At 41.0% G+C, this 144,179-nt stretch overlaps 1 pseudogene; it reads left to right on the forward strand.

The window, feature by feature from the left end:
- Nucleotides 1-85,037: 85,037 nt before the first annotated feature.
- Nucleotides 85,038-87,835, forward strand: LOC120107893 (annotated as a pseudogene).
- Nucleotides 87,836-144,179: the final 56,344 nt, after the last annotated feature.

The following is a 144,179-nucleotide window of genomic DNA, read 5'->3' on the forward strand; positions in this document are numbered from 1 at the left end:
GAGAGGAGGAGGAGGCGGGTGAGGAAGAAGGCTGCAATGGATGTGTTTTTGGTGCCCATGTTTGGACCCTTTTAATGGCCTCCGAATTTTCCATTCAAAAATTCGAAATTTATTTTCAGAAAACCTCTTTTAGTTGGCACATGCAAAGGAATAGGAACAACCCAAATCAGATCTCAACCAAATCTGATTTTAAATTCAAATTTTAAACACATGTGCAAGAGGGAAGGAATTTGAAATCCATGCGGCAAGGTAAAACACTTCATAATTTCGAAATCACCTCTTGAAATTCGAATTTAATCCATTCAAAAACTCAGAACGCCACCTTGGCTGATGGTTTGAGTGATTAAAATCATTTAACACATTGCTTAATGTTTGAATTTAAATTCAAATAACAAACAATGTCGCCATGTGTCAAGCAATGGGTCCATGTGCCATGCAATAATTTTGGTTTATTTAAAATTCATGAAATCCAATTCCATGTCACCAATAATTGCCACATCATCTGAGCCTAATCTCCTTGGGTTGCACCTAATCAAATTTGGTCAAACCTGAATTAAAACAAAGCAATTTGGTTGAACCCAATCTAATCAGGTCAGACCCTGATTGAGCTCAAATTGAATCCAATTCAATTTTGGCTCATGCAAACTCAATCAAATTGAATTATTACTTTGTGTTGGACCTAATTCAATTAGGTCAATCCCCAATTAAGAACAAATTAATTTAAAATTAATTTGATCAGCTTAAGTTCTTTTTGGTTCTGACCTAATCCAATCAGGTCAAAACCCTGATTGAGCCCAAACTTGAATCCAATTCAATTTGGCTCATCCTTAGCACAATTACTCAATCAAATTGAGTTTATTAGTAATTTAATTACTAATTAATCCTTCAATAATTACTTTAATTATTTTATAAGATAATTTGCCAATCAAATTGACCAAATTACCCCTGAATGATTCTTAATCATTCATCAGCTTTCTTGATCAATCAGGAATCTTCTATGCGTGTGACCTCATAGGTTCGAACGTAAGCCGGTAGTATAGGAACAATTTCTACACTAATCGATGTGACCATTTAGCAATGGTACCCGACGTCCGGATAGGTCGAATATATGCGAAGCAAATATTCTGGAACCCTGAACTATGGTTACTGTATAATTCAATCCCTTTGACTCCTAATGCCAGGATGACTTAGAGCTCACTGTCAACCCTATAATTAGTACATCCATTATGTGATTAACTTTAGATATCCTGTGACTCCTCACTGGGATTACCCTGGCCAAGATTTTGCTAAATTAATCACAAGACATTATCTCCTGTTTTCAGGAGGGGTCAATTCCATCTTGACTCACAACTGACTACGCAAGTACTTGACTGCACCCAGTGACCTTCCGTCACTGAATTAGAAATTCAGGTAGTCCGGTACCAAAGTACAAGTGAGTTGCTTGCTAGTCACAGGTTGCGGTCTCAGGTCAGAGGGCCAAACTTATACCCATATCCACTCGGAACATCTCTCGACAGTAGAGCATTCCGGAATTGGTCACGTTTAGTGAAATGTACTTCTACACTTCACTTGTGTGGCATACCAGTGTCTCCACACTCCTTTGGTTAAGAGGACAACCAACGTATATGTCACACAACAACCTAATCTCGATAATGTTGTCGTCCTAGTAACAACATATCATTTTGTCGCAAACAAGTTTAAGGACTCAAAGATAAATCCTCCTTTATCATAACATAAGTCCTAAGGACTTCATCATATAAGAGTTCATTTGAAGATGAAATGATGAATAATGCCAAATAACACTTTATTAATTTGTCAATTCATTTACAAAATTCAATCATCAATATGCTGACGATTGACATTTAGGATACAAATTCCAACAACTCCCACTTAGCCTAATGCCAATCGGCACAGTATCTAATACCCATCTTCGACTTGTGTTTGTCGAACTCTTTGATGCCGAGGACTTTGGTAAATGGGTCAGCCAGATTTTCTTTTGTGTCAATCTTCTGAAGATCAATATCACCTCGATCGATGATCTCTCGAACCAGGTGGTAGCGACGTAGAATATGCTTGGTCCGCTGATATGCTTTGGGTTCTCTTGCTTGAGCTATGGCCCCAGTATTGTCACAAAATACAGGCACTGGACCATCAATGGAGGGTGTCACTCCAAGCTCGGTGATGAACTTCCGCAACTATACAGCTTCCTTGGCGGCATCAGATGCTGCGATATATTCTGCTTCACATGTAGAATCTGCCACTGTATGCTGCTTGGAACTCTTCCAGCAGATGGCCCCACCCTTAAGAGTGAAGATATATCCTGACATGCTCTTGCTATCATCTTGATCTGACTGAAAACTTGAATCAGTATATCCCTCAAGTTTTAAGTCAGAATCACCATAGACAAGCCACTGATCTTTAGTATTTCTCAAATACTTAAGGATGGTTTTTACAACCTTCCAGTGGTTGCTACCTGGATCAGACTGGTATCTGCTCACTACTCCTAGTGAGTATGCCACGTCTGGTCTAGTACATGTCATGGCATACATTATAGATCCCACTGCCGAAGCATATGGAATTCTATCCATACTCTCTCTTTCTTGAGGGATTGTCGGACAATCCCTTTTAGAGAGGTTAATTCCATGGCCCATCGGAAGATAGCCTTTCTTGGAATTAATCATACTGAACCTCTTCAGTATAGTATCAATGTATATGGATTGGGATAATCCAAGCAATCTTCTAGATCTATCTCTATAGATCTTCATCCCTAGGATGTAAGATGCTTCTCCCAAATCCTTCATAGCAAATTGAGATGATAGCCAAACCTTTATTCCTTGTAATGCAGGAATGTCATTCCCGATTAAAAGAATGTCATCCACATACAAAATAAGAAATATAATAACTGAACCATTTGCCCATTTATAAATGCAAGGTTCCTCTTCATTCTTAATGAAGCCATATGTTTTGATTACCTTATCAAAACGTATATTCCAACTTCGTGAAGCTTGCTTTAATCCATAAATGGATTTTTGAAGCTTGCACACTTTAGACTTATCTGCAGATGTAAAACCTTTAGGTTGTATCATATACACTTACTCTTCTAAATCTCCATTTAGAAATGCGGTCTTTACATCCATTTGCCAGATTTCATAGTCTAAATGTGCTGCTATCGCAAGCACAATCCGAATGGACTTGAGCATTGCCACAGGAGAAAACGTCTCGTCATAGTCAATACCATAACGTTGACGATAACCCTTGGCAACCAGACGGGCTTTATAGGTCTCTACCTTTCCGTCTGCGCCCCGTTTCCTTTTGAATATCCACTTACACCCTATGGATTTAATTCCTTCGGATGGGTCAACTAATGTCCAAACATCATTGACCTTCATGGATTCCATTTCGGATTGCATGGCTCCAAGCCATTTATCAGAGTCATACCTCTGCATTGCATCCATATATGTGATCGGATCCTCATCGTTTTCATCAAGTTCGATAGGATCCCCATCCCGGACCAAGAAACCGTAGTATCTGTCCGGCTGACATGGTACTCTACCCGATCGCCTTAATGGTGCATCTAATATGGGTTCTGGATCTGATCTAATCAAATCCGACTCAACTGGTTCAGTAGATGGTGTCGGATCTTCTACATGTTGAACTTCTCTAAGCTCAACATTAGAGCTATTTGTTCCTTCACCAAGGAATTCCTTTTCTAAGAAAATTGCTCTATTGCTTACGAACAACTTTTGTTCTTCAGCAAAGTAGAAGTAATATCCTTTAGTTTCTTTAGGCTAACCAACAAAGAAACATTTGTTAGACTTGGGTTCAAGTTTGTCTGTCTTCAAACGTTTGACGTATGCCGGACACCCCCAAATCCTAAGGTGAGAGAGCATCGGCTTACGTCCAGTCCACATCTCATGTGGTGTTTTATTTACAGACTTACTTGGAACCTTATTTAGAATGTAGCAGGCTGACTCAAGTGCATATCCCCAAAAGGATATGGGCAGACTCGCAAACCCCATCATGGATCGAACCATGTCTAACAGAGTTCGATTTCTTCTTTCTGATACACCGTTATACTGTGGTGTACCAGGAGGAGTCCATTAGAAGAGAATCCCATTCTCTCCTAAATATGTCAAAAACTCATTGGAAAGGTATTCACCTCCTCGATCTGATCAAAGAGTTTTAATACTCTTTCCAGTTTGTTTTTCTACTTCATTACGATACAATTTGAACATTTCAAATGCTTCAGATTTATGTCTCATTAAATAGACATAACCATACCTAGAAAGGTCGTCTGTAAACGTAATGAAATATGAATACCCATCTCTAGCATCTGTGCTTATTGGCCCACATACATCAGAATGTACAAAGGTCAATAAATCACTGGCTCGTTCACCTTTTCCGGTAAAAGGTGATTTGGTCATTTTACCAAGAAGACATGATTCACAAGTTGTCAATGGTTCACAATCATTAACATCAAGGATTCCCTCTTTACTTAACCTGTTCATCCTATTCTTGTTAATATGACCTAGCCTATGATGCCAAAGGTAGACATCCGTGACATTATCTATTCTAGGGCGCTTATTGGATTTATACATTACATGAACAGGCTGTGACAAAATGTAAATGCCATTACTCAGAATTCCATTCATTACAACAACACCATTCCAAATGACATTGCAATAATCCTTTTTTATTGATATTTCATAACCATTTTTGGCCAAAAGGCCTACAGAAATGATATTCAATAGAAAACTTGGACAATAGTGACAATCACTAAGGACATTTACATGAGAGCTGAATTCAAGTTTAAGAATTTCTAAAGCTAGAACTGGAACTGGTCTTCCATCTCCAACATTCAGGAACCTTTCTCCTTCTTCAAACCTCTTACTGACTTGTAGCCCCTGCAACGAATTGCAAATATTAAAAGGACTACCGGTATCCAATACCCAGGTCGAATTATCACAAATAGAAAAATTGCAAGGTGTTATCATATAAGTACCTTGATTGGCAACTGATTGCCGACTTTTCTTAGGCCGGTTCGGATCGAGGGATGCAATGTAAAGAGGACAGTTCCTCTTCCAATGTCCTTGCTTCTTGCAGAAGAAGCACTCCGCCTTGCTCTGATCAGCCTTTTTATTCTTTTTCTGACTAGGCTGAGCATGGTGCACCTGTTTCTTTTGGATTTTATTTTTCTTTTTTTCTTTCTTAAAGGAGCGATCCTTGGATGAACCTCCCACTAAATTCACCGTCTTCTTAAGAAGTTGGTGATCATTCTCAAACGTCTGTAGTAACCCCAACAATTGGTGATAATTCACTACAGGTTTCATCATACGAAAATGAGTGAGAAAAGGACGGTATGATCCAGGCAATGAGTTTAGTATGGCATCCTTCCCCAATTGATCATGAAGGGAAAAAGCCAAGAGAGCTTAGACGCTCGATCAACTCAATCATGTACAGTACATGATCAGTTACCGAGGTCCCATCTTTCATTCGGGCGCTGAAGATGGCACAACTAGTTTTGTGCCTCTCAACGTCGTCAGGAACGCCGAATGATTCATTCAACACTTGAATGATATCTTTCGGCTGCATATTCTCAAAACGCCTACTAAACTCATCACTCATTGCTGCCAACATGATGCATCAAACAGTGATCCGGTCACTGAGCCACTTCTGATAAGTGTCTCTGGCCGATCTTCATGCATTAGCAGCGGGCTGCTCAGGTACTTGATCCGTTATCACATAAAGGATCCTCTCATGCTCTAGCACTATTTTCAGTTTCCTATGCCAATTATTGAAATTTGGACCAGTCAACTTGTCATTGTCCGACAATGAGCGAAGTGATAAATTAGTGGCCATTTCTGCATAAAAAGAAAATTTGGCTATTAGTATATGAATTGACTAAACACAGTAGACTTGGACTTTAGTCTAAAGATATTCCCACTATTTTATACAAATTGGTAGCCTCTACCTCTAATTCGAAAAATTACACCTAATTCTTTAGTGGGCACTAGAACCCAATAGATCCCATATAGGCCCGAGTGTGGCTCGGCCAACCCATATGCACCTATTGGTAGGTTCTTAACCAATTGCTTCACCAAGCAACTTCTAGTGATGATTTTGTCCTAGGTTTTTCGGCAGGCGTGTGGCGCCTCCACCGAATATCCTAGTCAGATCCAACCATTAAATGATAGGGTTAAATCTAATCAACTAATAGACGACCAAGCCCGAGTGTGGCTCGGCTCACCTGACCGCCTATTGAAGGTACACTTAACTCATTATATATTGAATGACAATTTCAATGCTTGATAAGTACCAGGCGTGTGGCGCCTCCAATAATTATCAAAACATTGGACCCATTATCACCCAACTTAATGGGAGGCTATGACCTAGTTATCTCCATAACCATTTCATTTTAAGGACCTAATAATTTTAGAGGATTTCATAATTAGGATAGATGAGAAGATCCGGTTAGTCTAATTTCTCCCACTGACTTCACCAAATCAGATTAGACTCAAACCGGTTAAGGAGACACCTAAATCAGTCATACTGATTTTCCTTAAGGCATGGGCTAACTCGAATCATTAAGTGATCCAATCAAAATGTGATTGACCATGTCGGCCAGGTAAGTGAGATCGGTGGAAGGGATATGCCATTAACTCGACAAAGACGAATCAGTGCGAGTAGCTCCCAATTAAAAACCACCGGTCAAAACTGCCAAACTTACCTTAGACACCGACTGGTTAATCAATTTCGATTTGATTACTCAAATGACTCGGGCTACACCTCTGAGCCTAAATCAAGTTCCATCTTGGTCTAATCAAAGACATGGAATTGATCAATTTACAACTATTGTATTTAACCTAGAGTTTCCTTGACCTAATCTAGTTACTACTTAATTAGATTTGATCAATTAACTCTAATTAGACCATGTTTGATTCTAACCTTAGGTCTAACCCAATCCTAAGAACTTGATTCAAGCTAACCCATATGCCCAAAGAATTATGCAATGTCAATTAATTGAGTTACAATTCTATTTCATAACACTTAATTCTCAATTAAGTTTAGATTTATGAAAGTTTTGATCATTGCATATTTCTTTTTAATTACATATTAATTACAATCTTTCAGTTCTTAAAACACATTTTCAGATCTGAGTTTTTGTAATTAATCACATGTAATCAGATTTAATTCATGTTTAAGTCATTATGTTTTATGTTCATGCATCACATATACATAACAACATGAATTAATACAAACAACATACATCTTATGTATTTGTTTTTTCACTTTTATTTTAAGATCTGATTTGTTCATTAAAATCAGAGATCATATGAATCATAAACTTTATTTAGATCTAATCTAAACAATATTATGATTTCAGATTTATTCATGTTACTAATCCTAACACAAACATGCATCATATGCATCCAAAATTTCAGATCTACTTAATCATGCATAATCAGCAATTAAATCTATCATAAAAAGCACTTTAGATCTAATCTAAACATGTTAATGATTTCAGATTTAATTGCAAGAATTAAAACATAAAAGTTTAAACATAAACCTTACTCTGATACCACTGAAAGTGAATCCTAGGTTCTTCGGTGTTTAGCATGCTGAATTTTTTTTTTTTTGAAAACCATGGCTGAACCTGATCGGGTTGCCTACGTACCCCTTCATAAGGGGGATCAAGCCATACGTAGTTCTTTTTAAGTTTTAAAACACAGCGGAAAAATCGAATCAAACAATTTAATTCATGCATGCTTATAAGATCAAATCTAGAAATCAGCACCTTAAGAACACATAGGATTATGCCGGAATCGTTTAAACAATTATGCTAAAACTTTTATGCATGATTAACTATCAGATCTGAAACTTAAGAACTCTATTCCAATTAATCTCCGAATATCCATCGAATGGATTCTGGAGATATCTCCGTGAGGAGCCCCAAAAGAGGGTAAAACCTCGGGGAATTGGACCTAGACCTTGACACCATAATAAATGATTAATGCTAGATTAATACCTTTTATGATGGATGAAAGTTGTGAATCTGATTCTTGACTTCGCAGCCACGCATACGAATGGCCTCTACGAGAAGTACACGCGAAGTCCTGAAGGATCTTCTTTCGCAACAGTGCTAGCAGCTGCAGAACACTTGAAAGCTGAAATCTGCCCGCCGGGATTCAATCAACTCTTGATCAATCGTCTTGAAGCAGATAGAGATGAGGTTTGTAAGAAAAGTAGAGGACTCAGATCTGATCTTGAATCTTCTAGATATTCACCCTGAAAACCCTATCTAAAATGGAGAAGAAGAGGAGGAGGAGGCGGGTGAGGAAGAAGGCTGCAATGGATGTGTTTTTGGTGCCCATGTTTGACCCCTTTTAATGGCCTCCGAATTTTCATTCAAAATTCGAAATTTATTTTCAGAAAACCTCTTTTAGTTGGCACATGCAAAGGAATAGGAACAACCCAAATCAGATCTCAACCAAATCTGATTTAAATTCAAATTTTAAACACATTTACAAGAGGGAAGGAATTTGAAATCCATGCGGCAAGGTAAAACACTTCATAATTTCGAAATCACCTCTTGAAATTCGAATTTAATCCATTCAAAAACTCAGACGCCACCTTGGCTGATGGTTTGAGTGATTAAAATCATTTAACACATTGCTTAATGTTTGAATTTAAATTCAAATAACAAACAATGTCGCCATGTGTCAAGCAATGGGTCCATGTGCCATGCAATAATTTTGGTTTATTTAAAATTCATGAAATCCAATTCCATGTCACCAATAATTGCCACATCATCTGAGCCTAATCTCCTTGGGTTGCACCTAATCAAATTTGGTCAAACCCGAATTAAAACAAAGCAATTTGGTTGAACCCAATCTAATCAGGTCAGACCCTGATTGAGCTCAAATTGAATCCAATTCAATTTTGGCTCATGCAAACTCAATCAAATTGAATTATTACTTTGTGTTGGACCTAATTCAATTAGGTCAATCCCCAATTAAGAACAAATTAATTTAAAATTAATTTGATCAGCTTAAGTCCTTCTTGGTTCTGACCTAATCCAATCAGGTCAAAACCCTGATTGAGCCCAAACTTGAATCCAATTCAATTTGGCTCATCCTTAGCACAATTACTCAATCAAATTGAGTTTATTAGTAATTTAATTACTAATTAATCCTTCAATAATTACTTTAATTATTTTATAAGATAATTTGCCAATCAAATTGACCAAATTATCCCTGAATGATTCTTAATCATTCATCAGCTTTCTTGATCAATCAGGAATCTTCTATGCGTGTGACCTCATAGGTTCGAACCTAAGCCGGTAGTATAGGAACAATTTTCTACACTAATCGATGTGACCATCTAGCAATGGTACCCGACGTCCGGATAGGTCGAATATATGCGAAGCAAATATTCTGGAACCCTGAACTATGGTTACTGTATAATTCAATCCCTTTGACTCCTAATGCTAGGATGACTTAGAGCTCACTGTCAACCCTATAATTAGTACATCCATTATGTGATTAACTTTAGATATCCCGTGACTCCTCACTGGGATTACCCTGGCCAAGGTTTTGCTAAATTAATCACAAGACATTATCTCCTGTTTTCAGGAGGGATCAATTCCATCTTGACTCACAACTGACTACACAAGTACTTGACTGCAAGTGACCTTCCATCACTGAATTAGAAATTCAGGTAGTCCGGTACCAAAGTACAGTGAGTTGCTTGCTAGTCACAGGTTGCGGTCTCAGGTTAGAGGGCCAAACTTATACCCATATCCACTCGGAACATCTCTCGACAGTAGAGCGTTCCGGAATTGGTCACGTTTAGTGAAATGTACTTCTACACTTCACTTGTGTGGCATACCAGTGTCTCCACACTCCTTGGTTAAGAGGACAACCAACGTATATGTCACACAACGACCTAATCTCGATAATGTTATCGTCCTAGTAACAACATATCATTTCGTCGCAAACAAGTTTAAGGACTCAAAGATAAATCCTCCTTTATCATAACATAAGTCCTAAGGACTTCATCATATAAGAGTTCATTTGAAGATGAAATGATGAATAATGCCAAATAACACTTTATTAATTTGTCAATTCATTTACAAAATTCAATCATCAATATGCTGACGATTGACATTTAGGATACAAATTCCAATAGTTACCGCCTCCTCCAAGTGATCCTGCATCCGTCCATCTTCCACGGCATCCTCCCATCGATCCCGGATCGCCTTCCATTCCATGTGCGATCTCGGATGATCGCCTCCTCCTCCAGCAGCCGTCCCGTGATCCAGCCTCCTCCGCCTATACTTCCGCCTTGATGCAGCCGAGATCCCGCCCACGGTCGCAGACCGCGCCCTCCTCCTCTTCCGGAATCCCAGCGGCCATGATCCCTCGCCCGTTTCTCTTCCTCCAGGCTCGGGCGATCTATAAATAGGGGAGTTCTCGGCAGGAGGAGGGGAGCTCGGCGAGGAGAGGGTGGTGTCCGGCGGGTCCAAGGAAACAGGGGAGCTCTTTTGGGAAGAAGAAGAAGAAAAAAAAGAGAAATGCTCTGTTTTGGTTTGAAAGAAAGAATAAAAAAAAATAGAGGAGGGGAGGAAGAGGAGTTTTCTAATTTCTTTTAATCCTTCCTTTGTTTTTTTTTATGTTTTATTTTGTAGAAGGAGGAGGCACTAGGCTTCCAAACTTCATTTTATTTCTTTTGTAATTATCCTTTTTATGCAATCAGTACATTTATTATCATGCAATTCTTGTTCTAGGTTCAAGTTAATTTCTGTTTTTTTTAATGCAATCTTTTAATTCTTCTTTGATGCAATACATTAAATTTTCTTTGATGCAATTTATGTTCTAGGCTTTTGATCTTCTTAGCACTTGTCTTCATCCATTTTAATTTATGTAAAAATTCTCCTTTGAATAGTTAAACATTTCATGAATTCATAAATACTCTTTGATTTCTAAGTACTTGTCTTTTTATAAAAAAAATATTCTCCGGTAGACTAGAGAATCCATCAACATCCTCAAAATAATGTTTTTCTTTTATCATTCAAAAATCGATTTCAAATCCGAGTGAACGTTCTAATTTTTATGCAACTCCAATCGCCTCCCTGTGGATCGACCTCTTACAACCACTATTCTTCGAGTAGGAAAAGTAAGAGTAAAATTAATTTAACTTTTGTTCGTCGGTTCTAACAACGATCTGTCTAGCATATTTTTAGGTAGACAGAAATCGGACGAACATAATTTTGGCGCCGTTGCCGGGGAGGCAAATCGAGAAGCAAGAACGATCACGAAGATCAAATCGGATTTTGGATACTCGGAGTGAACGCACTCCGGTAGTAAGTTTTTATTTTTATTAATTTTTTTTATTTTGATTATTTTTAGTTAGTAATTTCATAGTTATTATTAGTTATTATAAGTTTTTTATTAGTTATTCTGAAATTTGAAATTCGAAATTTAAAGTTTTCTAAAAAAGTAAAAAAAAATTAAAAAAAAATCAAAAAATTCAAAAATTTAAATTCAAAATTTGAATTCTGTGATTCGAAATTTGAAATTTAAAAAAAAAAGTTAAAAAAAATTAATTAAATTAAAAAAAAATTCAAAAAAAAATATTATTTTTGCTAGTAATTGATAGGGTGCAATCCCCCGAGGTGATCATACCTCTATTGGGGCTCCTCACGGAGTAATCTCCAGAGCTTATTCAACGGGCATTCGGAGATTGACTGACGCATAAGGATTAGTTTTAGTTTACATTCAAGTTATTCCTATATTAAAAAAAACAACATAAAATTAAAAAAAAAATTTAAGAAAAATAAAAAAAATAAAAAAAATTGCTTGCTCATTTAATCAGTACAACCTAATGACATTGCATAAACTTTAAAAAAATATTGATTATTTACTGCATTTAGTATTAAGCATTTGCATAAAGTAATTAAGGGCAAAACCCATTAAAAAGATAAGGTCGGGAAGTCATTACCTATCCTTAGCCCAAAAATCACCACCTTGCATACTTATCCTAAGCCAAATTAAATTAAAATCAAATTAGACGTTGGCCTTAGTGTTTTCGAGCTCAATTAGGCTCTTGGAAAGAAGCGGCTGAAAGCCACTCCAGTGAGGATTTAGTAATTGGTGATGTTTAGGAAAGTTTTACAACAGTGAGAATTGTTACGGGTATTGTAGTATCGGTGTATCCCTTCTGGCACCACTGCACACCCCGGGACTTTTCTGGTCACTGGTTACTGGATCACTTAACTGGTAAGCTCAAGCTTAATTTAAAAGGGAGATTAGAAGCTGTCTAATCTAGAGAGAATTTCAGAAACTTTTTTTAACCTGATAAGTCTCTATGCAACTAGATTTAAGAAGCTACTAAACCTCACTTAGCTCTAAAATTAATAGGGTCAAATTATTGTGTGGTGTTGATTGTGGTTATCTTGGTCTAGCCCTTCTTCTTATCTTTTAGGATTTCGTTTAAAAAAAATAAAAAAAATTGAGTCTAATTAAGTTGTGGAAAATGTATGCATGGTAGAAGGTCATTAAGGGATAAGTTAACCCCATTTGATCCTGAGATTGACAGAACTTTTCATCATAACCTGCGAACTGTAAACCAACCGTCGATCTCTACAATGGGTGAACATATTAGAACCCTGAATGAATTATTCGCTCCTGCATCCGCTAGTCCACCTACATGTATAGTATTGCCAATAAATAATGCAGCCCAATTCGAGATTCGGGCTGCAACAATAAACATGTTACCCAAGTTTCATGGGTTCGAGAGTGAACAACCCTACATTCATCTAAACAAATTTTTGACAATCTGTCAAACGTTTAGAAATCAAAATTTAGATGAAGAGGGTATTAAATTAAGGCTATTTCCCATGACTCTAGAGGATCGTGCCGCTGCATGGCTGTATTCCCTTGCTTCAAATTCCATCACATCTTGGGAACAACTATCTAGGAAGTTCATGGCTAAGTTCTATCCCATGGTAAAAACTGAAAAAATTAAAGATGCAATCAGAACTTTTAGAGAAAAATCTGAGGAGGAATTTTCCCAACTATGGGAAAGATTCCATGATCTTTTGGTCAAGTGCCCCCACCATGGGCTTGACAAGGCTGATCTAGTACATTTCTTTTACAAAGGACTACCTCCGGCACATAGAAACATGATCGAGTCCATGCACAAAGGTAGGTTCATGGACCAAACCCCGGATCAAGCCTATGAATTTCTTGTTGACTTAGCCGAGAACGCCCAAAATTGGAGTAGCTATGGTGAGGAAGTAAATAGAGATGAGTTCGGGTCTAGAAAACCAGGTAATTATGAAATGAAAGCAGACCCAGAACTCAAAAATGTCATGTCCAATCTGGTGACTGGCATGAACAACTTAAGCAAAAAGTTTGATGCTTTCACTGTTTCCACTAGTTCCAGTTCATATAAAGAGTTAAATCCCATCATGAAAGTGGATCACGAGTCACATAGTTTATGTATCTTGTGTAATAGTTCTGAGCATCTAGTGGAGTGTTGTCCTAGTTTACCCAACATTAAGGCTGAACATGCAAATGCTCTTAACTCATATAGTGCCTTCAAGAAGCCCACTCCCAATTCATTCAGCCCAGTCTACCACCCTGATAATAGGTTCCATCCAAATTTCTCATACAAGCAAAATGAACCTATTCAGCATCAAGGTGGTCCACCAGGTTTTCAGAAGAATTTTTCCAGGATAGGTCCATCACAAATAAACCAATCATTAGCTCCACCTATTCCTACTTATAGTGCCCCTATCATCATTAGAAGCCATGATGACTAACATGATGAAGCAGCAACAAGACTTCATCCAACAGCAACAACAGACCAACATAGCTCAAACCCAGACTAATCAATTCCATGCGCAAGCGATTGCAAAACTTGAGGTTAGTCTGAGCCAAATAGCTAACTCTCTAGGGGATAGGAAGAGAGGTGAATTGCCCAGTCAGCCAGTACCTAACCCTAGTAGACAACAGAATCAAGGGCCGAGAGGCCAGTTTCAGATTGATTCTAATGGAAACCCTACCCATGAAGTCCAGGCAATTACCACTTTACGGTCTGGCAAGCAAGTGGACAACAAAGTCCAACTTTCTGTGCAAGAAAAAGAAGAAAAATATGAACCAAACCCCACCCAAAAAAAGGCACAAGAACATGGAACACAAGGAATAGAGGAGAAACCAATAGAAACTTACACACCTAAGGCTCCTTTTCCTAGTAGACTACAAGACTCAAAGAAAAAATCTCAGTACGATGAAATCATGGAAGTCTTTAAAAATGTTCAAATAAATTTACCCTTTCTAGATGCCATCAGACAGATCCCCTCCTATACAAAATTCTTAAAAGACCTAACCACGGTGAAAAGGAAAATCAGTATTCCTAGGCAAGCTGTGATGGCGGCACAAGCCTCATCTCTTATTCAACAACAGATTGCCCCAAAATATAAGGACCCTGGTTGCCCCACTGTTGAAATTAAAATAGGAGACACCATCATTCGGAGAGCCCTACTAGACTTAGGAGCAAGTGTAAACCTATTATCCTATTCTGTCTACACCGAACTAGGTTTGGGGGAATTAAAACCCACAACCATTACCTTATCATTAGCAGATAGGACTGTGAAGTATCCCAAAGGAATTGTAGAGGATGTGATTGTAAAAGTTAATGAATTCTACTACCCTGTGGATTTTGTAGTCCTTGAAACTGAACCAGTAAAAAATCCAGAAAGTCACATTCCGGTGATCCTAGGTAGACCATTTTTGGCCACTTCAAATGCTGTGATTAGTTGCTGAAATGGAATAATGACTCTAGCCTTTGGGAATATGACTGTCCAGCTCAATGTTTTTCATAGTAGTAGTCAATCAACTGAGATGGACGATTTGGAAGAAATTCACATGATTGAGAATATAATTAGCAGTTCTTTTGAAGAGTCGAGTTATTCTGACCCATTAGAAAGATGTTTGGCTAATTTTGGTCAAGATTGCAAGTTAAGTCAAGAGGTTAATGCATTGTTAGATTCCATTCCTGTGATGGATACTAGCAGATGGGCCACCAAGTTTGAATCATTGCCTATTTCGGAATCTCAGCTAGTGTCATCCAATGTCAAACCTCCACAACTAGAACTCAAAGACCTTTCCGAAAACTTGAAGTATGCATTTCTTGGAGAAAATAAGACCTTACCTGTTATAATTGCATCGAATCTAACTAAAGAACAGGAAGAGAAGCTGTTAAGTATCCTTCGGAAGAATCAGGAAGCTATCAGTTGGTCTATAGCTGATATTAAGGGGATTAGTCCTTCTGTGGTCCAACATAAAATCCATCTAGAAGAAGATGCAAAAATTTCTAGAGAACCACAAAGGCGACTTAATCCAATCATGAAGGACGTAGTTCGAGCCGAGGTCATCAAGCTTTTAGATGCAGGGATTATATACCCTATTTCTGATAGTCAATGGGTAAGCCCAGTTCAAGTCGTACCTAAAAAGTCTGGCATCACTGTGGTGAAAAATGATCACAATGAGTTAGTCCCTACTCGAGTCCAAACGGGATGGCGAGTATGCATCGACTATAGGAAGCTTAATGCCATGACTAGGAAAGACCACTTTCCTCTACCCTTCATCGATCAAATGCTAGAACGGCTAGCTGGCCACTCCCATTACTGTTTCCTCGATAGTTATTCTGGATATAACCAAGTCCCTATCGCACGTGAGGATCAAGAGAAAACCACATTCACCTGTCCTTATGGCACTTTTGCCTATTGTCGCATGCCTTTTGGGCTATGCAATGCACCAGCTACATTCCAACGGTGTATGATGAGTATTTTCTTCGACATGGTGGAGAAATTTTTAGAAGTTTTCATGGATGATTTTTCTGTATTTGGATCCAATTTTGAGGAATGTCTACACCACTTGACACTTGTTGTAGAACGCTGTAAACAGAAAAACTTAGTTCTTAACTGGGAGAAGTGTCATTTCATGGTAGAATCAGGTATTGTTTTAGGACACATTGTGTCACAAAGGGGAATTGAGGTGGATAAGGCCAAAGTAGAATTAATTGCTAAATTGTCACCTTCCAAAACTGTTAGGGAAGTCAGATCCTTTTTAGGGCATGCGGATTTTTACCGCCGCTTTATCAAGGATTTCAGTAAATTGTCGAAACCCTTATGCGATTTGTTGGCGAAAGATGCTACTTTTAATTTTTTGCCAATTTGTATAACTGCTTTCGAAAGACTAAAGTCTGAACTAACTTCAGCACCCATCATAAGGAGTCCTGATTGGAGTCGTCCTTTTGAAATCATGTGTGATGCATCCGATTATGCCATAGGTGCTGTCTTAGGTCAGCGAGTAGAGAAGCTTCCCCATGTTATTCATTATGCAAGCAAAACTCTAAATGACGCCCAACTCAACTATTCCACCACTGAAAAAGAATTGTTGGCAGTTGTTTTTGCTCTAGATAAATTCCGCCCCTACCTGATAGGATCTAAGGTTCTTATTTATTCTGATCATGCCGCCCTTAAGTACCTTCTCACAAAGAAGGATGCTAAGGCAAGGCTCATTCGTTGGATCCTATTGCTCTAGGAATTTGATCTCGAAATTCGAGACAAAAAGGGATCTGAAAATGTAGTAGCTGACCACTTGTCCAGACTAATTGTTGAGTCATCTGCAGAATCATTACCTGTGTCCGAGACCTTTCCTGATGAACAATTAATGATGATTTCCCATACTAATGTTCCATGGTATGCTGATGTAGTCAACTATCTAATTACTGAACGAATGCCCCGTTCATGGACCAAACAAGAGAAATTCCGCTTCCTAGCTCGTGTAAAATGGTATTTTTGGGATGAACCATACTTGTTCAAATACTGTCCTGATCAAATCATCAGACGATGCATCCCTGAACACGATCAAAGGAATGTCCTTTTCTTTTGTCATGACCATGCTTGTGGTGGTCATTTTAGTAGGAAGAAAACTGCTGCAAAAGTTTTGCAGTGCGGATTTTATTGGCCCATACTTTTTCGAGATGCGCATGACTATTGTAAATCTTGCGATCGATGTCAACAATTAGGAAAACTTTCGAGAAAGAATGAGATGCCCCTGAACTCTATCTTAATTATAGAAATTTTCGATGTTTGGGGTATTGATTTTATGGGTCCTTTTCCTATGTCGTTTGGGCATCAGTACATTCTTGTGGCAGTTGACTATGTATCAAATGGATTGAGGCTATCGCGTGTAAGACCAATGATCACAAAGTGGTGATCAAGTTCCTTAAAGAATCTATCTTTGCTCGTTTTGGCACCCCTCGTGCTATCATTAGTGATGGGGGGAAACATTTTTGTAATAAAATCTTTAAAGCCCTTATGAGAAAGTACAACATTAATCACAAGGTCAGTACACCATATCATCCACAAACAAGTGGACAAGTCGAAATTTCTAATCGGGAGATCAAGACCATCCTTGAAAAAACTGTTCATACATCTCGGAAGGATTAGTCTCTTAGGCTAACAGATGCACTGTGGGCATATCGGACGGCTTACAAAACACCAATTGGAATGTCTCCATATAGAACTGTCTATGGCAAGGCCTGCCATTTACCTGTTGAGTTAGAGCACAAGGCCTGTTGGGCTATTAAACATTTAAATTTCGATCTTGACAAAGCAGGAGAACATAGGAAGCTTCAACTCGATGAGCTTGAAGAAATTAGAAACGATGCTTACGAGTGTGCCAAAAAGTACAAAGATCTCATGAAGATCATGCATGATAAAATGATCATTCGTAAGGAATTTCACCAAGGACAAAAAGTCCTTCTATATGATTCTCGATTACATCTATTTCCTGAAAAACTTAAATCTCGCTGGACTGGCCCATACACAGTAGAGAAAGTGCACCCGCATGGTGCAGTAGTAATATGCAATACCAAGGATGGTAGGTCCTTTCAAGTCAATGGACATCGTTTAAAACCATACCTTGAGTATCTGAGTCCAGAAGTTGAGGAGACACTTCTGACCGACCCTGTTTATCATGAATGAATTAGAATTGTCTGGCTGAAGACATAAAACTTAGCGCTCTTGGGAGGCAACCCAACATGTAAGTTTCTTTTATAAAAATAAAAAAAAACATCAATAAATTACTAACATGCAGGTTTGGGAGATTTTGCCCCAACTTTCAATTCACCCACCCATATCAGGTACTTCTCCTCTGTCCTCTTACTGCTTTAAATTTTCTTTAACATTGAGGACAATGTTAGATTTAGGTTTGGGGGTATTTTTACGCATTTGAACTTTTCTAAAAAAAAAAGAGTTTTTAGTTAAAATTTTTGAAAAAAAAATATATACAACACACAAGGTATATAAAATCTAAGAGCCCAATGACTAGTTGGAAGTAGTGCAAAGTGAGTTCTTTTTATTAAGTTCCTTTTAGTGAGTTGTAAGCTAATTAGTGCTTTGAATTTCACAACACATCTGGCCTGCATTTTCTAAGGTATAGGTTCGACATTGTGTTGAAGAATATGGTAGCAACCTCGAATCCTGATGAACCATCTTTTTCTGATCCAAAAAAAAAAAAATGGTGGATTTAGTCAGGTACATCGGAAAGGGCTACCTATTGTCAAAGGTCAGCGGGCTTGTGATAAGGAATCCGAGCATAGGTCCGTAGGAGAGTCTTGATGCCCGACACCTCATGCCAACTGGTGTGAGAATTGTCGACTAATTGCTCGCTACATGGAGGAATCATCACAGGAGTAAAAGTGCACAATATATACATTATCATTTCTCTTTAATGCAAAAAAAAAATATTAAAAAAAAACAAAAAAAAATAATAAAAAAATTGTATATTGATCTTAAGAAAGACAATAGTGTGAAAGCCGTCGTTGTAAAAATTCGAGTAAACTGGAATATTATAGATAAAGCCCATGAGGTATTAAAGTAAACATCCACAGCTCTCGAAATCCTGCAGAAAAGATGATTTTGAATCAGCAAATAGGTCTTATCCGACCAATTCTTGGAAACTACTAATATTAGCGATATTTTGGAGATCCAAAACCTTAGCTTGTGCATGGTCCAAACTTTACTGAGCACTCAAGTATAAATAAGTCTTACAACTCCCTAATGGAAAACTTAATGACTTCAACTCAAATTGCATACTAACCTAGAAAGTGGGCTACTTAGTAATTAAAACCTTGTGTGCTTTTGAAATTCTTATCAGTTATTTACTTGAAATAAGACTTTCATTTCACAAACCAAATTTTATTTTGGGATTGAAGTTTGTGGGTAACTTCACTGCAAACCCTCACGAGACAACACTCGTCCACTAGGGTAACCTAGGGTTTTAAAGGCTTGTTGCACGTGCTAAGTGCAATCGTAATGCTCTACGAAAATGAGTATTTATCTTAGTATATTTATATAATAAATAACACTTTTGCACTCTTATTTTCACACTAAATTGCTGGAGACTAGCAATACGCTAGTTGGGGGGTGTGATGAGAGCACAAAAGTGCAATCATCGTACCACCATAATTAGTATTATAGTTAATTTTTAAATAATAAAATTAATTAATTAACATTGTATTTGTGTTTGAGTGCAAGGAGTCCAAAAGACCCAATAATATTGGGTTTGAGTCCAATGCGCGGCAGCCCGAGCTCAATTCAAGTCCAGCCAGTCCATGCGATCACGAGAGACCCCAGCTCATTCCATGATCCAGCCTCCCACACCCGGACTGCAAGTATGATGCAAGCCGTAATCCAGCCACATCCGTCTCCTCCTAGCATCCCACGAAGCTCGCGCCCGTCCGAGTCCGCCTCTCCCCGCATCCAGCGTATCCAGATCAGCTCCCTCCCGGCTTCTTCCGCTCCTCCCAACGGTTCACAACAGCATTTCATCCTCCGTTTCTGCAGCTCCTCCCTCCTTCCGTGTCCAAGATCCCGTGATGCATGCAGAGATCCAGCCCATCCCAGCCGTTCCGTGCATTCATTCCTCACAAAAATCATGCATCTGCAGCTCCTCCCTCTTCCGTGTGGACCCGGACGACCGTCCCCTCCAGTGATCCCGCGATGCATCGTCAAGGAACCGCAGCCAATCTTCCATTCCCGATTTCAATCCATGATCCCAGCACCAAGCCGTCCACATCTCCAGCCTCCGACGCCGCGTCCGTGATCCACGCCTCCTCCCAGGTGCCCGTTCGAATGCAGTCCAGCCGTTCGTCCGCCTCCCAGCTTCTCCAAGAGATCCCGCGGCCAGTCAACCTCCCAGCGGTCCCACGGCGCCATCCACGGATCCAAGCCGTAACCGCCTCCTCCAAGTGATCCTGCATCCGTCCATCTTCCACGGCATCCTCCCATCGATCCCGGATCGCCTTCCATTCCATGTGCGATCTCGGATGATCGCCTCCTCCTCCAGCAACCGTCCCGTGATCCAGCCTCCTCCGCCTATGCTTCCGCCATGATGCAGTCGAGATCCCGCCCACGGTCGCAGACCGCGCCCTCCTCCTCTTCCGGAATCCCAGCGGCCATGATCCCTCGCCCGTTTCTCTTCCTCCAGGCTCGGGCGATCTATAAATAGGGGAGTTCTCGGCAGGAGGAGGGGAGCTCGGCGAGGAGAGGGTGGTGTCCGGCGGGTCCAAGGAAACAGGGGAGCTCTTTTGGGAAGAAGAAGAAAAAAAAAAGAGAAATGCTCTGTTTTGGTTTGAAAGAAAGAATAAAAAAAAAATAGAGGAGGGGAGGAAGAGGAGTTTTCTAATTTCTTTTATTCCTTCCTTTGTTTTTTTTTATGTTTTATTTTGTAGAAGGAGGAGGCACTAGGCTTCCAAACTTCATTTTATTTCTTTTGTAATTATTCTTTTTATGCAATCAGTACATTTATTATCATGCAATCCTTGTTCTAGGTTCAAGTTAATTTCTATTTTTTTTAATGCAATCTTTTAATTCTTCTTTGATGCAATACATTAAATTTTCTTTGATGCAATTTATGTTCTAGGCTTTTGATCTTCTTAGCACTTGTCTTCATCCATTTTAATTTATGCAAAAATTCTCCTTTGAATAGTTAAACATTTCATGAATTCATAAATACTCTTTGATTTCTAAGTACTTGTCTTTTTATAAAAAAATATTCTCCGGTAGACTAGAGAATTCATCAACATCCTCAAAATAATGTTTTTCTTTTATCATTCAAAAATTGATTTCAAATCCGAGTGAACGTTCTAATTTTTATGCAACTCCAATCGCCTCCCTGTGGATCGACCTCTTACAACCACTATTCTTCGAGTAGGAAAGGTAAGAGTAAAATTAATTTAACTTTTGTTCGTCGGTTCTAACAACGATCTGTCTAGCATATTTTTAGGTAGACAGGAATTGCACGAACAATAGCGGCTGTTCAAGACACATGACCGGTGACGTAGACCAATTTGTCACCTTGGAATCTAAGAAGGGTGGAGTAGTAACCTATGGAGACAATGGTAAAGGGTATATCATTGAAAAGGGTAAAATTTTCATTACTCCATCTATTTTCATAGAAAATGTCTTATTAGTTAGGGGTTTGAAACATAATCTACTTAGCATAAGTCAATTTTATGATAAAGGATTTAAAGTCACATTTGAAGCATCAGTATGCATAATCACAAATCCTAAAGACAATAGCATTGTACTTGTAGGACAAAGGCAAAGAAATATTTACATGGTAGATCTTCATGATTTAAGCAAGAAAAATGGATTATGCTTAATTACTAATGAAGAAAAGAAAAATGAAACAAGTTGGCTTTGGCATCGTAGACTAGGATATGCTAATATGGAATTAATATCAAAACTAGTCAATAAGGAATTAATAAAAGATGTGCCAAAGTTGATTTTTGAAAAAGACAAAATCTGTGGACCATGCTCATTAGGAAAACAAACTAAATCATCATTCAAATCAAAGAATATAGTATCAATAACTAGGTCTTTTGAACTCATACACATGGATCTATTTGGACCCACTAGAATTGCGAGTCTAGGAGGGAAGAAGTATGGACTAGTTATTGTAGATGATTTTTCAAGATATACATGGGTTTCATTTTTGGCACATAAGAATGAAGCATTTTCAGAATTCTTGAAACTATATAATAATATCATAAATGAAAAGAAGCTCACCTTAGTAGCAATTCGAAGTGATCATGGTACTGAATTTGAAAATCAACACTTTGAAGAATTTTGTAATAAAAATGGTATTTCACATCAATTTTCAGCACCTAGAACGCCTCAACAAAATGGGGTTGTTGAAAGAAAAAACAGGACATTGGCAGAAATGGCACGCACGATGTTGTGTGAGTCAAATCTTCCAAAGTACTTTTGGGCTGAAGCTATAAGCACTGCTTGCCATATTCTAAATCGGGTTTTAATACAACCAATAACCAAGAAAACTCCTTATGAACTTTGGAAGAATAAGAAACCAACTGCTAAATATCTTAGAGTATTTGGATGTAGATGTTTCATCTTAAACAATGGCAAGGAGGATCTAAGTAAATTTGATGCCAAGTCAGATGAAGGTATCTTCTTAGGATACTCCACATCTAGCAGGGCATACAGAGTATTCAATAAAAGAACTCTTGTAGTGGAAGAGTCAGTTAATATTATATTTGATGAGTCTGATAGTGAGTCTGCTAGGAAAGAAAATATTCTTGATGATGATACAGGAATTATCGACTTTGAAAAGTTGAATATTGATGATGTGCCAATTCAAGATAAGAGAGATGATTGCGTGCCACCACAATTTCAAAATTTGCCAAAGGAATGGAGGTATGCATATGGACACCCTAAAGACTTAATCATTGGTGATCCATCTCAAGAGGTAAGAACTCGATCATCTCTTAGAAATTTAAATGATTATCTTGCTTTTGTTTCACAATTAGAACCTAAGACTTATGAAGAAGCTGAAAAGGATACTAATTGGATAAATGCCATGCAAGAAGAATTAAATCAATTCAAAAGAAGTAATATATGGACATTAACTGAAAGACCAAAGCATAACTCAGTAATTGGAACAAAATGGATCTTTAGAAATAAATTAGATGAAAATGGGTTAGTTATAAGAAATAAAGCTAGACTGGTAGCTAAGGGATACAATCAAGAAGAAGGAATAGATTTTGATGAAACATTTGCTCCTGTAGCTAGATTAGAGGCTATTAGATTACTTCTAGCATTTGCATGTTTCATGGATTTCAAATTGTATCAAATGGATGTAAAGAGTGCATTCTTAAATGGTTTTATAGAGGAAGAAGTGTATGTAGAGCAACCTCCTGGTTTTGAGAATCATGAATTGCCAAATCATGTGCTTAGATTACATAAGGCATTATATGGATTGAAGCAAGCACCTAGGGCTTGGTATGATCGATTAAGCAAATTTCTGCTTAATAATGATTTTAGTAGAGGAAATGTAGATAAAACACTGTTTCTCAAAAGAAAGGACAAAAATCTATTAGTGGTACAAATATATATAGATGACATAATCTTTGGTGCCACAAATGATACTTTTTGCAAAGAATTTGTTGATTTAATGCATGGAGAATTCGAAATGAGTTTGATGGGAGAACTAAGTTTCTTTCTAGGATTACAAATCAAATAAACTAAAGAAGGTATTTTCATTCATCAAACTAAGTATACAAAGGAAATACTAAAGAAGTTTGGGAATGAAAATCATAAGGGAGTAGGCACTCCAATGAATCCTACTAGTAAGCTAGACAAAGATGAAAAAGGGAAGAGTATTGATATTAAGCTTTATAGAGGACTAATTGGATCCTTGCTCTACCTTACTGCTAGTAGACCAGACATCGTATTTAGTGTAGGAATATGTGCTAGATACCAATCAGATCCTAAGGAGTCACATCTAAGTGCTGTTAAAAGAATCCTTAGATATTTAAGAGGAACTACGAACATTGGATTATGGTACTCAAGAGACTCCTGTCTAGATTTGCTTGCATACTCAGATGCTGATTTTGCTGGATGCAAATTAGATAGGAAAAGCACTAGTGGTACATGTCAATTCTTAGGAAACAACTTAGTATCATGGTTTAGCAAAAAGCAGAATTCAGTGGCACTGTCAACAGCTGAAGCTGAATATATAGCTGCTGGTAGTTGTTGTGCTCAAGTACTATGGCTTAAGCAACAACTAGAGGACTATGGAGTTAAGCTAGATAATATTCCTATTAAGTGTGATAATACTAGTGCCATCAACCTTACTAAAAATCCGGTCCAGCATTCTAAAGCCAAACACATAGAAATAAGATATTATTTTATTAGGGATCATGTGCAAAATGAAAACATATGTATTGAGCATATATGCACTGAAAAATAATTAGCCGACATATTCACAAAACCCTTGAGTGAAGATAGATTCTGCACGCTTAGGAGGGAATTAGGCATATGTGATCCTTTTTATTGAAGAGATATAAAAGAGAGCAAGCAGTCTCATGATACATTCCTCCCATTTCTAAAAACCCATGAAACATGAATCAAACTTGTCATCTATAGATTCCCTACTCATATATCATTGTCCTAGAAAGAATTTATAAGGATTGGAAGCAAGAAAAATTTTTAGAAGCAAAAAGGAAGAGAAAGGAAAAATTCTGTACTTGGGTCGACCCAACCCAGAATAGGGTCGACCCAACGTTGAGTCGACCCAAGAAAATTCTTGAGTCGACCCAACGTCGGGACCCCACTGTTAAAAGGGGGACCCGAGAGCTCTTTTAGGGCACTGTTTGCCCTTGTCCTCTTCTGAAACACCTATTCCCCACTCTTCGAACTCCTCCAATCATCTCCAAACAGTATATTACTTTAAGATCTTGGAGAAATGGGACCCAAAAGAGCCATAGCCAAGAGATCCGGAAGAGTCTCATGGATCCAACGTGAGGAAAGACATGCTACGGAGCCATCTACAGTGTCTCCACAATGTGAGGCACGTGCAGAGCCACCTCCTCCTCCTTCCCCCTCTGTACAACTTGCAAGGTTTGCGGGGAGACCGGTTACAATGGGGAGAAGGATCCATTCCGAGTTCTTTGATCAAGAAGGGTTCCGTTTGAGGGAATGGATCCAAAGGCAAGGTTGGGAGTATCTTTGCTCCCTAGATGTGATGATCTATCCCAGACTAGTTCGGGAGTTCTATGCCTTTCTCAAAACTGGAATGGGAGGGCTTATTTTGGAAGTTCGAGGAGTTAGGGTTCGAGTTTCCGCGGAGAGTTTGAGTGAGCTACTTCATCTCCCCTGCGAAAGAGCCACTCCAGAAAAGCCTGAAAACAAGATGAGAGCTCTGCAGTTGATAATGGAGAATGAAGACTTCGACTTCTCCGAGAAGATAATAGCTAGCTCTCTTTCTGCAGAAATGAGGTTATTGCTCAGCATCATAAATAGGATTTTATTTTCGAAGAGCGGGAGATTCGATCTCATCACAGAGCGAGATCTAGTAGTGATGGAGCATATTATTCAGGGTATTCCCCTGAATCTCCCGGCCATGATCCTGAGGCAGATGAGGAAGGTGATCTGCAACTCCAGAGTATCCCTGCCTTATGGTATGATACTCACCTTGATCTTCCGACAGCACGACATATCTGTCGAGGGGGAGATCTCCAGGCAGCTACTTCATACTGATACATACACTGCACGATCACTTATACGCATGGGCTATGAGAAAGTGAACGGGCAGTGGGTTCATACTGGAGCAGGGATTCAGGGTGATGCACCAGAGGGTGATGCACCAGATATTGGAGACCCTATCCCTGAGGATGAGGAGCATATGGATCATCCTACTGTACCTTCAGAGGCTGGACCATCGTCATCTGTTCCTGCGAGAGACACAGATGAGTTCTGGAGTAGGATGACTGAGCTTATGTTAGCTCAGGCGAGGACTATCACTGATGGGCTGACGAGCCGACTAGATATCATGTCTACTGAGATCAGTGATCTGAGGGAGCAGATAGGAGCTCTACGGAGAGAGAGAGAGCGACCCATGGACCATCTGTGCCACAGGCTGCTGAGTCAGAGATTTCGGCACAGAGTCATCCAGCTCATCGTGCTCCACGACAGACTCAGTCTCACCAGGCTCGACCTCCCCTCGCCACGTACACTAGGAGGATGAGAACTAGATCCCAGCCATTAGATACTCCCTAGGCTGATATTAGTATTTCTGTTTAGAGCCTAGAATAGGTATCTAGTTCTCATATGTATTTTGTGTTGATCATGTACTTTCAACTTTGATTGAGGAACATTGTATTTGCTTTTGTTTTTGGCATTACTGTACTAAAATGTTCCTATTTTGATCAATGAAGTTTGAATGTTTGTTATTTATTGTGTCTATTCCCATGCACCTATTTGATGATAACAAAAAGGGGGAGAAGTAAAGAAAGAGAAATAAGTTGTGTAAGAAAAGAGAAATAACTTGTAAAATAAATTGAAAATTATAATGGAAAAGCATATACATTTTAGGGGGAGCAATTTGTAACAATGAGAATGATCAAATCTAAAATTTCTATTAAATTTCAGAATTTGGCACATAGAATTTCATAATTTGGCACGCACCTGTCACACCTCGATACATAACCTGAAACTCATGCTTTATCTCGAATTTTTGGAGTTTCATCTTTAATGAAATATAAATGAAAGGGGGAGCAATTCAAAAAGTTAAATTGGAAACATTTGAATGATATAGGGAGAGACTTCACTCTCATATTTGAAAAGCTGAAATTCAGCAACTTGAGCCCTTTTAAAACTGATTATAAGACAAGTATCAATAGGCTCATACTCTATATTTTGTAATCATCAAAAAGGGGGACATTGAGGATGATAGTATTATTTTGATGATTAACAAGCAATAATCGAGAGTATGTTATAAGTTAATTCGATACTTCATTTATAAGTCTGTTACTCTCAATATATTTGTATAACAAGTTAGAGATGCATTTCATTATTTACTTGGATGAATCTAACCTTGAGTTGCAGCAAAGTGTGGATTGAGTCGACCCCAAGGTTGATTGGGTCGACCCCAGCACATCAAGAAAGTATTTGGCACACTTTTGCAAAAATGGCACAGATGAACAGTAAGTTGGGTCGACCCAAGGAAAGCATGAGTTGACCCAAACTTCAAGCTTCTCAATAACTCAGAAAATGGTTCTCTGGAAATACTGAGAGGGTCGACCCAAGATGAAGTTGAGTCGACCCAAGCTTGAGTCGACCCAAACCCTGAGAGGGTCGACCCAAAGGCAAGACAGAACAGATGACAGAAAAGGTTCTCTGGAAACCCTGAGAGGGTTGACCCAAGAAGAAGTTGAGTCGACCCAACTGAACCTTGAGTCGACCCAAAGAAATGTTGGGTCGACCCAAGTGAAGGAAGGCTGAATTGCAAGTTTCTGTGGTTCTGAGAGGGTCGACCCAAGAAAAGTTTGAGTCGACCCAAGTGAAAGTTGGGTCGACCCAAGGACAGGTTGAGCCGACCCAAACACGGGCAGAAGCATAACGGCTAGTTCTGCAGAAGTACTTTTTGTCCTTCCAACAGTGAGTAACGGCTAGTTTTTGAATTCTAACCATTGGGGCTTGTCCAATGGATGAAGGAAACTATTTAAAGTGGCACTATTCATCAGAGACAACATCCTTTCCAAAGAATATCAAAGTGTACACAAGAAAGAGAAAGTGCCCTAATCTTCTTCATCCAAGTGCTTCATTCAAGAGTCAAAAGAAAGTGGTTGAGCAGATTTAAAGAGTCATTAAGAGCTCCATCCACCCTTGAAGAGTGAAGCATCCTTGACAAAGAAGAGAGAAGTCACATCAAGCGATAACTATTCTCTAAACTCTTCTTTGTAGATTATATTGTTATATTTGCTCATCTAGGAGCTTAAATCTTCTTTCTTTGTTTATTAAACTCCTTGTAAAGGTTAGTTGGTTAGCCCGCAAAACCAACGGAATAGGTTGATTGGTGAACCCATAAAACCAATTGTAAAGGTTCGTTGGTGAGCCCGTAAAATCAACATAGGTTCGTTGGTGAGCCCGTAAAACCAACATAGGTTCGTTGGTGAGCCCGTAAAACCAACATAGATTTTTGGTGAATCCGGAAAACCAAAGTGTAAAGGTTTTTGGATTGTGAGCCCGGAAAACAATCCAACTGTAATCCGCGGGATTATAGTGAATTCCCAAGGGGTCGCTTGGGGAGTGGACGTAGGTGCTAAGGAGAGCACCGAACCACTATACTTCTTGTTGTTTGTATTGTGATTTGTTTATTTCACTAACTCATCAATTAACATAAGTAAGATAGTTAAAATTAAGAGAAACCAATTCACCCCCCCTCTTGGCTTGTCACCTTGGGCAACAATAAAAGATATTAATCCTACATTAATCTTTTATTATGGTGTCAAGATCTATGTCCGATTTTCCGAGGTTTTACCCTCTTTTGGGGCTCCTCACGGAGATATCTCCAGAATCCATTCAATGGATATTCGGAGATTAATTGGAGTAGAGTTTTAAAGTTTCAGATCTAATAGTTAATCATGCATGAAAGTTTTAGCATAATTGTTTAAACGATTCCGGCATAATCCTATGTGTTCTTAAGGTACTGATTTCTAGATTTGATCTTGTAAGCATGCATGAATTAAATTATTTGATTTGATTTTTTCGCTGCGTTTTAAAACTTAAAAAGAACTACGTATGGCTTGATCTTCCTTATGAAGGGGTACGTAGGCAACCCGATCAGGTTCAGCCATGGTTTTTTTTTAAAAAGAAATCAGCATGCTTAACACCGAAGAACCTAAGATTCACTTTCAGATCCTTTATGTGATAACGGATCAAGCACTTGAGCAGCCCGCTGCTAATGCATCAAGATCGGCCAGAGACACTTATTGGAAGTAGCTCAGTGACCGGATCACTGTTCGATGCATCATGTAGGCAGCAATGAGTGATGAGTTTAGTAGGCATTTTGAGAATATGCAGCCGGAAGATATCATTCAAGTGTTGAATAAATCATTCGGCGTTCCTGACGACGTTGAGAGGCACAAAACTAGTTGTGCCATCTTCGGCGCCCGAATGAAAGATGGGACCTCGGTAACTGATCATGTACTGTACATGATTGAGTTGATCAAGCGTCTAAGCTCTCTTGGCTTTCTCCTTCATGATCAATTGGGGAAGGATGCCATACTAAACTCATTGCCTGGATCATACCGTTCATTTCTCACTCATTTTCGTATGACGAAACGTGTAGTGAATTATCACCAATTGTTGGGGTTACTACAGATGTTTGAGAATGATCACCAATTTCTTAAGAAGACGGTGAACTTAGTGGGAGGTTCATCCAAGGGTCGCCCCTTTAAGAAAGGAAAAAAGAAAAATAAAATCCAAAAGAAATAGGTGCACCATGCTCAGCCTAGTCAGAAAAAGAATAAAAAGGCTGATCAGAGCAAGGCGGAGTGCTTCTTCTGCAAGAAGCAAGGACATTGGAAGAGGAACTATCCTCTTTACATTGCATCCCTCGATCCGAACCGACTTAAAAAAAGTGGGCAATCAGTTGCCAATCAAGGTACTTATATGATAACACCTTGCAATTTTTCTATTTATGATAATTCGACCTGGGTATTGGATACTGGTAATCCTTTTAATATTTGCAATTCGTTGCAGGGGCTACAAGTCAGTGAGAGGTTTGAAGAAGGAGAAAGGTTCCTGAATGTTGGAGATGGAAGATCAGTTCCAGTTCTAGCTTTAGGAATTCTTAAACTTGAATTCAGCTCTCATGTAAATGTCTTTAGTGATTGTCACTATTGTCCAAGTTTTTATTGAATGTCATTTCTGTAGGCCTTTTGGCTAAAAATGGTTATGAAATATCAATAAAAAAGGATTATTGCAATATCATTTGGAATGGTGCTGCTGTAATGAATGGAACTCTGAGTAATGGCATTTACATTTTCTCACAGCCTGTTCATGTAATGTACAAGTCCAATAAGCGCCCTAGAATAGATAATATCACGGATGTCTACCTTTGGCATCATAGGCTAGGACATATTAACAAGAACAGGATGAACAGGTTAAGTAAAGAGAAAATCCTCGATGTTAATGATTGTGAATCATTGACAATCTGTGAATAATGCCTTCTTGGTAAAATGACCAAATCACCTTTTACCGAAAAAGATAAACGAGCCAGTGACTTATTGACCCTTGTACATTCTGATGTATGTGGGCCAATGAGCACAAATGCTAGAGGTGGGTATTCATATTTCATTACGTTTACAGACGACCTTTCTAGGTATGGTTATGTCTATTTAATGAAACATAGATCAGAATCATTTGAAATGTTCAAATTATATCGTAATGAAGTAGAAAAACAAATTGGAAAGAGTATTAAAACTCTTCGATCAGATCGAGGAGGTGAATACCTCACCAGTGAGTTTTTGACATATCTAGGAGAAAATGAGATTCTCTCTCAATGGACTCCTCCTGGTACACCATAGTATAACGGTGTATCAGAAAGGAGAAATCAAACTCTGTTAAACATGGTTCGATCCATGATGGCGTTTGCTGATCTGCCCATATCCTTTTGGAGATATGCTCTTGAGTCAGCCTGCTACATTCTAAATAAGGTTCCAAGTAAGTATGTAAATAAAACACCACATGAGATGTGGACTGGACGAAAGCCGATGCTCTCTCACCTTAGGGTTTGGGGGTGTCCAGCGTACGTCAAACGTTTGAAGACAGACAAACTTGAACCCAAGTCTGACAAATGTTTCTTTGTTGGTTATCCTAAAGAAACTAAAGGATATTACTTCTACTTTGCTGAAGAACAAAAGTTGTTCGTAAGCAATAGAGCTGTTTTCCTAGAGAAAGAATTTCTTAGTGAAGGAACTAAAAGCTCTAATGTTGAGCTTAGGGAAGTTCAACATGTAGAAGACCCAATACCATCCACTAAACCAATTGAGTCAGATTTGATTAGATCAGATCCAGAACCCATCTTAGATGCACCATTAAGGCGATCAGGTAGAGTACCACGTCAGCCGGACAGATACTACGGTTTCTTGGTCCGGGATGGGGATCCTATTATTGGGGTATGTGGAGACCATTGGTGATGAAGAGAATTGAAGGAGAATCAATTCTGCATAGTTCTGTCTGGCGGACTGTCAGAGTCGACTCGAGCTACAGTCGAGTCGGCTCGGGAACAGTCGAGTCGACTCGAGGCCTGTCGAGTCGACCCGGGAGGAGAAAAGCCGAAAAACCATGTTTCTGTCTGGACTGTCAGAGTCAACTCGAGCTACAGTCGAGTCGACTCGAAGCATCGTCGAGTCGACTCGCGCCACAGTCGAGTCGACCCGAGATCGTGCCAGTTATACTGGAAGTTGTCCAGACGTGCCCGAGTCGACTCGAACTAAAGTCGAGTCGACTCGAGCTCGCGGGAAATCATACGGACGAGTTTTCTTTGGTGTTTTTGGTGGCGTTTCGACGGCTATGATCATCTGAAGGTCTTGAGACTATATATAGGACTCATAAGAGCCCTAGGGTAAGAGAGATTGCCGTATATTTGAGAGAGACTCTTGTTTGTGAGGCTAGGGTTCTAGAGAAGAAGAGGATTGGGATCCTACTTCTTGTGCAAAGGGAATTCTGTGTGAATCTCTTGTAGATCGATCACTTGTGATCGTTCTGGTGTGTGCTATCTCTGTAATCTGTTCATCCTAGTTGAGATTTGGAGCGGTGGAGGACGTAGGCTACTTGTAGTCGAACCTCGTTACATTTTTGTGTTTGCTTTGCTATTTTCTTCCTTCTTCTTTCTTTGATCTTTGATAATCTGCTGCGGTGCTCAAGTGTTTTACCCTATTGATACCAGGGGTAATCTTTTGCCCTTCGCAGCGGAAGCGAAGTGGTGATCCTTGAGTCCGGTGTCGAGGGAGTGAGAGAGTGCTTATCCATTTGTTCTCTCTTTGCTTGTCCGACGTTGGTGGTTGTACCGGTGTGAGTGGGTTCCGGTGCAGGGCGTCGCCAACAAGTGGTATCAGAGCTATTGGTATTCTGCAATGGCGGATGAAGGGAAGTTGCGAATTGAGAAGTTCAATGGCACGAACTTCGGATTTTGAAAGATGCAAATAGAGGATTATCTTTACCAGAAGGATCTCTATTTACCTCTTGGAGGTAGAGCGAAGAAACCAGAGAAGATGTCCGATGAAGACTGGGAGGTCCTCGATCGGAAGACGCTCGGCACCATTAGATTGTCACTTGCATCCCAAGTGGCATTCAACATCAAAAACGAGAAGACGACAATGGAGTTGATGGCAACATTGTCGCGGATGTACGAGAAACCCTCAGCATCAAACAAGGTATTTCTCATGAAGAGGTTGTTTAATCTTCGTATGAAAAATGGCAGCAGCATAGCAGAATACCTCAACGAATTCAATGGACTCACGGCCCAGTTGGAGTCAGTGGAGATTAGTTTTGACGATGAGATTCGGGCATTGCTAATCCTCTCCGGATTGCCTGATAGCTGGGAGGGCCTGGTGATGGCGGTGAGCAACTCTTCGGCGACGGGGAAGTTGATCTTTGATGACGTTGTGGGAGTGCTTCTGAGTGAGGAAGCAAGAAGGAAATCTTCTGGAGCTATGGAGTCGTCTGGAAGTGTACTAAACACCTCTGACCGAGGAAGACAAAAGAAGGACGGTCGATTTCGAAGCGACTCGAAGTCGAGATCCAGCAGGTCTCGAGCACCTCAGAACAAGGGAGTGAAGTGCTGGAACTGCGGGAAGACAGGGCACTTTAGGAGGGACTGCAAATCTCCTAAAGGGAAGCAAGGCGACCACACCGAAGGAGTCAGCAAGGATCTGGCAAATCTTGCTGAAGACGGTGACATGGATGCCCTCGTTCTATCTTTATCTACCGGTGACGAGTCTTGGGTGATAGACTCGGGCGCGTCTTTCCATGCTACATCCCAACGGAAGCTTCTTGGAGGATATGAGAAGGGAGACTTCGGCAATGTCTACCTAGGGGATGGAGAGCCTTGCACCATACAAGGAAGGGGAAGCGCGGAAGTGAAGTTGATTTCTGGATCTTCACTTGAGCTTGAGGACGTACGGCACGTGCCTCAACTGCAGAGGAATCTGATTTCTGTTGGACAGTTGGCGAGCCAGGGGTACAAGACTACTTTCACAGCTGATCAGTGGAAGATATCCAAGGGTTCGTTGATGGTGGCTAGTGGCAAGAAGGTTGGGACACTTTATGTCGCCAACGGCATGGAGAACTCTATTGGAGTTGCTGCAGCAGATGTGGACGCCAAGTTATGGCATTGCAGACTTGGGCACATGAGTTATCAGGGACTGGAGGTGATGCACCAGTTGGGAAAGCTGCAGGGTCTCAGGAGTGTTGAGATGGACTTCTGTGAGGATTGTGTTCTCGGAAAGCAGAAGCGTGTTTCATTCAACAAAGAAGGTAAACCTCGGAAGCAAGAAAAGCTAGATCTCGTGCACACGGACGTGTGGGGGCCTGCACCAGTTTCTTCCATTGGTGGATCTCAGTACTATGTTACTTTTATTGATGATGCTACCAGGAAGCTTTGGGTGTTCTTCTTGAAGCACAAGTCAGAGGTATTTGGGGTCTTCAAGAGATGGCAGGCGATGGTAGAACTCGAGACAGGAAAGAGGTTGAAATGCCTGAGATCGGACAACGGTGGTGAGTATTGTAGTAGGGAGTTTGAGGACTACTGTGCAGATGCTGGGATCGTCAGGCAGAGGACAGTTCCAGGGACACCACAACAAAATGGAGTTGCTGAAAGGATGAACAGAACAATTAATGATCGTGCCAGGAGCATGAGGATACATGCTGGATTGCCACAGCAGTTTTGGGCGGAAGCAGTTAACACTGCTGCCTACTTGATCAACAGAGGGCCATCAAAGAAACTTGAATTTGGGATTCCTGAGGAAGCATGGACAGCGAAGAAGATTGATTTGGCGCACTTACGAGTATTCGGTTATACCAGTTATGTCCATGTTGATTCCAGTCAAAGAAGCAAACTAGACGCCAAATCAAAGAAGTGCATTTTCGTTGGATACGGAGGTCAACAGTTTGGGTATCGGTTTTGGGATCCCGAACACAGGAAGATCATTCGTAGTAATGATGTGGTATTTAATGAGAAAATGCAGCAGAGCACTGAATCAGAAACAAAACCTGTTGAGCCGTGTTTTGTGGATCCTGAAGAGGAGTCTACAAATTCTGGTCAGAAGACTCAGTCAGAGCAAGAACCTGAAGTATTGGCACCCTTTCCACAACTAAGAAGGTCCACTCGTAGTACTCATGGGAAGCCTCCTCAAAGATATGATGGGACTCTTAGTTATTTGCTGCTCACAGATAATGGCGAACCTGAATGCTTCACGGAGGCATTGCAGGTTGATACTAGGAAGGAGTGGGAGTTGGCTATGGATGATGAGATGGAGTCATTGGAGCAGAATCAAACGTGGGATTTGGTGGATCTGCCCAAGGGAAAGAAAGCACTGTCAAACAAATGGGTTTACAGGCTGAAGGAAGAGCAGAATGGGAAGAAACGGTACAAGGCCAGGCTGGTTGTAAAAGGATTTCAGCAGAAAGCAGGTATCGACTTCACGGAGATCTTTTCTCCTGTAGTCAAGATGAGTTCTATTCGGGCGGTGCTGAGCATGGTGGCAGTAGAGAATCTTCACTTAGAGCAGCTTGATGTGAAGACAGCTTTTCTTCATGGAGATCTCGATGAGGAGATATATATGCAGTAGCCGGAGGGATACGTTGCAGCTGGCACGGGTGACTTAGTTTGCAAATTGAAGAAAAGCCTCTATGGTTTGAAACAGGCGCCCAGGCAATGGTATCTCAAGTTCGATAGTTACATGCTTGAGATAGGATACAGGAGATGTCAGGAGGATCACTGTTGCTACTTCCGGGACTTCGGTACATCTTACATTATCTTGCTATTATATGTTGATGACATGTTAGTTGCAGGAGCTAGCATGCATGAGATTGCAAAATTGAAGCTGAAGCTGTCAAGAAAATTTGCAATGAAGGATCTAGGAGCAGCGAAACAGATCCTTGGGATGCGGATCAGCAGAGATAGATCTAAACATATCCTCAGACTATCTCAGGCGGAGTACATCAGCCGAGTACTCAAGAGATTCTGCATGGAGGGTGCCAAACCTGTTGGCACACCACTAGGTGCCCACTTAAAGCTTTCAAAAGGACAAAGTCCGAAGACGCGGGTGGAGGAGCTCAATATGTCAAAAATCCCGTATGCATCGGCGGTGGGGAGCTTGATGTACGCTATGGTCTGTACGAGACCTGACATTGCTCAAGCAGTGGGAGTTGTGAGTCGCTTTATGAGCTGCCCAGGCTTGGAGCATTGGCGTGCGGTCAAATGGATACTGAGGTATCTGAGAGGCACGGAGCACATGTCATTGTGCTATGGAGGTTCTGAGATCCGGTTACAGGGCTTTGTGGACTCAGACATGGCAGGGGACTTGGACGGCAGGAGGAGCACGACAGGGTACTTGTTCACCTTGGGCAGTGGAGCCGTCAGTTGGATTTCCAGGTTGCAACCAGTTGTTGCATTGTCGACTACGGAGGCGGAGTATGTGGCAGCCATAGAGGCGTGCAAGGAACTAATATGGCTTCAAGGCTTGATGAAGGAGCTTGGGAAGGAGCAGAAGGATTGCATGTTATATTCAGATAGTCAAAGTGCAATTCATCTGGCGAAGAATTCATCTTTCCATTCAAGGACGAAGCATATTGACATACGGTACCACTTCGTGAGGTTATTGCTCGAGCAGGGACTCGTCAAGTTGGAGAAAATTCATACAAGTCAGAATCCTGCAGATATGTTGACGAAGGTCGTCACGGTGGAGAAGCTGAGGAGTTGTTCAGCTTCTGTTGGTCTTCATACTTGAAGACGTTAAGGAGGCATCGTACCAACTTCACTAGGATGATCCAGTTTCAGTGGGAGCACAGAGTAGAACCAAGTAACAAGAGGATATACCCAAGGTCTCCAAGTGGGAGATTGTTGGGGTATGTGGAGACCATTGGTGATGAAGAGAATTGAAGGAGAATCAATTCTGCATAGTTCTGTCTGGCGGACTGTCAGAGTCGACTTGAGCTACAGTCGAGTCGACTCGGGAACAGTCGAGTCGACTCGAGGCCTGTCGAGTCGACCCGGGAGGAGAAAAGCCGAAAAACCATGTTTCTGTCTGGACTGTCAGAGTCGACTCGAGCTACAGTCGAGTCGACTCGAAGCATCATCGAGTCGACTCGCGCCACAGTCGAGTCGACCCGAGATCGTGCCAGTTATACTGGAAGTTGTCCAGACGTGCCCGAGTCGACTCGAACTAAAGTCGAGTCGACTCGAGCTCGCGGGAAATCATACGGACGAGTTTCCTTTGGTGTTTTTGGTGGCGTTTCGACGGCTATGATCATCTGAAGGTCTTGAGACTATATATAGGACTCATAAGAGCCCTAGGGTAAGAGAGATTGCCGTATATTTGAGAGAGACTCTTGTTTGTGAGGCTAGGGTTCTAGAGAAGAAGAGGATTGGGATCCACCTTCTTGTGCAAAGGGAATTCTGTGTGAATCTCTTATAGATCGATCACTTGTGATCGTTCTGGTGTGTGCTATCTCTGTAATCTGTTCATCCTAGTTGAGATTTGGAGCGGTGGAGGACGTAGGCTACTTGTAGCCGAACCTCGTTACATCTTTGTGTTTGCTTTGCTATTTTCTTCCTTCTTCTTCCTTTGATCTTTGATAATCTGCTGCGGTGCTCAAGTGTTTTACCCTACTGATACCAGGGGTAATCTTTTGCCCTTCGCAGCGGAAGCGAAGTGGTGATCCTTGAGTCCGGTGTCGAGGGAGCGAGAGAGTGCTTATCCGTTTGTTCTCTCTTTGCTTGTCCGACGTTGGTGGTTGTACCGGTGTGAGTGGGTTCCGGTGCAGGGCGTCGCCAACACCTATCGAACTTGATGAAAATGATGAGGATCCGATCACATATATTGATGCAATGCAGAGGTATGACTCTGATAAATGGCTTGGAGCCATGCAATCCGAAATGGAATCCATGAAGGTCAATGATGTATGGACATTAGTTGACCCACCCGAAGGGATTAAACCCATAGGGTGGAAGTGGATTTTCAAAAAGAAACGAGACGCAGACGGAAAGGTAGAGACCTATAAAGCCCGTCTAGTTGCCAAAGGATATCGTCAGCATTATGGTATTGACTATGACGAAATGTTTTCTCCTATGGCAATGCTCAAATCCATTCGGATTATGCTTGCGATAACAGCACACTTAGATTATGAAATCTGGCAAATGGATGTAAAGACCGCTTTTCTAAATGGAGATTTAGAAGAGGAGGTGTATATGATGCAACCTGAAGGTTTTATATCTGTAGATGAGTCTAAGGTGTGCAAGCTTCAAAAATCCATTTATGGATTAAAGCAAGTTTCACGGAGTTGGAACATACGATTTGATAAGGTGATCAAATCGTATGGCTTCATTAAGAATGAAGAGAAACCTTGCATTTATAAATCAGTTATTATATTTCTTATTTTTTATGTGGATGATATACTTTTAATCGGAAATGACATTCCTGCATTACAAGGAATAAAGGTATGGCTATCATCTCAATTTGCCATGAAGGATTTGGGAGAAGCATCTTACATCCTAGGGATGAAGATCTATAGAGATAAATCTAAAAGATTGCTTGGATTATCCCAATCCACATATATTGATACTATACTGAAAAGGTTCAGTATGATTAATTCCAAGAAAGGCTATCTTCCAATGGACCATGGAATTAACCTCTTTAAAAGAGATTGTCCGACAACCTCTCAAGAAAGAGAGAGTATGGATAGAATTTCATATGCTTCGGCAGTGGGATCTATAATATATGCCATGACATGTACTAGACCAGACGTGGCATACTCACTAGGAGTAGTGAGCAGATACCAGTCTGATCCAGGTAGCAACCACTGGAAGGTTGTAAAAACTATCCTTAAGTATTTGAGAAATACTAAAGATCAGTGGCTTGTCTATGGTGATTCCGACTTAAAACTTGAGGGATATACCGATTCAAGTTTTCAGTCAGATCAAGATGATAGCAAGAGCGTGTCAGGATATATCATCACTCTTAAGGGTGGGGCCATCTGTTGGAAGAGTTCCAAGCAGCATACAGTGGCAGATTCTACATGTGAAGCAGAATACATCGCAGCATCTGATGCAGCCAAGGAAGCCGTATGGTTGCGCAAGTTCATCACCGAGCTGGGAGTGGCACCTTTCCTTGATGGTCCAGTTCCTATATTTTGTGATAACACTGGAGCCATAGCTCAGGCAAAGGAACCTAAAGCACATCAGCGGACCAAACATATTCTGCGACGCTATCATCTGGTTCGAGAGATTATAGAATGAGGTGATATTGATCTTCAGAAGATTGACACAAAAGAAAATCTGGCTAACCCATTTACCAAAGTCCTCGGCATCAAAGAGTTCAATGAACACAAGTCGAAGATGGGTATTAGATACTGTGCCGATTGGCTTTAGGCTAAGTGGGAGTTGTTGGAAATTGTATCCTAAATGTCAATCGTCAGCATATTGATGATTGAATTTTGTAAATGAATTGATAAATTAATAAAGTATTATTTGGCATTATTCATCATTTCATCTTCAAATGAACTCTTATATGATGAAGTCCGTAGGACTTATGTTATGATAAATGAGGATTTATCTTTGAGTCCTTAAACTTGTTCGCAACCAAATGATATGTTGTTACTAGGACGACAACATTATCGAGATTAGGTCGTTGTGTGACATATACGTTGGTTGTCCTCTTAACCAAGGAGTGTGGAGACACTGGTATGCCATACAGGTAAAGTGTAGGAGTACATTTCACTGAACGTGACAAATTCCGGAACGCTCTACTGTCAAGAGATGTTCCGAGTGGATATGGGTATAAGTTTGACCCTCTGACCTGAGACCGCAACATGTGACTAGCAAGCAACTCATTGTACTTTGGTACCGGACTACCTGATTTCTAATTCAGTGACGGAAGGTCACTAGGTGCAGTCAAGTACTTGCGTAGTCAGTTGTGAGTCGAGATGGAATTGACCCCTCCTGAAAATATGAGATAATGTCTTGTGATTAATTTAGCAAAACCTTGGCCAGGGTAATCCCAGTGAGGAGTCACGGGATATTTAAAGTTAATCACATAATGGATGTACTAATTATAGGATTGACAGTGAGCTCTAAGTCATCCTAGCATTAGGAGTCAAAGGGATTGAATTATACAGTAACCATAGTCTAGGGTTCCAGAATATTTGCTTCGCATATATTCGGCCTATCTGGATGTCGGGTACCATTGCTAGATGATCACATCGATTAATATAGTAAGATGTTCCTATACTACCGACTTAGGTTCGAACCTATGAGGTCACACGCATAGAAGTTTCTAGGTTGATCAAATGGCTGATTGATGATTAAGAATCATTAAGGGGTAATTTGGTCAATTCGATTGACAAATTATCCTAAGCAAAAGTTGCATTAAAATAATTATTGAATTATTGGAGGATTAATTAGCAATTAGATTACTAATGAACTCAATTTGATTGAGTAATTGGGCTTAGGTTGAGCCAAATTGAATAGGATTCAATTTGGACTGCATCAGGGTTTGACCTAATTGGATTGGGTTCAACCCAAGTAGATTGAGCTTGACCCAATTGATGGGACTTGACCCAATTGGATTGGGCTTGATCCAAATCAATTAGAAGACCTTATTTGATGAGGATTATGAGTTCAAAAAATTAGAATTGGATAAGGAGAAGAATCCCCAAATTTTAGGAACCCATCCTTATCTTCTTGGAGAAGAATGGTACCTTAATTTATCCCCAATATTTTCTATGCCTATCCTCTTTATTTTTGGCCAACAATTGGCGTGAGAAGAGAGGAGGCGTGGGGCTATATTTTGTATAAAAATGGCACCTTAAATCTAGAAAGATTTAGATGAATTTCCTAATTTGTAGGGATTGCATGGCGCATGAAATAGGGTGGTCATGAATTCGTATCTATTAGGGATCCAAAATGCACGAAATTTGGATATGTTTATTTCCTCTTAGCTGCCAAACCACCAGAATTTTTTGGGAATTTTATCAGCCAAATTAGTTGGCTAAATTAGGTGTGAGGCGTGGGGTGGTCTTTTGGCTATAAAAGACCCCCATGCCTTGGGTTCAAGATATACCATATTTAGAGGTTTCAAAAAATTCTGAAAAAATTTTCTGAGGGCCTCCATCCCTTCTTCTCCTTCTTCCTCACATCCATCCTCTATCTCCTTGAAGAACAATCAAAGATTGAGTATTTAGAAGGAGAAAGCTTCAGCCATTGCAGCGTTCCTGCGCGAGCTAGCACTCCCACGGAAGACGATCTACCTAGGGCTTCGCGTGTACTTCTCATAGAGGCCATTCATGTGCATGGCTGCGAAGTCAAGGATCAGATCCATAAGTTTTATCCATCATAAAAGGTATTAATCTAGCATTAATCATTTATTATGGTGTCAAGGTAGGTCCGATTCTCCGAGGTTTTACCCTCTTTTGGGGCTCCTCACGGAGATATCTCCAGAATCCATTTGATGGATATTCAGAAATTAATTGGAATAGAGTTCTTAAGTTTCATATCTGATAGTTAATCATGCATAAAAGTTTTAGCATAATTGTTTAAACGATTCCGGCATAATCCTATGTGTTCTTAATGTGCTGATTTCTAGATTTGATTTTGTAAGCATGCATGAATTAAATTGTTTGATTCATTTTTTCGCTGCATTTTTGAAACTTAAAAAGAACTACGTGTGGCTTGATCCCCTTTGTGAAGGGGTACGTAGGCAACCCAATCAGGTTCAGCCATGGTTTTGAAAAAAAAAAAAATCAGCATGCTAAACACCGAAGAACCTAGGATTCACTTTCAAAAACCACTTGCCTCGAACAGATGAGCTGTCTTCCTTATAGGGATAAAGCTTGCCTAGATATCAACTGAGCCACAGAGCGAAATTGGTGCAACTTTTGGTGGTCTTCATCCTATTGAGCTCGAATGTTCCTAGGGGCCGACGTCTAATTGATTTTAATTAAAGTGATAGCTATGTGAGAGTTGGTTCACCTAATTTGGACAAGAATCTGGTGATGAAATCCAGTACTTATCTTGTTGGGGTGATTGCCCTTACTATGTGCGTGATATATTAAGTGGTGTGTCAAGCAAGCATACATGCCTTACTCAAATTAAATCAAACAATCATAACAAGGATTCAAATGCATGAGCAACCTAAATAATATCTATTCGAGCACTCGTAGTTTAGAGGGGGTGGCAGACTAGACACACATATGCCGAGACGTATCTGCCGAGCTTCCCCACTACGTTTGCAAGCTGATGCGCGAAAAGACAAGAGAGGTTTAGAGGTTACCAAGCAAAAATTGCAGCAAGCTAATTGATCAAACCTCGTTGGTACGTGTCCTCTAGTCGTCCAAAATTCGTTCCTTCTTTCTTTTTTTTTTGTTTTTCTTCAACAGTCCTAAAAAAACAAATAATGATTAGTACATCTCAAAAATATAGCAATATAAGGAAGTAGATGTATCCAATTGCTAAAAAGAAATAAATAAAAATAAATAAATAAAAAGAAAACAACCGTGCTTTCAATCCCCGGCAATGGCGTCAAAAATTGATAATCAACTTTAAAGACAACGCAATAACACGTATCTGGTAGGATAGTGATTACGGGTATCGATCCATAGGGATTGGGGTACAATTATTTTCTTAAAAATATTTGAAAAAGAGAATTTGTGAAAACTATTGAACTAAATAATTTAATAGAAAATGCAATTAAAATGATATCAGTTGAGAGAACCTAGGGCAAGAAATTCACTTCTGACATAGTAACAAGAATTATTTGTATTTTAATTTGTTCTTGGATTAATATGCAAATTGGGTACAAGCCCTATAAGCATTCAAATAAAAATTCACTGAAGTAATTTTAGGAAAACCCATCTTCAGTAGGTATAAAATGTCTACCCTAAAATAAGATAGCAGGACACCGCATCTTCCTTAAGCATGGATTATCTTTATACTCACTCAGTGATAATGAAAAATAGTTGTACGAACATCATATTTAAAATCACAGAGATTAAATATGAGATAAAAGAAAAATATTTATTTAAGAGTAAGAGGATTCATACAACCCCAAGAACAAAAATTAAATGTACAAAACCCTTATTTCTCTCTTAGAGCTTCATCCAGCCCTAGTGAAGAGCTCAGCCTTCCATGGAGAATTGAACAGCAGCAGCAGTGGAGAAGGCTTCCATCGCGACTAGCTCTTCTGCCTTTCTTTCTCTTGCGACTCCCCTGAGAACGGCTCCCTCTCAGCACTTCATTATTTCTTCCTGGGAAGTCATTTCCGAAATACCCAAACTACTCTCCCTCCTGGACTCTGTGGGATTTGGCCTATGAACCCAAGCTTGCTTCCCTCCCGGTGGAGCTTCCCCTTTTATAGCTTTCACACCCTTGTTATCACGCAGGGGATAAGGATGAAAGGAAGCGGAATGCGGTTGAAGCTGGGGTGATTCTTGGAGTTGGAGCATATCGTGAATCCAGGGAATGAGAGGAAGGAACCAAGCTTCTTCAACGCGTGGGAGGAGATCATGGATGCAGCTGGGACACGGAGCAGATGATTTGAGCTTATCCATGGATGCTGGAAGCTGGACGTGGAGGAGGACGTGGAGAGGATGTCGGACGACTGCTGGCTTCCAGATGCTGTGAAGATTAGCTGGGAGCAGGGGATGGGCTTGGGATGTTGGGAGGCCGTAGAACCTAGGATCTGGCCTTGGAAGCTTATCCACGGATGCTGAGAAGTTGATCGTGAACGGGAGGAAGGTTGGATTTGTGAACGAGATGTGAGGAGGGATTGTGGATAATGGCTGAGAATTCGAGTTTATCCGTGGATGAAGATAAGATGAGCTGGGAGTTTGTTCCGAAATAGGGGAAGATGTGGAGAACGTCGGAGGAATTGAAATGCTTGGGAGAATGACTGAGATCTGTTCGTGAATGGGAGGAATCCAGAACAAGAAGAAGGCTGGATTCGGCTGGGAGTTTGTGTTTATCCCGTGGATCATGCGGTTCTATGCTGAAATAGGGAGCTTGGATGCATTCTATTCCGCTAGGAGAATATCGCGGAAGGATGGAGCTGATCCGGAAGCTTTGGAGATGAAGACACAGGAGGAATGAGCTAGGAATGGCTGGGAGAAGATGAGGATGCTGGGACACGATCCACGGAATGGGGAGAGGATGAACTCTAAGGATGAATGCTGGGGAGAGGATTCTGTTTTCGTGGCTGGGGTCAATCCGAATGCTGGGACTTGGCTGGCTTGGTTCTGTTCATAGGAGACCTGAGAGGATAGGCGTGGGAATGGGCTCTATTTTGAGGCTGGGGTGGATTACGTGGAAGCTTGATCTCTAAACACTTAAAGAATGATGTGGACACGGGTACTGCTACAAACGCGAAAGAAACTCGCGTTGAGCTGAATCGTGGAAGAAAAAGGATACATGATCTAGACGTTGGACCGCAAAGATGGAAGCTTGATCCTTAGATGCAGGAGGTGCATGTGGTTTGGGTTCAAGAATTATCCCAACTGAGTTCGGCCCGACCTGCATACATTCGACTCGACCAAAATAATTAAATCAAACTCGAATTACTTCTAATAATTTATTAAAATGCAATGATGAAGGAAAACACATTTTCTTATGTTTAGATTAAAATATATATATATAAATAATAATAAGTGCTATGTAAAATAGATAAATTTATTCATTATTTAGCACTTATCAGGTTCATGAAGGGCTCATGCTCCTGCATCAAAGGGTCAATGGAAGGTGCTGCGGTTTGGTTAGTATATGATAACTATGGGTTGAATAGAAGAGTCTCACCTCTATCCTAACCCAAGGGTTTTTCTGGTGTCTCACCAAGGAAGAAGGGGCCTTTGGAGTCTTACTAAAGGAAGAAGAATCTCTCTTCAAGGATTTAATTCTCAAACTTTACTTTCTTATTCTCCAAATTTTATTCTTCAATCCTCCTCTTTAAATAGAGTAGAGGTTTGGAAAATTAAAGCAATTACAATCAGCAATTTTAGGACTCATTACCTAACTTAAACTCCCAAAAGACATCAACTTTGACCAAGTCAACAAACTCTTCACGCCAAATGAAATAATCTCCAAGGGCTTCACGCCAAGGAAACATGCCCTGTAAGACTCCCAACCGTTGGATGATCTTCATGCGTTGGATGATTCATGTCTTCAAGGGATTTCACGTTAAGGCTTCATGCTGAATTCCTTTCACGGGTCATTGGAAATCCTTCTCAAAGGGGGACTCCTCAAGGGGCGCCACATCAAAAGATTAGGATCCCTAAAAATCAGCAAGATGAGGATCCCTAAAATTCAGCAAGGGTTGATTCCACGCGAGAAGGTTTTCTAGTGGGAGGAGGACTCCTTCTTGCGCCAAGAATTCCCCTTCATACATTGATCTTCATGCCATCAAATCCTAGGGAAATTAGGATCCCTTCATGCAGCATGATTCCTCCATCACACCTCCTAATCTTCCGCCACTTGGCGCTCAATTACAAGGACTCAATTATAAACACAAATCAGCAAATTACAAATCCAAAGCAAGAATTCAAATAATCCCAAAATAAAAGGACTCAATTGTTAGAACCCGCCCATGCCGCAGAAAATTTTAAAAAAATTCAGATGGCAGCGGAAGAGGCATGCGCGGGATCAACCGTTCATCGCATGAACGTTGTTCAAAAAACCGTTCATAGTTAGATAAGGATTAAAAACTTTTAAAAACAATTGGAAGATCAGATCTTCCAATTGTGTGGGTAGATGATCACTGCAAACTGGAGTTCGTGGTTTTGGATGAAGGTTCGCTTGAAGCCGCACAAGCGTCCGGCCTCTACGGGTATCCACACGAAGCAGAGGACCAATCCAAATGCTCCAATCTTCCCGGGGTGCTAGCTCTCTTGCAGAGATTACTTTGATGGCTGATCACCTTCCTTTCAATCAACCCTGGAATGTTAGAGGGAGGAGGAAGAAGATGAAGGGATCAAGGGAGAAGATCCAAAAGGCTAGATGCAGCCTTTCCTTTTCCTTGCGTTGAATCCCAAACGGAGGAGGAAGAAGGAGACCGCCAAGGGCCTTTTTCTCTTCTTGCTTGCGGCTGATCCAAGAGGAGAGGAGAGAGAGGGCGTACGGCACAAGGAGAAGGGCTTCAATGCCCTAGGTCAGCCCCCACGCCTCCTCTTAAATAGCATGTGGAGCTCCTGTTAGATGTATGCCCTAGAAGCCAATCTGGCTGACACATTGTTATTTCTAGGGACATAATTTTGTACTTGACTATTTATTATTGAATAAATAAAAGGCATCTTTTCATTCATATTATTTATGTGTCTATGAATCGTCCAAGAAATTAATAAGATGATGATACATATTCTCAAGAGTTGAGAATTTGAGCCATGTATCATTGGTGATTAATTTCTAAATGCTCCTGATCAATGGATCATCACGAGGACGGTGATTGATCCGATCAGTGCACAGATCACTTTCCTTCTGGATGGACGAGACTTGAGTCCATAGTGTAGGGACACTGAAGTGATAGTGCAGGTGCTTGTTAGAGAACAAGGGTACTGAGCGTGACCAAGACAAGAAGTCACTTGGATGTCTATCCACTCGTCAGTGACTTGCTTGATGTTGCAGTAGTGTGACTGGTCCTTTGACTTGCGGTGCTTCGGCTACTCACAGTGAGGTTATTGTAGTTTGACTGCACACATACATGGTCTCTAGCCATATGGATCCATGCAGTGTAGATTGGCTGCAGTAAGTTCACTGTAGGAGTAGGGTATGCACCTATAAGAAATCTATCGACCTTGATAGAAGAGGAGTGATCCTATGTGATTTGTTAGACTGAGTTCTAAGACCTTGGCCAGGGCAGTAATATAAAGTGAAAAAAGAGTTTTCCACTATCGAACTCAAGTCGAATAAATCTTGACATATGACAGACGATGGGGTTTGACGAGTTATCCATGACCTCCGTCCTGTAGGGATCCACGATAGTAGGACTGTATCACATGTTAACTGCACCTAGAGGTTCATCTTTCTATTCTACTGGGTAGCCACTACATGCTGCTAGGTGTCACTAGTGGATGGTGGGACTCATAGGGATTATCTTGATGATCGATAAACCCTAATGAGTTGAGTTGGAATCGTTCCAACCCATTGAAAGGAGTTTTCAATGATAAAGTGATAGAGATCGCAATATATCTCACTACCAGTCAGAATAGAACCTATGGGGTCACACACACTAGAAGTATTGACCGATCCGATGGTTGAATAGTGATTATGAATCACGAGTAATCAATTCGATTGATATTCGGTTGAAGAAGGAACAAAGGAAATTAATTAATTGGACTTAAACACAAATCCTACTTCGGGTAGGATTCCTAGAGTCCTAATTGAATTAGGACTGGAAATCCTAGTTGGAGTAGGACTGGGATTCCTACTTGGAATAGGATTCCTACAACCCTAATGAGATTAGAAATTTTGAATTAAAATTGGATTCCTACTTGGAGTAGGATTCCTAGAAATCCTAATTGGATTAGGACTTCGGATTCAAATAGAGTCCTAATTGGATTAGGACTAAAATTAAATACATCCTAATTGGATTAGGATTCCTTAAGTCTAAATTAATTATTAATCTAATGAATCAACATGACTCCTAATTGGATTAGGATTGAAGAGTTCAATTGAGTCATGGTTCATTCAAGTTCTAATAGGATTAGGACTAGCATGGATTGAATCCAATTGATTCATGATTTGGTTAAAGCCTAATAGGATTAGGACTTAGCCATAAGAGGGACACCTAATCCTCCTTAGGGCATCACAAGAAGGAGGGATCACGCCCCTCCTCCTCTCCTTGTGTGCGGCATGAAGAGTTGTATGGTGAGCAGAGTCGCACAGCTCGTTTTGAAGTGTCCAAGAGGTTCTTCAAGACAAAGATGCGCGAAGGGCAGTCTGTCCATGATCATGGTCTGACTATGATCAAGGACTTAGAGGAGCTTGAGAAGCTCGGAATGAACATGCACAAGGAATTGCAAGTGGATTTGATCCTACAGTCACTTCCTGATTCATTTGGTCAGTTTATAGTAAACTACCACATGAATAAGATTGAATGCACTAAGACTGAACTGATCAACATGTTGGTAACTGCTGAGGGAGCCTTGAAAGGTTCAAGGGGCAATGTCCTTGCTGCTGAGTTGACTTCTGGTTCCAAGAGAAAGTCTACTTGGAAGAAAAAGAAGCCTGCAAAGAAGCAGAAGAAAGACAAGAAGCCAAAGAAGGAAGTTCAAAAGAAAAAGGCTAATGACAAAGGAAAATGTTTCCACTGCAATGTCGACGGCCACTGGAAAAGGAACTGTCCTTCATACCTCGAGAGCCTGAAGAACATGAAAGGTGACAAACCTTCAGAAGGTATAAATTTGCTCATAATTGAAACTAATCTAACGGTTTCTTCTACTTCTAGTTGGGTTATAGATTCTGGTTCTAGTGCTCATCTGTGCACTACCATGCAGGGTCTAAAGGAAAGTAGAAGGCTGGCGGAAGGTGCGGTAACCCTTCGGGTTGGCAACGGGGCAAAAGTTGCTGCTGTGGCTGTCGGCACCTACCATCTGCGACTACCATCTGGTATTAGTTTATTACTTAGAGACTGCTATTATGTACCTGCTGCTAGCAGAAATTTGATTTCTGTTTCATGTCTAGCACAGGAAGGTCATGTTTTTACATTTGACAAAGACTGTTGTTCTATTTATTTAAGAAATAAAATAGTTGCACGTGGTTTTTTGATTGACAGTCTCTATCATTTGCATATGGATGTATCTATAAATGTGTCTGAGCAAGTAGTGAATGCCAAAAGATCCAAAAGATCCAGGGATGAGATAAACCAAAAATATTTGTGGCACCTCAGGCTTGGCCATATTGGAGAGGACAGAATGAACAAAATGGATAAAGATGGGCTTCTCGGCTCATTGACTTTCGAGTCATATCCAATTTGCGAATCCTGTCTTCAAGAAAAAATGGCCAAATTACCCTTTATAGGACATGGGGAGAGGACCACTGAAATACTTACCCTAGTACATACAGATGTATGTGGCCCATTCGATGTGCTAGCCAGGGGACGTTATTCATACTTCATTACCTTTATCGATGATTATTCACGGTATGGGTATGTGTATCTTATGAGACACAAATCTGAATCTTTTGAAAAGTTCAAAGAGTTCAAAAATGAAGTAGAAAAACAAACTAGAAAACCCCTTAAGGCTCTTCGATCAGATCGAGGAGGAGAATACCTTAGTGGAGAATTCCGGAACTATCTCAAGGACAATGGCATAGTCTCACAATGGACTCCTCCGGGTACGCCTCAACTCAACGGGATGTCAGAGAGGAGGAATCGGACCCTATTGGATATGGTCAGGTCCATGATGAGCTTCACTGATTTACATATGTTCCTTTGGGAAGATGCCTTACTCACAGCGATTTATTTATTGAATAGAGTTCCCTCTAAATCAGTTCCTACTACACCGTATGAGATATGGCATGGTAAGAAACCAAGTCTTGGTCATCTCAAGATTTGGGGATGTCCGGCCCACGTCAAGAGACTACAGGCAGACAAGTTAGAGGCTAGGACCATAAGTGCTCGTTTTATAGGATATCCTAAAGAGTCATTAGGATACAATTTTTACATCTCAGAGGATCACAATGTGTTTGTGAGCCGTCATGCCATCTTCTTGGAAAATCAGTTTATCCTTGATAGAGGCAGTGGGAGGAAAATTGAACTTGAAGCGAAAGTCTCTGAAAAGCAACGAGTCATGGATCCTATCAAATCCATTCATACAGAGCCAGTACACGATGTCCCTCGACCACCTCGTAGATCTAGTAGGGTCTCCCATTCTCCTGATAGATACTTAGGTATACTAGAAGAGGATACCGAGGAAATGTTCCTAGTGGGAGATAAGGATCATACACAAGATCCCAATACCTACGATGAGGCGATATCTGATATCGATTCCGAGAAATGGCTGGAAGCCATGAAGTCAGAGTTAGACTCCATGCATTCCAACCAAGTCTGGACCTTAGTAGATCCACCAGAAGGTATTGTACCTATTGGATGTAAATGGATCTACAAAAGGAAAATAGGTTCGGATGGAAAGGTAGAGACCTTTAAGGCAAGGCTGGTGGCGAAAGGGTATAGTCAACGCGAAGGCATTGACTATCAGAAGACCTTTTCACCTGTAGCCATGCTGAAATCCATCCGAACACTGCTTGCCATTGCAGCATTTCATGATTATGAAATCTGGCAGATGGATGTGAAAACTGCTTTTCTGAATGGATATCTTGATGAAGATATCTATATGGAACAGCCTCTGGGTTTCACTTCCAGTGATGGAGATCACAAGGTCTGCAAGCTGCAAAGGTCCATCTATGGACTAAAACAAGCATCTCGGAGTTGGAACACTCGTTTTGATGACGCAATCAAAACGTTTGATTTCATCAAAAACGAAGAGGAACCGTGTGTTTACAAAAGGGTTAGTGGGAGCGCTGTCGTATTTCTCATACTGTACGTGGACGACATCCTCCTGATAGGGAATGATATTCCCATGCTAACCTCGGTCAAGATCTGGTTGTCAAAAGAGTTCTCCATGAAAGACCTTGGGGAAGCATCCTATATTTTGGGAATAAAGGTCTATAGAGATAGATCTAAAAGGATGCTTGGCCTATCACAGAAAATGTATATAGAGGAAGTGCTGAAAAGGTTCAGCATGGAAAACTCCAAAAGGGGTCTCTTACCTCTTAGGCATGGAATTCATCTCTCCAAGAAGATGTGCCCCAATACATCTGAAGAGATTCAACGCATGAGCAAGATCCCTTATGCATCGGCAATAGGGAGCCTCATGTATGCCATGCTATGTACACGACCTGATATAGCTCTTGCTGTGAGTGTCACAAGCAGATGTCAGTCGAATCCAGGTGAGGAACACTGGACAGCTGTGAAGAATATTCTTAAGTACTTGAGAAGAACTAAAGATTTATTCTTAGTCTTTGGAGGATCATCAGAGTTGAAGGTAGAAGGATACACAGATTCAGACTTCATGACTGATGTCGATGATAGGAAGTCAACATCTGGATATGTGTTCTTGTGCAATGGTGGTACGGTAAATTGGAAGAGTTCCAAACAACCGATCATTGCTGATTCTACTATGGAAGCTGAATACATCGCCGCCTCTGAAGCTGCTAAGGAAGGCTTCTGGTTCAAGAAATTCATTGCGGAATTGGATGTAATGTCATCAGATGCCATAACACTCTACTGCAATAATAATGGCGCCATAGCCCTTGCTAAGGAGCCAAGGTCTCATCAGAAGTCCAAGCATATAGAGCGGCGCTTCCATCTCATACGCGACTATGTTGAGAAGAAATATGTAGAGATGCAGAGAGTAGACTCCGCGGATAACGTGGCAGATCCGTTCACTAAGCAGCTAAGTCAGCAAAAGACTGAAGCCCACCTTGAGAAGATGGGGCTTAGATATATGACTGATTGGCTTTAGTGCAAGTGGGAGATTGTTAGATGTATGCCCTAGAAGCCAATCTGGCTGACACATTGTTATTTCTAGGGACATAATTTTGTACTTGACTATTTATTATTGAATAAATAAAAGGCATCTTTTCATTCATATTATTTATGTGTCTATGAATCGTCCAAGAAATTAATAAGATGATGATACATATTTTCAAGAGTTGAGAATTTGAGCCATGTATCATTGGTGATTAATTTCTAAATGCTCCTGATCAATGGATCATCACGAGGACGGTGATCGATCCGATCAGTGCACAGATCACTTTCCTTCTGGATGGACGAGACTTGAGTCCACAGTGTAGGGACACTGAAGTGATAGTGCAGGTGCTTGTTAGAGAACAAGGGTACTGAGCGTGACCAAGACAAGAAGTCACTTGGATGTCTATCCACTCGTCAGTGACTTGCTTGATGTTGCAGTAGTGTGACTGGTCCTTTGACCTGCGGTGCTTCGGCTACTCACAGTGAGGTTATTGTAGTTTGACTGCACACATACATGGTCTCTAGCCATATGGATCCATGCAGTGTAGATTGGCTGCAGTAAGTTCACTGTAGGAGTAGGGTATGCACCTATAAGAAATCTATCGACCTTGATAGAAGAGGAGTGATCCTATGTGATTTGTTAGACTGAGTTCTAAGACCTTGGCCAGGGCAGTAATATAAAGTGAAAAAAGAGTTTTCCACTATCGAACTCAAGTCGAATAAATCTTGACATATGACAGACGATGGGGTTTGACAAGTTGTCCATGACCTCCGTCCTGTAGGGATCCACGATAGTAGGACTGTATCACATGTTAACTGCACCTAGAGGTTCATCTTTCTATTCTACTGGGTAGCCACTACATGCTGCTAGGTGTCACTGGTGGATGGTGGGACTCATAGGGATTATCTTGATGATCGATAAACCCTAATGAGTTGAGTTGGAATCGTTCCAACCCATTGAAAGGAGTTTTCAATGATAAAGTGATAGAGATCACAATATATCTCACTACCAGTCAGAATAGAACCTATGGGGTCACACACACTAGAAGTATTGACCGATTCGATGGTTGAATAGTGATTATGAATCACGAGTAATCAATTCGATTGATATTCGGTTGAAGAAGGAACAAAGGGAATTAATTAATTGGACTTAAACACAAATCCTACTTCGGGTAGGATTCCTAGAGTCCTAATTGGATTAGGACTGGGAATCCTAGTTGGAGTAGGACTGGGATTCCTACTTGGAATAGGATTCCTACAACCCTAATGAGATTAGGAATTTTGAATTAAAATTGGATTCCTACTTGGAGTAGGATTCCTAGAAATCCTAATTGGATTAGGACTTCGGATTCAAATAGAGTCCTAATTGGATTAGGACTAAAATTAAATACATCCTAATTGGATTAGGATTCCTTAAGTCTAAATTAATTATTAATCTAATGAATCAACATGACTCCTAATTGGATTAGGATTGAAGAGTTCAATTGAGTCATGGTTCATTCAAGTTCTAATAGGATTAGGACTAGCATGGATTGAATCCAATTGATTCATGATTTGGTTAAAGCCTAATAGGATTAGGACTTAGCCATAAGAGGGACACCTAATCCTCCTTAGGGCATCACAAGAAGGAGGGATCACGCCCCTCCTCCTCTCCTTGTGTGCGGCATGAAGAGAGGGGCCGGCGCCCCCTTCTTATGGAATTAACTCTAGGGCTCCTAGATTGTAGGAGCCCTAGATGGCTATATAAGAGGAGGCAAGGGGCCGGCGCCCTAATGCACTTGAAGCCCTCCTCTTGCTGCCGCCACCCTCCCCTCTCCTCCCTTGGTTCAACTGCAAGCAAGGTGCAAGGGAAAGAAGACCTTGGCGACATCCCTTCTTCCTCCTCTTGGCTTCAATGCATGAGAAAAGAAGAAGGCTGCGAAGGGCTTTGATCTTCTTCCTCTTCTTCATCCTTCTTCTTCCTCCTCTCAAGTGCAATCAAGAGTTGATTGAAAGAGAGGAGATCAACCATCAAAAGAAGTCTTTGCAAGGGAGCTAGCACCCCGGGAAGACAAGAAAGATTTGATCGGTCCTCTACTTCGTGTGGATACCCGTAGAGGCCGGACGTTTGAACGGCTTCAAGCGAACCCTCTTCCGAAAACCACGAATTCAGATTTGCGGTGATCATCTACCCGCGCAAGGTGAATATCTGATCTTCCTAAAAGTTTTAAAAGTATTAATCCTTATCTAACTACGAACGGTCTAGAAACAGCGTTCATGCGATGAACGTCGATCCCGCTTATGCCGATTCCGCTGCAATCTGATTTTTGTTTTGAAATATCAGCGGCATAGGCGGGTTCCCAACAGCTCCTACTTTGTAGGAGCTCCGATTAGATTCCAAGAGGGGCGCCGACCCCTCTTCTTTGCCGCACCAAGCAAGGAAAAGGAGGAGGGGCGTGTGCCCCTCCTTCATGGTTAACCTAATCCTCCTCTAAGGAGGATTAGGAAGGTCACTCATGGTTAGGTCCTAATCTAATTTGGCTTGGACCAAGGGTGAACTAATTTGGGTTTAATCTAGGTAAGTCCTAATCCAATTAAAACTTAATGAGCCATGATTCAATTGAACCCTTCAATCCTAATCTAATTAGGAGTCATCCTGATTCATTAGATTAATAATTAATTAGGACTTAAGAAGTCCTAATCCCATTAGAATTTATTTAATTTTAGTCTTAATCCAATTAGGACTCTAATTTTAGCTTCAATCCTATCGTGGATCCCTATAGGACGGAGGTCATGGACAACTCGTCAAACCCCATCGTCTGTCGTATGTGAAGATTTATTCGACTTAAGTTCGAGAGTGGAAAACTCTTTCTCCACTGTGCATACTGCCCCGGCCGAGGTCTTACGAACTCAGTCTTATAAATCACATAGGATCTCTCCTTATCTATCAAGGTCGATAGATTCCTTATAGGTGCATACCCTACTCCTACAGTGAACCTACTGCAGCCAATCTACACTGCATGGACCCATATGGCTAGAGATCATGCATGTGTGCAGTCAAACTACAATAACCTTACTGTGAGTGGCCGAAGCACCGCAGGTCAAAGAACCAGTCACACTACTGCAACATCAAGCAAGTCACTGACGAGTGGATAGACATCCAAGTGACTTCTTGTCTTGGTCACGCTCAGTACCCTTGTTTTCTAACAAGCACCTGCACTATTACTTCAGTGTCTCCACACCGTGGACTCGAGTCTCGTCCATCAATAGGAAAAGTAATGTGTGCACTGATCTCATCAGATCGATCACCGTCCTCGTGATGATCCATCGATCAGGAGCGTTTAGAAATTAATCACTAATGATGCATGGCTCAAATTCTCAACTCTTGAGAATATGCATCATCATCTTATTAATTTCTTGGACGATTCACAGACACAATAACAATATGAATGAAAAAGATGCCTTTCATTTATTCAATAATAATAAAGTCAAGTACAAATTATGTCCCAGAATTAATAATGTGTCAGCCAAAATTGGCTTCTAGGGCATACATCTAACAATCTCCCATTTGCACTAAAGCCAATCAGTCATATATCTTAGTCCCATCTTCTCAAGGTGGGCTTTAGTTTTTTGTTGACTTAGCTACTTAGTGAACGGGTCTGCCACGTTGTCCGCGAAGTCTACTCTCTGCACCTCGACATACTTCTTCTCAACATAGTCGCGTATGAGGTGGAAGCACCGCTCTATATGCTTGGACTTCTGATGAGACCTTGGTTCCTTAGCAAGAGCTATGGCGCCATTATTATCGCAGTAGAGTGTTATGGCATCTGATGTCATCACATCCAATTCTGCAATGAATTTCTTGTACCAGAAGCCTTCCTTAGCATTTTCAGATGCGGCGATGTATTTAGCTTCCATAGTAGAGTCAGCAATGATCGGTTGTTTAGAACTCTTCCAATTCACCATACCACCATTGCACAAGAACACATATCCAGATGTTGACTTCCTATCATCGACATCAGTCATGAAGTCTGAATCTATGTACCCTTTTATCTTCAACTCTGATGATCCTCCAAAAATCAAGAAAAAATCTTTAGTTCTTCTCAAGTACTTAAGAATATTCTTCACAGCTGTCCAGTGTTCTTCACCTGGATTCGACTGATATCTGCTTGTGACACTCACAGCAAGGGCTATATCAGGTCGTGTACATAGCATGGCATACATGAGGCTCCCTATTGCCGATGCATAGGGGATCTTGCTCATGCGTTGAATCTCTTCAGATGTGTTGGGGCACATATTCTTGGAGAGATAAATTCCATGTCTTAGGGGTAAGAGACCCCTTTTAGAGTTTTCCATGCTGAACCTTTTCAGCACTTCCTCTATGTACATCTTCTGTGATAGGCCAAGCATCCTTTTGGATCTATCTCTATAGACCTTTATTCCCAAAATATAGGATGCTTCCCCCAGGTCTTTCATGGAGAATTCTTTTGACAACCAGACCTTGACCGAGGTTAGCATGGAAATATCATTCCCTATCAGGAGGATGTCGTCCACGTACAGTACAAGAAGCACGACAGCACTCCCACTAACCTTTTTGTAAACACATGGTTCCTCTTCGTTTTTGATGAAATCAAATATTTTGATTGCGTCATCGAAACGAGTGTTCGAACTCCGAGATGCTTGCTTTAGTCCATAGATGGACCTTTGCAGCTTGCAGACCTTGTGATCTCCATCACTGAAAGTGAAACCCAAAGGCTGTTCCATATAGATATCTTCATCAAGATATCCATTCAGAAAAGTAGTTTCACATCCATCTGCCAGATTTCATAATCATGAAATGCTGCAATGGCAAACAATGTTCGAATGGATTTTAGCATGGCTACAGGTGAAAAGGTCTCTTGATAGTCAATGCCTTCACGTTGACTATACCCTTTCGCCACTAGCCTTGCTTTATAGGTCTCTACCTTTCCATCCGAATCGTTCCAACCCATTGAAAGGAGTTTTCAATGATAAAGTGATAGAGATCACAATATATCTCACTACCAGTCAGAATAGAACCTATGGGGTCACACACACTAGAAGTATTGACCGATCCGATGGTTGAATAGTGATTATGAATCACGAGTAATCAATTCGATTGATATTCGGTTGAAGAAGGAACAAAGGGAATTAATTAATTGGACTTAAACACAAATCCTACTTCGGGTAGGATTCCTAGAGTCCTAATTGGATTAGGAATGGGAATCCTAGTTGGAGTAGGACTGGGATTCCTACTTGGAATAGGATTCCTACAACCCTAATGAGATTAGGAATTTTGAATTAAAATTGGATTCCTACTTGGAGTAGGATTCCTAGAAATCCTAATTGGATTAGGACTTCGGATTCAAATAGAGTCCTAATTGGATTAGGACTAAAATTAAATACATCCTAATTGGATTAGGATTCCTTAAGTCTAAATTAATTATTAATCTAATGAATCAACATGACTCCTAATTGGATTAGGATTGAAGAGTTCAATTGAGTCATGGTTCATTCAAGTTCTAATAGGATTAGGACTAGCATGGATTGAATCCAATTGATTCATGATTTGGTTAAAGCCTAATAGGATTAGGACTTAGCCATAAGAGGGACACCTAATCCTCCTTAGGGCATCACAAGAAGGAGGGATCACGCCCCTCCTCCTCTCCTTGTGTACGGCATGAAGAGAGGGGCCGGCGCCCCCTTCTTATGGAATTAACTCTAGGGCTCCTAGATTGTAGGAGCCCTAGATGGCTATATAAGAGGAGGCAAGGGGCCGGCGCCCTAATGCACTTGAAGCCCTCCTCTTGCTGCCGCCACCCTCCCCTCTCCTCCCTTGGTTCAACTGCAAGCAAGGTGCAAGGGAAAGAAGACCTTGGCGACATCCCTTCTTCCTCCTCTTGGCTTCAATGCATGAGAAAAGAAGAAGGCTGCGAAGGGCTTTGATCTTCTTCCTCTTCTTCATCCTTCTTCTTCCTCCTCTCAAGTGCAATCAAGAGTTGATTGAAAGAGAGGAGATCAGCCATCAAAAGAAGTCTTTGCAAGGGAGCTAGCACCCCGGGAAGACAAGAAAGATTTGATCGGTCCTCTACTTCGTGTGGATACCCGTAGAGGCCGGACGTTTGAACGGCTTCAAGCGAACCCTCTTCCGAAAACCACGAATTCAGATTTGCGGTGATCATCTACCCGCGCAAGGTGAATATCTGATCTTCCTAAAAGTTTTAAAAGTATTAATCCTTATCTAACTACGAACGGTCTAGAAACAGCGTTCATGCGATGAACGTCGATCCCGCTTATGCCGATTCCGCTGCAATCTGATTTTTGTTTTGAAATATCAGCGGCATAGGCGGGTTCCCAACAGCTCCTACTTTGTAGGAGCTCCGATTAGATTCCAAGAGGGGCGCCGACCCCTCTTCTTTGCCGCACCAAGCAAGGAAAAGGAGGAGGGGCGTGTGCCCCTCCTTCATGGTTAACCTAATCCTCCTCTAAGGAGGATTAGGAAGGTCACTCATGGTTAGGTCCTAATCTAATTTGGCTTGGACCAAGGGTGAACTAATTTGGGTTTAATCTAGGTAAGTCCTAATCCAATTAAAACTTAATGAGCCATGATTCAATTGAACCCTTCAATCCTAATCTAATTAGGAGTCATCCTGATTCATTAGATTAATAATTAATTAGGACTTAAGAAGTCCTAATCCCATTAGAATTTATTTAATTTTAGTCTTAATCCAATTAGGACTCTAATTTTAGCTTCAATCCTATCGTGGATCCCTATAGGACGGAGGTCATGGACAACTCGTCAAACCCCATCGTCTGTCGTATGTGAAGATTTATTCGACTTAAGTTCGAGAGTGGAAAACTCTTTCTCCACTGTGCATACTGCCCCGGCCGAGGTCTTACGAACTCAGTCTTATAAATCACATAGGATCTCTCCTTATCTATCAAGGTCGATAGATTCCTTATAGGTGCATACCCTACTCCTACAGTGAACCTACTGCAGCCAATCTACACTGCATGGACCCATATGGCTAGAGATCATGCATGTGTGCAGTCAAACTACAATAACCTTACTGTGAGTGGCCGAAGCACCGCAGGTCAAAGAACCAGTCACACTACTGCAACATCAAGCAAGTCACTGACGAGTGGATAGACATCCAAGTGACTTCTTATCTTGGTCACGCTCAGTACCCTTGTTTTCTAACAAGCACCTGCACTATTACTTCAGTGTCTCCACACCGTGGACTCGAGTCTCGTCCATCAATAGGAAAAGTAATGTGTGCACTGATCTCATCAGATCGATCACCGTCCTCGTGATGATCCATCGATCAGGAGCGTTTAGAAATTAATCACTAATGATGCATGGCTCAAATTCTCAACTCTTGAGAATATGCATCATCATCTTATTAATTTCTTGGACGATTCATAGACACAATAACAATATGAATGAAAAAGATGCCTTTCATTTATTCAATAATAATAAAGTCAAGTACAAATTATGTCCCAGAATTAATAATGTGTCAGCCAAAATTGGCTTCTAGGGCATACATCTAACAATCTCCCATTTGCACTAAAGCCAATCAGTCATATATCTTAGTCCCATCTTCTCAAGGTGGGCTTTAGTTTTTTGTTGACTTAGCTACTTAGTGAACGGGTCTGCCACGTTGTCCGCGAAGTCTACTCTCTGCACCTCGACATACTTCTTCTCAACATAGTCGCGTATGAGGTGGAAGCACCGCTCTATATGCTTGGACTTCTGATGAGACCTTGGTTCCTTAGCAAGAGCTATGGCGCCATTATTATCGCAGTAGAGTGTTATGGCATCTGATGTCATCACATCCAATTCTGCAATGAATTTCTTGTACCAGAAGCCTTCCTTAGCATTTTCAGATGCGGCGATGTATTTAGCTTCCATAGTAGAGTCAGCAATGATCGGTTGTTTAGAACTCTTCCAATTCACCATACCACCATTGCACAAGAACACATATCCAGATGTTGACTTCCTATCATCGACATCAGTCATGAAGTCTGAATCTATGTACCCTTTTATCTTCAACTCTGATGATCCTCCAAAAATCAAGAAAAAATCTTTAGTTCTTCTCAAGTACTTAAGAATATTCTTCACAGCTATCCAGTGTTCTTCACCTGGATTCGACTGATATCTGCTTGTGACACTCACAGCAAGGGCTATATCAGGTCGTGTACATAGCATGGCATACATGAGGCTCCCTATTGCCGATGCATAGGGGATCTTGCTCATGCGTTGAATCTCTTCAGATGTGTTGGGGCACATATTCTTGGAGAGATAAATTCCATGTCTTAGGGGTAAGAGACCCCTTTTAGAGTTTTCCATGCTGAACCTTTTCAGCACTTCCTCTATGTACATCTTCTGTGATAGGCCAAGCATCCTTTTGGATCTATCTCTATAGACCTTTATTCCCAAAATATAGGATGCTTCCCCCAGGTCTTTCATGGAGAATTCTTTTGACAACCAGACCTTGACCGAGGTTAGCATGGAAATATCATTCCCTATCAGGAGGATGTCGTCCACGTACAGTACAAGAAGCACGACAGCACTCCCACTAACCTTTTGTAAACACATGGTTCCTCTTCGTTTTTGATGAAATCAAATATTTTGATTGCGTCATCGAAACGAGTGTTCGAACTCCGAGATGCTTGCTTTAGTCCATAGATGGACCTTTGCAGCTTGCAGATCTTGTGATCTCCATCACTGAAAGTGAAACCTAAAGGCTGTTCCATATAGATATCTTCATCAAGATATCCATTCAGAAAAGTAGTTTTCACATCCATCTGTCAGATTTCATAATCATGAAATGCTGCAATGGCAAACAATGTTCGAATGGATTTTAGCATGGCTACAGGTGAAAAGGTCTCTTGATAGTCAATGCCTTCACGTTGACTATACCCTTTCGCCACTAGCCTTGCTTTATAGGTCTCTACCTTTCCATCCGAACCTATCTTCCTTTTGTAGATCCATTTGCATCCAATAGGTACAAAACCTTCTGATGGATCTACTAAGGACCAGACTTGGTTGGAATGCATGGAGTCTAACTCTGACTTCATAGCTTATGTTCGTCCTTTTCCTGTCTAACTAAAAATATGCTAGACCGATCGTTGTTAGAACCGACGAACAAAAGTTAAATTTAATTCTTTACTCTTACCTTTCCTACTCGAAGAATAGTGGTTGTAAGAGGTCGATCCACAGGGAGGCGATTGGAGTTGCATAAAAATTAGAACGTTCACTCAGATTTGAAATCGATTTTTGAATGATAAAAGGAAAACATTATTTCGGAGATGTTGATGGATTCTCTAGTCTACCGGATTATGATTTTTAATTGAAATTAACTAGAAGACATGTACTTAGATTCAAAAAGCATTTTTAATGAAAAATAAAGCTCTGACATAAAATTAAAATGGATGAAACTAAGGGGATTGAAGCAAACATAAATTTCATAAAAGAACATTTAATGTATTGCATAAAAGAAATTAAAATTTCAGCATAAATACAATCTTAAAAGTAAAACATTCCACCAAAATAAAATTCTCTAAAGTTAAAACTTAAAACATTGTTCTCAAGTAAAACTCAAACTCAAAACACATTGCTCTCAATAAAACTAAACATAAAGCATTGCTCTTTAAAAATAAGACTAAGCATGAAACATTGCTCTTAAAAATAAAACTAAACATGAAAAGAAAAAGAAAAAAGAATAAAAAAAACAAAACAAAGGAATGTGCTCTGTTTGAAAACAGAGCATCAACACTCCTCTCTGTTTCTTCTTCCCTGAACCAGCCGATGGCCTCTTTCCTTCTTCTTCTTTGGACCCGATCCCAGCCGAGCTCCTCCTTTGGTTCCCACCCCAACCGAGCACGTCTTCTCCTCCCTTCTCTCTGTTTCTTGGCCTCCACCCAGCTCTCTTTCTCCTTCGACTCCCCCTCCCTCTCCTTGCCGACCTCCTTCCTTCTTATAGTTGGACGAAGGCTGGGAGAAGCGGATCCGGGCGCTGAAATCGAGCGCGGGAGGCTAGGGATGCTGCGAGATCGACGAGATGACGGCATGGAAGCGGAAGGTGGGCGCGGTCTTGCTTCTTTGGGCCACGGATGCGGGATCGCCGGTGATTGCGGAAGGAAGGGGAGGACGGACGCGGGATGCTGTCGCGGAAGGAAGGAGGCTCGCGTGGATGCTGGGAATCCGTTGCTGTGGCGTTGATGGGAGGCAGATCATCCGGGATCGTACGCGGAAGAGGAAGGATGCTGGGGCTTCCTTCTTTGGGTGCCGGATTGGAAGCTGGATCGACGGGGAGGAGGATCCGTGGATGATGGGATTCCGGGCGTTGCTGGCACAGTGGCTGGCACGCGGAAGGACTTCCTTCTTTGGCTACTGGGAAGGAGCGGAAGGTGTGGCTGGCTGGCGGGCTGAGGCGTTGAAGAACGGGACCACGGGAAGGACATGGATCCGTGGGTGCAGAGGTGTGTCACGGATGCGGTGGATCTTGAACACGGAAGGAGGGAGGAGCCGGGAGCTTTGTGATGCGTGCGGACTGCTGGGAGGATATGGAAGAAGCTGTAAGAGCTGTCAGCGGTAATAGGCACTTCAATGAAGCAGCATTTGCATGAAATTTTGGGTCATCTATTCTGGCTGGAGGTCAAGTGCAATTCTTTCAAGTCATGGGTCACCCAGCACCTTATGGCAAATTTAGATTTGCCCAAAATTATTTTCCAAAGGCTCAAAAGAAATGGATCCGATTCGGACCCGAACCCGACTCGGACCCGATTTGAAGTCAAATTTGTACTCAATGTGCATTTTATCTATAATTTATACTAATCTATGTTAAATCTAAATATAATATTAATCTAGTGAATTTATTATTATCGGTTAACAATAACACTAATTTTAGTAACATGTAGGTCGCACTTTTGTGCTCTCATCACACCCCCCAACTAGCTTATTGCTAGTCTCTAGCAATTCAGTGCGAAAATGATAAAATGAGTGTGCAAAAGTGTAATTTATTAAAAAAAAATAGTAAGATAAATACTCATTTTCGTAGAGCATTACGATTGCACTTAGCACGTGCAACAAGCCTTTAAACCCCTAGGTTACCCTAGTGGACGAGTGTTGTCTCGTGAGGGTTTGCAGTGAAGTTACCCACAAACTTCAATCCCAAAATAAAATTTATTTTATGAAATGAAAGTCTAATTTCAAGTACATAACTGATAAGAATTTCAAAAGCACACAAGGTTTTAATTACTAAGTAGCCCAAATTCTAGGTTAGTATGCAATTTAAGTTGAAGTCATTAAGTTTTCCGTTAGGGAGTTGTAAAACTTATTTATACTTGAGTGCTCACTGAAGTTTGGACCATGCACAAGCTAAGGTTTTGGATCTCCAAAATATCGCTAATATTAGTAGTTTCCAAGAATTGGTCGGACAAGACCTATTTGCTGATTCAAAATCATCTTTTCTGCAGGATTTCGAGAGCTGTGGATGTTTACTTTAATACCTCATGAGCTTTATATGTAATATTCCAGTTTACTCGAATTTTTACAATGACGGCTTTCACACTATTGTCTTTTTTAAAGTCAATATACATTTTTTTGTTTTTCATTTTTTTTTCTTCTCTCTTTTTTTTCTTTTTTTTCTTTTTTTTTTTTTTTGAAAGAGAAATGATAATGTATATATTGTGCACTTTTACTCCTGTGATGATTCCTCCATGTAGCGAGCAATTAGTCGACAATTCTCACACCAGTTGGCATGAGGTGTCGGGCATCAAGACTCCCCTACGGACCTATGCTCGGGTTCCTCATCACAAGCCCGCTGACCTTTGACAATAGGTAGCCCTTTTTGATGTACCTGACTAAATCCACCATTTTTTTATTTTTTATTTTATTTTTTTTTTTGAATCAGAAAAAGATGGTTCATCAGGATTCGAGGTTGCTGCCATATTCTCAACACAATGTCGAACCTATACCTTAGAAAATGCAAGCCAGATGTGTTGTGAAATTCAAAGCACTAATTAGCTTACAACTCACTAAAAGGAACTTAATAAAAAGAACTCACTTTGCACTACTTCCAACTAGTCATTGGGCTCTTAGATTTTATATACCTTGTGTGTTGTATATTTTTTTTTTATTTTAACTAAAAACTTTTTTTTTATTTTTATAAAATTCCAAATGCTTAAAAATACCCCCAAACCTACATCTAACATTGTCCTCAATGTTAAAGAAAATTTAAAGCAGTAAGAGGACAGAGGAGAGGTTACCTGATATAGGTGGGTAAATTGAAAATTGGGGCAAAATCTCCCAAACCTGCATGTTAGTAATTTTTTTTTTTTTATAGAAGATATTTATATGTTGGGTTGCCTTCCAAGAGCGCTAAGTTTTATATCTTCAGCCAGACAAAATGTAAATCTCCTTTTTTTTTTCAACCATTATCTAAGAATGGTTTTGGAAGAGTCCGATGAAGAACATGTTAGATGTATGCCCTAGAAGCCAATCTGGCAGACACATTATTTATTCTGGGACATAAATTTGTACTTGACTTTATTATTATTGAATAATAAATGGGCATCTTTTCATTCATATTGTTTATGTGTCTATGAATCGTCCAAGAAATTAATAAGATGATGATACATATTCTCAAGAGTTGAGAATTTGAGCCATGTATCATTGGTGATTAATTTCTAAATGCTCCTGATCAATGGATCGTCACGACGACGGTGATCAATCCGATCAGTGCACAGATCACTTTTCTTCTGGATGGACGAGACTCGAGTCCACAGTGTAGGGACACTGAAGTGATAGTGTAGGTGCTTGTTAGAGAACAAGGGTACTGAGCATGACCAAGACAAGAAGTCACTTGGATGTCTATCCACTCGTCAGTGACTTGCTTGATGTTGCAGTAGTATGACTGGTCCTTTGACCTGCGGTGCTTCGGCTACTTACAGTGAGGTTATTGTAGTTTGACTGCACATACACATGGTCTCTAGCCATATGGGTCCTTGTAGTGTAGATTGGCTGCAGTAAGTTCACTGTAGGAGTTGGGTATGCACCTACATGGAATCTATCGACCTTGATAGATGAGGAGAGATCCTATGTGATTTATTAGACTGAGTTCTAAGACCTTGGCCAGGGCAATAATATAAAGTGGAGAAAGAGTTTTCTACTATCGAACTCAAGTCGAATAAATCTAGACATATGACAGACGACGGGGTTTGACGAGTTATCCATGACCTCCGGTCTGTAGGGATCCACGATAGAAAGACTGTATCATACGATAACTACACCTAGAGGTTCATCATTCTATTCTGCTGGGTGGCCACTACATACTGCTAGGTGTCACTGGTGGATGGTGAGACTCACAGGGATCATCTTGATGGTCGATGAACCCTGATGAGTTGAGTTAAAATTGTTTCAACCCATTGAAAGGAGTTTTCAATGATATTATGATAGAGATCGTAATATATCTCACTACCAGTCAGAATAGAACCTATGGGGTCACACACATTAGAGGTAATGACCGATCCGATGGTTGAATGTGATTAGGAATCACAAATAATCAATTAGATTGATAAATGAAAACCCGCTAAGAGTTAGTGGTTAGAAGAAGGATTAATTGCAATCGGATTGCAATTTAATTTAATTAATTAGATTTATTAATTGGACTTGATCATGAGTCCTACTTGGAGTGGGATTCATGAAGTCCTAATTGGATTAGAATTTCAAATTAAATTAGAATCCTACTTGGAATAGGATTTCTAAAGTCCTAATTTTCTTAGGGCTGAAATTTAATAAGTCCTAATTAGATTAGGATTATTTTAAGTCCTAATTAATTTTAAATTTAATCTAATTAATTTCATGACTCCTAATTGGATTAGGATTGAAGAGTTCAATAGAGTCATGGTTCAATTAAATCCTAATTAGATTAGGATAAGGAGGAAATTAAAATGGGTTCATAAAAATCCTATTTTGAATAGGATTGGACTCATAAAATGAACCCAAACCATCTTGCCACTTAATTTGATTAAATGGCTAATAAAATGGGATATGAGGGAGGGGCCCACGCCCCTCCCCTTGGGAAGTGTGTGGAAGAAAAAGGAGGGGCGTAAGCCCCTCCTTGCTGCCGAATTAAGGAGATAAGGGTGAGCTCCTAAAAATTAGGAGCTCATCCTTATCTCATGGAGAAATAATAGGAGGAGGGGTTCGGCCCCTCTTCTAATCCTTTTCTTTGGGTTTTCACGGCAGAAAACTCCCTCTTCCTTCCTCCTTTCAGCCGCAAGGGAAAAGAAAAGAAAGGGAGGCGTGGGTGGCCCTTCTTCCTCCCATTTCTTGGTTCTAACAAAAACAAAAAGGAAAAGGCTGAAAGTGTTTTGTTTTTTTCTTTTTGATCCATCCTTCTTCCTCCTCCTCCCTGGGCATTCAAGGGTTGATTGAAAGGAAGGACTTCAGCCATCAAAAGCCATCTCTGCAAGGGCGCTAGCACCCCGGGGAGATACGTAGGCTTCGATTGAATCATTACCTCGTGTGGATACCCGTAGAGGCCGGACGCGTGTGCGGCTTCCATCGAACCTTCTACAAATCCACGTGAATCAGATTTGCGGAGACCATCTACCCGCACAAGGTGAAGATCTAATCTTCTTAATGATTTTAAAATAGTTTAAAATAATTTAATTCTAATCTATCTACAAACGAATGGTTTTAAAATACGTTCATGCGATTAACGGATCCCGCATAGTTTTTCCGCTGAAATCTGAAAATTATTTCGAATTTTCATGGCATATGTGGGATGCTAACAGTGGTATCAGAGCCATGGTTATGTAGATTAAGATTAGAATTAAATTTTTCAAGGCATTTTAGATCTAAAATTTAAGGGATTATGTTTGCTGAAATTTATGTATGCAGAATTTTCAGCTTGCTGATTTTTCTGCATACTAATTATTGGATGCTTAGATTAATGATTCTAATGCTTTGATAATGTGATTACAAATGTTTAGAGTCAAATCTAGCATGATCAGCAAGTCATGAGATGGAATAATCAATTAAATTACAGATCTGAAAATAATTTTTATACATATGATGCGTATGGTGATGATCATGGATGGACCCTTTGAATGTGCTAAAATGTTCTGCGATGTTCTGTGATGCATGTAATTTTAATTTTTAGATGCCTGCATGCATCTTAAATTCATGTATTAGAGACCTGCGTGTCTCATGAAAAAGGGTTGTAATTTTATTTTTATTTTTATTTAATTTTTAAAGCAATCTGGGATGTAATCTGTGATGTGTGTTGCACGTCGATGGTTGATCGATATGTACATCAACAAGCTCAACATGCGCGGATTGAGATCAAGGGTTGATTGAAGATGGATCAAGGAGTTGATCACAATTGGACCTAGAGGATCAAGATCGAGTCAAGAGTTGAAGACGATCAAACCAATTGACATGCATGTGCTTGTAAAATGACCCCATCCTGGATCCATGATCATCACCATTATATTTATTTTTGATAAATGCCTGGATGTTTAATATTTATGTCTATGGGGGTAGATTTATATTTGCATGAGATGTGAATACGCGATCGAGTGAGACCGAAATCGAAACCTCCCTAATCAGTCGAGGGTGAACCAACATGAGTTAGTCATATTTGATTAATTGATCTAATTGGTGTCTAGGCAAGCCTATAACGTGGTTACTTAATTAGGACCTTACTCTCTGAGTAAGGGGAGCCTCCCACCTGCTTACCTGGCCAATTGTTCGATTACCTCTTATGAAGAACTCAAGTTGCAAACACTAAGACTTGATTATGCAATATTAAGTCCATAGGTCTTCCACCGTAGTAGAGCTGCTAAAGTCTTTTCGGTGTTGATTTGTCTCGGCTGGACACAGTGGGCAAGTTGCATCGGGGGGCTGGACCTCTCTATTAGACATGAGATGTTGTGGGGTAAAGGTAGGGTTGGGCACCAATAACTGTTAGGTGAGGATCCAATGACGACTTTATTTCTGCGGTTATATGGTGGGTCTGACTTAACTAAGTAATGGGACCAATAACTGTTAGGTGAGGTCTTCATCACTTAGAGACCAAGTACCACTGCAATTTGCTTGAGAAGCATTGTACAAGAGTTGTACACTCATCCATTTATATGTCACCAATAACTGTTAGGTGAGGCGGCATGTAAATCGGTGAGACCGCAGTACCCACTAGAAATCCTAGTCGCGTAGGGTTTTCGTTTCTCCATCAGGGGAGTATGAGGGATTCGAGAAAATAGTGGGAGCATATTTGTTTTAAAAGTCTCTAGAACAAATTAAGTTCAAGTACAAAGTCTAACTAGAATTTTTACTCTCTACAGATCACAATGTCAGCTTCAAACCCTTTGACCCGAATCCTTGAGACCAACAGACTGACCGGAACAAACTATAAAGACTGGCTTAGGAACCTGAAAATTGTTCTGAATTGTGAGAAAATAGGGTATGTGCTCGAGAATGATATCCTTAGGCTACCAGCACGTCCTACTGATGATCAGCGTGAGACGCATCAGAAGTGGACTGATGACGACATTAGGGTCAAGTGCTATATCATGGCATCCATGACTAACGAACTTCAATGCCGGCATGAGAACATAAAGACTGCTAGGGAAATACTGGCTCACCTGCAAGAGTTGTATGGTGAGCAGAGCCGCACTGCACGCTTTGAAGTATCCAAGAGGCTCTTCAAGGCAAAGATGCGCGAGGGGCAGTCTGTCCACGATCACTGTTTGACTATGATCAAGGACCTCGAGGAGCTTGAGAAGCTCAGTATGTCCATGCATAAGGAACTGCAGATAGATCTGATCCTGCAATCCCTTCCTGATTCATTTGGTCAGTTTATAGTAAACTACCATATGAATAAAATTGAATGCACGAAGACCAAGTTGTTGAACATGTTGGTAACTGCTGAAGGGGCCTTGAAAGGTTCAAGGGGCTCTGTTCTGGCTACTGAGTTGACTTCTGGTTCCAAGAGAAAGTCTACTTGGAAGAAAAAGAAGCCTGCAAAGAAGCACAAGAAAGACAAAAAGCCTAAGAAGGAAGTTCATAAGAAAAAGGTTGATGACAAAGAAAAATGTTTCCACTGCAACGTCAACGGCCACTGGAAAGGGAACTGCCCTTCATACCTCGAGAGCCTGAAGAACAAAAAGGATACACCTTCTGAAGGTATGTTAGACTTGCTCGTAATTGAAACTAACCTTACGGTTTCTTCTACTTCTAGTTGGGTTATAGATTCTGGTTCTAGTGCTCATTTGTGCACTACTATGCAGGGTCTAAAGGAAAGTAGGAGGCCGGCGAAAGGTGCAGTAACCCTTCGGGTTGGCAACGGGGTAAGAGTTGCTGCTGTAGCTGTGGGCACCTATCCTCTGCGATTACCGTCTGGATTTAGTTTACAACTTAGAGACTGTTATTATGTCCCTGCTGCTAGCAGGAATTTGATTTCTGTTTCGTGTTTAGCACAGGATGGTCATATTTTGACCTTTGACAAAGACTGCTGTTCAATTTATTTCAGAAATAAATTAGTTGCACGTGGTTTCATGATTGACAGTCTCTATCACTTGCATATTGATGTGTCTGTGAATGTGTCTGAGCAAGTAGTGAGTGCCATAGGATCTAAAAGATCCAGAGATGAGATAAACCAGAAGTATTTGTGGCACCTCAGACTTGGCCATATTGGAGAGGATAGAATGAACAAAATGAAAAAAGATGGGCTTCTCGGCCCATTGACTTCTGAGTCATATCCAGTTTGTGAGTCCTGTCTTCAAGGAAAAATGGCTAGATTACCTTTTGTAGGACATGGGGAGAGGACCACTGAAATACTTACCCTGGTACACACTGATGTGTGTGGCCCATTCGATGTACTAGCCAGGGGTCGTTATTCATACTTCATTACCTTTATCGATGACTATTCACGATATGGGTATGTGTATCTTATGAGATACAAATCTGAGTTTTTTGAAAAGTTCAAAGAGTTCAGAAATGAAGTAGAAAAACAGACTGGAAAAACCCTTAAGGTTCTTCGATCAGATCGAGGAGGAGAATACCTTAGTGGGGAATTCCGGGATTATCTAAAGGAAAATGGCATAGTCTCACAATGGACGACTCCGGGTACACCTCAACTCAACGGGGTGTCAGAAAGGAGGAATCGGACTCTATTGGATATGGTTCGATCCATGATGAGCTTCACTGATCTACCTATGTTTCTTTGGGGAGATGCCTTATTATCCGCAATTTATTTATTGAATAGAGTTCCCTCTAAATCCGTTCCTACCACACCGTATGAGATATGGCATGGTAAGAAGCCGAGTCTTGGTCATCTCAAGATTTGGGGATGTTCGGCCCCCATCAAGCGACTACAGGCGGACAAGTTAGAGTCTAGGACCATAAGTGCTCGTTTCATTGGATATCCTAAAGAGTCATTAGGATACAATTTTTACGTCTCAGAGGATCACAATGTGTTTGTGAGCCGACATGCCGTCTTCTTGGAAAAATAGTTTATCCTTGATAGAGGCAGTGGGAGAAAAATTGAGCTTGAAGAGAGAGTCTCTGAAAAGCAACGAGTCATGGATCCTATAGAACCTATTCATACAGAGCCAGTACACGTAGTACCTCCTCCACCTCGTAGATCTAGTAGGGTCTCCCATCCTCCCGATAGATACTTAGGTATACTAGTAGAGGATACCGAGGAAATGTTCCTCATGGGAGATAGGGAACATATACAGGATCCCAATACCTACAACGAGGCGATATCTGATATGGATTTTGAGAAATGGCTGGAAGCCATGAAGTCAGAGATAGACTCCATGTATTCTAACCAAGTCTGGACCTTAGTAGATCCACCAGAAGGTATAGTACCTATTGGATGCAAATGGATCTATAAAAGGAAGATAGGTTCGGATGGAAAGGTAGAGACCTATAAGGCAAGGCTAGTGGCGAAAGGGTATAGTCAGCGCGAAGGCATTGACTATCAGGAGACCTTTTCACCTGTAGCCATGCTGAAATCCATTCGAACATTGCTTGCCATTGCAGCATTTCATGATTATGAAATATGGCAGATGGATGTGAAAACTGCTTTCCTGAATGGATATCTTGATGAAGATATCTATATGGAGCAGCTTTTGGGTTTTACTTCCAATGATGGAGATCACAAGGTCTGCAAGCTGCAAAGGTCCATCTATGGACTAAAGCAAGCATCTCGGAGTTGGAACACTCGTTTCAATGATGCGATCAAATCGTTTGATTTCATCAAGAACGAAGAGAAACCGTGTGTTTACAAGAAGGTTAGTGGGAGTGCTGTCGTGTTTCTCGTACTGTACGTGGATGACATCCTCTTGATTGGGAATGATGTTCCCATGCTAACCTCGGTCAAGGTCTGGTTGTCAAAAGAGTTCTCCATGAAAGACCTTGGGGAAGCATCCTACATTTTGGGGATTAAGGTCTATAGAGATAGATCTAAGAGGTTGCTTGGTCTGTCACAGAAGATGTACATAGAGGAGGTACTGAAGAGGTTCAGTATGGAAAACTCCAAGAGGGGTCTATTACCCCTTAGGCATGGGATTCATCTCTCCAAAAAGATGTGCCCCAACACATCTGAAGAGATTCAACGCATGAGCAGGATTCTTTATGCTTCTGCAATAGGGAGCCTCATGTATGCCATGCTATGTACACGACCTGATATAGCCCTTGCTGTGAGTGTCACTAGCAGATATCAGTCGAATCCAGGCAAAGAGCACTGGACAGCTGTGAAGAACATTCTTAAATACGTAAGAAGAACTAAAGATTTGTTCTTGGTCTTTGGAGGAGCATCGGAGTTAAAGGTAGAAGGATACACAGATTCAGACGTTATGACTGATATTGATGATAGAAAGTCTACATCTAGATATGTGTTCTTGTGCAATGGTGGTACGGTAAATTGGAAGAGTTCCAAACAACCGATCATTGCTGATTCTACCATGGAAGCTGAGTATATCGCCGCCTCTGAAGCTGCAAAGGAAGCCTTCTGGTTCAAGAAATTCATTGCAGAGCTAGATGTAATGCCATCAGATGCCATCACACTCTACTGCGATAATAATGGCGTCATAGCTCTCGCTAAGGAGCCAAGGTCTCATCAGAAGTCCAAGCACATAGAGCGGCGTTTCCACCTCATACGCGACTATCTCGAGAAGAAATATGTCGAGGTACAGAGAGTAGACTCTGCGGACAACGTGGCAGACCCGCTCACTAAACAGCTAAGTTAGCAGAAGACTGAAGCCCACCTTGAGAAGATGGGACATAGATATACGGCCGATTGGCTTTAGTGCAAGTGGGAGATTGTTAGATGTATGCCCTAGAAGCCAATCTGGCAGACACATTATTTATTCTGGGACATAAATTTGTACTTGACTTTATTATTATTGAATAATAAATGGGCATCTTTTCATTCATATTGTTTATGTGTCTATGAATCGTCCAAGAAATTAATAAGATGATGATACATATTCTCAAGAGTTGAGAATTTGAGCCATGTATCATTGGTGATTAATTTCTAAATGCTCCTGATCAATGGATCATCACGAGGACGGTGATCAATCCGATCAGTGCACAGATCACTTTTCTTCTGGATGGACGAGACTCGAGTCCACAGTGTAGGGACACTGAAGTGATAGTGTAGGTGCTTGTTAGAGAACAAGGGTACTGAGCGTGACCAAGACAAGAAGTCACTTGGATGTCTATCCACTCGTCAGTGACTTGCTTGATGTTGCAGTAGTATGACTGGTCTTTTGACCTGCGGTGCTTCGGCTACTCACAGTGAGGTTATTGTAGTTTGACTGCACATACACATGGTCTCTAGCCATATGGGTCCTTGTAGTGTAGATTGGCTGCAGTAAGTTCACTATAGGAGTAGGGTATGCACCTACATGAAATCTATCGATCTTGATAGATGAGGAGAGATCCTATGTGATTTATTAGACTGAGTTCTAAGACCTTGGCCAGGGCAATAATATAAAGTGGAGAAAGAGTTTTCTACTATCGAACTCAAGTCGAATAAATCTAGACATATGACAGACGACGGGGTTTGACGAGTTATCCATGACCTCCGGTCTGTAGGGATCCACGATAGAAAGACTGTATCATACGATAACTGCACCTAGAGGTTCATCATTCTATTCTGCTGGGTGGCCACTACATACTGCTAGGTGTCACTGGTGGATGGTGAGACTCACAGGGATCATCTTGATGGTCGATGAACCCTGATGAGTTGAGTTGAAATTGTTTCAACCCATTGAAAGGAGTTTTCAATGATATTATGATAGAGATCGTAATATATCTCACTACCAGTCAGAATAGAACCTATGGGGTCACACACATTAGAGGTAATGACCGATCCGATGGTTGAATGTGATTAGGAATCACAAATAATCAATTAGATTGATAAATGAAAACCCGCTAAGAGTTAGTGGTTAGAAGAAGGATTAATTGCAATCGGATTGCAATTTAATTTAATTAATTAGATTTATTAATTGGACTTGATCATGAGTCCAACTTGGAGTGGGATTCATGAAGTCCTAATTGGATTAGGATTTCAAATTAAATTAGAATCCTACTTGGAATAGGATTTCTAAAGTCCTAATTTTCTTAGGGCTGAAATTTAATAAGTCCTAATTAGATTAGGATTATTTTAAGTCCTAATTAATTTTAAATTTAATCTAATTAATTTCATGACTCCTAATTGGATTAGGATTGAAGAGTTCAATAGAGTCATGGTTCAATTAAATCCTAATTAGATTAGGATAAGGAGGAAATTAAAATGGGTTCATAAAAATCCTATTTTGAATAGGATTGGACTCATAAAATGAACCCAAACCATCTTGCCACTTAATTTGATTAAATGGCTAATAAAATGGGATATGAGGGAGGGGCCCACGCCCCTCCCCTTGGGAAGTGTGTGGAAGAAAAAGGAGGGGCGTAAGCCCCTCCTTGCTGCCGAATTAAGGAGATAAGGGTGAGCTCCTAAAAATTAGGAGCTCATCCTTATCTCATGGAGAAATAATAGGAGGAGGGGTTCGGCCCCTCTTCTAATCCTTTTCTTTGGGTTTTCACGGCAGAAAACTCCCTCTTCCTTCCTCCTTTCAGCCGCAAGGGAAAAGAAAAGAAAGGGAGGCGTGGGTGGCCCTTCTTCCTCCCATTTCTTGGTTCCAACAAAAATAAAAAGGAAAAGGCTGAAAGTGTTTTGTTCTTTTTCTTTTTGATCCATCCTTCTTCCTCCTCCTCCCTGGGCATTCAAGAGTTGATTGAAAGGAAGGACTTCAGCCATCAAAAGCCATCTCTGCAAGAGAGCTAGCACCCCGGGGAGATACGTAGGGTTCGATCGAATCATTACCTCGTGTGGATACCCGTAGAGGCCGGACGCGTGTGCGGCTTCCATCGAACCTTCTACAAATCCACGTGAATCAGATTTGCGGAGACCATCTACCCGCACAAGGTGAAGATCTAATCTTCTTAATGATTTTAAAATAGTTTAAAATAATTTAATTCTAATCTATCTACAAACGAATGGTTTTAAAATACGTTCATGCGATTAACGGATCCTGCATAGTTTTTCCGCTGAAATCTGAAAATTATTTCGAATTTTCATGGCATATGTGGGATGCTAACAGAACAGTCGGCTGATGACGATCTATGCTCCTAAGGGGAACAGAACTAAGAGGCGCATGCTTGACCCCTTCCTCGGAATGGGCAAGGTAAGCTTCTAAAGGGTCCTTATTATAAGTTTGTAAGAAAGTCTCCTGAACCAGACTTTCAATCATGTCAACTTCATTGATTTCTTTGTCGTCTGGTGGTTGTTTACTTATGTTGAAGACATTAAGCTCGACTTTCATGTTGCCAAAAGATAACTTCAGCATCCCATTTCGACAGTTGATCACAGCATTTGCTGTGGCTAAGAAAGTCTACCTAAAATTATAGGTGTGTGACTGTCTGGATGTATTGCAGGTTCAGTCTCAAGGATAACGAATTCCACAGGATAGTAAAACTCATTTACTTTCACTATTACATCCTCTACAATCCCCTTGGGGTACTTCACTGTCCTATCTGCTAAGGAAAGGGTAATATTTGTAGGCTTTAATTCTCCCAAACCTAATTTTTGGTACACATAGTAGGGAAGTAGGTTTACACTGGCTCCTAAATCTAATAGAGCTCTTTGGATGATCGTCTCTCCTATTTTTATTTCAATAGTTGGGCAACCAGGGTCTTTGAATTTCGGGGCAATCTGTTGTTGAATGAGAGATGAGGCTTGTGCAGCCATAACAGCTTGCCTAGGAATACTTGTTTTTCTTTTGACCGTGGTGAGGTCTTTCAAGAATTTTGTATAGGAAGGGAATTTGTCTTATGGCATCGAGAAAAGGTATATTTATTTGAACAGTTTTAAAGACTTCCATGATTTCATCAAAGTTAGATTGTTTCTTGGAGTCCTGAAGTCTACTGGGAAAGGGAACCTTGGGTTTGTATGTTTCTATGGGTTCTTTCCTTTTTTTCCGGTTTGTCCTGTTCTTGACCCCTCTTCTGAATAGGGTTCTTATCGGATTCAGTTTTATTTTCTTTTTCATTTTCAGGAAGTTGGACTTTATTGTCCACTTGCTTGCCAGACCTTAAAGTGGTAATTGCCTGGACTTCATAGGTCGGATTTCCATTAGAATTGATTTGATACTGACCTATCTGACCTTGATTTTGTTGTCTACTAGGGTTAGGCACTGGTTGACTAGGTAGTTCACCTTTCTTCCTATCCCTTAGAGAGTTAGCTATTTGGCTCAGACTAACCTTAAGTTTTGCAATTGCTTGCGCATGGAATTGGTTAGTCTGGGCTTGGGCTGTATTGGTCTGTTGTTGTTGCTTGATAAAATCTTGTTGTTGTTTTATCATATTAGCCATCATGGTTTCTAATTGTGAAGGTTGCTGTGGGATAGGGGCATTATAAGGCGGTACAGATGGAACCAAAGGTTGGTTCATTTGTGGTGGACCTATCCTGGGAAAGTTGTTCTGATAACCTGGTGGACCACCTTGATGCTGAAAAGGTTCATTTTGCTTGTATGAGAAATTTGGGTGGAACCTATTATCAGGGTGGTAAACTGGGCTGAACGAGTTGGGAGTGGGCTTCTTAAAGGCACTATATGAATTTAAAGCATTTGCTTGCTCGGCCTTTATGTTAGGCAGACTAGGGCAGCACTCCACTGATGCTCAGGACTGTTACACAAAACACACAAACTATATGACTCGTGATCCACTTTCATGACGGGATTTGACTCTTTGTATGAACTCGAACTAGTGAAAACAGTGAAAGCATCAAACTTTTTACTCAAGTTGTTCATTCCAGCCACCAGATTGGACATGACATTTTTGAGTTCTGGGTCTGCTTTCATTTCATAATTACCTGGTTTTCTAGACCCGAACTCATCTCTATTTACTTCCTCACCATAGCTACTCCAATTTTGGGCGTTCTCGGCTAAGTCAATAAGAAATTCATAGGCTTGATCCGGGGTTTGGTCCATGAACCTACCCTTGTGCATGGACTCAATCATGTTTCTATGTGCCGGAGGTAGTCCTTTGTAAAAGAAATGTACTAGATCAGCCTTGTCGAGCCCATGGTGGGGGCACTTGACCAAAAGATCATGGAATCTTTCCCATAGTTGGGAAAATTCCTCCTCAGATTTTTCTCTAAAAGTTCTGATGGCATCTTTAATTTTTTCAGTTTTTACCATGGGATAGAACTTAGCCATGAATTTCCTAGATAGTTGTTCCCAAGATGTGATGGAATTTAAAGCTAGGGAATACAGCCATGCAGCAGCACGATCCTCTAAAGTCATGGGAAATAACCTTAATTTAATACCCTCTTCATCTAAATTTTGATTTCTAAACGTTTGACAGATTGTCAAAAATTTATTTAAATGAATGTAGGGTTGTTCACTTTCGAACCCATGAAACTTGGGTAACATGTTTATTGTTGCAGCCCGAATCTCGAATTGGGCTGCATTATTAATTGGTAATACTATGCAAGTAGGGGGACAAGCGGATGCGGGTGCGAATAACTCATTCAAAGTTCTAATGTGTTCACCCATTGTAGAGATTGACAGTTGGTTTATAGTTCGCAAGTTGTGATGAAAAGTTCTGTCAATCTCAGGATCAAATGGGATTAACTTATCCCTTAATGACCTTCTACCATGCATGCATTATCAACACTTCATTAGATTTGACTCCTACAATGGACGAAATCCTAAAAGAAGAGAAGAGCTAGACACAGATGACCACAACCAACACCACACAACAATTTGACCCTATTAGTCTTAGAACTAAGTGAGGTTTAGTAGCTTCTTAAATCTAGTTGCACAGAGATGTATCCGGTTAAAAAATTCCTGAAATTCTCTCCTAGATTAGACAGCTCCTAATCTCCCTTTCAGATTAAGCTTGAGCTTACCAGTTAAGCAATCCAGTAATCAGTGACCAGAAAAGTTCCGGAGTGTGTGGTGGTGCCAGAAGGGATACACCGATACCACAATACCCGTAACAGTTCTCACTGTTGTAAAACTTTCCTAGACATCACCAATTACTAAATCCTCACTGGAGTGGCTTTCAGCCGCTTCTTTCCAAGAGCCTAATTGAGCTCGAAACCCTAAGGCCAACGTCTAATTTGATTTTAATTTAATTTGGCTTAGGATAAGTATGCAAGGTGGTGATTTTTGGGCTAAGGACAGGTAATGACTTCCCGACCTTATCTTTTTAATGGGTTTTGCCCTTAGTTACTTTATGCAAATGGGCTTAAACTAAATGCAGCAAATAATCAATGGTTTTTTTTTTAAAGTTTATGCAATTCATTAGATTTACTGATAAATGAGCAAGCAATTTTTGTATTTTTTTTATTTTTCTATTTTTTTTAATTTATGTTGTTTTTTTTAATTTTTAATATAGGAATAACTTAATGTTAAACTAGAAAACTAATTCTTATGCGTCAGTCAATGCTCCGAATGCCCGTGAAGAAGCTCTGAGATTATCGTGAGCGAGCCCCAATAGAGGTATGATCACCTCGAGGATTGCCCTTACAATACTAGCAAAAAGATAAAAGATTTTAAAAAAAAATTTTTAAAAATTTTTTTGAATTTTTTAATATATTTTTTCTAAATTTTAAATTAAATTCAAAAATTTCAATGTCAGAATTCAAATTTGAATTTAAAATTTTTTGAATTTTTGAAATTTTTAACTTTAATTTTTTTTTGAATTTTAAATTTCGAATTTCAAATTTCAGAAGTAATAATTACAAAATATAACTAGAATTATTCAAAATAAGAAAAATTAATAAAGATAAAAGAAAAACTTACTACCGAGTACGTCACTCCGACATCAAAATGAATTTTGATCTTCGTGATTCGTTTCTGCTTCTCGATTTTGCCTCCTGCAACGGCGCCAAAATTATGTTCGTCCCTTTCTTCTAACGAAAATATGCTAGAACCGATCGTTGTTAGAACCGAACCGAACAAAGAGTTAAATTTAATTCTTTACTCTTACCTTTCTACTCGAAGAAATATGGGTAAGAGGTATCCACAGGGAGACGATTGGATTGCATTAAAAAAATAAACGTTCACTCGAATTGAATCGGGATTTTTGAATGATAAAAGAAAAAACATTATTTCGGAGATGTGATGGATTCTCTAGTCTACCGGATTATGATTTTTAATTGAAATTAACTAGAAGACATGTACTTAGATTCAAAAAGCATTTTTAATGAAAAATAAAGCTCTGACATAAAATTAAAATGGATGAAACTAAGGGGATTGAAGCAAACATAAATTTCATAAAAGAACATTTAATGTATTGCATAAAAGAAATTAAAATTTCAGCATAAATACAATCTTAAAAGTAAAACATTCCACCAAAATAAAATTCTCTAAAGTTAAAACTTAAAATATTGTTCTCAAGTAAAACTCAAACTCAAAACACATTGCTCTCAATAAAACTAAACATAAAGCATTGCTCTTTAAAAATAAGACTAAGCATGAAACATTGCTCTTAAAAATAAAACTAAACATGAAAAGAAAAAGAAAAAAGAATAAAAAAACAAAACAAAGGAATGTGCTCTGTTTGAAAACAGAGCATCAACACTCCTCTCTGTTTCTTCTTCCCCGAACCAGCCGATGGCCTCTTTCCTTCTTCTTCTTTGGACCCGATCCCAGCCGAGCTCCTCCTTTGGTTCCCACCCCAACCGAGCACGTCTTCTCCTCCCTTCTCTTTGTTTCTTGGCCTCCACCCAGCTCTCTTTCTCCTTCGACTCCCCCTCCCTCTCCTTGCCGACCTCCTTCCTTCTTATAGTTGGACGAAGGCTGGGAGAAGCGGATCCGGGCGCTGAAATCGAGCGCGGGAGGCTAGGGATGCTGCGAGATCGACGGGATGACGGCATGGAAGCGGAAGGTGGGCGCGGTCTTGCTTCTTTGGGCCACGGATGCGGGATCGCCGGTGATTGCGGAAGGAAGGGGAGGACGAACGCGGGATGCTGTCGCGGAAGGAAGGAGGCTCGCGTGGATGCTGGGAATCCGTTGCTGTGGCGTTGATGGGAGGCAGATCATCCGGGATCATACGCGGAAGAGGAAGGATGCTGGGGCTTCCTTCTTTGGGTGCCGGATTGGAAGCTGGATCGACGGAGAGGAGGATCCGTGGATGATGGGATTCCGGGCATTGCTGGCACGGTGGCTGGCACGTGGAAGGACTTCCTTCTTTGGCTGCTGGGAAGGAGCGGAAGGTGTGGCTGGCTGGCGGGCTGAGGCGTTGAAGAACGGGACCACGGGAAGGACATGGATCCGTGGGTGCAGAGGTGTGTCACGGATGCGGTGGATCTTGAACGCGGAAGGAGGGAGGAGCCGGGAGCTTTGTGATGCGTGCGGACTGCTGGGAGGATATGGGAGACATCAAGTTCCATCCGAATAGTCATATAGTATGATATGAAATTTTGGGTCATCTATTCTGGCTGGAGGTCAAGTGCAATTCTTTCAAGTCATGGGTCACCCAGCACCTTATGGCAAATTTAGATTTGCCCAAAATTATTTTCCAAAGGCTCAAAAGAAATGGATCCGATTCGGACCCGAACCCGACTCGGACCCGATTTGAAGTCAAATTTGTACTCAATGTGCATTTTATCTATAATTTATACTAATCTATGTTAAATCTAAATATAATATTAATCTAGTGAATTTATTATTATCGGTTAACAATAACACTAATTTTAGTAACATGTAGGTCGCACTTTTGTGCTTTCATCACAACCATTTCTCGGAATCGATATCAGATATCGCCTCATCGTAGGTTTTGGGATCCTGTATGTGATCCCTATCTCCCACTAGGAACATTTCCTCGGTATCCTCTTCTAGTATACCTAAGTATTTATCGGGAGGATGGGAGACCCTACTAGATCTGCGAGGTGGTTGAGGGACATCGTGTACTGGCTCTGTATGAATGGGTTCGATAGGATCCATGACTCGTTGCTTTTCAGAGACTTTCTCTTCAAGCTCAATTTTCCTACCACTGCCTCTATCAAGGATAAACTGGTTTTCCAAAAAGATGGCATGACGGTTCACAAACACATTGTGATCCTCTGAGACGTAAAAATTGTATCCTAATGACTCTTTAGGATATCCTATAAAACGAGCACTTATGGTCCTAGCCTCTAGTTTGTCCGCCTGTAGTCTTTTGACGCGGGCCGGACATCCCCAAATCTTGAGATGACCAAGACTTGGTTTCTTACCATGCCATATCTCATACGGTGTGGTAGGAACGGATTTAGAGGGAACTCTATTCAGTAGATAAATTGCGGTAAGTAAGGCATCTCCCCAAAGAAATATAGGTAAATCAGTGAGGCTCATCATGGACCGGACCATATCCAATAGAGTCTGATTTCTCCTCTCTGACACCCCGTTGAGTTGAGGTGTACCCGGAGGAGTCCATTATGAGACTATGCCATTCTCTTTGAGATAGTCCCAGAATTCTCCACTAAGGTATTCTCCTCCTCGATCTGATCGAAGAGCCTTAAGGGTTTTTCCAGTTTGTTTTTCTACTTCATTTTCGAGCTCTTTGAACTTTTCAAAAGATTCAGATTTGTATCTCATAAGATACACATACCCATACCGTGAATAATCATCGGTAAAGGTAATGAAGTACAAATAACATCCCCTGGCTTGCACATCGAATGGGCCACACACATCTGTGTGTACTAGGGTAAGTATTTCAGTGGTCCTCTTCCCATGTCCTACAAAGGGCAATCTAGCCATTTTTCCTTGAAGACAGGACTCGCAAACTGGATATGACTCGAAAATCAATGAGCCGAGAAGCCCATCTTTATCCATTTTATTTATTCTGTCCTCTCCAATATGGCTAAGCCTGAGGTGCCACAAATATTTTTGGTTTATGTCATCCCTGGATCTTTTGGATCCTTTGGCATTCACTTCTTGCTCAGACACATTTATAGATACATCCATATGCAAATAATAGAGACTGTCAATCATAAAACCACGTGCGACTATTTTATTTCTGAAATAAATAGAACAGTAGTCTTCGTCAAATGTAAAAACATGACCTTCCTGTGCTAGACATGAAACAAAAATCAAATTTCTGCTAGCAGCAGGAACATAATAATAGTCTCTAAGTAATAAACTAAAACCAGACGGTAGTCGCAGATGGTAGGTGCCCACAGCTACAGCAGCAACTTTTGCCCCGTTGCCAACCCAAAGGGTTACCGCACCTTCCGCCAGCCTTCTACTTTCCTTTAGACCCTACATGGTAGTGCACAAATGAGCACTAGAACCAGAATCTATAACCCAACTAGAAGTAGAAGAAACCGTTAGGTTAGTTTCAATTATGAGCAAGTCTATACCTTCTGAAGGTATGTCACCTTTTTTGTTCTTCAGGCTCTCGAGGTATGAAGGACAGTTTCTCTTCCAGTGGCCGTCGACATTGTAGTGGAAACATTTTCCTTTGTCATTAGTCTTTTTCTTTTGAACTTTCTTCTTTGGCTTCTTGTCTTTCTTCTACTTCTTCACAGACTTCTTTTTCTTCCAAGTAGACTTTCTCTTGGAACTAGAAGTCAACTCAGCAGCAAGGACATTGCCCCTTAAACCTTTCAAGGCTCCCTCAGCAGTTACCAACATATTTAACAGTTCAGTCTTAGTGCATTCAATCTTATTCAGGTGGTAGTTTACTATAAACTGTCCAACTGAATCAGAAAGGGATTGAAGGATCAGATCTACTTGCAATTCCTTGTGCATGTTCATACCGAGCTTCTCAAGCTCCTCTAGATTCTTGATCATAGTCAGACCGTGATCATGGACGGACTGCCCCTCGCGCATCTTTGCTTTGAAGAGCCTCTTGGACACTTCAAAACGAACTGTGCGACTCTGCTCACCATACAACTCTTGCAGGTGTGCCAGTATGTCTCTAGCAGTCTTCATATTTTCATGCTGGCATTGTAGTTCATTGGACATGGATGCCATGATATAGCACTTGACCCTAATGTCATCGTCTGTCCACTTCTCATGCGTTGCACGCTGATCAGCGGTCGGACGTGCTGGTAATGCGGGGATATCATTGTCGAGCACATAGCCTATTTTTTTGCAACTCAGAATAATTTTGAGATTTCTAAGCCAGTCTCTGTAATTGGTACCAGTCAATCGATTGGTCTCAAGAATACGGATCAAAGGGTTTGAGGCTGACATTATGATCTGCAGAGAGTAAAGATTCCAGTTAGACTTTTGTACTTGATCCTAATCTGTTCTAGGATCTTTTAGAACAAATGTACCTCCCACTATTTTCTCGAATTCCTCACACTTTTCTGGTAGGAAAACGGAAATCCTACACGACTAGGATTTCTAATGGGTACCGCGGTCCCACCGATTTACATGCCACCTCACCTAACAGTTATTGGTGACACATAAATAGATGAGTGTACAACTCTTGTATAATGCTTCTTAAGTATGTTGCAGTGCTACTTGGTCTCTAAGTCATGAAGACCTCACCTAACAGTTATTGGTCCCACTCCTTAGTTAAGTCAGATCCACCGCATAACCGTAGAAATAAAGTCGTCATTGGGTCCTCACCTAATAGTTATTGGTGCCCAACCCCATCTTTACCCTACAACATCTCATGTCTATAGAAAGACCTTAGCAGCTCTACTACGGTGGAAGATCTATGGACTTAATATCGGTTAATCAGGTCTTAGTATTTGCAACTTGAGCTCTTCATAATAGGTAATCGAACAATTGGCCAGGTAAGCAGGTGGGAGGCTCCCCTTACTCAGAGGTAAGGTCCTAATTAAGTAACCACCTTTCATGCTTTCCTAGATACCAATTAGATCAATTAATCTAATATGACTTGCTCATGTTGGTTCACTCTCGACTTGATTGAGGAGGTTTTAGTTTAGGTCTCATTGGGTTTGCTACATCACATGTAAACCTATCTACCCCGTTCTCATTCACATCACATGCAAACGGCACATCGCAGGCAGTTATAATCACAGCAATAATTAAAGCTAAACTTTAAATAGGTGATGATCATGGATTCTAATTAGGTCATATTACAAGCACATGCACGTCAATCGATCAGTTGGTCTTCAACTCTTGAATTGGTTCCAAACCTCCTTGATTCGATCCTTAATCAACTCTTGATCCTATCGCCATCAACCGTTCAGATCGCCGTTCATCTCATGTACTTTCTTCGACTTGATCGTTGACGTACATCACATCACAGAAATACAACCAGATATAAAATAAAAATAATAATAAATTACATCCCCTTTTAGGAGGCACGCAGGCCTCTCAAAACATCAAATACGATGCATGCAAGCATCTGAAAAATTACATGACATTACAGATCACATCGCAGGTCATTATATTTGATACCAAAAGGGTTTGAATCCTATGATCATCACCGCATGCAACAATTATACTTTTCAGATCTGAACTTAATTGATTATGTTATGACATAGGTTGCTGATCATGCTAATCATGATTCTAAATCTTGTAATCTCATTAACAATGCAATTAGAATCATCATTTTATCACATAAAAATCAGCATGCAAAAATCAGCACCCTTGAAAAATCTGCATACAGAAAATTTTCAGCATGCATAACCTTTTAAATTTCAGATCTAAGATGCCTTTAGATAATTAATCATTACCTTAATCTACGATGCCTAGGCTCTGATACCACTGTTAGAACACGCCCATGCCGCAGAAAATTTAAAAAAAATTCAGATGGCAGCGGAAGAGGCATGCACGGGATCAACCGTTCATCGCATGAACGTTGTTCAAAAACTGTTCCTAGTTAGATAAGGATTAAAAACTTATAAAAACAATTGGAAGATCAGATATTCACCTTGTGTGGGTAGATGATCACCGCAAACTGAAGTTCGTATTTTTGGATGAAGGTTCGCTTGAAGCCGCACAAGCGTCCGGCCTCTACGGGTATCCACACGAAGCAGTGGACCAATCCAAATGCTCCAATCTTTCCGGAGTGCTAGCTCCCTTGCAGAGATTACTTTGATGGCTGATCACCTCCCTTTCAATCAACCCTTGAATGCTAGAGGGAGGAGGAAGAAGATGAAGGGATCAAGGGAGAAGATCCAAAAGGCTAGATGCAGCCTTTCCTTTCCCTTGCGTTGAATCCCAAACGGAGGAGGAAGAAGGAGACCGCCAAGGGCCTTTTTCTCTTCTTGCTTGCGGCTGATCCAAGAGGAGAGGAGAGAGGGGGCGTACGGCACAAGGAGAAGGGCTTCAATGCCCTAGGTCAGCCCCCACGCCTCCTCTTAAATAGCATGTGGAGCTCCTACTTTGTAGGAGCTCCTTGATTAGATTCCAAGAGGGGCGCCGACCCCTCTTCTTTGCCGCACCAAGCAAGGAAAAGGAGGAGGGGCGTGTGCCCCTCCTTCATGGTTAACCTAATCCTCCTCTAAGGAGGATTAGGAAGGTCACTCATGGTTAGGTCCTAATCTAATTAGGCTTGGAACAAGGGTGAACCAATTTGGGTTTAATCTAGGTAAGTCCTAATCCAATTAGAACTTAATGAGCCATGACTCAATTGAACCCTTCAATCCTAATCTAATTAGGAGTCATCTTATTTCATTGATTAATAATTAATTGGGACTTAAGAAGTCCTAATTCCATTAGGATTTATTTAATTTTAGTCTTAATCCAATTAGGACTCTAATTTGAATCCGAAGTCCTAATCCAATTAGGATTTCTAGAAATCCTATTCTAAGTAGGAATCCAAAATAGATTCAAAATTCTAATCTAATTAGGATTGTGGGAATCCTACTTCAAGTAGAAATTCCAGTCCTACTCTAAGTAGGACTCCCAATTAGGGGTGGCAAAAAATGACCCGACCCGCCAACCCGACCCGTGTTCGACCCACCATAAACAGGTTTGGGTTTGGCCTAAACGGGTTTGGGTCGTAAACAGGTCGACCTATTTAACCTGTTTAGTAATTGGGTCGGATACGGGTTTTAGATGTCTGACCCGTTTAACCCGTATAACCTGTTTAATTTTTGGGCTGATAGATAAGGAAATAAAGACCACAGGCTCACAATCCACAAAGCCTACAGGCTACCGCTCGGCCCAACTCACCGCTCGGCCCAGCTCCCCGCGTCGGTCCAGCTCCCCGCTTCTGCCTAATATCCCGAATCACGAATTCACGACTCCATCAGACCATCACTCCACATTCTCTTTAGGGTTAGGGACCTTAGGGTTAGCTCTAGCGCCGTCGCCGCCCGAGTTCTTTGCCTGTCCCTCTTCCCCCCTCCTCCGGACCTCCGCCCTCTCCTCCCCCGTGCCGGCTACTTCCGCCTCCCCGTGCAGCGCAGGCGTCCTCGGCTCCTCCTCCTCGCAGTAGTATCTCTGCAGAGTAGTCGGAAGAGAGGGGCGACGAGAGCACCGCCACTTCCGCCCCGCACAAGTACTCCGTCAAGATTCTCTTCGGCAACCGCCATGTGAGCACAAGTACTACGTCTGTTCTTCTTCTCGTTGGGAGCTTTGGTACAAATTCTTCCTTCCCTTTTTCTCCGTCTCCTGACGCTATGGGTTCGGTTTTTTTAGCGGTTTCTTGTTTCAGATAAGGGCCCGTTATTTATCTTGGATTCTTGGAGTCTATTGTTTTTTTCTTTAGAGGGGGCCATTTTTCCCTGTGATCAACTGTTTCAAGAAGAGCAGGGGGATAGTTCGTAGCGTTATGTGGCATTCTTGGCGCGATATGGAAGTATTTAGTTTGGTTTGTGAGAAATCTTGATGCCCCCATTGAGAAATAAATCATGAATATAGGTTTCTCGCTACGTTTTGTGATGAACATTGGAGGGTATTGGCGTAACCTCTTTCTGGCTACTGGGCTCTTGATTAGAAATGCAACTCCTTTTGCTGTTTCTGTTTTTGGTCTCATTGTCTGTCTCTTTCTGGTTTATAGGGACCCACGATTGCAGTCCACATTGCCTGGCTACCAAGCTTGGTTTGTTTCGAATCTTTCGATTGAATTGCTAACATGTCTAATAGTGCTTAGCCCTTATTCTAAAAATATCTATTGTCGCATGATGTCGTACACAACTATTCGTACAGTAGATACTTCTATTTCTTTCCATTTCCCTTCCAAACAGCATTGAAACATGTCGTTTTGTTTTTCTTTTTAACAGGATGATAGCAGAGAAGCAATTGCAATCACTTAGAAGTATCTACTGACATTGAAACAGGATGATAGCAGAGAAGCATTGAAACATGTCGTTTTGTTTTTCTTTTGGAAATGAGGAGCACGGGGCACCCACATTGATATTGATTTGACTCGTGGGTAGCTTGTGTATGTTCCAGTGCTTCTGACATTGGGTGGCTCTGTGGCTTTTGCCTTACTCTGTGGCATTTTTTTAACTTATTTTCTTTCCATTTCCCTTCCAAACAGCATTGAAACATGTCGTTTTGTTTTTCTTTTTAACAGGATGATAGCAGAAAAGCAATTGCAATCACTTAGCTATTTCCAACCATGCATCTATCTCTTTGGATAATCATGTAGACAGTTTATAAGCTGAATATTTTTTGTTTGTTTGCTACTGCATATGGAAAGGGTCTTAGAAGAAAGAATATAAAGCAGTCTGAGAAGTGAGAAGTGCACTGTTTTCCAAAGCAGCTTCTATGACCAAGACGCTAACAACTTTGTTTTGGAAATGGATCATTATCTTAAATAATTCGTTTCAAAGTGTGTGCCTAAGTAGATGATGTTTTGTGCAGGAAAGGGAAGCAAAGAAGGAGGCTTTCAGGAAGTATCTAGAGTCCAGTGGTGTTCTTGATGCTCTGACTAAAGGTTTTCAACTGTCTTCGTTGGGTCTGTTTTGTTTTGGAAATGGAAATGAGGAGCACGGAACACCCACATTGATATTGATTTGACTCGTGGGTAGCTTGTGTATGTTCCAGACTCCAGTGCTTCTGACATTGGGTGGCTCTGTGGCTTTTGCCTTACTAGTTACTTCTGACATCATTTAAGCCCTGTAAATTTCTCTCTTTAATAAGTATTATAGTTTGATCGGATGAAGTATGACTGGTTTTTTTGCTGGAAGATGAGTTCAGTTGTAAATTACACTGTTGTGTTTCCAGTTGACCTTATATTCTCTTTTGTTTCACATCATATCATGCATGTGCATTTTTCTGTATAAAATGGTCAGTAAGCTTTTTCTTCTTCATTGTTATCAGTGGTCTTTCTTGTATAGTTTCTTATATTGCCTTTATCGTCCTTCCATACCTTACATGAAGGATATATTGTGGTCTCGGTTCATGCTTTAATAGTTTCTTTAAATCGAAAAAGCACAGTGCTATTTAATTATGCTGGATAATCTGTCAGGAGAATTTTGCATATTTAAACTGAGAACATGAATATAAAAGTTCTTTACCATTATGCACTCATTATTAGTGGGTAAAATCCATCTGGGATATTGCAGCATATTGTGTAGTTGCAGTTAAGTCAGCAGGCAGACAAATTCCCATTGCCTTCCTGGAGAGGATTAAGGATGATTTCATCAAAAGATATGGAGGAGGAAAAGCTGCAACTGCTGCAGCTAACGGCCTCAACCGAGAGTTTGGGTATATTTTTTCCTTCCTAACCATTCAAAGATACTGCTGTGATTTTATGTTTCTTTTGATGGCAAAATCATTGACTAACGTTAAAAAAATATTCACTAAAATTTTAGGCCAAAACTGAAAGAGCACATGCAGTATTGTGTGGATCACCCTGACGTCCCTGAGGAAATAAGCAAACTGGCGAAAGTGAAAGAGCAGGTCTCAGAAGTTAAAGGAGTTATGATGGAAAATATTGAAAAGGTACATCATGGTATCTCTTTTAATGGTTTAACTTGTGATTATTTTAATGATTTTGTTGTCCTTAATTATGGAATGTTGCCAGTAATTCCCTTTTCCTTGACAAGTAGCATAATTAATTCCTTGAGAACATCTTTTCAGGTTCTTGATCGTGGGGAGAAAATCGAGTTGCTTGTCGACAAAACTGAAAACCTTCGCTATCAGGTCTGTAACTTACGTTCACCAACCCTTAGTGGGCATCTGGATGTTTTCTTGGATTTGCTTCTGGCAGTACCATTCGTGGACAGGGATGGTTTGCATTCAATTTCTTTTTTTGGTGATTATTTTTTCCCTCAAGGCTGTTCAACATTAAATTGTTTTCTTGTGTTTGGGGTTTGCAGGCTCAAGATTTCAGGCAGCAAGGAACAAAGATGAGAAGGAAGATGTGGTTTCAGAACATGAAGATAAAACTGATCGTCTTGGGCATCATCATTGCATTAATCCTCATCATAATTTTGTCCATTTGCCATGGCTTCAAATGCTAGTATGAGCGGATATGAGATCACTGCACCTCCCTCTCCCACTCAAACTGGTGCTTTTGAGTATAGTGATATCATTTGCTACTACATAAAAAACTAGTGCTTGGTTGATGAATTGTGGTTAAGTGTTCCCCCTCGTGAATGAGTATTTTCATTCTAATATTTTCTTGCCTGTTTGGGAACTGGGATCGGATTGACTTCGTAATTTGGATATCATTCCTGTATAGCCTTGAGTGCTATTCTTTCTTAATATATCGAGTGGTCGTTCTCTATGCCCTATGGACATTTTGTGGATGTCCGTGAATTGATGATGTCTTGATCTGATGGGATGGACGATTTGCTGCTATCTCTTGGTTGTCAGTTACTGGCATATGAAAGTCAGACTCCGACGGACATGATCATTGAGTAAGTCAAACTGGAACAGAGTAGATTGTGGTTTTCAGCTTTAGTGATCGCCGAGCAACCATTTTTTTAACTTATTTTCTTAATTACCGATAGCTTTAGACAAACAGGTTAAACAGGTCGGGTCGGGTTGGATAAACAGGTTAAACAGGTCGGTTCAGCATGGGTTAGACTAAACAGGTTAAACGGGTCAGGTCAGATTGGGCAAACAGGTGACCTGTTTATTAAACAGGTTAAACGGGTCGGGTCGGGTTACCTGTTTATTAAACAGGTCAGGTTCAGGTTGCAATTTCTGACCTGTTTAATAAACAGGTCGGGTTCAGGTTTATGATTTTCTGACCCGACCTATATATGACCCGACCCGTTTATGTCCAACCCGACCCGATTGCCACCCCTACTCCCAATCCTAATTCAATTAGAACTCTAGGAATCCCACTCTAAGTAGGATTCGTGTTTTAAGTCCAATTTGTTGACCCCCTAATGGATTTTGATGAATACAAAACACTAGAGTATAATTCCATTTATCTTAACAATTTAATTGAAAAATTCATGTGTTTTATTAAGAATATTGTTAAGAAATGTCTAGGCAAGTTCCCATAATTTTTATGAATTTATTGAAGAATTTTTTGAGATGAAAGAAAAAGTTCAGGGACAGCCGAGACGTCTCCTGATAGTCTCAGAGACGTCTCTGGCACAAACAGGAAGAACTGGCACGTCTGGAGACGTCCCCGGCACCTGCCGAGTCGTCCCCGCGATAGCGGAGTCGACTCTCTCAGTAGCGGAGTCGACTCTCTCAGTGGCGGCAGAAAGGCAGTTTTCAAGAGACATGCGCGAGACGTCCCCACCATACGCGGAGTCGTCCCCGCAAGTAAAAAGCAGATCTCCGGAGTCGTCCCTTAGATAGCGGAGACGGCTCTCTCAGGGTTTTTCAGAGAATGATTTTTTCGGTGATAAGGCAGCGGAGACGTCCCCTGAAAGAGCGGAGTCGACTCTCTCAGGAAATTCCAGAAGACATGTTTTTCTGAGATAAAGAAGCGGAGTCGTCCCCGAGGGAGCGGAGTCGTCCCCATTCAAAAAGTGCAAACAAGCCGAGACATCCCCGTAAAGTGCAGAGACGACCCTCTCAGCAAATCAGAAAGGCAAGGATTCAAACGGTACAATTCCAGAGTCGTCCCCGTAAAGAGCCGAGTCGTCCCCAGACAACGTAAAAAGTAAAATCTTGTAGCCGAGACGTCTCTCGTTGAAGCGGAGACGTCCCCGGAACGCCTGGGACGCGACTGACAACTTTTCAGGTTTGGTTTGAATTTCAAATCTCCTTCACTTTATCTCTAACGGCTATATTTGCTTTTTGGGCTATAAAAGGGACCTCTTAAGTGCTTCTAAACAACTCTTCACCAACCCAAAGCAAAATCATTCAAGAGAGAAGAAAGAAAAAGAGGTTCAAGGGAGTTAGTGCATTCAAGTGAAGAAATCAAGTGCTTTCAAGCTTCCCAAGTGATTTCAAGCTCAACTACTCTCTTCCGCTCGTGCATTCAAAGCTCACACTCAAACCTACGCGATCCACATCGGAAGAATCACTATTTCCCACGCTTCCAACGGCAAAAGGATTCTTCCGGGTTCTATTATTTATCATTGTCATATTTGCTTATTTAGAGCTTTCCAATTGTTTGTAAAACTCTTTTAACATTGTGCTTGTTCCAGTCAAGGGACTTGGAACAAGGGAAAGGCGTCCCAAGCCTAGGTTAAATTGGGAGTTTTAGGGTTTGTTGTGAGCCCGGTGTAAAACAACGAGTTGGGTAGTGAACTCGCAAAACTACCGTACTGTAATCGTGGATTATAGTGGAAATTCCCAAAGGTGCTTTGGGGAGTGGATGTAGGAGCAGTGGAGGCTCCGAACCACTATAAAAGCCTGTGTTTGCGATTGGTTGTCTTCATAGCTTTATTCTTGCTTTAGCTCTTATATTTGTGTGTTTTACTTTTAAATAGTCAAAAAGTTTTTAAAACACCCAATTCACCCCCCTCTTGAGTGACCATTTCTGGGCAACAAGTGGTATCAGAGCGGGTGCTCTGTGTATTTCTTGAAAGACCTAACCGTCTTAGCCAAAGATCTAGATGGCAACACCCTTTAACAATGTTCCTGCCGAGGGGCAAGCAACCAATAGACCTCCACTCTTCAATGGGACAAATTATACCTATTGGAAGACTAGAATGAGAATCTTCATTCAAGCACAAGACTATGCCTTGTGGAGGGTTATAGTCAAGGGACCACAAGAACCATCACACATGGTTAATGGCATTCGAGTTCCCAAACCTGAAGAGGATTGGGATGAGAATGATGATAGGATGGCTCAACTCAATTCTAGAGCCATGAACTCATTATTTTGTTCTTTAGATGCAAATGAGTTTAATAGAGTCTCCACATGTAGTTCTGCTAAGGAAATATGGGATAGGCTTGAAGTTACCCACGAGGGTACAAATCAAGTCAAGGAGTCCAAAGTGAACATTCTAGTTCACAAATATGAGTTGTTTAAGATGGAACCCAATGAAACCATCACATGCATGTTTACACGCTTTACCGATATAATTAATGGTCTAAAAAGCTTGGGTAAATCTTATACTAACCCGGAACTTGTGAGTAAAATTCTCAGGTCTTTGCCAAAAGCATGGGAAGCAAAGGTCACGGCGATCGTAGAAGCCAAAGACCTCAACACCTTGGGGCTAGAACAACTTTTGGGCTCATTAATGACGCATGAGCTCACGATGAAGCAACATGAAGATGATTTGCCAAAGAAGAAGACAATTGCACTCAAGGCTACTTCGAGTGTGTGTGAAGAAGAAAGTAGTGAGAGTGAGGAAGAAAGTGAGGACGAGGACTTGGGTTTGATAGTTAGGAAGTTTAAAAAATTCATGAGGAAAAAGAAACCCTTCCCTAGGAAAAAGTTTGGAGGGAGAAATGATTGGAAAAAGGAAAAAGAAAAAGAAAGAGACCCAATCATATGCTATGATTGCAAGAGACAGGGACACATTCGTTCCGAATGCCCTCAACAAAAGAAGTACTTTGGAAAGAAGAAGAAGAAGGCATTGAAGGCAACATGGGATGATAGTGACACATCATCCTCCGAGGAAGAGAAGGAAGAGACCGCCAATTTATGCTTCATGGCGTTCGAAGACGACGAGGTATGTCAAAACCCAACTATAAATTTTACTTTAGAAGAATTGTATGAAGCTTTTCAAGAACTTATGGGTGATTGTAGTATGTTAGGAGCAAAGAATAAAGAATTAAAAGTCTCCAATCAAAAACTGAAGGAAGATATTGAGAACCTATTAATTGAAAAAGAGAGCATTAAAAATATTAACACTATTGACCTAGAAATCAAAAATTCAAAACTTAGCATTGAAAATGAAAAGGCAAAAACACTAATTAAGGAATTAAATCTGAAAATAAAATCCCTACTCAATAATAATACCTCACTTGCACAAAATGTTGAATCTCTTAAACAGGATAAGGAAGAACTAGTTAAAGAAAATTTGAATCTTAAGAACGAGGTACATAAGTACAAACCAATTGTTGAAAAATTTACACAAAGCTCTGAAAAACTAAATCTTATTCTTTCAAATCAAAGAGTTGTTTTCAATAAAGCCGGATTAGGATATAAAACTAACAAACAACAAAAGTATCTAAAGAATTTCTTCATAAAAGCACAAGATGTAAAAACTGAAAAACCTACATGCTTTCATTGTGGAAAGAATGGACATAAAGCCTACTCTTGTATTCAAAGAAAGATCCAAACTAACAAGAGTACATTTGTGAAAGCCAAAAACATAACTAAAGTATGGGTGCCTAAGGGAACCAACCACAAACCACGAAGGACCCAAGAAAACTTGGGTACCTAAGAGCTTCACATGATCATTTTGCAGGTATGCCTTGCAGTCGGAAATAAAAAGAGAATGTGGTATCTTGATAGCGGTTGCTCAAGGCATATGACCGGTGACAAGAGTCTCTTCGTCACCTTGGAATCAAAAGAAGGAGGAGTAGTCACATTTGGAGACAATGCTAAAGGCCGAATCATTGGTGTTGGTAAAATCTCCATATCACCCTCCTCATTTATTGATAATGTATTGTTAGTTAATGGACTAAAACATAATTTATTAAGTATAAGTCAATTTTGTGACAAGGAATTTAAAGTATCATTTGAATCATCACTATGCATAATTAGTAGTCCAATTGATAATGAGATCAAACTCACAGGACATAGGCATGGAAATGTTTACATGGTAGATCTTGATGATCTCACCATGAAGGATGGCCAATGTCTTGTAGCCATGAATCCCAAAGTCAATGAGACTAGTTGGTTATGGCATCGTAGGTTAGGGCATGCTAGCATGGATTTAATCTCTAAATTAATTACAAAGGATCTAGTCAAAGGACTACCAAAAATAGACTTTGAAAAGAATAAAATTTGTGCTGCATGTCAATTAGGGAAACAAACAAGAAGTTCTTTCAAGTCTAAGAACATAGTCTCAACATCAAAACCCTTAGAACTAATTCACATGGATTTGTTTGGACCCACTAGAACTGCTAGTCTAGGGGGTAAGAAATTTGGTCTTGTAATCGTTGATGATTTTTCACGTTTTACATGGGTTTCATTTCTTGCACACAAAGATGAGTCCTTTCCCGCTTTTATCAATTTTCATAATAGGGTTTCAAATGAACTCAATCTTAAACTAAAAGCAATTAGGAGTGATCATGGTACCGAGTTTGAAAATCAGTATTTTGAAAAATTTTGTGAAGAAAATGGTATCAATCACAACTTCTCGGCACCTAGGACACCCCAACAAAATGGGGTGGTAGAAAGGAAGAATCGCACACTAGCAGATATGGCTCGTACCATGTTGTGCGAATCGGATCTACCAAAGTATTTTTGGGCTGAAGCAATAAATACTTCATGTCATATTTTGAATCGTGCTTTAGTTAGATCCATCTTGAAGAAAACACCTTATGAGCTAATAAAAGGTAAGAAACCAAATATAAGCTATTTTCATGTTTTTGGTTGTCGATGCTTTATTTTAAATAATGGAAAGGACAATCTAAGCAAATTTAGTGCTAAATCAGATGAGGGGATCTTCTTAGGTTATTCCTCATCTAGTAGAGCATACAGGGTCTTCAACAAGAGAACTCTCGTTGTTGAAGAATCCATTCATGTTGTTTTTGATGAAGCTAATGGAGATTCTTCTAGAAAAGAAGAAGATGGTGATGCAGGTATACTTGAAGACCGAATGAAGGAATTCTCCATTCAAGACAAACAACATGAGGATGAGATCAAAGAAGATACAAATCAGCAAGGTGAAGAAGATCAACCTCCATCAAGAAATCAAGATCTTCCTAAGGAATGGAGGTATGCACATGGTCATCCAAAGGATCTAATCCTTGGTGATCCTTCACAAGGTATAAGAACTAGATCCTCTCTAAGAAATACTAGTAATTATCTTGCTTTCGTTTCTCAAATAGAGCCTAAATCACTAGAAGAAGCTGAAAAAGATGACAATTGGATGAATGCTATGCAAGAGGAATTAAATCAATTTGAAAGAAATGAAGTTTGGACTCTAATAAAAAGACCCCCTAATGTTTCAATTATAGGCACCAAATGGGTATATAGAAATAAACTAGATGAAGATGGGATAGTAATAAGAAACAAAGCTAGGCTAGTGGCCAAAGGATATAATCAGGAGGAAGGAATAGATTTTGATGAAACTTTTGCTCCTGTTGCTAGATTAGAAGCTATTAGATTACTTTTGGCATATGAATGCTTCATGGGTTTTAAACTTTATCAAATGGATGTAAAAAGTGCATTTCTAAATGGTTATATAATGGAGGAAGTTTATGTAGGACAACCTCCAGGTTTTGAAAATCACTTACATCCAGATTATGTGTATAAATTGCATAAAGCATTGTATGGACTTAAGCAAGCTCCTAGGGCATGGTATGAAAGGTTAAGTAATTTCCTAATTGAAAACAAATTTAAGAGAGGAAATGTAGACAAAACCCTCTTTATCAAAAGAAAAGGAAATGACTTATTGCTTGTGCAAATTTATGTGGATGATATAATTTTTGGTGCTACTAATGATAATCTTTGTCAAGAGTTTGCCAAGCTTATGCAGGGAGAATTTGAAATGAGCATGATGGGTGAGCTCAACTTCTTCCTTGGGCTACAAATAAAACAATCAGAGGAAGGCATCTTCATCAGTCAATCCAAATACATCAAGGAAATGTTGGAAAAATTCAAGATGAAGGATGCAAAGGAAATCAGCACACCCATGGGCTCAAGTTGCAAGCTTGACAAAGATGAAAAAGGTAAAAGTATAGACTGCAAATTGTACAGAGGTATGATAGGCTCTTTACTTTACCTTACTGCTAGTAGACCAGATATATTATTCAGTGTTTGTATGTGTGCTAGATACCAAGCATGTCCTAAGGAATCACACTTGCAAGCTGTTAAGAGAATTTTTAGATATCTAGTAGGGACATCTAATGTAGGCTTATGGTATTCTAAACAATCTGACATAAATTTAATTGCTTATTCCGATGCTAATTTTGCCGGGTGCAAACTCGACAGAAAAAGCACAAGTGGCACATGTCAATTCTTGGGTGCTAATTTGGTTTCTTGGTTTAGCAAGAAACAAAATTCAGTTGCCTTGTCCACAGCTGAGGCTGAGTACATAGCAGCTGGAAGCTGTTGTGCCCAAGTTCTTTGGATTAAACAACAACTTGAAGACTTCGGTATCAAAATGGATAATATACCAATTAAGTGTGATAATACAAGTGCAATTAATTTAACAAAAAAATCATGTTCAACACTCTAAGTCAAAGCATGTAGAGATTAGGCATCATTTTATTAGGGATCATGTGCTGAAAAATGATGTGATGATTGAATATGTATGCACTGAAAATCAATTGGCCGATATCTTTACAAAGCCCCTTTGTAAAGATAGATTCAACTTCTTAAGGAATGCTTTGAGCTTGTATGATCCTAGTAAATGAATTGAACTTGTATTGCATTGCTTTGCTACTCAAACTAGTAATCCACCTCAAAGTAAACATAAGTGAAAACATGAATTCATCTAAGCTAAATGACGAACTGTTTGACTTTCCGAAGGATGGTTACCCTCCCTTGGACTCTTCATGGAGATATTTTCAGAGCCTATTTCATAGGTATTCGAAATTTGGTCAAACATTCCTCATTTCAATATTAATAATTCAAAAATCATTATCAAATTATTATAGGATGTATTATTAAGGGGGAGGATCACAAACAAATTCACTATGAGTTTATCAAAAGAGATCATGTTGATTAGGGTGATTAAACAAAAATTGGGAAAAGAAAGAGTTCAGTCTGAAATTTTTTTAGTGCCGGAGACGTCTCTGGCAAATCGCAGAGACGTCCCCCCAGGCGAGACGTCTCGCCTTAGTCGCGGAGACGTCTCGGGGACCGAACTAGGGTTTTTAAAATAAGTGAAACAGCTCGAGCCGACCCGAGCTATCTTCTCTCATTCCCGACCAAAACCAAAAACCTAGCCTCCGCTTGTTCTCCATCACAAACCCTAGCCTCCTTCTCCACATTTTCTTAGGATTTCCACTCAATGGCACCCAAAAGAGCTAGGACGACCCGTGGAAGGCAACCTAGGGCAGCGGCCGACGGTGAGGAACGGAGGGAAGAACCTTCCGCGCCGTCTCCTCCGGTTGCTCCGCCAACCACAACCATCTCCTGTGCAAATCGCACAGTCACGACCGGTAGGTATATAGATTTTTCATTTTTAGATAATGAGGGGTTCTCTATTGGAGAGAGACTCCGAGCCCAAGGGTGGGAGCACCTTTGTACCCTTAATACCTCGACCTACCCCGGCCTAGTTAGAGAACTTTTTAGCAATATGGCCTTAGGGGACCTAGGGTACACTGCATATGTCCGGGGGACATTAGTAGAAGTCAATGAAGATGTCCTATCCACTGTCTTGCAAATCCCCAAGGACGGTGAGGCTCCAACCTCACATCCCCAAAGGGAGTCAGCCCTAAATTTACTTTTAGGACGAGAGGACTGCGGCCCTCTTGATGTTGTCAACTCCCAAGACCTAAACGCCGAAATGAGATTACTTTTAAGTATTGTCAACCGGGTCTTGTTTCCCAAAACCGGTCGCTTCGATTTTGTTTCGGAGCGAGATTTAGTTATAATGCACCATATCCTACTAGGGATTCCTCTAAACCTCCCTAGACTCATGCTAAACTACATTGCCCTATGTCATAGGTATTCTAGGTTTAGTTTACCCTATGGCATGATCTTTACCTTAGTTTTCAAACACTTTAAGGTTCACATTCCCGAAAATGAACCTGCAAAGCCCTTGAGAAACACCGACTACTATAATGAGGGCACAATGAGAAGAATGGAGTTTCATAAGATAGATGGATCTTGGGTCAAGGTTCCAAAAAGAAAAGCACAAACCCTAGAGCCTAAGATCCCACATCACGAGTCTGACCATCACTCTCCTCCACCTAGCCACATGGATATCCCTGATATATCCTCCAGCTCAGCTGGACCTTCCACATCCATGCCACCACCTCCTCCAGTCAGTGGGCCTTCCTTCCTATCAGAGGATCAGATGCGCACCTTAGCATCTGTCATTTGCCAGCAGATGAGGGAGGAGATGAGATCCATGATCTCCACTGAGTTGGCCCCCATCAGAGCTTCACATGAAGGGCTTCTACAAGAGCTGAAGGAAGTTAGAGCTCAAATTGAAGCTACAACGCAAGAAATGATTGGTGTGGGTGCCACCCAAACCTGCAGGTCAATTGAGCTCAAGGACAGCTTGAAGACCATTTCCAAGAGTCTCAAAGAGTTGACAAGCCCAGGAGGCAATGTGGGCACTTTAGTTGCCCAACTTAGAGGGAGGATTGAAATGGCAACTGAAGAATTTGAAGCACTTGTGGCAGCCTTCCACAAGTCACAGGGAGATCAATTTAAGACCCTAATGGATTCAATCAATGCTTTTATAGATGCAGCTTGTAGGGTTTATGAGCAACGTCGCCGATAAGGGACGTTTTGTAAACATCTAGGGATCTTCTTTTTGTAAACCCTAGGCTATTTTGAAACACTTTTTGTATTAGAAATCAATACTTGTAATGATTTCTTCTTTTGACTATGTACTGACTTCAAAGGTTTACAATGACATATGAATGACATACAATTTCTTTTGAAACCCTGTGTACATTTCTAACTCTGTGTATGTGATTGTGTATGTGATTTTGTGATGTGCCATAAAAATCTTATCACATACCTTGAGTGTTCAAATTTAATACAAAGAAACAATGCATATAAAACAGAGGGAGCACATCTTGTGATAACTATACTAAACAAAAAGATGAGTCTGAAATGAATTCCAAAACAAAGGGGGAGTGATATGAATGACTGAATTCATTAATAGAAATGACTTGGACAGGGGGAGCACAACTTGAATATTCTTAAGTGGTTCATGGAAATATGCTGAATCTTACTAGGAAGTATGCTTTTAAGCACCTACAGATAATTTGTCCCCTTCATTGTTGATGACAAAAAGGGGGAGTAGAACCATAGAACCAATATGGATAAGGGGAGTAGAACCAATATGGATACATTGGAATGCAAAATACAAAATTCATGCTTAAAAGTTGAATTAGAAGAGATAAAATTGAAGAATATTGGCTTTAAGATAATTGCTCTTCTGGAAAAGAAAGGGGGAGTCAAAAAGAACTTAGCTTTCAATTATCTTTAGCATCAATATTTCATTTCACATTGTATCTAGTTCTAATCAAAACATTATACCTGTACATCTGAGCAAATACTGTGTATATGTTTAAATTTCGAATTTTGCATATACTCAGTGTTTTGTCATCATCAAAAAGGGGAAGATTGTTGACCCCCTAATGGATTTTGATGAATACAAAACACTAGAGTATAATTCCATTTATCTTAACAATTTAATTGAGAAATTCATGTGTTTTATTAAGAATATTGTTAAGAAATGTCTAGGCAAGTTCCCATAATTTTTATGAATTTATTGAAGAATTTTTTGAGATGAAAGAAAAAGTTCAGGGACAGCCGAGACGTCTCCTGATAGTCTCAGAGACGTCTCTGGCACAAACAGGAAGAACTGGCACGTCTGGAGACGTCCCCGGCACCTGCCGAGTCGTCCCCGCGATAGCGGAGTCGACTCTCTCAGTAGCGGAGTCGACTCTCTCAGTGGCGGCAGAAAGGCAGTTTTCAAGAGACATGCGCGAGATGTCCCCACCATACGCGGAGTCGTCCCCGCAAGTAAAAAGCAGATCTCCGGAGTCGTCCCTTAGATAGCGGAGACGGCTCTCTCAGGGTTTTCCAGAGAATGATTTTTTCGGTGATAAGGCAGCGGAGACGTCCCCTGAAAGAGCGGAGTCGACTCTCTCAGGGAATTCCAGAAGACATGTTTTTCTGAGATAAAGAAGCGGAGTCGTCCCCGAGGGAGCGGAGTCGTCCCCATTCAAAAAGTGCAAACAAGCCGAGACATCCCCGTAAAGTGCAGAGACGACCCTCTCAGCAAATCAGAAAGGCAAGGATTCAAACGGTACAATTCCAGAGTCGTCCCCGTAAAGAGCCGAGTCGTCCCCAGACAACGTAAAAAGTAAAATCTTGTAGCCGAGACGTCTCTCGTTGAAGCGAAGACGTCCCCGGAACGCCTGGGACGTGACTGACAACTTTTCAGGTTTGGTTTGAATTTCAAATCTCCTTCACTTTATCTCTAACGGCTATATTTGCTTTTTGGGCTATAAAAGGGACCTCTTAAGTGCTTCTAAACAACTCTTCACCAACCCAAAGCAAAATCATTCAAGAGAGAAGAAAGAAAAAGAGGTTCAAGGGAGTTAGTGCATTCAAGTGAAAAAATCAAGTGCTTTCAAGCTTCCCAAGTGATTTCAAGCTCAACTACTCTCTTCTGCTCGTGCATTCAAAGCTCACACTCAAACCTACGCGATCCACATCGGAAGAATCACCATTTCCCATGCTTCCAACGGCAAAAGGATTCTTCCGGGTTCTATTGTTTATCATTGTCATATTTGCTTATTTAGAGCTTTCCAATTGTTTGTAAAACTCTTTTAACATTGTGCTTGTTCCAGTCAAGGGACTTGGAACAAGGGAAAGGCGTCCCAAGCCTAGGTTAAATTGGGGGTTTTAGGGTTTGTTGTGAGCCCGGTGTAAAACAACGAGTTGGGTAGTGAACTCGCAAAACTACCGTACTGTAATCGTGGATTATAGTGGAAATTCCCAAAGGTGCTTTGGGGAGTGGATGTAGGAGCAGTGGAGGCTCCGAACCACTATAAAAGCCTGTGTTTGCGATTGGTTGTCTTCATAGCTTTATTCTTGCTTTAGCTCTTATATTTGTGTGTTTTACTTTTAAATAGTCAAAAAGTTTTTAAAACACCCAATTCACCCCCCTCTTGGGTGACCATCTCTGGGCAACACAATTAATCAATTCCCATTTCTTCTTCAACTTATTATCAATCAAATTGATTACTTGTGATTCATAATCCCTTTTCAACTATCGGATCGGTCAATACTTCTAGTGTGTGTGACCCCATAGGTTCTATTCTGACTGGTAGTGAGATATATTGTGATCTCTATCTCAATATCATTGAAAATTCCTTTCAACGGGTTGGAACGATTCCAACTCTACTCATTAGGGTTTATCGATCATCGAGATAATCCCTGTGAGTCTCACCATCCACCAGTGACACCTAGCAGCATGTAGTGGCTATCCAGCAGAATGAAATGATGAACCTCTAGGTGCAGTTATTATGTAATACAGTCCTACTATCGTGGATTCCTACAGGACGGAGGTCATGGACAACTCGTCAAACTCCATCGTCTGTCGTATGTGAAGATTTATTCGACTTAAGTTCGAGAGTGGAAAACTCTTTCTCCACTTTGCATACTGCCCCGGCCGAGGTCTTACGAACTCAGTCTTATAAATCACATAGGATCTCTCCTTATCTATCAAGATCGATAGATTCTTTATAGGTGCATACCCTACTCCTACAGTGAACCTACTGCAGCCAATCTTCACTGCATGGACCCATATGGCTAGAGACCATGCATGTGTGCAGTCAAACTATAATAACCTTACTGTGAGTGGCCGAAGCACCGTAGGTCAAAGGACCAGTCACACTACTGCAACATCAAGCAAGTCACTGACGAGTGGATAGACATCCAAGTGACTTCTTGTCTTGGTCATGCAGTACCCTTGTTTTCTAACAAGCACCTGCACTATTACTTCAGTGTCTCCACACCGTGGACTCGAGTCTCGTCCATCCATAGGAAAAGTAATTTGTGCACTGATCTCATCGGATCGATCATCGTCCTCGTGATGATCCATCGATCAGGAGCGTTTAGAAATTAATCACTAATGATGCATGGCTCAAATTCTCAACTCTTGAGAATATGCATCATCATCTTATTAATTTCTTGGACGATTCATAGACACAATAACAATATGAATGAAAAAGATGCCTTTCATTTATTCAATAATAATAAAGTCAAGTATAAATTATGTCCCAGAATTAATAATGTGTTAGCCAAAATTGGCTTCTAGGGCATACATCTAACATCAATATGACCTAATAGACCAAAACAAAATAGACACAATCCAATATAATTAAATGCTGAAAATCATGAACCCAATGTGTTTTCGGACACTTCAAAGCAAGAATCCAAACTCGACATACCTTCATCATAACTTAGACTCGTGCTCCTGCATCATGCGCACCATGAGACATGACTTTTGGAAGTCAAGAGGAGAAGGAGAAGGAACCAACGGTCGTCTAACGGTAGTGATAAAAAAAATTTCTCGGTGGTGAGGTGAAAGGAGGTGTGGGGTCCTTAAATAGTTATCAGAGGCTAGGTTTTCTAGCTCTCGCATGAATTCAGGATGGAGAAGGAGTCTGTCTCCTACTTTAAGTCGAATTGGGCTTTATCCTTTTTTTCTATCTCCTACTCCAAGTCAAAGAGGGCTGCATCCCCTCTCTTTTTTTTTATCTCCTACTCCAAATTGAATGGGGCTCTATCCTGTTTTTTTTCATCTTCTATTTCAACTCTTACATCTGGGCCAGTCAAGTAAGCTAGGCCCACTTACTTATCAGTTGGGCTAGGTGTTATAGTTTCTCTTGGAATGAATAAATTTTCTGTTGGAGAGATTCTAGAAGTGAATAGTATTAAGAAATATAGATAAAAGAGGGAGAGAGGAAGAAATTATCCGGTGGTTTCTTTCTTTTCCTCTTGACTAATTCCCTCTCTCATTTGAATGATCTTGGTCCGCTAGCCCATTGCGGGTGGGCCAACCCGACCCAAAAACCAACAAACACTGATCGGTCAAGTGTACCAATTCAAAGAAGATGAATGAGTTGCTCACCATCTTTAAACAAAACTTTTAATCCGCACCCATGGTGGCATGGCCTAGAACGAAATTTGAGGCATGCTTCATTTGAGGTCATTGTTGCACATGAGAGAAGGATTTCCTCTTCTGGAGTCTCGAGAGCAACATGCAACAGCTAAACTCCTAGGCTCTTAGCAGTGGGATCTCCTCAACCAAACCTATCGGATGGGGACCTCTTCGTTCACACAAGTATCCCCCACCTGTTGTTTCGGATGTTTGTCGAGATTTTATCTCAAGCTTAACTGGCATTTGTTTGCATCCAATAAAACCCTTACCAGATACCACGCCACCATGTCCGTTTGCTGACCATGGAAACAGCTGCAGGTGGCTGATGGCCTCATCTCCTGCAAAGCCTCTGCATTCTCCACCATGGACCGATGGGGTTTGCCAGAGAGCACCCTTAATGTATTCGACCGAAATACAGGAAGTGCTTGACAGTGTCATAAGCAACTATTCAATTGACTCCTCATCACATTCAAACTTAACTGCTAGCATTAACCATGATGATCAACTTTACTCCATAAATCCGCGGCCTCACAGATTATTACTACCCTTATAACTATCCTTATAAAACCAAAGGCAGTACGAGACTCCGTCCCAAGGTATAACTGAAAGGACTTTCAAGATTTAAACTCCATGGATTCACCACAAGCATAACTCATTGTCTGGAAACTAACATATATTCTCTACAAATTCTTACCATCAATCTTCCACACAAGTTCAAGCATCGGCCTCTCCGAAGTCTTCTAATATTTGATGCACATGCCCATCTCACTTTTGCATCGAGAACACCACAAGCAACGGGAGAATACAGGGTGGGTTTTAGTGTAGCAATGACTGGTTCTCCAATCAATCATACAAGGCCTCTCTTTCCCCACAGATGGCATGGCATGTCAAACCAGCCCACGCTTCCTCATGTCCTGTCATTTCCTATTTTCAGTTAGGTGACTTGCCCTGTTAGAGCGGGCTTCTACTTGCCCACATGGGTGGCTACCAAACAATACAAAGGCGAGCCTGCAAGGCATGCCATTGGAGCGTCTTGTCAACGGATCTTTCAAATGAGAAAATGCTGCATCATCGCTACCCCAAAAGAAGGAACAACCATGCAACCCTTGCAGCACTAAGACCAATAACGCCTGGAACCTAAGCTTTCTGGCTTCTAGATACCACTCGTTGGATTGGTCTTTTCCATCCAGTCACCTCCCTGCGCATTGAATTGAACCAGCTCTTCTTGCGTTGTTGGCATGAGTTGGAAATCCACAGATCGTAGCTGTGAGACCGTGGACCGGCCCGGTCCATTTCGTTCCCTTCTTTTTGAGCCGCCTTTCGTTGCCGTCAGGGTTGGCCACCACGGCCGCCCCCGGATCCCATCGAGAAGGAAAGGAGAGATGGACTCCCCTATTTTGGAGAAAAAGAGAGTCTCTCTTTTTTCTCTCTCCTCTCTCTTCTCTCTCTCCTCTTTTCTCTCTCTTGTTGGACTTTCTCTCTCTACAGAACTTTTTCTATCTATCTAAAATTTCTCTCTCTACTCTCTCTAAGATAGTTGAATCCAGTAGTGACTCTTCGTAATGATTTTGAATTGATCCTAGTGAACGGTCCTAATCCATAGTCGTGGGGTGGCGTGTAAGTCTCCACCCTGGCTTCTGCCAAATATTATTAGATTTGATTACTTTCGATCTCTGTTGAACTATCTGCACCCTAATTCGAACATAATTCAATGAAATCACCTTAATTGGATCGACCTGAATGTCGGGCACTCCTACTTAGTAAACTTTGTGAGAGCGTTGTAATTTAGAATTTTTATTTTTAATATTATGATGAATTTCTAATAAAAAGTATAATTTTGAAACATTAGGCTCTAAGAAGAATTTTTTGAATTAATTAGATCGATGAATTGGATTGCAGTTGTAAGGTAAGTAATGTAACCTTTTCTAGATTTATTGGCAATTTATAAATATTTTTTTTTGAGTCGAATTCTTCTTTATTTATGAATTTGATGGACAGTATTATATGCCTTTTTCTATAATATTATACGATTCTTGATTGAATGTATTGGTTTTGATATAGATTATGTTTGATTGATTTTGATATCGCATCTTTCGATTTGAAATATTGAACATGTTTGGAGCCAAAGAGTTTTGAATCAACATAGATTTGGACTCACGGCCAGACTATGATGAGGACCCTGCCAATAGAGGCTAATATGTTGGCATAAAATTTATCCTGAAGGTTGTGTCCAAGATTTAATACCGCCAGCAGACCAACAGTCCTGAAGGACTTTGCTGCAAGTTGATGTGTAGCTCACCGGAAGAATATTAGTCGGTGTTATGACCCTGCCACAGGAAAGATGTGGTCATAGTTGTTGGCGGTTGAATTGAATTTTATGATTTGGAAGAAATTAATTTATAAACGATATTTGAATTTTTAAAAAAATTAAAATTCAATTCAACCGCCAACAACTATGACCACATCTTTCCTGATTCAGAACTACGAAAGTAAGAGGTCGGAAATCTTAGTATCCAAAGGTTCCTAAAGGACACTCCATTTTTGCTTCTAGGATTGAAGAAGAGATTATACGAAAGACTATCAAGACTTCCTAATTATCTTACACTACCTATACTAAATACTATGTTTTACTTTTTCTAAATTTATAAGTAATTATAAAATTATTATATTCATGACTTTTGAGTGGTATTATTCGTAATGCATACATTTGATGGATAGTATATTATTATGAAAAATATTATTTTGAATTATTATGACAATAAATGATCTTATTATGGATATGATTGATTGATTTTGACATCGCATGATTTTAGAACTAAAATATAAAATTTAGAACTATTTGAATTTCAACCTTGCTATGTTGAGGACCCTGCCAATAAAGGCTAATATATTGGCATATGATTTGTCCTGAAGGTTGTGTCTAGGATGATTAGTGACATATCACCAGCAGACCAGCGGTCGTGAATGACTTTGCTGCAAGATGATGCGCAGCTCAACATAAGATTATTAGTTGGTGTTATGACCATCCCATAGGATGATGTGGTTATAGCTCAGGATCTATAAGATGAATTGAATATTTGAAAGAATTTGAATCTATGAACATAATCTTAATTTTTTAAGATAGATTTGATTCGTATATTAGTACTACATAAATACTTATTTTCTATATATTATTATCTATTGAATTATCTAATTTATCTAGCGAGAGTGTTTATTGCTTACTGGTTTGTTTAGCTTATTATACAATTTTTTATTTTTTTATAAATTCAGAGAACTAGCCTATCGAAATTTGCAATACGGAAGAGCGACTAGAAAAAATGTGGTACAAGTTATCTTAGATTAGAGTTCATTTAAACTCATGTTTTACCTTACACTAATGTTAGAATTGTGAGACATTGTAGTTGATTTAGTTAAATAAATAAAGTTTGCATATATTAGTTAAATTATTCCGCCGCATATTTATGATATCATATTGAGATGCCTTACATATTTGTGGAAAGAGTTTTCTATAAGTATATGGCGGTTGCTGCAGCTCTCGGCTTGCGATCGCGGGTCGAGGGCATGGCAATTGTTATGGTATTAGAGCATAAGTGGATAAATTCGCACACAAGAAATCTGACATAGAATGATTGTGGGTGGGTAGACATTAGGGATATTGAGATGTAAATTTATGTATAGTATTGCAAGTTACTTTAAAGATTTTCTATTAAGCCTTTGTGATAATGTATGAAAATGTTACCAGAGAATTATGATAAAATTTATTTATAGGGTTTGATACATTATGGAAGATCTATGAATCAAGTTATAATTAGTTAGAGTTGGATCTAAATTAAGTGCAAGAAGATTGACTATGAAATATTATCATGCATTGTGATTATTTATTATTTAAGTAAACTTAGACATTCAAAAATTTATATACAGGTATACTGTGATATTGCTTAATTTTAAAATAATTTTTAGAGACAAATTAAGATCCATTTATACGAAGTTATTTAAGATTTGGAGCTATGAAAGACTTTTTTATAGTACCAGATTGGAATATTCTTCGAGGTTTGAATCTATATGTGGATTATGAATGAAACTAGCATGTAGAAAAAAAATATGCCGGTTGATATTGCAAAAAAGTTATTTTTTTATTGAAGAATTGATTTTATGTTGAGATCATAAAGTATTCATCTTGGTGGAATTATTAATAATTTTCATCATCATCTTTGGATCCAATTAAAAGATCTTATTTATGTCTATCGGAGACTATGTGGAGTGTAATAAACTTCAATTCAAAGTTTCAACTTATAGATTGATCTAGGAATCTTTTGCTAATTTTGTTGAGATTGCCAATAAAATTTAGTTTTGCATAAAAAAATTGAATTTTTGAGATTTGTATGATTATCATCGGAGATTTTTGATAAATGTTAAAGATCTCGATGAAAAAAACTCTATGAGAGATGATTGAGTTGATTTTACTCATATCTATTGATTTAAGGTCTTCTAACTTGGTGGAGCATTAAAAAAAATCTTCTGGTTGTTTTTTACCTATAGGAGTTTGACTTGGAATCGTCTAGTTGTGTTTATAAGAGAATTAAGTTTCAATTAATTTTGGATTATCATAACTAGCCTATTTGAGGGTTTTGAATGTATCAATTAACTCAAAATATAATCTAGATGGATGTGCTCAAGTTACATTAGGGGACGAGAATCAAAGGTTCCTTTTTGGGCTTTATCTGAAAATTAAAATTTTGGTTCCTTTTAGTTCATAATACAACGTAGCATTTTGATCAAAATTTATTAGTGAATCCAACGGATTTTGATGGTTTGAATCAGAGTGCACAGCAAAAATATAGTGGACTGAATTATTTATTTTCTAAGGGCTCGTTTGGTTCGCAGGAAAACTAGGGGGGAAAGTGTGGTCAACGGGAAAGTAATGAAATGCCTCTTGTTTGGTTGGAGTTTTCAAAGGAGAGAGATGGGAAAGTGGTATTCCCATGGGAATATGATTCCCACATTTCATGGGAAAGTCTTTCCCATGAGAAACATGGGAAAGTTACTTTCCCATGAGGTGGGAATCACTCCTTTTTTATTTTTTCCCAAAAAGACCCTTCAGCATTAAAGAAGCATTAAAGAGGCATTAAAAACCTAATTTTTATTAAGGGCATAATAGGAATTATACATAACTTTCCTAGTAAAGTGGATGGTCAACCAAACATAAGCACTTTGGAAATTAGTCACTTTCCCATGGTTAACCAAACATGTCAAAAGTACTTTCCTAGGTATCCTCTTCCTAGGAATCTGATTCCCAGGAATCATATTCCTAGGAGGGAAAATACTTTCCGCGAACCAAACGAGCCCTAAGTTGGACAGAAGTATTATCTCTTTGATTCAGCAAGTTTTAATAACAAGAGATTTGATCTATTTTCTTGTATAGTAGAATTTTATTGATAAACGAAAAAAAAATATTCTGATTTTTCTTTTGCATGTCGCTGCACTATCTTAGGTTCTCCAATCTTATCTCATGTTAAGAAAATTTTTAGAACTTTAAGACTAGAATTAATGGATCATCGATTTTTGAAGCTTGAACTTCAATAAACCTTTTTTGGTGTAAACCTTTTTTCTCCAAAATCTGAAGCTTGAACTTCAATAAATATTAGCCCTCTATTTGATTGAAAGAAAATGAGGTTATCAATCAACTTTGATGAATATTCTACTAGGGGTGGATTAGAGTTGTTTATGATCTAATCTTGTGATAGATCGGTTAATAGAGAGCGATTGATATTTCGACAAACAAAGTTGGCATTCTTATTCAGAATTAAGACATTGATTTCTGTTTATAAAAGAGAAGTTTGATCTACATTATCTACAAAAAAAATCAAGTCTAAGGGTATTGAACCTTATTCTTATGATAAGAACTAAAGATGAAGTTGTATTGATTAATAGAATTATTGAAAACATAAGATGTTTCTCTAACTTTGTTGCCCAAGGTGACAAGCCAAGAGGGGGGGGGGGGGTGAATTAGTTTTTCTAAATTTTTCAATCCTTTAATTAAATCAATTGATGAGTGAGTGGTTTAGTTAATATTAATTGAGTGCGTGTAGTGAAGTTAGGACAATACACAATACAAACACACAAGAAGTATAGTGGTTCGGTGCTCTCCTAAGCACCTACGTCCACTCCCTAAGCGTCCCCTTGGAAATTCACTATAATTCTGCGGATTACAGTTGGATTGTTTCCAGGCTCACAATCCAAAAATCTTTACACTTTTGTTTTTCGGGATCACCAAAAACCTATGTTGGTTTTGTGGGCTCACCAACAAACCTTCACCATTGGTTTTACGAGTTCACCAACAAACCTTACAAAGTAATAAAGAAGAAAGTGTTTGAAACTCCTAGGAGAGCAAATATAACAATTTTACACTAATAGAAGAGAGAAGAAAAATAGTTATCGCTTTGAGGATCCTCTTTTCTTCTTTGCTAAGGTTGCTTCACTTTACAATGGGTTGGTGGAGCTGTTGAATGCACACTCAGATTGCTCAACCACCTCCTTTTCGAGACTTGAATGAAGAATCTTAATGAAGAACACTTGGACTTGCTTTCTCTTGAATATGCTATTGATTTCTTGGCAAAAGATGCTTCCTCTGATGAATAGTGTCACTTTAAATACTTTTCCACCTCTATTGGTCACTCTCCATTGGTTAGATTTGAAAAACTAGCTGTTACTAGCCGTTGGGAGGTCAAAAAGTACTTCTACAGAACTAGCCGTTATGCCCTTGTCCGTGCTGGGGTTGACCCAAACTTTTCTGGGGTCGACTCAACTTACTATCCATTGGACTTGGGGTTGACCCAACTCACATTGGGGTCGACTCAAACTTCACTGGGGTCGACTCCTGCTACAGTGGGGTCGGCCTTCTCAGGAACCACAGAACCTTGCATTTTCGACTGTTTTTACTGGGGTCGACTCAACCTTTCTTGGGGTCGACACAAGCTACAGTGAGGTCGACTCAAACTCCATTGGGGTCGACCCTCTCACGGATTCCAGAGACGTGATTTTTGAGCACAAATCCTTGGGGTCGACTCATATACAGTTGGGGTCGGCTCCATTGGGGTCGACTCAAGTGTTCCTGGGGTCGACTCCATCTGGGGTCGGCTCAAGGAAACTTGGGGTCAGCCCTCTCAGTAAATTCCAGAGAGTTATTTTCTTGAGGCTTGAAACTGGGGTCGGCTCAAGGTTCTTTGGGGTCAGCTCCTCTCCTGGGGTCGACTCAAAGATACATGGGGTCGACTCCACTTACTGTTCATCTGTGCCATTCTTATGGGGGTGTGTGAGATGATTCCATGGTGTGCCAGGGTCGACTCCACTTAGCTTGGGGTCAACTCAATCCACACTTTCCTGCATCTTAAGGTTAGACTAATTCATATAATCAATGAAATATATTTCAAGCAATTTTGAGTGTATGCCACGATAGAGCTACATACCCTTAACATTGAAAATCACTGTTTTGCCCTTTAGAGTATATTTCACTTGAAACTTTGCTGAATTAGAATTAAGAGTTCTCTATCCCTTTTCTACTACAAATTTTATCTCGTTGTTAATCATTGAAAGATGTCTTGATCTCATTCTCTTAATATATCATGAATGTATCGAGGGTGTCGTATTCATTAGTGATGTATCACATTAAACTGTATTATTAATTTGATATTTTCTCAATGGTTGTATTAATCATCGAAATAACACTATCATCCTCAATCTCCCCTTTTTTGATGATTACAAAATATTGAGCATGAGCAGATTGACACTTATATTAAAATTAGGAGTTTTGTTCTAGAAAGAGCTCAAGTTGCTGAATTTCAGCTTTACAAATTTAAAAATAAAGACTCCCTCTCTTTCATCCAAATATTGCCAATTTGAACTTTTGATTTTCTCCCCTTTTCTTTTGTATTTTATTAAAGATGAAACTTCAAAAATTTGAGATTAAGCAAGAGTTTCAGGTTATGTATCGAGGCATGAGAAGTATGTACCAAATTCAGAAATTTTGATTGAAAATTCAGACTTTCTTGTTTTGAAAATTTTCATTGTTACATATTGCTCCCCCTTAAGTGAATATCATCTCTTGCAACTTCTTTCTTTTCTTACTTCTCCCCCTTTTTATTATCATCAAAAGAATGTATAGTAATAGATAGGTAGAAGCAATAAACGATAAAATCCAAATTTCATTGATCAAAATGAAACATTGTAGTACACTAATGCCAAAAGTAAAATATTCTTCAATTAAGGTGCAAAGTACATCAACAAAGCAAAATGCATATGAGAACTAGATAAATCCTAGGCACTAATCATGATGGACTCCTGTAGTGCTTTCATCGGGTCTGGGGGGAATCTAAGGGCTGTGATCTAGTCCTCATCCTCCTAGCATAAGTGGCGAGGGGAGGTCTGGCCTGATGGGACTGAGTCTGTTGTGGACCTCGGTGAACTGAATGACTCTATGCCGAAACCTCTAACTCAGCTGCTCGGGGCACAGATGGACCATGAGCCTCTCTCTCTCTAACGCTGTCACTTGGTCTTTGAGGCCTCTAATCTCAGCAGTCATACTGTCCATCCTGCGCATCATGCCATCAAAGAGGGTCTTCACCTGAGCCGACACAAGCTTAGTCATCCTACTCCAAAACTCCTCTGTACATCCCATAGGTGTGGATGACGAAGATCCAGCCTCTGAAGGTGCTGTAGGATGATCCGCAGGTATCTCAGGCTCAGGGATAGAGTCTTCAATCTCTGGTGCATCACCCTCCGGTGCGTGTATCCCTGCACCTCCACGCACCCACTGACCGTCCACCTTCTCATAACCCATGCGAACTAAGGACCATGCAGTGTAGGTGTCGATAAATGGCAGATGCCTGAATATCTCTCCCTCCACACATATGTCATGCTGCCTAAATATCAGGGTAAGTATCATACCACAGGGCAAAGAAACTTTCGATTTGCATATGGCCTCTCGCATCTGCCTGATCATCATAGCTAGAAGATTCAGGGGAATGCCCTAAATGATATGCTCCATAATGACCATGTCTCGCTCAGATATGTGATAGAATCTCCCACTCTTCGAAAATAATATCCGACCTATGAAGTTATGCAATAACCTCATCTCAGCTGATAGAGAGCTAGCTACTAAGTTTTCTGAATAGTCAAAGTCATCTCTCTCAAAAATTATCTGTAGAGCCCTCAACTTGTTCTCTGGTCTTTCTGGTGTGGCTCTTTTGCAGGAAAGATGAAACAACTCACTTAGGCTTTCTTCTGAAACACGAATCCGTACTACTCGGACCTCAGACACAAGCCCTTCTGGTCCAACTTTTAGGAAGGCATAGAACTCATGAACTAAGCCCGGGTAGGTCACCAAATCTAAGGAGCAAAGATACTCCCATCCTTGCCTTCGGATCCAATCACCCAACTAGAACCCTTCTTGATCCAAAAATTCAGAATGGATTATTCTCCCCATGGTTACCGGTCTCCCCGCATATTTAGCAAGTTGAACTGAAGGGGAAGGAGGTGGAGGAGGCTCTATACGTGTCTCACCTTGTGGAGGCACTGTAGAAGAATCTCTAGCATGCCTTTCTACAATGGTTGGCCGTGAGACTCTCCCGAATCTCTTAGCAACGGCTCGCTTGGGTCCCATTTTTACCAAGTGCTTCCTTAGGTCTTGATCCAACGGCTTAGGGAAGCAATCTAGTACTGTTTGGAGATGATTGGAAGGAATTGGAAAGTGAAAAATAGGGTTTTAGAAAGAGGACAAAGGGAAAGAATGCCCTAGAATGGCTCACGGGTCCCCTTTAAAAAATGGGGTCCCGCCGTTGGTCGACCCCAAATTTTTCTTGGGTCGACTCGAGGAGGGGTCGACCCCATTTTGGCTCGGGTCGGCCCCTGTTCAGGCCAAAAAAAAAAAATTAATTCCTCCTTCTTTCTGATCCTTACCAAATCTTTATGGGACATTGATCTGTGAGTAAGGAATCTATAAATAAATGATTTTACTAATGTTTCATGGAATTTTCAAAATGGGAGGAGAGTATAATGAGACAACTTGTTCCTTTCATTTTTTTTTTGTTTAATCAAAGGGATCACATATGCCTAGTTCCCTTCTAAGCATGCAGAATCTATCTTCACTTAAAGATTTTGTGAATATGTCAGCTAATTATTTCTCGGTACATACATGCTCAATACATACGTTCCCATTTTGCACATGATCTATAATGAAATGATTCCTTATTTCAATATGCTTAACTTTAGAGTGTTGAACCGGATTTTTGGCAAGGTTAATGGCACTAGTGTTATCACACTTTATAGGAATGTTGTCTAGTTTGATTCCATAGTCATCTAGTTGTTGCTTGAGCCATAGTACATGAGCACAACAACTCTCGGCAGCTATGTATTCGGCCTCAGCCGTTGACGATGCTACTGAATTTTGCTTTTTGCTAAACCATGATACCAAGTTATTTCCTAAGAATTGACATGTTCCACTAGTGCTCTTCCTATCTAATTTGCATCCAGCAAAATCTGCATTAGAATATGCAAGCAAGTCTAGACAAGAGTCTCTAAAGTACCATAATCCTATGTTTATAGTTCCTCTCAGATATCTAAGGATTCTTTTGACAGCACTTCAATGTGGCTCCTTAGGATCTGATTGGTATCTAGCACATATTCCCACACTAAATACTATATCAGGCCTACTAGTAGTGAGGTAAAGCAAAGATCCAATTAAGCCTCTATAGAGCTTCATATCTACACTTTTTTCTTTTTCATCTTTGTCTAGTTTACTAGTGGGGTTCATTGGGGTGCCTATTTCCTTGTGATTTTTATTTCCAAACTTCTTTAGTATTTTCTTTGTGTACTTAGTTTGATGAATAAAGATACCTTCCTTAGTTTGCTTGATTTGTAATCCGAGAAAGAAATTTAGTTCTTCCATCATACTCATCTTGAATTCTCCTTGCATTAATTCAGCAAATTCTTTGCAAAGACTATCATTAGTAGCACCGAAAATTATGTCATCTACACATATTTGTACTACTAGCAAATTTTTGTCTTTTCTCTTGAGAAAAAGTGTTTTATCTATATTTTCTCTACTAAAATTATTATTTAACAGAAATTTGCTTAGTCGATCATACCATATCCTAGGTGCTTGTTTCAATCCATATAGTGCCTTATGTAATCTAAATACATGATCAGGGAATTCATGATTCTCAAAACCAGGAGGTTGCTCTACATATACTTCTTCTTCTATATAACCATTTGAGAAGGCACTTTTTATATCCATTTGATATAATTTGAAATTCATGAAACATGCAAAAGCTAGAAGTAATCTAATAGCTTCTAATCTGGCCACGGAAGCAAATGTTTCTTCAAAATCTATCCCTTCTTCTTGATTGTATCCCTTAGCTATAAGTCTAGCTTTATTTCTTATAACTACCCCATTTTCATCTAATTTATTTCTAAAAATCCATTTTGTTTCAATTACAGAATTATACTTTGGTCTCTCAGTTAATGTCGATACATTGCTTCTTTTAAATTGATTTAATTCTTCTTGCATAGCATTAATCCAATTTATGTCATTCTCAGCTTCTTCATAAGTCTTAGGTTCTATTTGTGAAACAAAAGCAAGATAATCATTTAAATTTCTAAAAGAGGATCGAGTTCTTACCCCTTGAGATGGATCACCAATGATTAAGTCTTTGGGGTATCCATGTGCGTACCTCCATTTCTTTGGCAAGTCTTGAGATTGTGGTGGCACACGATCATCTTTCTTTTCTTGATTTGGCACGTCATTAAGATTCAATTTTTCAAACTCAATAATTTCTGCATCATCATCAAAAGTACTTTCTCTCCTAGGAGACTCACTATCAGACTCATCAAAAATAATATTAATTGACTCTTCAACTACAAGAGTTCTTTTGTTGAATACTCTGTATGTTCTGCTAGAAGTAGAGTATCCTTAGAAGATACCTTCATCTGACTTGGTATCAAATTTACTTAGATCCTCCTTGCCATTGTTTAAAATAAAATATCTACACCCAAATACTCTAAAATATTTAACGGTTGGTTTCTTATTCTTCCAAAGTTCATAGGAAGTTTTTTTTGTTATAGGACATATTAAAACACGATTTAAAATATGGCAAGCAGTATTTATGGCTTCAGCCCAAAAGTACTTTGGAAGATTTGACTCACACAACACCGTGCGTGCTATTTCTGCCAATGTCCTATTTTTTTTTCAACAACCTCATTTTGTTGAGGCATTCTAGGTGCTGAAAATTGATGAGAAATACCATTTTCATTACAGAATTCTTCAAAGTGTTGATTTTCAAATTCAGTTCCATGATCACTTTGAATTGCAATTAAGGTGAGCTTCTTTTCAGTTATGATATTTTTATAATACTTCAAGAATGCTGAAAATGCTTTATTCTTATGTGCAAGAAATGAAACCCATGTATATCTTGAGAAATCATCTACTATAACTAGTCCATACTTTTTTCCTCCTAGACTTGCAGTTCTAGTAAGCCCAAATAGATCCATATGTATGAGTTCAAAAGGCCTAGTGGTTGTTACTACATTCTTTGATTTGAAAGATGATTTTGTTTGTTTTCCTAATGAGCACGGTCCACAGATTTTATCTTTTTCAGAAATCAATTTTGGCACATCTTTTATTAAATCCTTTTTGACTAGTTTTGATATTAAGTCCATACTAGCATGTCCTAGTCTACGGTGCCAAAGCCAACTTGTTTCACTTTTTCTTTCTTCATTAGTAATTAAACATAATCCATTTTTCTTGCCTAAGTCATGAAGATCTACCATATAAATATTTTCATGCTTATATCCCATAAGTACAATTGTTGCCCAGTAGATACAACCCAAGAGGGGGGTGAATTGGGTGTTTTAAAAACTTTTTGTCTGATTAAAAGAAAACACACAAGTGTATGTGCAAAAGTGAAACTAAAGTTGTAACCACAGTCAATCGCAAACACAAAAGTTTATAGTGGTTCGGAGCTTCCACTGCTCCTACATCCACTCTCCAAACACCTTTGGAAATTTCCACTATAATCAGCGATTACAGTCCGGTAGTTTTGCGAGTGCACTATCCAACTCGTTGTTTTACCCCGGGCTAACAACGAACCCTACAATCCGGTAGTTTTTCGAGTGAACTACCCAACTCGTTGTTTTATCCCGGGCTAACAACGAACCCTACAATCCGGTAGTTTTTCGAGTGAACTACCCAACTCGTTGTTTTATCCCGGGCTAACAACGAACCCTACAATCTGGTAGTTTTTCGAGTGAACTACCCAACTCGTTGTTTTATCCCGGGCTAACAACGAACCCTACAATCCGGTAGTTTTTCGAGTGAACTACCCAACTCGTTGTTTTATTCCGGGCTAACAACGAACCCTACAATCCCCCAATTTAACCTAGGCTTGGGACGCCTATCCCTTGTTCCAAGTCTCTTGACTGGAACAAGCACAATAATCAAATGTTTTACAAAGATTTGAAAGCTCTTAAGAAAGCAAATATAGCAATGAGAAACAATAAAATCGGAAGAACCCTTTTTGCCGTTGGAAGCGTGGATGATGGTGGTTCTTCCGATGTGGATCACGTTGGCTTGAATGCGAGCTTTGATTGCCAAGTGGGAGTGAGTAGATGAGCATGAAATCAGATGAAGAAGGCTTGAATGCACTTGATTTCTCCTCTTTAAAGCACCAACTCCCTTGAACCTCTTTTTCTTTCTTCTCTCTTGAATGATCTTGTGTTGGGTTTTTGAGAAGTTGTTGGAAAGCACTTAAGAGCTCCCTTTTATAGCCCAAAAAGCAAATATAGCCGTTAGAGATAAAGTTAAAGAGATTTGAAATTCAAACCAAACCTGCAAAAGTTGTCAGTCGCGTCCCAGGCGCTCCGGAGACGTCTCCGCTTCATCGCGAGACGTCTCGGCTGTAAGATTTTACTTTTGACGATGTTTGGGGTCGAATCGGCGCTTTACGGGGGCGACTCCGATGATGAACGGTTTGAATCCTTGTTTTTCTGTTTTTCTGAGAGGGTCGCCTCGGCGCTTTACGGGGACGTCTCGGCTTGTTTGCGCTTTTTGCGTGGGGACGACTCCGCTGCCTTGGGGACGACTCCATCGTTATATCTCCGAAAAACATGTCTTCTGGAATTTTCTGAGAGAGTCGACTCCGCTCTTTCAGGGGACGTCTCTGCTGCCTTATCACTGAAAAAGACATCCTCTGGAATACCCTGAGAGAGCCGACTCCGCTACCTCAGGGACGACTCGGGAAGTCTGCTTTTTACTTGCGGGGACGACTCCGCGTCCTGTGGAGACGGCTCGCGCGCATCTCTTGAAATCAGCCTTTCTGCCGCCACTGAGAGAGTCGACTCCGCTACTGAGAGAGTCGACTCCGACCCTGCGAGACGCCTCGCCAGGTGCCGGAGACGTCTCCCGACGTGCCAGTTCTTCCTGTTTGTGCCAGAGACGTCTCTGGGACAAACCGGAGACGTCTCGGCTGTCCCTGATCTGTTTTCTTCAACTCAAAAAATTCTTCAATAAATTCATAAAAATTATGGGAACTTGCCTAGACATTTCTTAACAATATTGTTAATTAATCACCTGAAATTCTCAAATAAATTGTTAAGATAAATGGAATTATACTCTAGTGTTTTGTATTCATCAAAATCCATTAGGGGGTCAACAATCTCCCCCTTTTTGATGATGACAAAACACTGAGTATATGCAAAATTCGAAATTTAAACATATACACAGTATTTGATCAGATGTACAAGTATAATGTTTTGATTTGAGCTAGATACAGTGTGCATAATTCAAAATAGTCAACTTTCAGTTCTATCCTTATGCATAAGTATTGATCTTAGTAGCTCTTGAGCAATTTTAGCATATCAACTGAATTTGAATCAAGTTAAAATGTAAATTAATGAAATATTGATGCTAAAGACAATTGAAAAACCAAATACTTTTGACTCCCCCTTTCTTTTTCAGAAGGACAATCGTCTTAAAGCCAATATTCTTCAATTTTATCTTTTCATTTTGTTGATTCTAATTAAACTTTCAAGTATGAGTTTAAATTTTGCATTTTGCATTCCATATTGGTTCTACTCCCCCTTTTTGTCATCAACAATGAAGGGGACAAATTTTCCTTAGGTGCCTAAGAACGCGATGCAACCTTTTAATACCATGAAACATACAATGATTTCCAAGTTATTTCCATCAATGAATTCAGCATTCATTTTACTCCCATTCATTTCATACCTTTTAAATGCAGTTATTACAAGTTGTGCTCCCCCTGTTTCATATGCATTGTCAAGTTGGCAGAATAGTAAAATGGTTGCACATTGTCAAATTTGAATATTCAAGGTATGTTATGACATTTTCATGGCACATCACAGAATTAGAAACATACACCAAGATTCAAAAAGAAGGGTTATGTCATTCATGTAGTATTTCAATCATTTGAAGCCGTTACAAGGATAATTTCAGAGCAAATTATGATGAGAGCACATCGAATATGATTCCAAGGATAGTTTTCAACTCAAGTGTAGATGGAATCTTTCTTAAGTTAATTCAAGAAGTACCACAAATGATATTCAAGGAAAGCACGAATGGAAATCTAACCTCTCTTCAATAATAAGTATGAAAGCTTGTTCATTTAAGATCTTTTGCCCAACATATTAAGTATTTTATCAACATGAGAGCAATTTAACTAATTTTCAGAGTATAAGAGCAGTATATTAAGTATGATTGCAAAGTTCTTTTATGGTGTAAAAATATTGTGGCATAAATGCCAAAAACATGAATTCATGCAATTTATGATATATCTTAGAGCATATATAAAATTCAAAGCTTTGAAGGTTCTTATAAAGACTTTAATCCTTTAAAAAGGAAGCACATTTTGGTACATATAATAATGAATTGGCATAAAAATTGAAGTTCTAGAGAACAAGCCAATAAGAACTCATCAGTAAATTCCAAAAATAGGTTTTCTAAGAGATACTCAAGAAAATTCAACACATTATTCTCCCCCTTTTTTATTAAGTTAGAGGCTCTTAAGATCAACTGTTTGAATTGCAATTTGGTTCATGATTTATGCATAAGATATATTAACCAAATAACAAGCCTCAAGGTGTATCATAAAGATTTTCAGATTTAAATTTCAGATGATACATATTGGAGAGCATTAGTGTTGACCCCCTAATGGATTTTGATGAATACAAAACACTAGAGTATAATTCCATTTATCTTAACAATTTAATTGAGGAATTCATGTGATTAATTGAGAATATTGTTAAGAAATGTCTAGGCAAGTTCCCATAATTTTATGAATTTATTGAAGAATATTTTGAGTTAAAGAAAACAGATCAGGGACAGCCGAGACGTCTCCGGATAGTTTCAGAGACGTCTCTGGCACAAACAGGAAGAACTGGGACACTTGGAGACGTCCCCGGCACCTGCCGAGTCGTCCCCGCGCTAGCGGAGTCGACTCTCTCAGTAGCGGAGTCGACTCTCTCAGTGGCGGCAGAAAGGCAATTTTCAAGAGATATGCGCGAGACGTCCCCACTGTACGCGGAGTCGTCCCCGCAAGTAAAAAGGAGACTTCCCGAGTCGTCCCCAAGATAGCGGAGACGGCTCTCTCAGGGTTTTTCAGAGAATGGTTTTTTCGGTGATAAGGAAGCGGAGTCGACCCTGAGACAGCGGAGTCGTCCCCATGCATAAAGTGCAAACAAGCCGAGATGTCCCCTGAAGGAGCGGAGTCGACTCTCTCAGGGAATTCCAGAGGACATGTTTTTCAGAGATAAAGAAGCGGAGTCGTCCCCAAAGCAGCAGAGTCGTCCCTATTCAAAAAGTACAAACAAGCCGAGACGTCCCCTTAAAGTGCCGAGTCGACCCCAGACAACGTAAAAAGTGAAATCTTGTAGCCGAGACGTCTCTCGTTGAAGCGGAGACGTCCCCGGAGCGCCTGGGACGCGACTGACAGCTTTTCAGGTTTGGTTTGAATTTCAAATCCTTCTTTCTTTGTCTCTAACGGCTATATTTGCTTTTTTGGGCTATAAAAGGGACCTCTTAAGTGCTTCTCAACAACTCTTCACCAACCCAAAGCTAGATCATTCAAGAGATAAGTAAGAAAGAAAAGTTCAAGGGAGTGAGTGCATTCAAGTGAAGAAATCAAGTGTTTTCAAGCTTCCCAAGTGATTTCAAGCTCAATCACTCTCGTGCGCTTGGGATTAAAAGCTCACACTCAATCCTACGCGCTCCACATCGGAAGAATCAATATCTCCCACGCTTCCAACGGCAAAAGAATTCTTCCGGGTTCTATTGTTCATAATTGCAATATTTGCTTTTTAGAGCTTTTCCTTTCTTTTGTAAACTCTTTCGTTGTGGTGCTTGTTCCAGTCAAGGGACTTGGAACAAGGGAAAGGCGTTCCAAGCCTAAGTGAAATTGGGGGTTTTAGGGTTCGTTGTTAGCCCGGGGTAAAACAACGAGTTGGGTAGTTCACTCGAAAAACTACCGGATTGTAGGATTTGTTGTGAGCCCGGTGTAAAACAACGAGTTGGGTAGTGAACTCGCAAAACTACCGTACTGTAATCTTGGATTATAGTGAAAATTCCCAAAGGTGATTTGGGGAGTGGATGTAGGAGCAGTGGAAGCTCCAAACCACTATAAAACATTGTGTTTGCGATTGACCTTTCTTATTCCTCCTTCTTTACTTTAGTGCATATATTCGTGTGTTTTATTTTTAATTAGTCAAAAGCTTTTAAAACACCCAATTCACCCCCCTCTTGGGTGACCATCTCTGGGCAACAAGTGGTATCAGAGCAGGTGCTCTGTGTATTTCTTGAAAGACCTAACCGTCTTAGCCAAAGATCTAGATGGCAACACCCTTTAACAATGTTCCTGCCGAGGGGCAAGCAACCAATAGACCTCCACTCTTCAATGGGACAAATTATACCTATTGGAAGACTAGAATGAGAATCTTCATTCAAGCACAAGACTATGCCTTGTGGAGGGTTATAGTCAAGGGACCACAAGAACCATCACACATGGTTAATGGCATTCGAGTTCCCAAACCTGAGGAGGATTGGGATGAGAATGATGATAGGATGGCTCAACTCAATTCTAGAGCCATGAACTCACTATTTTGTTCTTTAGATGTAAATGAGTTCAATAGAGTCTCTACATGTAGTTCCGCTAAGGAAGTATGGGATAGGCTTGAAGTTACCCACGAGGGTACAAATCAAGTCAAAGAGTTCAAAGTGAACATTCTAGTTCACAAATATGAATTGTTTAAGATGGAACCTAATGAAACCATCACATGCATGTTTACACGTTTTACCGAAATTATTAATGGCCTAAAAAGCTTGGGCAAATCTTACACTAACCCCGAACTTGTGAGTAAAATTCTCAGGTCACTGCCAAAAGCATGGGAAGCAAAGGTCACGGCGATTGTAGAAGCCAAAGACCTCAACACTTTGGGGCTAGAACAACTCTTGGGCTCATTGATGACGCATGAGCTCACGATGAAGCAGCATGAAGAAGAGTTGCCAAAGAAAAAGACAATCGCACTCAAGGCTACCTCAAGTGTATGTGAAGAAGAGAGCAGTGAGAGTGAAGAAGAAAGTCAAGATGAGGACTTGGGTTTGATAGTAAGGAAGTTTAAAAAATTCATGAGAAGAAAGAAACCCTTCCCAAGAAAGAAATTTGGAGGGAGAAATGATTGGAAAAAAGAAAAGGAAAAAGAAAGAGACCCAATCGTATGCTATGATTGCAAGAGACCGGGACATATTCGTTCCGAATGCCCTCAACAAAAGAAGTATTTTGAAAAGAAGAAGAAGAAGGCATTGAAGGCAACATGGGATGATAGTGACACATCATCCTCCGAGGAAGAGAAGGAAGAGACCGCCAATCTATGCTTCATGGCGTTCGAAGACGACGAGGTATGTCAAAACCCAACCATAAATTTTACTTTAGAAGAATTATATGAGGCTTTTCAAGAACTTATGGGTGATTGTAGTATGTTAGGAGCAAAGAATAAAGAATTAAAAGCCTCCAATCAAAAACTAAAGGAAAATATTGAAAACTTATTAATTGAAAAGGAGAGCAATAAAAATATTAACACTACTAACCTAGAAATCAAAAATTCAAAACTGAGCATTGAAAATGAAAAGGCAAAAACACTAATTAAGGAATTAAATCTAAAAGTAAAATCCCTACTCGATAATAATACCTCACTTGCACAAAATGTTGAATCTCTTAAAAAGGATAAGGAAGAACTAGTCAAAGAAAATTTGAATCTTAAGAATGAGGTACATAAATACAAACCAATTGTTGAAAAATTTACACAAAGCTCTAAAAAATTAAATCTTATTCTTTCAAATCAAAGAGCTGTTTTTAATAAAGCCGGATTAGGATATAAAACTAATGAGCAACAAAAGTATCTAAAGAATTTCTTTGTAAAAGCAAAAGACGTAAAAACTGAAAAACCAACATGCTTTCTTTGTGGAAAGAATGGACATAAAGCCTACTCTTGTATTCAAAGAAAAATCCAAACTAACAAGAATACATTTGTAAAAGCTAAAAACATAACTAAAGTATGGGTGCCTAAGGGAACCAACCACACTAACCACGAAGGACCCAAGAAAACTTGGGTACCTAAGAGCTTCACATGATCATTTTGCAGGTATGCCTTGCAGCCGGAAACAAAAAGAGAATGTGGTATCTTGATAGTGGTTGCTCAAGGCATATGACCGGTGACAAGAGTCTCTTCGTCACCTTGGAATCAAAAGAAGGAGGAGTAGTCACATTCGGAGACAATGCTAAAGGTCAAATCATTGGTGTTGGTAAAATCTCCATATCACCCTCCTCATTTATTGATAATGTATTGTTAGTCAATGGACTAAAACATAATTTATTAAGTATAAGTCAATTTTGTGACAAGTGATTTAAAGTATCATTTGAATCATCACTATGCATAATTAGTAGTCCCAATTGATAATGAGATCATACTCACAGGACATAGGCATGGAAATGTTTACATGGTAGATCTTGATGATCTCACCATGAAGGATGGCCAATGTCTTGTAGCCATGAATCCCAAAGTCAATGAGACTAGTTGGTTATGGCATCGTAGGTTAGGGCATGCTAGCATGGATTTAATCTCAAAAGTAATTACAAAGGATCTAGTCAAAGGACTACCAAAAATAGACTTTGAAAAGAATAAAATTTGTGCTGCATGTCAATTAGGGAAACAAACAAGAAGTTCTTTCAAGTCTAAGAACATAGTCTCAACATCAAAACCCTTAGAACTAATTCACATGGATTTGTTTGGACCCACTAGAACTGCTAGTCTAGGGGGTAAGAAATTTGGTCTTGTAATTGTTGATGATTTTTCACGTTTTACATGGGTTTCATTTCTTGCACACAAAGATGAGTCCTTTTCCACTTTTATCAAGTTTCATAATAGGGTTTCAAATGAACTCAATCTTAAACTAAAAGCAATTAGGAGTGATCATGGTACCGAGTTTGAAAATCAGTATTTTGAAAAATTTTGTGAAGAAAATGGTATCAATCACAACTTCTCGGCACCTAGGACACCCCAACAAAATGGGGTGGTAGAAAGGAAGAATCGCACACTAGCAGATATGGCTCGTACCATGTTGTGCGAATCGGATCTACCAAAGTATTTTTGGGCTGAAGCAATAAATACTTCATGTTATATCTTAAATCGTGCTTTAGTTAGATCCATCTTAAAGAAAACACCTTATGAGTTGATAAAAAGTAAGAAACCTAATATAAGTTATTTTCATGTTTTCGGTTGTCGATGCTTTATTTTGAACAATGAAAAGGACAATCTAAGTAAATTTAGTGCTAAATCAGATGAGGGGATCTTCTTAGGTTATTCCTCATCTAGTAGAGCATACAGGGTCTTCAACAAGAGAACTCTCGTTGTTGAAGAATCCATTCATGTTGTTTTTGATGAAACTAATGGAGATTCTTCTAGAAAAGAAGAAGATGGTGATGTAGGTATACTTGAAGACCAAATGAAGGAACTCTCCACTCAAGACAAACAACATGAGGATGAGATCAAAGAAGATACAAATCAGCGAGATGAAGAAGATCAACCTCCATCAAGAAATCAAGATCTTCCTAGAGAATGGAGGTATGCACATGGTCATCCAAAGGATCTAATCCTTGGTGATCCTTCACAAGGTATAAGAACTAGATTCTCTTTAAGAAACACTAGTAATTATCTTGCCTTCGTTTCGCAAATAGAGCCTAAATCACTAGAGGAAGCTGAAAAAGATGATAATTGGATGAATGCTATGCAAGAGGAATTAAACCAATTCGAAAGAAATGAAGTTTGGACTCTAATGAAAAGACCCCCTAATGTTTCAATCATAGGCACCAAGTGGGTGTATAGAAATAAACTAGATGAAGATGGAATAGTAATAAGAAACAAAGCTAGGCTAGTGGCCAAAGGATAAATCAGGAGGAAGGAATAGATTTTGATGAAACTTTTGCTCCTGTTGCTAGGTTAGAGGCTATTAACTGCTTTTAGCATATGCATGCTTCATGGATTTTAAACTCTATCAAATGGATGTAAAAAGTGCATTCTTAAATGGCTATATAATGGAGGAAGTTTATGTAGGACAACCTCCAGATTTTGAAAATCACTTACATCCAGATTATGTGTATAAATTGCATAAAGCATTGTATGGACTTAAGCAAGCTCCTAGGGCATGGTATGAAAGATTAAGCAATTTCCTAATTGAGAACAAATTTAAGAGAGGAAATGTAGACAAAACTCTCTTTATTAAAAGAAAAGGAAATGACTTATTGCTTGTACAAATCTATGTGGATGATATAATTTTTGGTGCTACTAATGATAGTCTTTGTCAAGAGTTTGCCAAGCTTATGCAGGGAGAATTTGAAATGAGCATGATGGGTGAGCTCAACTTCTTCCTTGGGCTACAAATAAAACAATCAGAGGAAGGCATCTTCATCAGTCAGTCCAAATACATCAAGGAAATGTTGGAAAAATTCAAGATGAAGGATGCAAAGAAAATCAGCGCACCCATGGGCTCAAGTTGCAAGCTTGACAAAGATGAAAAAGGTAAAAGTATAGACTGCAAATTGTACAGAGGTATGATAGGCTCTCTACTTTACCTTATTGCTAGTAGACCAGATATATTATTCAGTGTTTGTATGTGTGCTAGATACCAAGCATGTCCTAAGGAATCACACTTGCAAGCTGTTAAAAGAATTTTTAGATATCTAGTAGGGACATCTAATGTAGGCTTATGGTATTCTAAACAATCTGACATAAATTTAATTGCTTATTCCGATGCTGATTTTGCTGGGTGCAAACTCGACAGAAAAAGCACAAGTGGCACATGTCAATTCTTGGGTGCCAATTTGGTTTCTTGGTTTAGCAAGAAACAAAATTCAGTTGTCTTGTCCACAGCTGAGGCTGAGTACATTGCAGCTGGAAGCTGTTGTGCCCAAGTTCTTTGGATTAAGCAACAACTTGAAGATTTCGGTATCAAAATGGATAATATACCAATTAAATGTGATAATACAAGTGCAATTAATTTAACAAAAAATCCTGTCCAACACTCTAAGTCAAAGCATATAGAGATTAGGCATCACTTTATTAGGGATCATGTGCTGAAAAATGATGTGATGATTGAATATGTATGTACTGAAAATCAATTGGCTGATATCTTTACAAAGCCCCTTTGTAAAGAAAGATTCAACTTCTTAAGGAATGCTTTGAGCTTGTATGATCCTAGCAAATGAATTGAACTTGTATTGCATTGTTTTGCTGCGCAAACTAGTAATCAACCTCAAGGTAAACATAAGTGAAAACATGAATTCATGTAAGCTAAATGACGAACTGTTTGACTTTTCGGAGGATGGTTACCCTCCCTTGGACTCTTCATGGAGATATTTTCAGAGCCTATTTCATAGGTATTCGAAATTTGGTCAAACATTCCTCATTTCAATATTAATAATTCAAAAATTATTATCAAATTATTATAGGATGTATCATTAAGGGGGAGGATCACAAACAAATTCACTCTAAGTTTATCAAAAAAAATCATGTTGATTAGGGTGATTAAACAAAAATTGGGAGAAGATAGAATTTAGTCTAAAATTCTTCAGTGCCGGAGACGTCTCTGGCAAATCGCAGAGACGTCCCCCCAGGGGAGACGTCTCGCCTTAGTCGCGGAGACGTCTCGGGGACCGAAGGAGGGCTTTTTAAATAGGTCGAAATCGCTCGAGCCGACTCGAGCTTTCTCCTTCATTCCCGACCAAAACGAAAAACCCTAGCCTCCATTTGCTCTCCACCTCAAATCCTAGCCTCCGTTTGCTCTACATCACAAACCCTAGCATCCATGTCACCAAAGAAGGCTAGGACGACCCGTGGAAGGCGACCTAGGGTAGCGGCCGACGGTGAGGAACGACGGAAAGAACCCTCCGCGCCGTCTCCTCCGGTTGCTCCGCCAACCACGACTATTTCCTGTGCAAATCGCACAGTCACGACCGGAAGGTACATAGATTTCTCATTTTTAGATCATGAGGGGTTCTCTATTGGAGAGAGACTCCGAGCCCAAGGGTGGGAGCACTTTTGTACCCTCAATACCTCGACCTACCCCGGCCTAGTTAGAGAACTTTTTAGCAATATGGCCTTAGGGGACATAGGGTACACTGCATATGTCCGAGGGACATTAGTAGAAGTCAATGAAGATGTCCTATCCACTGTCTTACAAATTCCTAAGGACGGTGAGGCTCCAACCTCACATCCCCAAAGGGAATCAGCCCTAAATCTACTTTTAGGAAGAGAGGACTGCGGCCCTCTTGATGTTGTCAATTCTCAGGACCTAAATGCAGAGATGAGACTTCTTTTAAGTATTGTCAACCGGGTCCTATTTCCCAAAACCGGTCGCTTCGATTTTGTTTCGGAGCGAGATTTAGTTATAATGCACCATATCCTACTAGGGATACCCCTAAACCTCCCTAGACTTATGCTAAACTACATTGCCCTATGTCATAGGTATTCTAGGTTTAGTTTACCCTACGGCATGATCTTTACCTTAGTTTTCAAACACTTCAAAGTTCCCATTCCAACAAATGAACCTGCAAAGCCCTTGAGAAACACCGACTATTATAATGAGGGCACAATGAGAAGAATGGAATTTCATAAGATAGATGGGTCGTGGGTGAAGGTACCAAAGAGAAAAGCCCAAATCCTAGAGCCCGAGATCCCACATCATGAGTCTGACCATCACTCTCCTCCACCTAGCCACATGGATATCCCTGATATTCCCTCCAGCTCAGCTGGACCTTCCACATCCATGCCACCACCTCCTCCAGTTAGTAGGCCCTCCTTTCTGTCAGAGGATCAGATGCGCACCTTAGCATCTGCCATTTGCCAGCAGATGAGGGAGGAGATGAGATCCATGATCTCCACAGAGTTGGCCCCCATCAGAGCTTCACATGAAGGGCTTCTACAAGAGATGAAGGATATTAGAAGTCAAATTGAAGCTACAACACAAGAAATAATTGGTGTGGGTGCCACCCAAACCATCAGATCATTAGAGCTCAAGGACAGCTTGAAGAGCATTTCCAAGAGTCTTAAAGAGCTAACAAAACCAGATGGCAACGTGAGCACCTTAGTTGCCCAACTCAGAGGAAGAATTGAAATGGCAACTATAGAGTTTGAGGCACTTGTGGCAGGTTTCCACAAGTCACAGGGAGATCAATTTAAGACCCTCATGGATTCCATCAACACATTCATAGATGCAGCTTGTAAGGTTTATGAACAAAATACAGCTGGTAGGGCCCATGAGCAACGTCGCCGATGATGGATATCTTGTAGGATCTTCTTTTTGTAAATCCTAGGCTATTTTTGAAACACTTTTGTATTAGAAATCAATACTTGTAATGATTTCTTCTTTTTGACTATGTACTGACTTCAAAGGTTCACAATGATACATGAATACAATCCCTTTTGAAAACTGTGTACATTGCCAACTCTATGTATGTGTTTCTATGAATGTGAATGTGCCTCTTGATGTGTCATAAGAATCTCATAACATACATTAAGTATTCAGATTTGGCACAACGTATCAAAGCATATGAAACAGGGGGAGCACAACCTGAATATCAAAGGGGGAGTAAAATGAATGCTGAACTCTTTAATAAAGATAACTTGAATATCCTTGAGTGGTTAATTATATTATACTATGAATTGAGTTTTAAGCACCTAATGATAATTTGTCCCCTTCATTGTTGATGACAAAAAGGGGGAGTAGATATTGAATGTGGAGATATTGAAAGGGGGAATAGATATAATTGAAAGGGGGAGTAGATATATAGAAAGAACCAATATGGATATTGAGATATAATTGAAAGGGGAGTAGAGTAGATATATAGAAAGAACCAATATGGATATTGAATATGGAATGCAAAATTTATAATCATACTCCAAAGTTGATTTAGAAAAGATAAAATTGAAGAATATTGACTTGATTCAAATTCAGCATCAATATTTCATTTTAACTTGATTCAAATTCAGTTGATATGCTAAAATTGCTTAAGAGCTATAAAGTTCAATCCCATGCAATTATGCACACTGTATCTAGCTCTAATCAAAACATTATACTTGTACATCTGATCAAATACTGTGTATATGTTTAAACTTCAAATTTTTGCATATACTCAGGGTTTTGTCATCATCAAAAAGGGGGAGATTGTTGACCCCCTAATGGATTTTGATGAATACAAAACACTAGAGTATAATTCTATTTATCTTAACAATTTAATTGAGGAATTCATGTGATTAATTGAGAATATTGTTAAGAAATGTCTAGGCAAGTTCCCATAATTTTATGAATTTATTGAAGAATATTTTGAGTTAAAGAAAACAGATCAGGGACAGCCGAGACGTCTCCGGATAGTTTCAGAGACGTCTCTGGCACAAACAGAAAGAACTGGGACACTTGGAGACGTCCCCGGCACCTGCCGAGTCGTCCCCGCGCTAGCGGAGTCGACTCTCTCAGTAGCGGAGTCGACTCTCTCAGTGGCGGCAGAAAGGCAATTTTCAAGAGATATGCGCGAGACGTCCCCACTGTACGCGGAGTCGTCCCCGCAAGTAAAAAGGAGACTTCCCGAGTCGTCCCCAAGATAGCGGAGACGGCTCTCTCAGGGTTTTCCAGAGAATGGTTTTTTCGGTGATAAGGAAGCGGAGTCGACCCTGAGACAGCGGAGTCGTCCCCATGCATAAAGTGCAAACAAGCCGAGACGTCCCCTGAAGGAGCGGAGTCGACTCTCTCAGGGAATTCCAGAGGACATGTTTTTCAGAGATAAAGAAGCGGAGTCGTCCCCAAAGCAGCGGAGTCGTCCCTATTCAAAAAGTACAAACAAGCCGAGACATCCCCTTAAAGTGCCGAGTCGACCCCAGACAACGTAAAAAGTGAAATCTTGTAGCCGAGACGTCTCTCGTTGAAGCGGAGACGTCCCCGGAGCGCCTGGGACGCGACTGACAGCTTTTCAGGTTTGGTTTGAATTTCAAATCCTTCTTTCTTTGTCTCTAACGGCTATATTTGCTTTTTTGGGCTATAAAAGGGACCTCTTAAGTGCTTCTCAACAACTCTTCACCAACCCAAAGCTAGATCATTCAAGAGAGAAGTAAGAAAGAAAAGTTCAAGGGAGTGAGTGCATTCAAGTGAAGAAATCAAGTGTTTTCAAGCTTCCCAAGTGATTTCAAGCTCAATCACTCTCGTGCGCTTGGGATTAAAAGCTCACACTCAATCCTACGCGCTCCACATCGGAAGAATCAATATCTCCCACGCTTCCAACGGCAAAAGGATTCTTCCGGGTTCTATTGTTCATAATTGCAATATTTGCTTTTTAGAGCTTTTCCTTTCTTTTGTAAACTCTTTCGTTGTGGTGCTTGTTCCAGTCAAGGGACTTGGAACAAGGGAAAGGCGTCCCAAGCCTAAGTGAAATTGGGGGTTTTAGGGTTCGTTGTTAGCCCGGGGTAAAACAACGAGTTGGGTAGTTCACTCGAAAAACTACCGGATTGTAGGGTTTGTTGTGAGCCCGGTGTAAAACAACGACTTGGGTAGTGAACTCGCAAAACTACCGTACTGTAATCTTGGATTATAGTGGAAATTCCCAAAGGTGATTTGGGGAGTGGATGTAGGAGCAGTGGAAGCTCCGAACCATTATAAAATATTGTGTTTGCGATTGACCTTTCTTATTCCTCCTTCTTTACTTTAGTGCATATATTCGTGTGTTTTATTTTTAATTAGTCAAAAGCTTTTAAAACACCCAATTCACCCCCCTCTTGGGTGACCATCTCTGGGCAACAATTAGGATCACTTTTCATTTAGTATGCTTTCTCTCTCCTTTAGTTATAGATTTATGCGATTAAGTTCCATAAGATCTCTCCTTCTGAGATTTTCTTTCTCTCCCTCAATTGATCATTCCATTTAAGAGTTTAAAATTTGAAGATAATGTTCAATAAAATTGTCAATCTCAAAAAAAATATATTTTCTATAAGTTTCAGCTTATTTTCATAAGACTCAATGTTTGAGATAAGACAACCTTTATAGAACTCATCACAAGGTATAAACTTATTATATAATTAAAGCAAGTCTTGCAATATAAGGAGGTTCATCAAAATCAATCCATAAAAATCAAGGTATGAGATACTGAATATCTAAAGCTCCCCCTCAAAAGATGCATTCTTCTTTAATCATTCTTTTCTATTGTTGAATTTCAGATTTTAGTGATAAACGTGAATAAAACTGAAATTCTATGATATCGAGAATGTAGAGTAATCTAGTATTATTCAAAATTTGTAGCAATTACTCTTTCTAATCCTTCAAGAACAAGTTATGCTTTCTCTTAATCTTAGAGAAAATGTATAGAAATATTAATCAGAAAATGATTCATTTGAAGCTCAGTTTCTTTCAAAAGCATTTACATTTTCTTTCTTTTAGAATCGTTTGAGTGAGCTGAAATATTTCTAGCTTTAAGATCATTCACTCTATATATATTCTGATGGAAGTCTTTAAGAATGTAGGAGAGAAAAACATATAGATTACCATTGAGGTCTATATATTTATAGAGCTCAATTTCTTAATCACAGTTTTTCAGCAATGTATACATGAAACACAATAAATTTTTTAATATCAAAATAAAGTCATATATTTAGAAATTTTTGTTTGCAATCAAGATCATCGAAAGACACATCATTTGGACCAATATTGGTACACTCTAAAGATAAGAAATGATATGTTTCGGATGCGTATCGGAGCAATCAACCAAGGCATCAAAATTAATTCTGTTTTTCTTACATTAAGATTTTATTTAGAAATCATATTGAGTTTAAGCTTTTATACAAAATCAGATTCTGAATTTCATAAAGGCTTTCAATAAAGGCTTTCAAAGTCATAATTTGAGATATGTATCTTCCACATTGTAGTCTCATCTTAAATCATTATGATTGAAAACACATATTTCAAACATATAAGAGCATATTCAGAATTTGTATTTATGTTGAGCTTTGGTATGAGTTAGAACATTATATACCAAAGTTATTGCCTAAATAGAGATATCCTTCTCTTCTCCTTTTTACAAATTTATTCAACTTTCAGATTTTGACAATGATTGTGTATGACAAATCTGGAATTTCTTTTCAATATTACCAAACAAAAATTTTATGTAGTATTCCAAACATTCAATCAAATTGTCCAAGTATGGAGTATTACAAAATATTGAGAACTCATAATTCAAGACATCATGCCACATGCAAAATATATTATGTGTTAAGTCACGCATTAAAATAAAAAAAAAGAATGTCAAGGATCAAAATCAATTCTTTTCAAATAAACTCCCCCTATTTAAATATAATTTTGCACTGATTTCATCCTTGAAATGTGTTTTCAAGTGATTAAAGCTTGACTTGATTCTTCTTATATACTTTCTTTTACTTTGTCATTTATTTTTACTTTCTTATGCTCTATACTCTATTTGCTCCCTATCCGGTGGAGTTGGAAGGGGCACGAGCTGCCACTAGCCTCCCTCTTGTGCCGTCCCTAATATGCCCTACACCGAATAGTTGGGTCAAATAGTGCCGAGTACTACCACTAGCCTCTCCATTGGCACCATCCCTATGATGAGCAATATAGAAAGATTAAAATATTTACTTTAAACTCTCCCTCTATTTAAGTGTAATTCATTACGGATTTTATCCTTCCAAAAGAATGCTCATACAAGTCTTACAAATGTGCTGAATATATTGCGCTTGTTTTACTTTTTCTTAAGATTGGAGTATTTGCCTTTATTTAGATTTTATTTCTCTTGAATAATATCCATTATCTTTTCTTTATCTCTCTTTCTTTTTGTTATTCTCAAGTAATTTACTTGAAAGAGCAGAATAAAGAAATAATCAAATGTATCATATAGAGGTATATCATGCAAACACATTTTCATTATGCTCAAGAATTCATAGCTACTCACAAGTCATTTTAAATCAAAATTTTAAGCATAAACTTGTGTAGTTCATGGTTATGACATAGGTAAAGATATATTTTAGTTTGGGCAAACCATGAAACAATTTCTAAAAGCACAAGTCAATCAATACAAATATAGACATGATATCAAGAAATTAATAATTAAAGACTTTAATCATGCCATAGTAAGATTTAAGTTAATGACTTTGCTCAGCTAATTTATGAGAGAGGTATCTAAAATTATCGAATCATTCTGCATTCTTCAAGTCAAATACCTACTAGATTTCTTATGTGTAATCTTTTGGCTGAAGAAAGTCCTCTCTCTTGTTTGCATGTGAATGTTTATTGTACCTTTTATGGAGGTGTCCTTCAAGTTGAAATCTCTCATTTTCTTGCTTAAGGATCCTGCAAACTCCTTTTCTTTCTTGAAAGAAAGTCATTAGTTTCTTCAAGATACAAAACATTCATCTACCCTATCTTTAACTAGATAACTCAATACACGATATGACACTAGTTGAATACTGAGTCACTTTACTCAAGAGATTGCCTAAGTATAAGCAAGCACATATCACTTGAACTAAAGAGATAGTTTCATTAACCAAGATGGTTCAAGGACAAGCATGTGAGGCAATAGGAAGATTTATCAAGGTCAAATCAATTTCTTATTTTCAAAATCAATTTAGTTTAGATTTTATTTGCTTAAGATAATTATCAATAAGACACGCTAGCTAAGTTTTAATCAACTTATCTTAAACAGTTGTTTCTATCAAAGTTCAGATTATGATTTATTTGTTATCAATAAATTATGATTCATTAGAGTTAGATTGAAATCTTGCACATAATGAGCATACAATCTGGTCTACTAGCTGTATGATAAAATAAGTATTCTATCATGCTTTAATACAGCTTTAAAAACAATAGATCTACCTTGCTCATCCTTTTCAAATTCTACAAGATGAGGTCATAGAATACCTTCTTCATGCCAATCTTCTATAAGAGTTTTCTTGTGGACTAACTTTGGTCAATGAAGATCCTCTTTCTTGTTTCTCTTAATTTGGAGTTTGAGAGAAGATGTTAATTCATTCATCATACATTTTTCAAACTCACCTTGCATGAGCTTAGTAAAATCTTCATATAAATCCTCGTTTGTAGAACCAAAAGTGATATCATCAATGTATACTTTGAGCAAATAAGATATCACAAATTCTTCTTTTTGATGCATAAATTTATCACTATTACTTTCTATCAAAAAGTTACTCAAGCTTTTATATTATGTATATTGGTGCTTGTTCCAAATCACATATTGCTCTGTCATATTTGTAATGAGTGTTTTCTACACATTCATTTGACAGAATATAAGGCTCATGAAGCAAGCAAATGATAATGGTGATCTTTACTTCTAATCATGCAAGAATTTCATCAAGATCTAATTCATCTTTTCTTGATTGAATCTTTTAGTAGTCACCAATTTTTCTTCATTAAGTGCATTTCTGAAAGCTCAATTTGGTTCTAATTATTAACAAGTTTTCAGATTTTATCGACAAGATTTCGAATTCTCTTTCTTTTAAAAATGATTTAGTTTAACTTGACCAATTCTAATCTTGTTCATTCTTCTTAAGGTGTTTTAGTTTTAGATTGTTATATGTAAGAAAAAAAAGATTAACATATACATATATAATCTGATTTTAGTGACTTGATGAAAGATCATTAGTCTCATAAAATAAATTGATATTTCTACAACTAGGATCTTTTCATTGAATATTCTATATGCATTGCTTGATGAATGATTCCCAAAGATAGAAGTATCTTTATCAGATTTGGCATTATTTTCATAAGAACATATCAAGCATAACATGTACGACTGAAAAATATGAAAGATATGCAATAGTTCATTTTCTATTTTTCAGAAGATCAAATGGAGTTTTCATCAAAAATAGACCTAATAGAAACTATATATATGACAAGCAATGATGATAGCTTTTAATAAAAAAAAATTAAGTAGATGACTATCATACAGCATTGCCTTTTTTATTTCTTCAAGGATTCTATTAATCCTATTTTACTTATGGTGTTCTTGGTGCAGAAACAATTGTATTCAATATTATTTTCTATGCACAACTTAATACAAAATTGGTTTTCAAAACTGTTATGGGAGAATTGAGCCGCCATGCCCCACGTGATCGGCACGCGTATCCAGGAAAGCTACAGCTGCCCTATGATCCAGCACTCCGACCCGAGTCGGACCTCCTCGGCTCCGCAGCCCGACCCCGGGTCGGCTGCCCTATGATCCAGGCACTGCCGACCCCGAGTCGGGACCTCCTCGGCTCCGCAGCCCGACCCCGGGTCGGCTGCCCTATGATCCAGGCACTCCGACCCGAGTCGGACCTCCTCGCTCCGCAGCCCGACCCCGGGTCGGCTGCCCTATGATCCAGCATTCCGACCCCGAATCGGAGATCTTTTTGATAACGACAGGCTATTCTCCAGAGGCACGCCGCGGCCTCCTGCTCCACTACTCCCTGCAACGGCTGTACCCGATGCTGCCCCACGATCTCCTGTATCGACCGTACAAAGCGGAGCTCCACTACGCCCTGCCATGACCGTACCCGGCGCTGCTTCCACGACGCCACCGTAACGGCCATGTCAGTGGCCATTCTATCGTGGCCCCACGACGACAAACCCCCCTGAGAGACCTCCCAGCCAGGCATATATGCGGCTGGGGGGGAGAAGGGGGGGGGGTAAGCAATACCTCCCAGAGCACTCTCTCCCACTTGTGATTATCATCTCTCTCCTCCAATCTCCTCTGACTTGACCGTCGGAGGGCCATCACCACCCTGGTGGTGGTGCAAGGCTTGTTTGCAGGTTCCTTGGCGGAAGGTGGAGCGCAACCAGCACCAACCAAGACAACTCAGGCGGAACCTCCGTTCACACCGTCGTGTCAATCGTTCTCGGTTTGGACCACCAGCAACAGTTGGCGCTAGAGGAAGGGCCGAATCTCCAGAACGATCGTAAATGGCACGGCGAGGTGGTCGCAGGAGCTTCCAATGCTTCCGGTCGCGGAGCCTCTCGCGGCCTCTGGCCGGGAGGTCTGCTGCGTCCCAACACACTCTCAGCAGCATTCCACCGCTTCTCCTCCCATTCAGACGGTCCGAACCTGCTCAGTTCGACCAGCTAGCCCAGCAGGTTCGTACCCTCGCGGAGGCAGTGCAGAAATCTGCAGGGTGTGATCTCTCGGGTGCCGCAGCGGGCTCAGGAGCCACTTGGCTCCCCGAGCACTCGCCTCTTCCTCACAACCCGCGCTCCTTCCTCTCCCATGGAGAGGAGCGCCGGCGCGGGGAGGATTCTCGAGTGCGGTCCATTCTGCCAGGGACCTTCTCATCGGAGCTGCGCGGGGTACGAGAGGCGGACCCGGGCGCGTTCTCAGACACCCCAGTCCTCGAGGGGCCCGCACTCCAGTCGGTCCCCCTCGCGCCGCTCCTTTGTCTCCCCCCACCGGTCGCGCTCCCTGGACCGGCGGGTGGACGATCTCCACAGACAGCTCCAGGTCCTGAAGGGCCACTCCAAAGATCCCTTCGCCGACTTGGAAATCTCCTCCCAGCCGGCGCTTGCCTCAAGGATCCCTGCGAACCCTAAACCCGCCGGGGTTCAAAATGCCGGCGATCGAACCCTACGACGGGGCGGCGGACCCACGGGACCACGTGGAGAGTTTCAGGACTCTTATGCTCCTCCATGGAGCATCGGATCCTCTCCTCTGCAAGGCCTTCCCGGCGACCCTCCGCGGCCCGGCAAGGGCGTGGTTCGCCGGCCTGGAGGCTAATTCCATCCAGTCCTTCCACCAGTTCACCGTCTCTTCATCAGCCATTTCGCCGTCAGTAGCCGGCGAAGACTGGTCTCCGACTCCCTCTTCGATGTCCGGCAGAACGAGGGAGAGAGCCTGCGGGATTATCTCACCCGCTTCAACAAGGCAACACTGGAGGTCCCGGAATTTGAGCCAGGAGGTGGCTCTCTCAGCCCTGAAGCGAGGCTTCCGGAAGGGCAGACTCACCTTCTCCCTGGACAAACGTCTGCCGGCGGAGCTTCCCGGAGCTGTTGTCTCGGGCAAAACCAGTATGCAGACGCCGAGGAGGCAGCCTCCCACCGGAACAAGGAGGCCGCCGAAGCCCCTCTAAAGCCCGGGAAGAAAAAGGCGAAAGAGGCACCCCAGAGGAGGAGCCCGACGCCTCACGCCGGCGCAGAAGCCCGTCACCAGCAAGGAAACCACGGCGCCACACGCCCTCGTTCTCGCGCACCGACGCTTCAACCGGTACACCCCACTCCTGGCCCCCCGGGCCCAGATCCTCATGGAGGTCAAGGGGCGGGAGGACCTCCCGGTTCCGAGGCAGATGAAGAAGATCCCTGGGAGGAAGCCTTCTCGGGCGTACTGTGAGTACCACCGAGACCACGGCCACGATACCGAAGACTGCTTCCAGCTTCGGGACGAGATCGAGGCTCTCATTCGCCGAGGACGTCTCGGTCGATATGTAAACGACCGACGTCCCCGCCGCAGACCCGCGTCCAGCCGACCCGGCCCCTCAGGAGCCTCGGGAGCAGAATCGACCCGTTGCGGGAGTGATCCACACCATCACTGGGGGCTGCTCTCGGCCCGTGAGGAACGCAGGGGGCTCGGCGGAAGTATCAGGGAGTGGCCGTCGCGAAGAGGCAGCGGGTCGGAAATGTAATCACTTTTTGTGATGAAGATGTAAAGGGGGTTCAGACTCCCCACGATGACGCCATGGTGATCTCTCTCACTATGGGGGTTCATTCCATCGTACCTGCACCTGTATTTATAGCCAAGCTGCGGCCCCCTGGTAGTTCCGATACGGGTGGCTCCAATAAATGCAGGCGCACTGAATCCGGAGCCGTTCCGGCTCCGAGGCGTATCTCCCCGCGATTTCCTAAGCGTCATTCTCCTTAAATCGCATTCTTTGGTGCAGGACGATCCGGGTGACGTATACCCCTAGGTCCACGTGTCTCCGCTCGCGCCCAGGCCGCATCCTCCTCGAAGAACCCGCGTATCGCGGCCGCTTCAACTAACACTCCTCACCAGCAGCAACTGGCGATCCGATTTCCCAGGTAACGCATTTAATTAGCGTTTAATACCCTTCTCGTGTTCCCCCCAGGCAACGCTTGGAGGAGAGGAGAAACACGGTCGCTGGCTGGGCACAGAGAAACCCCGATGGGCGGCGAGCGACAAGTGGCCGACCAACGAGTGGAATGTCCCGAGGCTCGGCCCTCGGATGCCTGGCTAACCCGATGATCATCCCGGGAGCAGACTAGCCGGAAGCCCCGACCGGTCGCCTCGGCTTGCGCCAGCCTAGGCCGACCAACGAGTGGAATCTCCCGAGGCTCGGCCCTCGGATGCCTGGCTAACCCGATGATCATCCCGGGAGCAGACTAGCCCGGAAGCCCCGATCCGGCGCCTCGCTTGCGCCAGCCTTGGGCCGACCAGACCGACGCGGAATTTCCCTGAGGCTCTGACAACCGCTCAGATGGCCTGGCTAAACCCGTATGATCATCCGGAGCAGACTAGCCGGAAAGCCCCCGACCGGTCGCCTCGGCTTGCGCCAGCCTTGGCCGACCAACGAGCGGAATTTCCCTGAGCTTTGACAACCCTCAGATGCCTGGCTAACCCGATGATCATCCCGGGAAGCAGACTAGCCGGAAGCCCCCGACCGGTCGCCTCGGCTTGCGCCAGCCTTGGCCAGGACCAACGAGCGGAATTTCCCTGAGGCTTGACAACCCTCAGATGCCTGGCTAACCCGATGATCATCCCGGGAGCAGACTAGCCGGAAAGCCCCGACCGGTTCGCCTCGGCTTGCGCCAGCCTTCGGCCGACCAACGAGTGGGAATCTCCCGAGGCTCGGCCTCGGATTGCCTGGCTAACCCGATGATCATCCCGGGAGCAGACTAGCCGGAAGCCCCGACCGGTCGCCTCGGCTTGCGCCAGCCTAGGCCGACCAACGAGTGGAATCTCCCGAGGCTCGGCCCTCGGATGCCTGGGCTAACCCGATGATCATCCCGGGAGCAGACTAGCCGGAAGCCCCGACCGGTTCGCCTCGGCTTGCGCCAGCCTTGGCCGACCAACGAGCGGAATTTCCCTGAGGCTTGACAACCCTCAGATGCCCTGGCTAACCCGATGATCATCCCGGGAGCAGACTAGCCGGAAGCCCCCGACCGGTCGCCTCGGCTTGCGCCAGCCTTTGGCCGACCAACGAGCGGAATTTTCCTGAGGCTTGACAACCCTCAGATGCCTGGCTAACCCGATGATCATCCCGGGAGCAGACTAGCCGGAAGCCCCGACCGGTCGCCTCGGCTTGCGCCAGCCTTGGCCGACCAACGAGTGGAATTTTCCTGAGGCTTGACAACCCTCAGATGCCTGGCTAACCCGATGATCATCCCGGGAGCAGACTAGCCGGAAGCCCCGACCGGTCGCCTCGGCTTGCGCCAGCCTTGGCCGACCAACGAGTGGGAATCTCCCGAGGCTCGGGCCTCGGATGCCTGGCTAACCCGATGAATCCATCCGGGAGCAGACTAGCCGGAAGCCCCGACCGGTCGCTTCGGCTTGCGCCAGCCTTGGTCGACCAGCGAGCGGCAAGAATTTTCCTGAGGCCTAACCCTCGGATGCCTGGCTTAGCGCCGGAAGAATTCCCTGAGGACTAACCCTCGGATGCCTGGCCTAGCGCCGGAAGAATTTCCTGAGGCCTAACCCTCGGATGCCTGGCCTAGCGCCGGAAGAATTTCCTGAGGCCTAACCCTCGATGCCTGGCTTAGCGCCGGAAGAATTTCCTGAGGCCTAACCCTCAGATGCCTGGCTTAGCGCCGGAAGAGTTTCCTGAGGCCTAACCCTCGGATGCCTAGCTCAGCGCCGGAAGAGTTTTCTGAGGCCTAACCCTCGGATGCCTGGCTTAGCGCCGGAAGAATTTCCTGAGGCCTAACCCTCGGATGCCTGGCTTAGCGCCGGAAGAATTTTCTGAGGCCTAACCCTCGGATGCCTGGGCTTAGCGCCGGAAGAATTTTCTGAGGCCTAACCCTCGGATGCCTGGCTTAGCGCCGGAAGAATTTCCTGAGGCCTAACCCTCGGATGCCTGGCTTAGCGCCGGAAGAGTTTCCTGAGGTTTAACCCTCGGATGCCTGGCCTAGTGCCGGAAGAACTTCGGGAATCAAAAGTCAGCAAGAAGCAACCAAGAGCTAAAAAAAAAAAAAAAAAAAAAGAGGACGAGGGCGAGATGAAGAAATATTCAACGTGCATTAATTTTCAGGGCCGAGGCCCATACAATTGGGCAAAACGCCGACATACAAAAATAAAAAAGACAATGGAAGGTACAAGAGGTCAGCTTGGAGGAACTCCCGAGTCGGGAACGCCGGGCTCGTCCGCGGGAGGTAGGGAAGCAGCAGGAGAACCAGCAGGCGATGGCGCCGGAGAGGAGTCCAGGAGGGAGATCTCGCTCAGGTCAACTTCGGGATACTTAGCCGACACCCTTGCCAGGCCCTCCTCGAAGCCCAAGGTGAAGGCTTCGGCCCCCGCGTCCGACGCGTCATGGACAAACTCGTCAGACTGGCGATAGGTCCGCACTGCCTCCGACATATCATGGGCGAACTCGGCGGACTGGCGATAAGCCTCTACCGCCTGACGCCCCGATTTCCGCCCTCTTCTCGGCCAGCTCCGCCTCAGCTCGCTCCATAATCTGAGCCTTGGCCTCCAAGACCTTCGCCACAATCCGGCCTTCGGCCTCAGAGGAGACCCTCAGCAGATCAGCCTGAGCCTCTTTATGCTTCGCCTCGGTAGCAACCCGAGCGGCCTCGGCTTCCTTCAGGCGCGAACGGAGCTCTTGGACGTCCGTGCATGACTTCTCCAGGGCCGACTCCAGTTCGCCTAGTTTGGCTTCAAAAGAGCGGATTCGGTCGCAGGCGTTGTCGGCAGACCGCTGGGCCTTCTCCCACCGCTCTCGATAGTCCGCGATCTTCCGGGACTGCTTTTCAGCCCGTTCCTCCGCCTTCTTGACCCTGCTTTCGAGGCCCGAGGCGGCTTTGAGTTGCTCCCGAGCCTCTGACAGTTGCTCCTCCAGGGCGGCGAAGCCGAGTGCCCGCTCTTCGGCCTCCCGGAGCCTCGCCTCGAGGTCCCCGGTCGTCCTGCCTGTCGCAGCCCGGCCTCCCTCTTCCATTGCTTTCAGCCGGTCCTCGGCCTTCGCCAAAAGCCCCGCCTGTTCCTTGTAGCACTCCTCCAGACGGATCATGTACTGGGCGAGCTAAGAAATAGGAAAAATAAGGGAGTCAGGCGGAGAACAACAGAGCCAATAAATGGTGAAAGACGGCCAGAAGAACACTCACCGACATGAGACAGACGCAGCTGGCGGCCCCGACGTCAGAGACATCCAACTCCCGGACCCGCCGACGGTCCTTCTCCAGCAACACTGTTTCGATGAGATTTCGGGCGCCATCGGTAGTGAAGGCAGACCCCGATTTCTCCCCGGAGCCGGATGGTGGTTCTGCAGCCTTACCCTTATCCATCGCCTGGGGAAGAGTCCGGCTGATCACGCTCGCGGCGGGGGTCGCCCCAGGAATTGATAGGGTCCCGCTCGGCCGGGGCCTCGGCGCGTCCCTCCTCGAGTCATCAGGAGCCGACCGAGTCGAAGGCCGGGTTGGGGACCGATCACGTCCGACCCGTCCGTCTTGAGCAGGCTCAGGTGGCACCTCCGGAGTAGCGGCAACCTTACCACCGGAGGGCTGATACAGCGTCAGCTGCCGGTCGGTGCCCACGACATCTCCCTGACCGGTGGGCCCGGACTCGTCGGTCGGCATCGGAGGTATCTCCTTACGGGACTTCTTCGCCGGTGGGGCCCCGCTCGGAAGAGCTCGTTTCCTCCTCCGGACTGCTTCCAGCAGGGACGCCCTACCAACAGCCTTCGACTTCACCGACCGCATGACGTCGTCGACCTCTGCAAGAAGGACGGGATGGTCAGGGACTGAGAAACCGAAAGGAAGAAGAAACGAAAGAGAAGAAAAGAGCTAAAGAAACGATGGCGGACTCACGGTCGGTGGGGACCGAGCTCAAACCGACGTTCACCAAGGTATCCTCAGAAATGAGGCGGCCCACCGGGGGAAGCTGGCCCTCGGCGACCAACCCCTTCAAGGCGGCGACGCCCTCGGATTCCTCCCTCGACAACTTCGACAGGCCAATTGGGGACTTCACCGGCGTCCCCCAGATTGCCCTGATTTCCCAGGAGGGGTCTGCATCAACGAAAAAGAAGCGCTCCTTCCAGTGGTGAATGGAGGTAGGACCCTCCTTGACAAGGCCGCACCCTCGCCGCGCTGCGAAGCACCACCACCCTTTGTCCTGGGGGTGGCCGCTCAGGCCGTAGAGCTCCCAGAAAACGTTCAAGGTGGCGGGAATCGCATGCAAGCGACAGAGAACCTGGAAGACCGTCAGAGCACGCCACGAGTTCGGCACCAGTTGCGTCGGTGCCATTTCTAAACCCCGGAGCACCTGTAAGACTAGGTCTGAAGGGGGAAAGCGGAACCCGGCTTGGAGGATGCCCTCATTGATGGCGATCTTCCCTCGGGGAGGATGAGACATCCTCTCCTCAGGCCCTGGGAGCGTGACATTGCAGGCCTCGGGAAGGTGGTACCGAGCCACAAATCCGTCTAAGTCCTCGGCGACCAGTTTTGACTTGATGCTATCTGCTCCCACTTCGCCCATCCCTAATGGCCAATCTACGGTCAGGACGGGGTCAAGAAGGAGGGAAAGGCCGGAACGACTGGGGTGCACTAGTACAAAAGAAAAAGTATGAAGAGCTCAAAGTAGAAGAGTGGGAAACTCACTTGAAGAGGAGGAAGAACGGCTCCGAGAGCGTCAAGGGAAAAGCAAGCGAACGTTTCGGCGGCAACAATGGTAGCGCAAAGGAGAAACTCGAAAATGTCCGTAAAGAAGAAGACGGACGGGGGAGGGCCCCCGATTAAATAGGCGAAAGGGCAAGTGACACCTCGATGACGCCAGAAGACGCCTGGCCGCCGAAGGGTCGCTCGCACCCCAAAGGCGAATCGACACCATTAAGGAAGGATGTCCGCCGAAATCCTCAGGTTGCCAGGTCAGCAGCAACCGCCATACACCATAAAGAAGGCGGGAAGCTTGAAGCGCGCGCGCCTCTCCGAAGGATGGCGGCAATCTCGAAACATCACTCCCTTCACCTGTTCCCCTTCTGGTTCCAGGCTCGGAAGTGGGGGGCTACTGTTATGGGGGAATTGAGCCGCCATGCCCCACGTGATCGGCACGCGTATCCAGGAAAGCTACGGCTGCCCTAATGATCCAGCACTCCGACCCCGAGTCGGACCTCCTCGGCTCCGCAGCCCGACCCCGGGTCGGCTGCCCTATGATCCAGCACTCCGACCCCGAGTCGGACCTCCTCGGCTCCGCAGCCCGACCCCGGGTCGGCTGCCCTATGATCCAGCACTCCGACCCCGAGTCGGACCTCCTCGGCTCCGCAGCCCGACCCCGGGTCGGCTGCCCTATGATCCAGCATTCCGACCCCGAATCGGAGATCTTTTGATAACGACAGGCTATTCTCCAGAGGCACGCCGCGGCCTCCTGCTCCACTACTCCCTGCAACGGCTGTACCCGATGCTGCCCACGATCTCCTGTATCGACCGTACAAAGCGGAGCTCCACTACGCCCTGCCATGACCGTACCCGGCGCTGCTCCACGACGCCCCGTAACGGCCATGTCAGTGGCCATTCTATCGTGCCCCACGACGACAAACCCCCCTGAGAGACCTCCCAGCCAGGCATATATGCGGCTGGGGGGAGAAGGGGGGGGTAAGCAATACCTCCCAGAGCACTCTCTCCCACTTGTGATTATCATCTCTCCTCCTCCAATCTCCTCTGACTTGACCGTCGGAGGGCCATCACCACCCTGGTGGTGGTGCAAGGCTTGTTTGCAGGTTCCTTGGCGGAAGGTGGAGCGCAACCAGCACCAACCAAGACAACTCAGGCGGAACCCCGTTCACACCGTCGTGTCAATCGTTCTCGGTTTGGACCACCAGCAACAAAAACTATGCCATGATACTTCGTTATTTTCATAGTTTGCAAACCTTTTTCATTTGAACTCTTTTTGTGAGTTTGTGCCAATGTAGAAAATATTTCAATTTGAGTACCAAGAACAAAGCCAATGTAAGCTTTTGAAAACTTAGTGTTCGAAACAACATCTTTAGATTTAGAGATTGGTTTTTGTTTGTTTCCTTAGTTAATATGCATAGCAAACTTTGACCTTGCAGAAGATAATCTAAGTAAACCAATGACAAGATCTTTTGAGATTAAGTACATACTAGCATGAGTTGATTTTATATCCCAAGGATGATTTCTTTAATCTTGGTATTCATAGTGCATATATTCAAAGGCATACCAAGTGCACATTTTCATATCTATGATCGATAAACAATAATGCCATGGATAAAAACTCTCAATCAAGCATATAGAGAATTCATAGAGTTATTCTTAGCAACTTATCCAATAGTGAGTAAATCATACTATAAAATGAAGTGATTTGATTATATTTCCAAAAGTATTTTCCATATCACAAAATTGATCAATACTTGCAATTCATATTTTAATCAAATACTAAAGCAAAAATAATGATGAGATGCAAGGGTTACTGATTTCATTATTATTATTTTAATTACTTTTCATAAGTATATTTTAAGTTTCAATTTTTTGTTTTTGACGTGTGTCTAGAACACCCATTTGTATGAAAGTTCTATTTATTCCATAGGTATCTTGGCACACCTACATCTATATCCTCATATTTTCATTTTGGGTACCCAAGCTTGCTTGGGTCCTTGAGAGTTAGGACATATGGTTCCTTTTGGAACCCAAATTTGTTTAATTGTAATAACTTTACCACTTGATTTAATTATGTTAGAACGATAGGTAAAGTTGTTATGTCCATTCTTTTCATGTTTGAAATAAGTTATCTTATTTAATGGTTTGCTTGATGCATTGATAACCTTTTTCTCTAGAGATTTATTGTCAAGTAAAGGAGTCAAGCCAAGTTTTGGTTTATCATAAGCAACATATTGGCTTTCAAACATCATTTTTAATCGTTCTGAACTTACAGTAAATTTGTTAATAAAAGATTTTAATTGATTAATTTCTTTACTTAAGTTTTGATTTGTTTTGATTAAGCTATGATTTTTCTGAATCAATTCTTCTGAAATTAACCCTAAGCTTTTATATTTAGAATTTAGTTTGTCATGTATTTCAGCAATAGAATTTCTTTCTTTTGAAATTTCCAAATTAAGCTTTTTAAGATTATTATTTTTCATAGCTAATTCTTTACATTCACCATACAAATCATGAAAAGCATTTAAAAGTTCATCATAAGAAAATTCTTCTTGAAAATCATTTGATGTAAAAGTAGATTCAGATTTTACCTTATCTTCTTGTGCCATAAAGCAAAAGTTAGTCACCTTTTGTAGTTCTTTGGAGCTAAAATCATCGTTGTTGCTCCTAGCTTTCATTTTCTTGCTTGACTCTTTCTTGGTCAAAACTTTCTTCCTTTTTATCTCTTTCTTTCTTTCTTCTTGCTTTCTCTTCTTCTTTGTCTTTAGGAAGCTTTTGAATCTTTCGGTGTTTGGGAATGGATCCTTGTTTCCATTACCGAACTCTTTGTTTTTTGAACTGATCTGCCTTTCAGACTGTTCTTCTCTAGGAGTCGACTCGTACAAATTGGGAGTCGACTCGGCTAATGTGGAAGATTCTGCAATCTCATTGTTAGTACGCAATTGAAGCACATGTGAGCTAATCTGAGATTTATCATAAATAATTGTTAAAGTATCCCAGATTTCTTTAGCAGATAAGCATGCAGAAATCTTATGAAATATAGATTCATGGATAGCACAATATAGAAGGTTCATAGCGTTAGCATTCAATTGTGCTAACTCTTTTTCATTGACATTTTGAGAGAGTGTGTGAGGTCCATCTATAATGATATTCCATATTTTATAGTTTTGTGATTGAACAAAAATTTTCATTCTAGCTTTCCATTGAATATAATATGTTCCATCAAACAGTGGAGGTCTGTTTATGGAAAGTCCCTCGGCAAATAATATGTTATGTGGGGTTGTCATAATCTTTAGCTCTAGTCGGTTAAG

Source organism: Phoenix dactylifera, unplaced genomic scaffold (genome assembly GCF_009389715.1).
Source record: "Phoenix dactylifera cultivar Barhee BC4 unplaced genomic scaffold, palm_55x_up_171113_PBpolish2nd_filt_p 001064F, whole genome shotgun sequence".
Classification (NCBI taxonomy): domain Eukaryota; kingdom Viridiplantae; phylum Streptophyta; class Magnoliopsida; order Arecales; family Arecaceae; genus Phoenix; species Phoenix dactylifera.